Here is a 107931-nt window from a genome sequence, read left to right as displayed (position 1 = left end):
CCACTCACTTTTCCAACATAGGCTATACATTATTTTTTGGACGCCTGAATGTTGCACAGTATATTTTTGGACTATTTAGTCCCAAAAGACTTGTTCCATAGCAATTTCAAGATACTATCACGAAGGAGATAAAGCACTCACTGGATATACAGATGTGATCGCCATTTATCAATACACATTAACCTGTATAGAGGAAGTGTGGTAATTTAATGCGATTCAGTGTGGACTGCGAATCTGCATACCAGTTTAAGGAAGATTACACAGGGGTTTGCATGGGACCGCTGGTGGCTGTAAAATGAAGGGCTTCCACTGTGTGCCGGTCGTGCTCCAGTGTGTTTTGCCTCTATGCTTGCTGCTCGGAGCCAGCATCACACCTGTGGCGACAGAGGATGTGAGTATGAAATGTGCTCCAAGGACAACGTTGAGCATCACCGACATGTGTGAATACTTTAGATGTTACACAACACTCTGCATGTTTAAGTTTGTAAAATTGTAGCCTGCATTTGTTGTCACAAATTGTCACAACCTATGGGCTGCCTTCTAGGGTAGTAGCCTATTTTTTTTTTACCGTACTGTATGATACAGAGTTTGAAACCGTTTTTTTCACCGCTTGATGTATTTTCACGAATATGTCCATTAATAATTATGTGTTTTAATGACAGTTGTGACAGTTGTGATGGAGTTGTGACAGTTGTGATGGAATTCAATCAGCCTCTGTTTTGTCGGTTGTGTCAGAGGGGGCGCTGTTATTTCTTGCTTTGGCAACCGGATTCTTATTGTGGGTTTCATAACAGAAATTTAAATCCACGAGGTGAAGTTAAGGATTTGACTTGGTGTAAACAGAAATTGTGTATTTTTTAGTCATCTCTTGAAATTCCCCCTTCTCATGATCTTCATCATCATCCTCTTTACAGTAAACCTAAAGCACAACCGGATGACAAGGAGAGCAGAATGGACTCTACTCACATTTGATTGAAACAATACACATGCATTATGTAAGCAACAGTGCAGTAGCCAGTAGGCCTGTTAACACAAGGTGGGGACAAACCGATAGCCATCTATACTAGAGCAGGCTCAAATATGAAGTAGCCTTTTTAACAACAAATGAATTGCATTTGAAATACATCCTTATTAATGCAATTTGCAGAGAGAGGGAAAGAGGGTGATGCAAAGAGAGACAAAGAAGGAGAAAAACAGAGAGAGAGAAAGAGAGAGACAGACAGAGAGAGAGAGAGAGAAAGAGAGAGAGAGAGAGACTGCAAGTTTGCTGTGAGAATCATGATGTCTGTTGTCTGTATTTGTTTAACAGGACTGTTATCAGGAGTAGACATCTGTAGGGCACAGGCTCAGTCTTGTCACTGTTGATCTCACGATAACGAGAGTGTGCTGTGTTCACACAGCATGCCCTGCTCTACTAGGAAGAGGGCCACTGGTGCAATTACACCTACTGTATTTAACTGATTTATGTAATTACTCCTTTATTTCACCAGGGAGTCACATACACTGACTTGCCTTGACAGTAGTGAAGACCATACATTACATAGAGAATAACACTTTTAGATATACTGTGCAAGTGCACATGGAGTATAGAGTCTACTAGAAATTATGAGAGTGAAACTTCCCAGCAGCAATGTAGGAAAAGGTTTTGCGGTCAGGTGAAACCAAGATAAAGGTTTTTGGCCAAATGTCAGAGCGCTATGTGTTTCAGTGCACTAACAAATGAAGCTTGGAAAGAAATTTAGGACACTGATCCCAAGGACAAGGTCAAATACACTTTGGGGTGGCTCAAGAACAAAAAGGTGAAATTACAACAATCCCGGTCAAGGTTCTGTGTCTATATTTGAAAATGGAGTCTAAAAGTGTTGTCAAACTAATTTGAACAACCTGGAGCAAATTGGAATGAGCCAACATCAATGAATCCGACACTGTAAACAAACCTGTTTCAAACATACTCCCAAGAGAAAGAAATCAACACCTTTTTGTGACCTTTACGAATTCAAAATGTAGACAAAGTGGGAAAAACACAAAACATAAAACAGATTCAGTTTCAAAGGTTGTTTCAAATGTGGAGGAGGATGTACTACAAAGAATATGACGCTTGTTAAATCACCTATTTTTCAGGAAATTCAGGAAATGTAGGAAAACTTCTGGAATGTGAAAAAGGAAATTATATTGAGTAGTAGACCAAGGAACTATGTGCCCCCGCAAAGGAAGTGAGACGGACAAAGACATATAAGGAACAGCAACATTTATCTGACATGTCATTGTCTGTTTTAAGGAGTCACACAAGCCAGTGACCATTTTAACATGATAGCCAAGTCAAATTGGGTCCTTAGCAAAACCCAACTTTGATCTGGTATGAGCATGTGGTCTTAATCAACTCGCCTCTGTCCCTCTTCCTTTTTCTGGCCCTGGCCCTAACCCTGGCCCTAACCCTGGCCCTAACCCTGGCCCTAACCCCGGCCCTGAACCAGTTTTTATAGCCTTCCTATTCAGGCCTTTGTCATGTTGTACTGTTATTTCAGAGTCCCCCCTATTCAGCTAAAGCCTGCTTCTCCCATCGTCGCCCCAGGGACACCCAGCTGTTGGTTTTCCGCGTGATTTCCTCGATGGAGAATGAAAGAGTACAGCCAAGCCCCCAGCCAGGAAGTGCCCCGATGGGGTACCATGGGATCCAGTCTCCCCCGTGGCTTGGACACCAGGACTCACAGAGAGGGGGGGGGGGGGGGGGGGCGGGAGGAGGAAGGAGACGGAGGAGGAGGAGGTGGTGGAGGACGAGGTCCACGCAGACGTGGGCCATCTCCCTTGTCACTCGGCTCATCCTCCATGAAGAGAGGACCTGGTCACTCTGACCAGTTCCTAGTAGAGAGGTGCCTTGAGCAAACTGGAGATTCTTGGATATTTTGATACGCCACTGGTGATCAGTGGCTTAGTATTCTGCCCTGCTGCGGTGATAGGTCCTATTATCACTATGAAGTGTGACAATCTTTCAGCGGGGGAGGCGTGCTGAAAATCAAGAGAAGAAATCTTGTTTAGAAACTAGGACAGTTGGAGTTTACTGCTTGTCTATGGTTCAGGGGAACCTACACGGAAGACCAGTAGGGATGTACTTGGTCTAGGGCAGGGGAGACCAGCTGTCTTATTCTCTAAAGCTGTGGGGGACACCAGCAGGATTGTCCCCGGTCCAGAGGTTGCAGGGACACTATCTTGTAAGCCCCTGGTCCAGAAGACACCATCAGCGGTGTCCCCGGTTTCTGCCAGGAGGACTGTGTCTTGCACGTGCCCAGACATGCTGGTCCCATGCTTGCACCAGAGATTGAGAGGTGTTTAAAAAAAATTCTGTTCATACACTCACATTGGACGGCTGGTTTCAAAACTAGACAATGTGTAAATGTAAACAAAACGTATAGTTCTGGAAGTGTATAGTATATATTATATAGTATTGAATATAGTAATGCCCAATGGCATATACTTTTTAATCAAATAACAGTGGGAGAGTAAGGCAATGATGAGACAAAGTGAGAGGGAAGAGGTAAGAAAGGATGTCTGGAATGTTGAGAACACGAGATGACACACTCAGGGTTCTAAAAGGCTTGAAATTTTTATTGTTCAAATGGCTCTGGAAGTGAACCATTGTTTGATTAAGTAACTGTATGTGAATCTATAAAAGAAAAATTGGGGGAGACGGATTACCATAAAGCAATAATCAGACAAGCATAATGGTTATGGATGGAACCTTTTTTCTGAAGGAGAAAGAAGAAATTCACTCTTTTGAAGTTTCCCCTCAGAACTAAGGTGGTGTTGGGGAGGAATTGTTTGAACGTAATAGGCCAGCAGTCACCTGCATACTAGATGCCCACATGTGAACTCTCACATATTGCATTTCTTCTTGTTTTGGAATGTGCTGAATTTATAGCTTTGAAGTTCTGCCATAGGTCTGAAAAGGTTCTGTTCTCTGGCATTCTCAGAGAAAATAAGATTCTAATCTTTTTGATCTTAAGAGGGCCACATACCCGCTTGTACCCACTTCGACTGTGTTCAAGAGTGTAATGTCTGTGGGTTGTGTTAGAAAGACGCGCAAAAAGGTTTCAGTAAACTCGAGGTGTTTGTAAATTCTGAAGATAAACTAAAAGCAAAAAGGAACTCAAGATCTTCTTCTACAGAGGGAACCTTCTCTCGGTTGACTGGGGAAAGGGAAGTAAACCCCACTTCATCCACTTGGCGATTGCTTCAACCTAGTGGTCCCAAGACCGCACACATCTTCTGGCTGAGTTGTCTCAGTTTTGGATTAGCTGTCAAGGCATCTCCCCTCAGTTTTCCACGATTTCAACTCCACCTGCTCAGCAATCATACCTTTTTCTCATCTTCAATCAGCTTCCCTTTCCTTCCTTTGACTCATCTTCCCAGTAGTACAAGAACCAGGCTCTCGCCCCCAGACCTTGTCAGATCGTCGTTTCAGCACCAGTGGTAGCGACACACTACCGACACAGAGTAGCTCCGCCCAGCCATAAACCAATTCCTGGGAACCCACCTGGCCCTGGGAGGTCTTCGAAATGCCCAAGTCATCATGGCAGAAGATGCAACCTACACTTGGGTCAACTTACCACCGTGCCACCCTCTTCATCTCCTGGCAGCAGGACTGTTTTTGTGCAAAACATGTCTTTATTTCTCTATCTTTTTGTTTGCCCTCAATCTTTTCATGTTCTACATTCTGTCATTCTCCTTTCTTTCATGACCCATGTGGTCACCCTGCACCCACTTATCGCCTCTTCCATCCTGCATGTGTGTGCAGGTCTGTATCTGAAGACGAATCAGTGGATCTACTGTTTGCTAGGTCATGAGACAGGAACCATCGTCTTAACATCATCGCCAGATGCTGTCAAGACAATAAGAACCGAATAAAGAACACTCCATCTCCCTCACACCCACACATTCAATTCAAATTTACATAACCACAGAAGTAATAATAATAGATGATAATAGACAACAACAACAAAATCTGAACTGTATACTCACTGTACGTGTTAAGGTTGAGAGTTTTGCCAGGTCATGTCAGTTTTGACAAGTACTTTTAATCTTGGGAGAGTGAAAATTACTTGGTTTGTAAAAGACAAAAAAACTATTGTCTCTACATTCTTCTACTTCAGATTTAATCTTAATCTTGCTGAAGCATCAGGTTCACGTCTCTTTTATGCCTCTTGGAGAAGTCAGAACCAACTTCCCTCTTCTTTTTTATGCGTCGTGTACCTGGACGGATGCTGTGTGTCTGGATGGGAATACAGATAAGGCCCTGTATGGAGGGGCCTGTCTCGTGTCTAACTCTTACCCTTGCCATCAGTGTTGCATGTCTTGCAAAACCCAAACAACCCCTGTGGACAGTGTGTCTATCTTCCTGCATCTCTCTGATTATTCTGTCTCTCCTGCACACAGACAAGCTCATTCATTAGGAACACGCAACAGTCAGTCAACAAAGGGAGATTCTGTAACTATGGGAAACAAGGCGAATCAGGCCAGAAGAACCTAAACTTCATATGAGATTGTCTGCATTCTTGTTGTGTCTGACCTACTTCAGGTTGGTAGGTACCTGAGATAAGAGGTCTTGGGATGACAAGGTAGACCGAACCAGAGGCAACACAGGACGGGGCTTTGGGAAGGGAGATGGGGTTTGCAGAAAAGATTGAGACACTGACAATTATTTTATCTTGACCTTGCACATGTATCGTGGTATATACCTGAGAAATAAGTATATAGTGGTATATAACGGATAAATAAGTTTGATACGGTAATGCAGTCGATTAGGATACAACATTGTGTTTAGCAACAAAAAAAAGTTTGGTCCGTTCTACGAACATGAAACAGACTACATCACATTACAACACTTGTGTCACCAGCTTTACTTCTTAAGTTTCTTATTTTTTCCTTCTTGTTTCTATCCTGTTTGTTGTAGTCCTGTACCTGTGCAGGCGTCTCCAGGTGTCACTGTGATGGAGTGAAAGGCAACAAAGTAAGTTTCAACATGTACTATTCATCCATCACATAGCTCATTAGCGCCTCTTCTTATACCCTTAGTCTTCCTTGTTGTACTTCACACGACCCAGTATAAACTGCAGCACAGCCAGCTAGTCTCCTTTCTGATACTAGTCTTGACTTGGGCAGCTCTCTGCTGGAAGTCTGAGGTACCACACTAAGAGGTACCACCAGGACAGAGCTGCTGGCTCAACCTTCATGCACCAGCCATGCGATATTATTATTATTTCATTTATTTTACTTTTGGTCATTATTGCTTTGACAAGAGTACAATCAACACATTTACAATACTTGAACATGTCAATACTTTGAAAACACACAAGTTTCTTCCTATTTCAGGACTCATTATATCAAGCGATATTATATACTTAAATATGCTTACAAACTATGTCCGTCAGTATGTGAATATACAAAATCATACACAAGTTAATTTCCACTTTTGTATAAAAATTAATTTAATAAAAATGTATAATGCTCTCATTTAATATATTTAAATTATATTTAAGAATCCTCTTTTCACACCTTGACATACTCTTATATTATATGACAGGAGTGTTTATTTTGTATATATATATTTTTTTTACAAGAGTAAGAACTGAAATCCGGCTTCTTCTCTGAAATTATAACTCAGAAATATAAAATTGACAAATGGACACAGTTCCCTCACTTATGTGGTACAACTGCAGTAGCAATAGCCAAGCATTATGTTGTTTAGACCCGGTGACAGGCAGGACCACCCAGGTGGGAAATACCTCGGATGTGTACAGGTATGTGATGATGTGTCTTGGCACTGGCTGCCAAAGAAAAATTGTTATCTGACTGTCACGCACCTGCAGTCTTGTTTATGAATAAAAAACAGATAGAGAACAAGATTGCAATAAGGACTCTAAAATACTGGTAAAATACATTACTATACTGAAATCAGTCACAATACCTTCTAATCCAGTGGTTCTTAACCCTGGTCCTCAGAGACCCCCTGTCCTGCATGTTTTAGATGTTTCCCTGCTCCAACACACCTGATTCAAATGCATGTTTGTTACCAGGCTTCTACAGAGCTAGATAACGACCCATTTATTTGAATCAGGTGTGTTGGAGCAGGGAAACATCTAAAACATGCAGGACAGGGGGTACATGAGGACAGGGTTAAGAACCACTGTTCTAATCTAAATGTGTCTCAACCCTTAAACGTCAATTTCTTAATCAGAAGTATTATCTGTTGATTATTGCCATTGAACTGTTCAAACTGAAAATTAAGTGAGTAAATATAAAAGCCAAGAAATGTGTGTTTAGTCGATTAAATTTTCTTATAGTGGGTCACTTTCTCAATGTTCCTCTCTGCAGGGTGAGAGGGGCTATTCTGGTTACGGTGGATTTCCCGGGGTTATGGGTTTCCCAGGAATTGAAGGCCCTCCAGGGCCTCTAGGTCCCAAAGTAAGCCTCCTCCAAGTACTTAAATATGACAGTACACTACTGTGCGTGTGTGTGTCTGGGTAAACAAGTAGAAGTCATTAACGTGTTTGATACTAGCTTTGTACGTTTTTATTCACAGGGAAACATCGGCTTTCCTGGGTTATCAGGATCCAAAGGTTCCCGGGTATGACTGTTTATGTTTATATACTGCAATTTACATAACAACAGTTTGTGTGTGCAGAATTCTCTTCTGCAGCCATTCCTAAACTAGGGGTGTGACTCCATGAAGGGGAACCTGAAATAAATATAGGGTCACAGGAGAAGCATTTGTATCTCAAAAACGAGCCAAGAAAAACAGCGAATTGAACTGTAATGTGACAGAATACTGCGGAAAACACACTAAAGAGAAGTTTTGGTCTCTAAATCAACCCCCTTACTAGACTGTAGTGTGGAAACTGATGCATTGCACATTAGTGAAATGACCAATATTAAAGCAAGTCAGTCTAACTATCTGACTTAATCACATCTATAAGACATGCTAAGAATGATTGTTTTTTCAACAGGGGCTGCCTGGAAAACCAGGATTTTCTGGACCCTTTGGACAGCCAGTAAGTATGTTTAAGTATGTGGCCTACACAAATTAGAAGCAAAAAGTTTGCCTTCCATTGTTGCAGTTGTAGTTTCAACTTCTTAATTTTTAATTATGGCTTTAGTGTACTGTTGTTTCTGAAAAATGGATATCTGTCACATCGATGTCAGGGTGTTCCAGGAAATGAAGGACCAATGGGCCCAACAGGAGTACCAGGATGCAACGGGACCAAGGTACAGTTTCAGTCTATTTAACATCTAGTTACATTGGATGTTAGATATATATTAGAAATAGAAAAGAATTAGAATAGAAATAGAAAATTTATTAGAAATATTTGCATGTGTTCTCCCTGCACACCCTTACACAACCCATTATCAACGTGCCATGTATTTGACAATGACCCTGTCTTTTTATTTCAGGGAGATATTGGCTATCCAGCACCTCCTGGTTTACCTGGGACTGTTGGATTACCTGTATGTAACTGTTGTCCCTCATTGTGAGCTGTTGCTAAGCAATCAATCAGTCTGAATTTATTTATATATATAGTACATTTCAAAACAACGCACGTTGAAAGTGCTGTACACACTCAGATCACCACACAATCACAGAGTAAGCAGACAACCATAGCTGTCATAGTCATCTCTCGTCATTGTAGCTTTGCATATAGAGTATCAACTAGCAGTCAGTGGGTGAGTCAGACTCTCTCCACAGGGCTGGTGCCTGGCACACTGTGCTATTTACGTGTCGGATCTCATACGTAGTTTACATCTGCATTCCTTATGTTTTCCTGCAGGGTGTTCCCGGTCTCCAGGGGCTAAAGGTAGCTGTATATATGGATGCACTGATAAATCATTCAATATTTGTAAGATGGAGGGCAGAGTGTTTGTGAGTGTTATTTTGTCGTCCTCACAGGGAGAGTCCCACTACTTCCCAGTACTCCTTGATGTGAAAGGGCAGCGTGGAGTGCCAGGGAGAAATGGTGGGAAGGTTAGAAGGACTTCCTGTCTGTAGCTATTTTCACTCACTTATGATATTACAGCATCAGTAGTTATCTTATATTTACAGCTTGATATGCTGTGATACTCACTCATTTTGTGCTTCTAGGGTCAACAGGGGTTTCCTGGCCTACCAGGCCTCCCTGGATCTGAAGGATTGAGTGGGATTCCGGTCAGTTGTCACTTTCGTTACGTGAAGGACTTTCATGGACTGCATTTTTTTCCCCAAATACCTTTCATTTTACAAAACTATTTCAATATTTTTACAAATCGCAGCCTGTTCTTTGAATTTTATTTTGCAGGGATTACCAGGGTTACCGGGGTTACAGGGAGAGAAGGTCAGTTTCTGAGTCATATGTGTTGTCCATGGTTACAGTTGTCCATGATGTCTATTTGTGTCTAACTGCTCTTTGTTCCTCATCAGGGCCAAGAAGGTCCTAGTCCTCCTTTTCGAGGACCAACAGGACAAAAGGTATACAGGTATTCCTTACTTTCATGTAGTACAGGTATTCCTCTCAGTCACATGGTATACAGGTAGCCTATACAGAAATCCCTCCCTTTCACATTCCAACACCATTGGAGTATGTGGTACAGAAAACCCCAAAAGATTAGGGTTTGGGGGGATGGGGGATATCTCACCTTTCAAACAGCCTGAATGATGCGGTTTACCAGCTAAAAAGAACAGAGAAAAAAAAGAAGAAATTTTACAATATTACAGCCTAAATAAAACCACAATAGACATTCTCAAACCACTGCCTGCTTTTCATTACGATAGTTGTTTAAGTGAATAGGCCAAGCATCAACATGTAGCCTGACATCAAATAGCTTCTGCCTATAGTCTATAATTTCAAATGATTACTCTTGGCTCTCATTTTACAATTGGCCACTTGGACCGTGTCTTGACAATAAATGAAGAACATTCAGAATCAGAATGGGATTTATTCGCCATGAAAGTTTGCACAGACAAGGAATTTGCTTTGGCAGGAAGGTGCATACAATAAACACCTTAAACTACCAGGATAACTGGATCTAATTAGACCGTTGAATGTTTATGATGGCCCTGTGTGTTTATACCTTTGACTGGAGATAACGCGATCAGTCAGCCGACTATAAAATGTTGATGTCAGGCTACTTATTTATAGACCAACTGCAGTCTAACCCGAAACGTGAAGGGCTAGACAACAAACTTTCTAATGAAACGTTTATCAACCGACTATCCAGACGGAAATGAATGACAAATTGACAATTGAAGAAGGCAATTTCATATTTTTTCGACCTTGCCATTTCTCCATGCAAGAAGCGCCATATTTTCTTTTTTTTCTTCTTTTTTTTCTCTTAAATTAATGGCAGATTGCAACCAACGTTAAGATGTGCATCACCGCCACCTACTGTTCGGGAGTGGGAACTATACACTATCTAAAACCAAACAAACATAGACACCACATAATAAGATGAACCCTTATGTCCTCACCCCCACCCCAGTCTCTTAAAGAAAGGAAAAAATTGCCTTTTTTGCAAGAAGCGCTTGAAAATCTGAGCTAGCGATCATTAGGTTTCAGGAACAACATCACTGTCTGAAGACTCGGGGGTCATGTGACTGGATATCCGCGCTATAAGTAGGGAGTAGTGTCATCCACTTCGATCGTTCTGATATTGAAAGGCATCGATTGCTCTACAGGATTTATGATTATGATTGGATACCCTTCTCGTGATGTATTACTTTAATAATCTATCAGTCCCACCACAATACTAGCTCAACATATATCAGCACATCCTAGCAGGGATAATGTACAATTTGTCTCACATGAGAAGCTGGCTGTGCTAAGTCTTGCTCTTCAGAGGATTTTTTTCAAACAAAACCACCAGTGTCTTTTTCTAAAGATGAATGTAGTAAGATTAATTGGTCAATGTATTTCATTTTGGAGCTTTTGGACAGGTAACTTTGTTTGCAGGAACCTACACCACAACAATCTCAAAAGACATATACGATAATAAGATAAATGAGATAATACCTAAGACTAGCAGCTCAACAACAGTCTTATGTTATAGCACAAACGTATATACCCACAAAATGAAAAATACCTGTAACCATACAAGTATCCCTACTCTCCCCTAAAATAGGTGGAGAAAAATATTCTCTTTAAGGGAAAATATTCCCTAAAAATTAAAGATTATGGTTTGCATTTTAATCTGTGTCATGTGAATTTTTTTAGTGCTTACTGTACTGGACATATGTTTTGTCAGGGCGACCAAGGCCCGCCAGGTAGACCCGGGCAGAAGGGCATCAAGTTGTATGCAGAAGGCCCCAAAGAGCTGAAGGTATAGCACATTATTAGGGTTAGTTTACTTTTATGTTTTGTTTCAAGACCTGTTGTCTCAAATATCATACCAATTGGTTGTTTTTTTTGCAGGGGGAGCCAGGTGATGTGGGGGATAAGGGGTGTCGAGGCCTGCCTGTGAGTACCACTGAGTTTCCTGACAATCCACTTTGACTTGAGAGACTAGGCCTTGTCCACTATTTCAAATTCCAATGATTTATTGTGTTTTTATTTGATGAAATTAATTTCAGTTTGTCTTTTTCCATTAAACGCTTCTGTTTCTCCTCAGGGTTTTCCAGGTCGCCATGGTTTTCAAGGAAATAAAGGCGACCAAGGAGTCCCAGGGTCATTGGTAAAACAAAGCTTACATGAATCGCTGTGTTGAACATCATATTTAATAAACATTAATCATGTTATGGACAATGTGATCCTGCATTGGTAGATGCTCACCGAAGTTCAGTTCACGCTGGTGGGTATAGTCACACAAACTAATTTGTTTGAAACTGGCACCTCTTTTAGGGTAAACCAGGAAAGGAAGGCATTCCAGGGGCATATGGATTTCTGGTAATAACGCAGTTAACTGTCATTCAGTCAAGCTAACATACTGTCAGCTGTCATCTAGTACAACATAAATCGTAAAACCTGTCTGTTTGTGTAATTTCTGTCTATCTAACATGTTTTTTTTACACTTAGGGTGAAAAAGGTGAAACGGGCTACCAGGGGCCTCCTGGGATTGAGGGTTCAAAGGTTTGTTTTACTGACCACATTCAACCAATCCAGAATTCCTTCACACAGCGAATTATCATTCGCTAGCTGTTTTCGGTGCTACACTGACTGTATGGTGACTGTGTGTTCAGGGGGCGAAAGGAGATGTCGGTTCTAATGGACCTCAGGGAGATGTGAGTAATAAACCATCAACATTCTTATAGTTTTATCATTTATCAGACCCATTATCCCCAGCCCAGCTTAGTCAGTGTTGACTAACATTTGAAGTCATTTTGATTCAGGTGGTCCGTGTGTTTGTGAAAATGAAAGGGCAAAAAGGTTTGCCTGGGCCCACTGGACGTCCTGGACGTCCTGGTGATCAAGGTAATAATAATTACATTACATTTACATTTATGCATTTACACTTTTATCCAAAGCGACTTCCAAGAGAGAGTTTTACAAAAGTGCATAGGTCACTGATCATGACAACGAGATAGCCCCAAACATTGTGGGTAGCCAAACATGAAGAATACATTGTGAAAACCAAATAAGTCATGTATCAGTGTAATTACTAATCCCTATGGGTCCTATGGTCTCCCAATATGGAATTGTGGGATCCATACCTTAAATCTGACAAAAGCACAGACAACTATTGAAATTTGATAATGGTAATACAAATGTGTTGCTCTGATTTGAATCACTACTGAGCCTCTCCATAAGTCATACTTACTTCATAATGCGTTAGACTTGTTACCAGTTCAGAAATGTTGGCCCTAACTTGTTTGGATGAACTAACAAAACTGTTGCATGTTTCCCAGGTGATTCATGAATTACATTTGCAATACTGTTTTTCTTACTGTTGTATTACAGGCGTGGTTGGTTTTCCTGGAGTGAAGGGTGCATCAGGTAAAATTGTGTTTGTCCTTCCTAGTGTCATAATAACTTATGCTTAAGTGATCGCAATGAACATTTAACATTTAGTCATTTAGCAGACGCTCTTATCCAGAGCGACTTACAGTAAGTACAGGGACATTCTCCCCGAGGCAAGTAGGGTGAAGTGCCTTTCCCAAGGACACAACATCATTTGGCACCGAACCAGCAAATGTCTGATTAATAGCCAGATTCCCTAACCGCTTAGCCATCTGACCCCCCTAACAGATGCATACACTCACAGATGTTCTCTCCTTCATGGTCTTTCTCCGTGTGTCACACTCCCATCTCCTGCTTTTTCTCTGTCCTAAGCTTTGTTGAGAGAGAGAGAGAGACAGAGAGAGAGAGAGAGAGAGAGAGAGAGAGAGAGAGAGAGACAGAGAGATATCTCACATAGACACATTGATTAATGCAGTGTTTTTTAGGGCAGTCCATACCTGGACGCCCAGGAAAACCTGGTGCTCCAGGATATCCTGGTCTGAAAGGGACAAGAGGAGAACCTGCCCCCAATGTCATCGGACCCCCTGGGGCCACCGGCCCTCCTGGAGACCAAGGTCCTCTTGGTGATCCTGGTGACCCTGGAATCCCAGGTAACCAGTTTTGTCCTGTAGTAGTAGTACACAGAAGAGAACCTGTAATTGGACTAAGCTTCATCCACAGATGCAGATAAAGGTGACCGTGGACCACCCGGTTCTAAAGGCCTCAAAGGTATCAGGGGAGTTCCTGGCAATACAGGAAACGTTGGTGAAGGAGGTAAGCACCCTGACTACTATCCCTGTGGTGTAATCCTATGTGTCCCTTTAATTTGGACACCATAATCAGCATGTTCTTATGTTACTAGGTGAGAAAGGAGATGTCTGTCGAAAATGTACAAAAAAAAATATGCAACCGGGGCCTCCTGGTCCTCCTGGAGAACCAGGCAAGCCAGGGGAGACAGGTAAGACATCTGGACACGACAGTGACCTAGCTCTAATGGATCCTCATGATTTTTTAGCCTTCAGCCCATAGTCTGTATGAGGCTCTGGGAGGTCAAATTGTCAACATGGTTAGGTTGTCATGGTGAGGAAAGATGTTGCCCGTTTTCTCTACTGTGGACGTTACTTAGCTTTATTTATGTGTCCAGGTCAGAATGGCCCTCTGGGGACGAAAGGGTACAGAGGCATGGACGGTCGCACTGGCCCCCCTGGTCCTGTGGTACGTTAACCGTGATTAATAGACCTGTATTTCCACGTTTAATTTGACTCATATTTAACTGATGTTGCCGTGGTGAAACACTTGGTCCTTTTCACACAGGGTCCCTTTGGAACCCCGGGTATGCCTGGATCGACTGGATCCAAGGGAGATCCAGGCTTCATGGTACCGAATGGGAATCCAGGTCAGATAGGCTCCCCTGGAAGTCCAGGGCTTCCTGGCCCAGATGGAAACGAAGGCACACCTGGATATCCAGGCGTCAAAGGCCTGCAAGGCCTGAAAGGAAACCCTGTAATCGCATTCCTCATTCTCTTCATGAGTACAAATATGAATGCCATATTCAGTCAACTCTTATCATATGACCATTACTTTACACATTGTGTGTTGTATGTGCAGCAGAAAGAGACTTGTGTGTTTTCTACAGGGACCTCCAGGAGCCAAGGGGGACCGGGGCCCCGCTGGGGAGGATGGCCCCCGTGGACGTACAGGGCAGATAGGGGTCCATGGACCTCCTGGATTGGGGTTACCTGGGGCCCCTGGAGAGAAGGGTTCCCTTGGAATACAAGGCCTGAGAGGGAGAATTGGAGACCCAGGTAAGTTTGAAGGCTCGACTCATCAAATCTGTGAATGTCACCCAGTTGTCTATTACATGACATACCCCCCCCCCCCCCATCTCTCAGGAGAGAGGGGCTCTCAAGGTGAAACCAAAACAACGCCAGGAGACCCAGGAAGGAAAGGAGAGAAAGGCCTGGCAGGCAATCCTGGACCTCTAGGTGAGTGCATCTTCTTTCTGTCGACGCTCTCGCAAAGATGAGAACACTATGTTGCATGGTAGGAGTAACACACTGCATTTACCTACGATCTGCGCTGTTATCATTTGCAATGTAGGCAATCCTGGTATCACTGGGTTTGTTGGCTTCCCTGGCCAGAAGGGGTTGAAAGGGGAGAGAGGACTGTCTGTGCAAGGCCCTCCTGGACCCACAGGCACTAAAGGTTAGCTAGCTCTTTTCTGTAAGCTATGCTCTAATGCAAACTCTCATTCCTGTTTATCTGATGCTTATCAGCCATGTTCATCCCTGTGGCAGGTGACAAGGGCCAGCCAGGCGCTCATGGCTTCCCTGGCTTTGGGATCATGGGACGGCCTGGCCCTTCAGGAGCCCCTGGGATGCCAGGCCCCAAGGTGTGTGTGTGCACATGTGTTTGTGTGTTTGTGTGTGTGCACTACACTACTATCAGGTTTTCGGTGTTTCCATTGGGTGCCATCATGTTATTTTTCAGGGTGATTTCCGCTCAGGCCTCCCAGGGCTTCCTGGTCGACAAGGCAGCTCAGGGGAGGATGGGGCTCTGGGGGCAACGGGAGATTCTGGCCTGCCTGGGCTGGGTGGGCCTCCAGGTATACCTGGAACAAATGGACAACAGGGGGACAGAGGTTCGTTTATCCACACAGGAATATATTCTAATCAAATTTTCCTTGGTACAATCAATGTCACAGAGGGCTTCACATACGCCCATAGAAATGCACCTAAACCAACCCTCAAGTAAGAGAAGGAACATTTCCCAGGAAAACTAAAAACAAAAAAAAATGAGAAAAAAAAAGTTTCTAAAGGTTGAAAAAAAGCTTGTGAGAAAATTATTTAGAAACAAAGATTTGCAGCAAATGTTTGCCCCAAAATGTTTTAAAACAAAAAGTTTGAAATGTTTTTTTCCCCAAACAAATCGAATAAATGATTTAGATCAAATGTAAAAAAAAAAAAAGGGTTAACCCTAACACTACGGAAACATAATTATAAGAATGGTTTTGTTGCTCTGCAGGCAATACGGGACTTGATGGGTTGCCAGGTTTGCCAGGTGAGGTTGGGGTGTGTAACCCAGGTGCCCCGGGATCAGAGGGACCTGTAGGCATTAGAGGAGTCATCGGCTTCACAGGTACAAACCACATGTACGGATAGACTCCCCCTTGGAGAGACACCTCCAGTACAATATTCTTTACACTTGAGTTTTGGCACACTGTGTTGTAGCTATATAAACAAACCCCTCTTGGTCTGAAGAAGGGGGATACTGAACTGTGTATTCATGTCAACATTTGAATTTATTTATTTATTCACCACTCTATGGTAACACTACAGTGTGCAGAGCATTAATGGTCCAAGTCATGGTCCAAAATCAGTGTAAAGTGAAGTTGAGAACACAATCAATCATCAGCTATCTGTTGGCCCCCTGCCTATCTGTCCCACCAACAGGACACAGGGGCTTAAAGGGGGTGCAGGGGGATCAAGGCCTGCCCGGAGAGGGGATGCCTGGGCCTTTGGGCACGTTTGGACCACCCGGTTTTGATGGTCCTCCAGGCCCTGGAGGGGCTGCCGGCCTAAAGGGCTTCAGAGGAACAGATGGCGCACCAGGGGTTACAGGTCAGACAACAGACGTTCATCCATTCAAGATACAGTATAACTCAACTGGTGTTGCTTCGTGATGCTAGTTATTCATCCTTTTGGATTTGAATATGAGTCACCGTTATGAAAAAGTATGTGTGTGTCTTCTGGCAGGTCCTGTGGGAGATGTGGGGACGCCGGGGGTCTGTGGTACTCCAGGAACAGATGGAGAACCTGGGCTTGTTGGAAGACCTGGCCCGAAAGGTAACTCTTAACCTGAACCAAGAGGTTGCATGTGGTGTTGCCTGGTTGTCAACACCACATGTCAACACCAGACACCCACCACACTGTTATACTGTATATGGACTGGCATTGAGGTGTTTAATGACACTACAGTGAATTGGATTTTGGATTTTGTTTGTTGGGTTCATTTGACTGTTGTTGTTCTATTGTGGAAGTGTACTCCATTGTGAATGATGAATATTATTGAATGAGGTGGCTTTTATTTGTTTATGTTCCTGCATTAGCACATACCATGAAGCCAAGCCAAACCATTATAACACACACACACACACACACACACACACACACACACACACGCACGGAGGTTGGTTGTGATGCTAGTTCTTCCTTTCCCACCAGGGCTGATGGGGGTGGACGGAGCCCGAGGGCTCGCTGGACCATGGGGCTTGGTGGGAGATGTGGGGATGAAGGGTCTTAAAGGTCTCTCAACTAATATCGAAATATACGGAGATCCCGGAGACGCAGGGCCTCCGGGTAAGCATCTCATCATTCCAACCCAATTTTACGGTGTGACGGAAATTACAAACTAGATAAAATCCTATTTATATGACGAATTTCACACGTGCTGTGGCTTCATCGCAATTGACTCGATGACTTGACGATTAAAGACCACAAAGCAGGACAGATGGTTTGTATAAAGGTTTAACAGGTTTTCTAAGCCCTTGCGATGTTTTTAGGATCCCCAGCACAAAATGGGCCGAAAGGGGACCCAGGACTCGCAGGACCAAGAGGAGAAAGCGGGAGGAACGGGAACCCAGGGAGCAGTGGGCCTCCAGGTTCGCATCAACACACAACCTCACATCATCTACATTTACATTTAGTCGACGCTCTTATCCAGAGTGACTTACAGTAAGTACAGGGACATTCCCCCCGAGGCAAGTAGGGTGAAGTGCCTTGCCCAAGGACACAACGTCATTTGGTTGGCATAGCCGGGAATCGAACTAGCAACCTTCTGATTACTAGCCCGATTCCCTAACCACTCAGCCATCTGAGTCCCGGGGTGTCGAATCCCGGTCCTCAGGGGCCGCCGTCCTGTATGTTTTAGGTGTTTCCCACCTGATTCAAATGAAGGGGTTGTTATCAAGCTCTGAAGCCTGATAACGACCATTCATTGGAATCAGGTGTGTTGGAGCAGGGAAACATCTCGGACAGCATCCCCTGAGGACCATGATTCGACACCCTTGATCTATCCAGTCATTCACCTTCAGTCCTCCACATCCTACATCATCTGTATAAGTTGCAGCTGTATCCTCAATTATCCTCAACTGTATCCTCAACTTTCAACTTTATTTATCCTTAAAAAGGAAATGAGTGTGCAGCAGGGGTCAGAAACACAGACACAGAACAGCACCGCCAAATGCCAACAACATTACACAACACAGGACACACAATGGAGACACACCTTCCCCCAAACCCAATGACAGGGTCCAATTGGGACAGTAGCCTACAACAGGAATCCATCAAAATGGCCATTGACAGGAAAATAAAATAACTAGTCTCTCCTCCTGTTATGTGTCGACCGTGCATCATGTGGTCCTCCTGCCTCACATCCTGTTTAGGTCCCCCTGGAGATCCTGGCAGAGATGGACAAAAAGGGCTTCCTGGTTTACATGGAATTCTTGGTGCTCAAGGAGACATGGGGTTGCCAGGTAACCATCTAATCTAGGGATGCACGATATATCGGCGGCCGTATCGGTATCGGCCACAATTTCCATATCGGTGCATCCCTAATCTAATCGAAATCAACATAATGGACATGCTTCATTATATAACATTATTCATAATATAATATGTATTGTACTGTAGCATCAGTTGTGCTACCATGTTAGCGTTAATGTTATCTCCGCTGGTTACGTGCTGATGTGTTTGTTACGTTGGTTTCGGCCTGACCAGGTGTGAAGGCTGAGAAAGGTGCCACAGGTGTCCGTGGAGAAGGCGGCTCATCTGGGACACCAGGAATGAATGGACCTAAAGGGGCTAAAGGAGAGGCCGGCATCCTTGAACCAGGCACCCAGGGGAGACCTGGGGAGAAGGTATAGAAGTACAGGCCACAAACATGTTGGTAGCATATGTACTTGAGGACTGACACAATATTATACATGTACTGTATGTTGGGGAGTTAGATCATATTTTAAATACAGTTGGAAGATTAAACACAGCATGTTGTTTTTATCAAACATGGCAGCACTGCCAATCTGTGGAAATCATTAGTTAGAAGCCAGCCTGAACTTCCATAAGGAATGTTATCTAGATCAAGAAGGGAATGAATTGATAATCAACAAAATTTGTTTTTTTATGAAAATATACATTAAAAAATTATCTTTGGATACTCATCAATTAAGTTATTTGACTGGACCAAAATCATCAGCACGTACCATACAGTAATGCATCTTCTCTGTGTCCTAGGGCGAGCCAGGGTTGCCGGGAGTGATGGGAGAGAATGGGGAGAAGGGTGATACTGGAAGGTTTGGGTCTCCAGGACCGTTAGGCTCCACAGGGCCCAAAGGAAGAGAGGGATTCCCAGGATCTCGAGGTCTATTTCTTTTTTTGTATCATATGTATATGTTATACCAGTCAAATGCACAGTATGCTATTCAATCCTAGCTTGCATTACAAGTACTAAGTCGTTTCTGTCTGTATGCCACATTTCACATCACTTTAGGAATACTTAGCATTATCATGTGGTGCTGAAATGACAAAGGATACTATTCTCTCCCTGTCTGTCTCTCTCCCGGTCTGTCTCTCTCTCTCTCTCCCTCTCTCTCTCTCTCTCTCTCTCTCTCTCTCTCTCTCTCTCTCTCTCTCTCGTGACCCTACTAGGCAGCCCAGGGCCCTCTGGGGAGAAAGGTTTTGATGGACTTCCTGGTTCTCGTGGTTGCCGTGGCCAGGATAGCCTGCCAGGTAGATCACATACGAAACTACCAAAGTTTCTGCTGCATAACAATATTGCGCCGTTGCGAATGAGTTTCTGGTGTTCAGATCTCTGACCACCAGCCACCATCACTCTCCATAGGGAACCAAGGGCTTGCAGGTGACCCGGGTGCAGCCGGGCCCAGAGGGAGCCAGGGCAGGGATGGCATCCCTGGACCTGCAGGAGAGAAGGGGGACATGGGGGGTAAGAGAACTCTCTGATCATTCACGGTGCAAATCCAACAGGCATGGACCCAAACTTCTAGTTCTACGATATGTATGATCCTAAACATAACATGAATTTGCATCATCTTCAGCATGCTTGTTTGCTGTTTTGACAATCCACAGTACAGAGGCAGCAGGCATGCATTCGTGAAATACGCCATATACAGTATATTTATACAATATATCAAATACAGTAGTGGTAAATGAAATACTGAATGAATGCGCATCACCAGCCTGCCTGCTTACTTTTTGATCATCTATTTTCTCTTCAGCCCCCGATAATGGGCCAAGAGGAGCAGCTGGAGAGAGAGGCCAGCCTGGTGAGTGGGATCCCACACACTAAACACAGAACATCTGATTTGCTCTTCATTTGCACCATTACATTTCCCGCCTAAAGCTATTAAAACTGCCATCACTAATCCAAATGGAAATTATATCTAATTAAAATCCTTCACAGGACTGAAGGGGGACACCGGCTTCCCTGGACCCTATGGTCCCCTTGGTCCCCCCGGGCCTTTAGGGGATATGGGCCCCCCAGGCCTGCGTGGTCCCCCAGGACTCCCTGGTAGTCCTGGTCAGAATGGAGTCTGCTTTGAGGGGACAAAAGGGGAACGTGGCCCAAACGGTGGCCTTGGAGTCCCAGGTACTGTAAATCCAGTTACTTATGGGGACACACACAAACACATGAACATACACACACACACACACACAAATAAGCCCCTCATATATTTTTCCACTTACGCAATTAGTACGTGGAGAATTATGCAATTAGTCCACCCACATGGTTGAGCCGATCTCACCGACTTCGGGATTTATTGTGTGAGCAAGATACCAAATTATTTTGCAAGCAATGGACTATATAGTTATTCTCTACACCGGATAGATGGACTATATAGTTACTCTATACACCAAAGCGATGGTCTATATAGTTACTCTCTACACCAGAGCGATGGTCTATATAGTTACTCTCTACACCAGAGCGATGGTCTATATAGTTACTCTCTACACCAGAGCGATAGCTGATACCACACCACTTTTAGGTTTTCTTGTTTTCACTCTTTGTCTTTTGTGTAGCTGTGGATCCTTCTGACCCCGTCTCTCCCTGTGTGTAGGAATGCAGGGCCCTCAGGGGCCCCCGGGTCCGCCGGGGCCAGGGTTCAATGGCGATAAGGGGAACAAAGGTGCCATGGGCCTTCTGGGAACGCCTGGGTACAGGGGAGATAGTGGAGAGCAAGGCAGTCCGGTGAGTTCTACTAGGGGTCAGGTGGCTGAGTGGTTAGGGAATTGGGCTATCAATCAGAAGGTTGCCGGATCGATTCCCGGCTGTGACAAATGACGTTGTGTCCTTGGGCAAGGCACTTCACCCTACTTGCCTTGGGGAGAATGTCCCTGTACTTACTGTAAGTCGCTCTGGATAAGAGCGTCTGCTAAATGTAAATGTACTACTAAACCGTCCTACAGCTCTCTCTTATACATGCAGACTAAAGGACAAAATGTATACATATGGTGATAAGTTGCCACAGGGAAGAGAACCCCAGCCACCTTTTGCAGTGCCACTAAACACCATGTTTCCTGATAGGGTGTCGATGGAAAGCCTGGTTTTTCTGGGGACAAGGGTGCAATGGGTGTTCTTGGACCAAGGGGGCCCAATGGTAATTCACAATATGTAGCACCATCCAAATGTGTGTTCTATATGCATCCAAGTTCGCCATTATCCTTTCAGATCTCTTAAAATAAAAATTTAAAAAAGGATTAAAAGATTATACGCAGAAAACTAGACATTCACTGACTCTGAACACATTTTATACTATTTTATATATTAAAATGATACTAAATAATGGCCACATGTCAGATATGTCCTGAGTAATTACTTTTATAATGAATTTGGTAAAGAGTTGCTGGTTTCCTGTCATCAGGTCAGAAAGGAGACGCAGGTCCTCCTGGGGGAGCAGGTGTTCCTGGAGAGAAAGGATCATCTGGACCACCAGGTGCTGGACCAACATTTTCACATCAACGTATTTTCAAACCGTCATGAGCAACCACTTACAACCCAAGATTTCCCCCCAACTGAACAGGGGATGTTTGTTTCTGTTATATGCTGCTGTTCCGCAGGACCAAAGGGCCATCCTGTGATTGTTGTTGTGGAGGTGATCCCTGGAGATCCGGGTCTGCCAGGGCTTCCAGGACCCAGGGGGGAAACCGGAGTTCCTGGAGCTCCAGGGAGACAAGGATCAGAGGGTACGAAGAGCAGTTAACCTTCATCAGCATGATTTCATTAAGATGGGTGCTTTAATATAAATGCATTTTCCCTCTCCCCCATAGGACTCCAAGGCCCTAAAGGGGCCTTTGGTTTGAGTGGGCCAAGCGGGTATGCCGGTTTCCAGGGAGATAAGGGAGACAGAGGGATTCCTGGACCACAAGGTGGCTAAACGATGCCTCTATTTTAATCTTTACTCGACAACAACTTTGTTGTGGATGAAGACAGATGCATTCTAACCGACAAAAGCTTTAAACGACTTTGTCTTTATCAGGTATACAAGGTGAGCCAGGGCCTTCGGGAGCAAAGGGCCCCAGAGGGACCCCGGGTCCCTACTACCCTGCCCCCAGAGAGGACGGGTTCCTGTTCAGCAGACACAGCCAGGGCAAGACCGTTCCCCAGTGCCCAGGAGGGAGCAGCCTTATCTACTCCGGATACTCTCTCCTCTTCATTAACGGCAACAACAGAGGACACGGTCAAGACCTCGGTACGGTCTCTCTTTCTCTAACACACAACATCATCGTTATGTGGTACGGTCTCTCTTTCTCTAACACACAACATCATTGCTATATGGTATGGTCTCTCTTTCTCTAACACACAACATCATTGCTATATGGTATGGTCTCTCTTTCTCTAACACGCGCACATAACATCATCGCTATATGGTATAGTCTCTCTTTCTCTAACACACAACATCATTGCTATATGGTATGGTCTCACTTTCTCTAACATGCGCACATAACATCATTGCTATATGGTACGGTCTCTCTTTCTCTAACACACAACATCATCATTATATGGTACGGTCTCTCTTTCTCTAACACATGCACACATAACATCATAGTTATACAAGTTATATACACGACAAATCAGTATAACCATAATGGCGTCCTCGTTGTGCTGCTCATCCTCTGTAGGTACCCTGGGCAGCTGCTTACCTCGCTTCTCCACCATGCCCTTCCTCTTCTGCAACACCGACAGCACGTGTCGCTACGCCTCGCGCAACGATTACTCCTATTGGCTGTCCACAGCTGAGGCTATGCCCAGCGACATGGCTCTGATATCCGGAGACTCTCTAGAGAAATATGTCAGCAGGTGAACTTAACCCTGGTCAACAGTTTAACTGCTATTTCACAGATGTTAGAGATACCCATAATGTAGATATAAATGAAAAATGTTATGAGGATACAGAAATCCTCAATGCAAATAGATAATAATATCATTTGTGTTGATTTTATTGATATATATAATATATATATATATTTTTTTTTTTTTATAACTATTTTTTGAATAAGCCTAATGGCGGAAGTGTCTAGTTTAGAATAATTCTGGAATTATTTCCATGGGAAAGGCTTAATAAATAGCAGACTTCTGAATTCATTTGAAATCTAAAACCTCCGTAGTAGGCCTATATCGCAAACACGTTCCAAGGGGCATTCAAGGCATGTACAACCATTTAGTGGGTGTTGCATCAATATTTTTGTGGTCATAAATTGTTGTTAGGGATGCACAATATATCTGCGGCCACATCGGCATCGGACTAAAATTTTCATATCGTTTCATCCCTAATTGTTGTGTTTCCTGTCCTGCCTTAGGTGTGCTGTGTGTGAGACCAAAGCAAACGTGATTGCTGTCCACAGTCAGACCGTACAGGTCCCCTCTTGTCCGCCAAGTTGGCTCCCCTTGTGGACTGGCTACTCATTTGTCATGGTAAGGATGAAGACAAATATCGATAAACGCTACCAAGACACCACGCATTCTGAAATGTGGAAACATATGTGTGTGTGTTTGTCAGGTGGCTGAGCGGTTAGGGAATCGGGCTAGTAATCCGAAGGTTGCTGGTTCGATTCCTGGCTGTGCAAAATGACGTTGTGTCCTTGGGCAAGGCACTTCACCCTACTTGCCTCGGGGGGAATGTCCTTTTACTTACTGTAAGTCGCTCTGGATAAGAGCGTCTGCTAAATGACTAAATGACTGAATGTAAATGTTTGCATGTATGTGCAGCAAACAGGAGCAGGAGCAGAGGGCTCAGGGCAGCCTATGGCCTCCCCCGGCTCCTGCCTGGAGGAGTTCCGGAAGATTCCCTTCATCGAGTGCCACGGACGAGGGACTTGCAACTATTACACTGACTCCTACAGCTACTGGCTGGCTTCCCTGGACCCTAACAACATGTTCAGGTAAACATCATATGGCATCCCTATGCATCTTTGATTCCTTTTACTGAAGTGTAACTGCACTATGTTGACCACTCATGCTGCTCATTCTTATTCTTATATATATTTTATTTTATATTTAAATTGTTTTATTCTTAGATTGTTTAGTTCTTAGGAATAGTTAAACTTCTGTACCTTTTACTTAATTTGAGATTCGTATATGTTTAGTGTTTGCACCTCCCTGCCACAGTAAATTCCGTGTTTGTATAACATACATGGCGAATAAACCGAATTCTGATTCTGAACGCGAGTGTGTTCTCCACCCTTCCACCGTACAGTAAACCTACGCCTCAGACAGTGAAGGGGGATTGCCCAGGAAGCATTGTCAGCCGCTGTCAGGTCTGTATGAAGCAGTAGCAGCCTTAGTAGGCAGCCTGGAGACTGGAAATGCATTGCTGCCTTTGAGCCACAAAGGGTCAGCATAGAAGTCAATCAGTTTATGACCTCCCTTGCATTCGGAATGTTTCTGACTTGACCTGTCGACCAATAATTTTCAGTACGATTGTCCGTTTGTTTATTTTAATATGTAAAGGGTTTGGACTACTCATGATAGCTTAGGAAGTAGTCTAGCCTTTTGATACGTTTGAATGAAAATTAACTGCCTGTCAAATTGCCTGACTGCTTGACTAATGTGGGTGCTTCGTAATTCCTGTGGTGCTATGAGTTCGATACAGGTCACCTATGGATGCTTGATAGCAGAAGCAATACAGAAGTGAAAATACAAAGTTTTTTTGCATATTTTTTGTTGTTTGTTTGTTTTTTTTCCCCTCAAATGTGCTTCAAGAATTGCCTCAACTCTTCAGGAAGGACTTCCAATGTGTGTTGTTACACTGATGCAGGATTTGTTACCACTGAGTCACAAGAGGCACTAACGTGCTTGATAATGCCCCATGCACAAAGGGCTATACAGAAATGTTTTGGAATTTTGTTGTCAGTTTTCTGTGAATAACTTGACTGGCCCAAACAGATCTCTTGGCTCAACACCATCAAACACCGTTCGGATGGATTCTAACACCATCTGCAAGTCAGCTGCAGTCACCTGTGCTCAGCCTTAGATTTAGTTGCTGAACGGAAGAGGGTTAGGGTTAATCCTGCATTAATGTTTCGACGTCTGTTTTGAAAAGAGGAGTGGAGGCAGTTATAGAAGCAAAGTGGTTACCAACTCTGTATTAATGCCTATGATTTTGAAATGCGAGATTTGTCAAGGAGGTGTCCACATAGTTCTTTTGGCCATAGGCTATAACTCAGCTCATTCCGTCTGTCTACATAGACTGCACTGCCCTGATTTGGTTTTGATATTGCATCATCTGGACTTTCCAGATCAACCAATAGTGTTGCAGTGTTATAGGGTAATATTACAATGTGAATATAATCACTATTGAACCTCTGGCCAAAAGACTACAGGTGGGCAGTACCAGAACTAATGATCCATGGATTATATGTCCTCACCCAAAATTTAACATGTTGGTGGTAGTAATGTTGTAATATACTTTGAATTTAAAGGTTTTTATTGCTGAGGTTGGTTTAACAGAGTTTGTAAGAGAAAGCCTCACACAGTGAAACTGTATTTGTGTTGGATTTACTTTAATTTCTTAACACTGTAAAATGTTATACTTTTGTGTGTATTTTAAAATATGTTTCTTTGACAGGAAAGGTTTAATAACGTTATTAAGAATTTCCTACCAAACATGTAAAACATTGTCTAGCATTTGCATTGCCTTTAGTATCCAAAGTATCCAAACCCCTTAACCTTTTACTGTTTTTGTTGTTCCACACACAAGGCTCCATAGTAACAAATAAAAAACATATTTTATAAATTTCCCAAAAATAAAATCTCATTTTAAAAAGTATTCAGATCTTTTATTGCGTACTTTGTAGAGACGGTTTGGCAGCAGTAATATCTGAGTGTTCCAGGGACTGTATGCACCAGCTTTGTATGGCTGGATTTAGGCAATTTCCTTCATGCAGATCCTTTCAAGCATTTCTGTCTTAAAAGACTTGTCCTGAATCCACTGGGCTGGTATCTAATGAGCTTCATGTCACAGTCATGCTAATTAATGCATGCAGGATTAATCTCAGAAGATTCTGGAACAGAATTTTCTTCAAGTATCTGTATACGTTTGGCTTGGTTCACCATTCTTTCAATCATGACCTGTCTCTCAGTCCCTGTCACTATGAAGCTTCCCATAGCCTGATGTTGCCACCACCATGTTTCGCTGTGGAGACGGGGTTAACCTGATGTTGCCACCACCATGTTTCGCTGTGGAGACGGGGTTAACCTGATGTTGCCACCACCATGTTTCGCTGTGGGGATGGGGTTAACCTGATTATAAGCAGTACCGAGTGTCGAGCAAAACGTTCAAGTCAGACACTTCCATGTTTGTCTCATCAGACCAGATCATCGTTTTCCTCATGGTTTCAGCTGTGTAAGAGTTGTGTAAGAGTGTAAGAGTAAGAGTGTGTAAGAGTGTAAGAGTGTCTCTTATAAACTCCAGTAGGGCTATCGTATGCCCTTGCCTTCCCTCCTACTTGCAGGCTCTCCCATCTCTGCAGAGGATAAACTCCTTTAGAGTGGCTATTGGGTGCTGACCAATACTGTTCTTGCCTAGTTAATTTGGCTAGATGTCAATCTATAGGAAGTGTATTGTTGGTTCCAAACTTCTCACAAATATGAACCTTTGGAATTTTCAGAATGTAATTTTCTATCACCCTTTTTTTAGTAGTGTCCTACTTTAGCAAAAGGTTTTGATACTTTTGTAACTAAAATATTGATATTTAAAAAATATATACATTTGTAAAACCGTGTTTACAGTTCGTTATTATTTGAATATAGATCTACATAACTACTCTTTCGTTTGAATTATAAGTAAAATGGAACTAAAGGTGATCTGTATTGAATTTATTTTCTATGGTCACTTGTCTACTTAACATATCTTGAGTTGCTGATAACAGTGGATTATTTTATATGGTTTTTATGATTAACATAATAATTAAGGAGGAACTAGACTGAGCATCAGTAGTTTATGGAAATCCCTCACATGCCTGATAGTTTGGTTGCCACAAGGTAGCAGTCAAGAGCTTAAGTATTGTCTGCAGTTAAGATCTCACTGCAAAGAAGCACATCAGTACAGCACAGATATACAGCTTCTGGTGTTATGTTGGTAAATTAAACAAAATGTCTGTTGAATACCAGGTTGAATGTATCTTTTTTTAAATAATTATTTTTAATTGTGATAGGAAACACAGTGTAAACTACATAAAATTCACAATATGTATGTGCTTAGTGTTCAATTATATTTCAGGGCCTGAATGTGTTTCTAACATGGTTAGTTTGATATCTGATTTTAGAAGACTAATAAGCAGATCCTGCTGAATTAAGATGTCTAAGTGAGATGTGTGGAAAATAATTTTAATTATTCCACTTTAATTCCATTAAAGCCTTGTTTTGCAGTGCTCAGTGATGTCATCCCTTTTGTTGATTTTCCTCTACGCTTCTTGCTTCTTGTCTTACAGTCTGTTTATTATGCAGACATTTTCTGGTTGTATTTGAATTAGATTAGCAGAGAGTGCAGAATCTATATTGGCTAATTGTTTCATTGTGGGCTCGTATTTAAAGTTTCTGCATCTCCCAGAGCTGCCTTTGTGCCATAATTGAAGAGCAAATATAATCTTTGAGTTCCTCAGTGTTTTATGACATGAGATTCCATCATCACTATGCAGTAGGGGCAGTTCATCACTCCTGTTACGCCACATGTCACTCCCAGAGGCTGGTTGACGAGATTGAGGAAGCTTTAAAAGAGCTCTGTTTCTCAACCAGTCTCTAGATCCACAACACCTCATTTTGTACCTTTCTCGGGTCCAGTTCAGTTCCGCTCAGCCTGCGCCGATACTGTTGTGTTGCGATGAAGTTCTGCCAGATCCAGTGTGCCTTGGCCTTGCTAGGCCTTGCCCTGATGCTGTGTAACCATGGCGCCACCTCTCAGCCTGATCTGGACCTCCGCCATCGCAGACTGCTCCAGAGAGCCCGTGCCGTTGGCGTGGCCACACAGGTGAGCAAGCTCACAGCAGAACATTTTACTACGATTGATTGGATTCAGGTCATATTGATCTCATAAGATGTCTCGGACACGACATGTGTCGCTCTGTTTTGTGTGTTTTGTAGTACTGTGTCATATCCTGTTATGTGCTCTTGGTGAGCAGAGAGGAGATTGGTATTGCAGGAGCTGTTGTGACTTTTTTTAGGGGATTTAACTCAAATAGTTCAAAAGCTGTGTAGTGTAGTCCTCTGACCAACCATTTACTCTTTCTGATGGTCTAATGTGTCACTGCTGTTGAAAGTTCATTTTTAGAAATTTAAACCCACCTGGGAATAGTTTCCTATTCTAGAGAAAAGTACCTAAAAGTAAATATATATATATATACTGTATATATATTTTACATACAGTATATCTTTTTTTTCTTCACATTTCACAGAAACGTGGACTTTAATGATGCATGTGTGTGTTTGTTTCAGGACTGGAGTAAGCGGGCAGTGGAGGATATCTTATCCCAGCTGTCCTTGCCTGAAGCAGAAGCCCAGGAGAGTGAGGTCTCCACTTCGGGGGCTAAAGACGACCTGCGTGTCGAGCTTGAGCGATCGGTGGACAGCCCAAACAACCTTCCTCCCCGTGAGCGCAAAGCCGGCTGCAAGAACTTCTACTGGAAGGGCTTCACTTCTTGCTGAGATCCTGCCTACCTTCAGTGATCCTGCTGCTAATCACTCCACACGACAGAATCCTGGACTTGCACCTGACTACTGCAAACAATCAACATATGTTTTGAACTAAATTCCTGAAATCAAGAGAATGTACCTGTCTAATTTATGAATTAAAAGATAAATAATTGAATGTCATTGAACATGTGTGGTTTTGTTACTACTCATAGGGCTGGTGGCTTGCCACATTGAATGTGACAAATAGTGTCACTCTCTTACAGATTGTCATTCTCCAACAGTCTCTACTGTAATTCTCTGCCATAATTGTTCTGTCTCTCTCACACACACACACACACACACACACTCATTCAAACTTTAAATATACACACTAAAGCTTTACATTAGTTGATACAAGGGTAGAACAATTCCATGAGCATGATCTCGGATGTCCACAGGCAAGCTAAGAGTCTGGCCACATTACCATGATTAGAGATAATTAGCCGCCGCAAGGGATACTTCTGTCGTGTTAAACACCCAGAGAGACACTGTGCAGTGACGTGATTAGAAGTGACACTGAGGAGACAAGGAAAAAATATGCTCTCAGTCCTAATGGAAAAAGCTGCTGCAGTACAGAGCATTAGGAGATGGCACCCGATTACTTAGGAGATGGCTTGCACACGATGGCAGGCCCCGTTCGTGTACTGTGACTGATTAAGCAACCCCAGGAAAAGACTAATGGGCCGTTTGATGCATTTTTCATTACAGCTTATTGGCTGTGCAAACAGGAACACCTTTAGCCAGTTTTGTCCCCTGTGGCTTCACCGACAGACAATGGAGAAAAGGCATTTAGTTTGCAGTAATTGTTACTTAATTATGATTCTGAAACAGTGCAAATATTTGGACACACATGGGCTGATTATCTAGCCTGAAAAGCAACTTTATCAAGCGTTAAAACGTCTTCCCATTGTGGTGTTTACACAAAGCGGATGTTTATCATTTTCTGTGTGTATGTCCAAGTGAGTGTGTCAAAGAAAGATAGAGGAAAAAGGAAAAAGGAAAACCATGTCGGTCAACTAATGTACGACTAACATTTTATAGACGAAAACATGACAAAAACATGACAATTCAAACTACGATATCTTCTTCTCTCACATTGGATGTCCATTATTTCACAATGCTCAATATTGTACAGTCAGTCATCAACATTTCTGTATAACATTCAGCAGGTTTCCAATCAGTGGAGCTGTCAATCAAAGAATGGTATTGTCTTCCTGGCCGCCTTCTTTCACAAACACATCAAAGGAATTAGTCCACTCTACTGCTCCATGTACCTTGGAGATAAGAAAGACACACTCAAACAGTAGGCTCATATCAGTCTCTCCATTATGGAGTTTTGGCTGTCGTCGTACATACAGTGTAATATTAGAAAAGCTTTTGCTTTTAACAATGATGGAACTGGACAGATACGGATTGGATAAGAATCGTGGTGAGGAGATGGAAGCTTAAGGATTCGTTGATTCATAGAAAATATACAATGGGAGGCAACAGGTTTACAATAAAACTAATCAAGATAAACATATACAGGGATGTTCTTGCTGATATCTGAACAACAGTTTACTCTCACTTCAGTCGAGTCAGTGAGCTTGGCTTTATGGGTTCCAGCTGCTTGAGAGGGGGGGGGGGGGGGGGGGGGTGAGTTTGTGTGGGAGTCTTTAATGTCCTCTGATGCTGATGAAAGCTGAGTAAGTTGATGACAGCCATTCGCACAGCAAGGAGCCCATTACATCAAGCAGTGAGAGACCTCACACTCACTCAGACATAAACACACACTGTTGTATCTAATTTGCAGGCACACGTGCATAACCACACGCACAAAATCTCGCATGCAGAAAACACAAAAACAATATGCAAATCTGTTGTCACTGATTATAAAATGTGCAAACACCATGTGAACTATGAGTAAAGAAGCAGTCTGCCCACAACATCGCAATTAATTGAATCATTTAGAGGATAGTCTTCTAGGGGTGTGTATTACCAGTACGTAGGAAACCACTGGCCACACATAGCTGGTGGGTGGGAGGCTGGACGTGTTCATGACAATGTGTTCAGCAACACTGAAACAAGTTGTCTCGCTTTTATGCATTTCGATTTTCTAATAATGACAGGTATTGTCCGTTTTTATTGAAATAGTATATGCAATTGCTACTGTCTCACTAACTCTAATAATTGAAATCATCCAGAGTGGAGAGGTTCAGAGAGCTGTTGTTTTGGTTTTGGTTCTGGAGTTGAATTAAAAATCAATTGATTCCTCTAACATTTGTTGATATAAATTTCAATCTACCTCCCAAATTGGAAAACAACTCTTATTCTGTTATATTTTCGTTACACAGATTTTTTTGTCAAATTGTAAAAAGAAATATATATTAACAGACGGCACACCTGTATGTGGAACGCTAATAAAATTGTGTTCTTTGCAGTTTTTCTGAATCATAATTTTAGTAATCAATTCAGAGAATCTGCTTCAAACCAAAGATAATAGTTGTACAGGACATACTCACACCTTGTTACAGAAAGGATGGACTCCATCCAACCGCAGATATTCAACACTGAATGCCTAACATATCAAACTGTATCAAATCAGGTTTTAATAGCTGTTGTATTGAATTTGTCCAGGAGCAGAAGTGACTGCAGAGTCGTGATTGCTTTTCTCTTTGAATGAGAAACTAAAAAGGAAACTAATGGGACTGCAGTTGGGCTGATAGCAGGATGAGGGAGGCAGTCTGGATTGCGGAAGCAAGGTTGTTTTCTGGTGGATTTGATTTGAGGAGTCAGCCCTCAAGTAAGTATCATACAATGTCAATACCGATCTCTTGATAATATCATATATACAACTGCCATTGACTTACAAGAGGAAACTGAAAGCAATCAGTAACCTCCCCCACTGCTATGAATCACCACCATTCACTGACCTTTTAAACCGCAGCCTATTGGCACGCAGGAGATGCATCCCACTACCATTTGTAGAGAGTCAGAAGCTAGCTAAGTGACTCAAAGAATTATCAATTTTCACGTCCTAATCGTTCCAGTCGTGGTTTTTGACATTCAAATATATTCTGACAGGTGAAAAATCTTCCTAATGGTGGCCTTTCCACTGCAGCCCCCCCCCCCCACACACACACACGCACACACCTCTCTCTCCAACTCACACACACACACACACACCTTTCTCTCCAACTCACACACACACCTCTCTCTCCAACTCACACACACACACACACACACCTCTCTCTCCAACTCACACACACACACACACACACACACCTTTCTCTCCAACTCACACACACACCTCTCTCTCCAACTCACACACACACACACACCTCTCTCTCCAACTCACACACACACACACACCTCTCTCTCCAACTCACACACACACAGGCCTTTATAGAAAATGTAACTCTAACACACAGTTTGCCTAGACAAGACCTTCTCACAGAACCAGAATTATAATAATGGAACAAATTCCGGAAATAAATCTGTTTTATTTCGCAGCTCTTCGCACACAGCTTCAGCATGCGCTGGACCAGAGGTGACGTGAGCAGTCAGAGTGTCCTGGCTCAGATAAGGACACAGCTCTATGTTGGAGAGACACACTGGCCCATCTACCCAATCGCACCAGGTGACAGCCAGTGACGAGGGCATGGAGCCGGAGATAAGAATATATCGCAGCCATCAATCAAGGCCATCACACCCACTCTCACTGTCTGCAAATGCCCTTCAGATCTACCTACACACACATACTGTACTGGAGGGCATCATAGAAGAAGTACTGTAGGTCACCATAGAAGAAGTACTGTAGGGCACCATAGAAGTAGTGCAGGGCACCATAGAAGAAGTACTGTAGGGCACCATAGAAGTACTGAAGGGCACCATAGAAGAAGTACTGTAGGGCACAATAGAAGAAGTACTGTAGGGCACCATAGAAGAAATACTGTAGGGCACCATAGAAGAAGTACTCTATCAAACACACAGGAAGATGACAAGTACATACTGTCGGTTTTAAGTGGACACATATTCTGGAAAAAGACAAACACTTTAGTTTGAGATGTCTGTCAATCAATATCTTGAATTACAACAAACATCTCCCCTAATGTATTCTAGAAAGTGAGATAGTGGAGCAGATGTACGTGCAGAAGGGAATGAAACTCGAAGGAGTATTCAGTACAGATAGGAGGAGAGACACCCCAAGAGAAGGGATCGTTAGTGACACAAGAATAAATAAATTGGATGCTACAAAGGTAGTATTTAGTTGTCAATAGAGATTGATTCTGAGAGCAGGTGCTCTTTTACAGTTTTCGGGATGCATTCATCAGCCAAAACTAAATGCCATTGACTCTTTTGCTGAACTTCCCACTTGTCAGACAAACACATCACTGAGGGAAGGATTGCCTCAGCCCATAAATACATAATATATCCCTCTTCTGCTTGTGCTCTCACATACAGACACACATATCCAAAGAACCCTCCATTCCTTTCAGCTCTGTCTTTAAAAGTAAGATGGAAACTGAATCCTTCAGTGCTGAGATATAATTAACTACAACAGTGTGTACCCCTTGCTTCAGACGAAGGCCTTCTGGTGCACTTAAGTAAATAGGAATTCAGCGTGGGCTAGCGTCGCTGGGTGCTATGGTTGATTATAACAATTGAAGGAAACTGGAGTCTGTCATTGGTGTTGAGGTGAAAGCCAAAGCGACGAAATTGTACATGTTTTGTGTTACATTAAAAACAGTCTTGTCCATCGCAAAATGTTGTGTCAGCATGTGGTGGGTGCTGTTCTGTTTTGTGAATGAGGAATGGAATACTGTCGATAGATGGCAATTTGCAAACAAGTTGTCCTTTTTGTAATTATTATCACTGATTTAGGCTGATTACAGCTCAGAATTGGACTGATTCTGATGACGAGGTGAATGATCCATTAATTTTCTTACTGGAGCATGAAGCTGTGTGTGTTAAACTCTGCTAAGTGATGCAACTAAGTGCAGCTTCCCTTAGAACCACAAACTCTGAGCCACAGCAGACAGCAGAGTCACAATTACTCATAGGAACACATTTGTTTTATTTTTAACTAGTTGGTCAATGGATTGAATGAGATTCAAATTTACATTTACATTTAGTCATTTAGCAGACGCTCTTATCCAGAGCGACTTACAGTAAGTACAGGGACATTCCCCCAGAGGCAAGTAGGGTGAAGTGCCTTGCCCAAGGACACAACGTCAGTTGGCATGACCGGGAATCGAACTGGCAACCTTCGGATTACTAGCCCGCTTCCCTCACCGCTCAGCCACCTGACACCTTGTACCACCTTACATCAAATAATATGTAAAATGTAAATAACCCAAACTTCAGCACATATTTCAGGAAGGACTCCTCATTGTATATTGTAATTGTCATTCAACTGTAGTGCGGTACTAATACTGTGTACCATTACTTCAGCGCAGTACCATAATGTAGGTACAGTCTTTTTATTGTGGCATATTCTTTCTGCAGCAGGCGGATTAGAACCATCATCAGAAAGTGACTGAACGATAGAGAATAAGAGTTTCATAGAGAAATACAGGAAGTGGGAGTGTAAGAAGCCAATGACCTTTAACTTAATTAAAAGACTCAGAGGACTGGGTTCTATACGTATAGTGTCAATGACTCATTCCACTTTCATTTTTATTATTTTTGGCAATTAGCTGGCAGATTATTAAGGTATTGCATCGATGCTTCTTTTGAGGCTGAACTGGTGTGTGCTGTCTGGGTTTGTTTGACCTGCTCTGTGTTATCATTTAAACTTTGCGATCCTCTCTCAATAATAGTATGAAAACAGGATATTTCTTTGCAATAGATACAGTCAACTCTGGAATTATTGGCACCCCTGGCAAAGAGGAATAAAACATTTTTTTTCTTTCCTTTTTGTACTTTTGCTTAAAGATTTAAAAAATATTATTTTTTTATGATACCAACCGTGTGTTTCAATGAATTAATAAGAGTTTAATGTTTAATGGGGATCAGATGGCTGAGCGGTTAGGGAGTCGGGCTATTAATCAGAAGGTTGTTGGTTCGATTCTCGGCCGTGATGTTGTGTCCTTGGGCAAGGCACTTCACCCTACTTGCCTCAGGGGAATGTTCCTGTACTTCCTGTAAGTCGCTCTGGATAAGAGCGTCTGCTAAATGTAATGTACCAGCAATGCAATATTAGTCAATATAAAGGGTATAAACAGTATACACAGTATTGAAAGTATGAACCGTATGATCAGTCTGCTCAGTATGAATACAGTACAGTCTGTGAGCAGCCTGACTGGAGCCCCACCAACACTGGTGATCCTGCTGTGAGGCTATATAAAACTCTAATGGCCGCTGGCAGGAACCACTTCTCAGAAATCCTCCCTGTGAGGCAGTCTAGTGCTGAGGGTGCTTTGATTTTTCAAAACCTCAGTCATCTTCTCTAGCCGCCGAGGTTTGTCCCAAACACAGAGCCAATCTTCCTGAAAGGATTAGTGAGCCCAGTTCTGATGCTAGCACTCACAAACACCAAAGCGTAGAAGGTGGCGCTAGTGATGGATGCCTGGTAGGAGGACTGAGCTCTTACCCCCCCCCCCCCCCCCCCCCCCCAGTATTGAGAAAAACATGTTGTCCAACAACATCTGAAGATGGTATCAGAGTTATCTCTTGAAGTCTGAGGTGTTCCGAGTGAACAACAAGGTGGACAGGACAGTCGCTTGTGGAGACCTGTTGTGCTGACCACCTGCTCTAACGCAGGAAATGTGGTCTGACCTGGTCAGATAGTCGACAACCCAAGAGACCAAAGAGGCTTTTACCGACACGGAAGATAACCATTGTCACTGTCCTGCTACTGCATTCGTTAGTTGCTCTGTTTTTGGATGCAGTGTTTCTAGTCCCCGTTGGACGTCAGGAGGGAGAAAGATGAGGCGGTCAAATGTAACACACTGGCAGCAGATTGGATAATGAGTTTGCAGGTCATTGAGTGGTGGCTGACTGTTGGTTGACTGTCCACAGTACAGAATGTCCGAGGGACTGAAGTCATAGTTACACATAAGAAAGAAAGAAAAAAGAAAGAGATTGCGAGAGCAATACAATATCACAAACATCACGAGAAAATTGGGGCCAACATTGAGCTTGTCCAAAAACAGTGACAGCCCATAAATGTGACAGTGTAAAGTGATTCACAAACATACTGAACACGCATGTGTTCGGAAACACACCCTAAAAACAAATCAAGGAATGTGACAGCTAGATAAAAGCTACGTGTGACTCACACCTTTATGTTTATAAAACACCTACGTATCGCTCATGAATAATGGATGTTGAGGTAGAGAAGGGGAGGGACGGCTGGCAATTGATGCGGAACAGAAGACAAGCCAGTAGATTAATCACACACAAACAGCCCACCATATGTGTGCATGTGTGAGTGTGAGAAAGAGACAAAGAGGAGAGTGAGAGAAAGATAGAAAAGAGAAGGGGGGGGGAATGAGAGAGAGAGACAGGAAGGAGAGTAATTACACGTCAGCTGGGCTAATGGGGCATGAAGTGACTGCCTCTTCTCGTTCGTCTCCCCCGTCTTCTCTCCCGTCATCCATGTCTGCTGGTGACTTGGCTGTCATCGGCTGTACCCGTGGTCACTGCCAGATGGTGAGCAGGGGGCAGCAGAGTGGCCCTCACATGGGCTTATTTGCTGGGCTCTCCACAAGACACAGGGAAAACGTGACACAGTGTGGAAGAAGCAACTTGAGCCATCCTGTGTGTGTGATCATCGGGCCTCAGTCTCCAGGCTAATGCAGAAGATGATCACCCATGCTGAAACCCAATAAGACACTGTGAAATTATTTTTGTGGAATCTTCATAATGTGTTGGATCTGATGGTGTGGCGAGATTAAACACATTTGAACAGCAGGAAGTCTCTCATGGCACAAGTCGGGGAGGTCACTCATGGCATTATGGCTTAAAAAAGAACAATGACACAGACTGTGGGCATTTGTAATTTGTATCAAATAGACTTCACTGTCATTGTATTTGATTAAAAAAATAAAATAATAATAATTTGCTCTGTAGATAATAACCAGGTGTTCATTTATTTAAATTGTATTATATCTGTTCTTATAGTGATGATACTTTTCACCCTCCCATTACAAACTACCAGGACTACAGAAGGAGCACTGTGCTTTAGTACGCAGAACAGGATGAGAGCAGTCGTTTGGAGATCCTCAGTAAACAGCCCACCTAGATAACACGTATGACTAATCTTATACTGCCTGCATGCCCATTATAGAGACCTATCTATCAGTCGATCAACATTTTGACTCTCTGTATCAAGCAGCACAGGCTGTGGCTGGAAAGATATTCAAATTAAAAATGTCACTAGCTCTATGCTCATTCCCACATTCATCCAATATTTACTTTTATCATCTGTCAGCTCATACGTGGATTATTCATGACCTATTTTGTCTCTTTTATCGAATTCCAAGAAGAAACATATCGCGTGACAAAGCCAAAACGACAAAATGAATTCCACCACTCAAAGATGGAGAGATGCCTCCTTGACCTGGGTTCATAGCCTACAACTCGTTTTTGAGTTAAAAAAAAAGCATCATGTATGACTTGTTTTTATAATAACAAACACTCATGGATATTCATTTATCCATCAGAGTCCATCAGATAATTGTGTGCTTGAATGTTTTTACATTCATTGTAGTCTCACCCATTCATGTCTAATCGTCGTTTTTGACCAGGAATACCACAGGTGTAAGTTAAATAAAACACCCAAGATTATGAAAATGTTCACCATTTGTGTTCAGTTGCCCTGTGATCAAAGTCGTGGAACCTCATGACAATCAGATTGCATTTCTCACAGAGAAAACTTGTAAATCGGTTTAATTCCGCTGGAACACAACACTAGTTAACTGGTTGAACAAGAGATCACAAATTCCTTACAGATTCGTAGCTTTTAATCAAAACTTTGTCACGAAGGATCATTGGTGAGGCAGCGCTACGCGCACAGAAGCCCCCCCCAATCCCTTTCCATCTGACGTCATTTGAACCCTTTAAAAGACTTGTTTGTAGGATGATTTTGAGCAAAAGAGGGAGCAGCGTAAACGAAGAAGCCAGTTTGAAAAGTATCCGATAAACTGAACAGTCTTAATCCAATCTTTGCCTCCACAGAGATCCGAAAGAAGATGCTCTCCTCACGCATTCCGTGCGTCCTGGGGCTCGTCTCCGTTGCCCTGGTCATCAGCAGTGTATCCGCCGCGCCATCTGATACCAAACTTCGCCAGCTGCTCCAGCGATCACTCCTGGCACCTGCAGGCAAACAGGTACAGAGCTCTGAGAGATTTAACAATCTTTCCTTCTCAGGGACATGGCTTCAGATGTTGTAACTGTACTTTTACGATTACGACGGCCTAGTTTTCCCTGCAGCTAAGGGTTGAAGTGTTACCTTTCTCGGTGCACATAGATGCGGAATTTGATTTGCTGGCCATGATGTTCTACAATTACCGGGGTATGAAGAATGCGGTGGCATTTTATGCTGCTTAAGACCTGATATCAAGTGGACATTTGTTAATAAAACTGTTAAGAAGTACCTGCATGTAACAGGATTGCGTAATTACGAAAATAAATTAAAATTGCTATTTGTCTGTAACATTACCACATGATCAACTAGCCTATACTAGAAGATAAATTAATGCAAAAACAATTATAACGTGACACATGTGTATGCAGCAATTATCTGCATTTACGTGACGATTATCTGCATCGGTGTTGGAATGCCGTAGCCTATAACAGAGGAATAAGTTGTATTTATTTTATCACCAGGAACTTGCCCGGTACACACTTGCAGAACTTCTGTCGGAGCTCGTGCAAGCAGAAAATGAAGCGATGGATTCTGAAGACCTGTCTCGTGGCGCCGAGCAAGAGGATGTGCGTCTTGAGTTGGAGCGCGCTGCTGGTCCACAGTTGGCTCCTCGTGAACGCAAAGCGGGATGCAAGAATTTCTTCTGGAAAACCTTTACTTCATGTTAATTCATTAAAATACCATTCACCGCGTGAAGCATTTCATCTCATGGCATGTAATTCATGCCCAAATCCCATGCATCATCATGGCCAAACTTGCCTCTCCAAAAATGTACATAAAAAATAGAATCTGTTAACAATAATAATTATGATAGTTTTGATTGACCATTTAGGCTTTTCAGAGAAAATTCACGTGAAAGATGTATGAATGTATGCAATTTTGCTGTCGACTGTGCTTTATGCATTTTGGCAGATAAACTATTTTTAATTGTTTACTTGAATAAAATATATGTTTCAGAACCAACGTGTAGATTCCACACTAAGACTCATGTTCCGTGTGTTCTTCGTCATGTACGCCATGGACTTCTGACATAAAAATACGGTGGACTAATTTAGGCTAATAAAGTTCGATTCAAGGTTGCTCAACCGTCATTGTGAATACGCATAAACGATACAAATACAAATCTGTTAAAGTTCCTGTAGGGTCTGTACTATTGGGGTTAGTATAACCACAATTTCAAGTTGTACAACGATTAATTTGACAATTTCATGTTGCACACCCATTAATTTGTCAGTGAAGTATGCAAATGCTTTAAAATACATGCACATACAGTTGCATGCAGAGAAGAAAGTATGTCCAATAAGCAGCGGCTCTCAACACCTGAGTTTTACATCGCTTCAGTTTGAAATATCAAACTGCTGTTAGCCAGTCCTAACCTCAGTCAGTGGAGTGTGTGGGTGGATTGATGGAGACAGCACCTTGATGGAATAACCCACATTTACATTGAGTCATTTAGCAGACGCTCTTATCCAGAGCGACTTACAGTAAGTACAGGGACATTCCCCCCGAGGCAAGTAGGGTGAAGTGCCTTGCCCAAGGACACAACGTCATTTGGCACAGCCGGAAATCGAACTGGAAACCTTCAGATTACTAGCCCGATTCCCTCACCGCTCAGCCATCTGACTCCATTAAGCTTGTATCCTGCTAGCCCAATTCACAGGACAAAGTCTGATCTCTCAGATGACCTGTGAGGGTCAGATTAGAGGGACTCCATGTCTTTTTGGATAAGACACGAACAAATTGCTGTCTGTCAGTCAAGACGAGACAAAGAAAGTATTGATAAACCATCTAATCTATGTCTGATAAATCACACCTATTACAGGAGATACAGAACTGTTATTTTTATTATCACACGTAATCTCCCTTTTGTTAAGCCATATCTTTCCATCAATAGCCACCTGGGATGCCAATAAACCAGCACACATGACACACATGACAGCACACTGCCAACATCAGACATGTTAATTCCGCAGCAATTACTAAGTAAAAGTCACTTAAACCTTTCAGGGAGTTGGGTCTACTAATTATAACTGAACACCATGAGTAGCGGTGTTTTTGTTGAACAGCTATGTCTTGTGGAGTCAGTAGAGTCAGTAGAGGCAGTAGAGGCTGGTGCATGAGATGCTGTGCCCTGATATCCAATTCAGCTGCCTCTTTTCTTTCACGCAATGTTATTCCTTTTACATCTTGTAATCTAAATTAATCTAAACAAAACAATAATATATTCAGAACTGATAAAGAGATCGCATTTGAATCACTAGTGTCACCTTTGTATTGAAATGCCATGCTCTGTTCATGATCTGATCCCAGAATAATGTCAAATAACATTTGAGAAAGGTGGCCTGCTGCAGCAAAAATGACCAAGACATCAGATGATCCCATTTAGGGACCTGGGGAGACCACACTGTAAGGGGAGGAGGGTCAATGTTCTTTGTCACTTAACAGATACATGGAAATTCACACACACACACACACACACACACACACAAAAGATGAATATTTATGTCCAGGCCAGAAATCAGCAGTTAATGAGTTTATTTCAACATCAGACGCCAGCTCAATCTAAGACACAGCATGGCTGTGTGCTGTTTGGAAGCAGGGCAATGAAACAACCTCTGTTTACCTCCATCCGTCTTGCCCCCTGTGTGCAGCAGCAGGCTGATCAGCAGCAGGGGGCGCTCTCTGGCCAAGCCCTGAGGCACGCTTCCTCTTCGGCTGCTTAGGCCATCCAGGAAATGAATTTAGCAGCTCCAAGCTTAGACAGTACAACATGGAAAAACTCCGACACAGACTTATCTGTAGTGCTATCTGTTTTTCAGCCTGAGACTTGTGGTTAACCTAGACCCATTCAGCCTGAAGGATATGTGCTGGTGTCTGGCACATCCTTACTACTATATCCCCTCCACCTTTAGGCAGAATGGCCTTTAGCACCTTGAGATCTGTTTTCAGATGAAAGGTGCGTTAGAAATAAAATTTATTATTATTATTAGCTTAAACCGATCAAAGCAGCTATAAGACACTTATCTGCTGTATCTTCACCATACACTAGATACGATAAGATTCACATTATGTGTCTCTATATGTTGGCTATCTCATGTTCTCACATAATTTTGATACAGGAAGTGCTTGATAAGCCAACATAAGTAACCAGCACATTGCATGATCACTTCCATGATTACAATAATGGCTGAAGTGACCTCTGCGTAAAGGCAGACGATGTCACTCACGTAACGACATTCTCCTACAACAAGGAGAAAAGCTATATTGATCGCTGGGCGAGCTTAACCCGTCCGTTTGAAGATGTTTGTCTTGAATTGTCACGTCCACAAATGCAGCCGCCCGCGCTGGCTGATAAGTAGAATTGTGAATGTGTGATAAGCATCCGAAGCCCCAATCCCCTGGGAATTATCTGGGAAGATTCTTGAGTGAGATTGTATTGCCCTCCTTTCCCTCTTAGCTACTCTTCTCATCTTTTCCTCAATCAAATATGTTATAAGAAATATATATAAAATAAACGAACTTTACTTTGCTTCAATTTGAAAATGTAGGTGCTTTGAAGACACCACAAATCCAGCTGGAACTATCTCCAGGCCAGAAGTAGAGGATTGGCCGTAAACACTAAGAAGATGGAACAAGAGGTTAAGTGACAAGGTTGAGAGGAGGATGAATGAATATAAATTCATTGAAGGAAGCCATTACTACAACAAAGGAGACGTCGGTAAATTCGGTCATTCAGACGAACAATGCACCAGAGGGAACACGGTCCGAGTAGATAGCGGACCTCTTCATCCAGAGCCCTCATTAACCCTCAGCCTGACAATGGGCATCAGTCAAGTGCCCTCTTCACTCAAGTATTTTTTGTTACTTATTCTAAATGAGCTGTCAGGCTAGTTGTAGCAGATAAGCCGCCTACTTGATTGATCAAATGCAACTTTCGTTTTACACACGTGGGCTATGCTACTGCTCCGCCATCCACACTTACGACTGGATCCCCAATGTTACAGTAATAGCCTAAAACCACAATAGACATTCTCAAACCAGTATGATATTATCCACTGCCTGTCTTGTCATTCCGACAGCTGTTTACATTTCGTCTTTTTTTTTAGCTGTTCAAGTGAATAGGCTAACATGTAACATCAAATATCCTAACCCGTCTACCCCGCAACATGTGTGACATCCTTTAGCCAATAATTTTTTTTCCGACCTTGCCATTTCTGTACGCAAGAAGCGCCATCAAACGATCATTATGAGTCAGTAACAAAGTCACTGTCTGAAGACCGCGCAATGAGCAGAGAGAACCACCTTGGCTCGCGCCTTGTGTCATCCACTCCAATCGGAGATTGGCACCGATTGCTCTAACGTTACAGGATTTATAATAATTTGATTCCCCTCTCGTGGTTTATTGCTTTAATAATCTGATCAGTCCCACCACAATATTAGCTCAACAGCGCCCAATACAGGGAAAACAAAGCTGACCAAGTATTAGCTAACTGGTTGCTAGCTAGTTGGGTAACAGCCGGTAGGCTACATGCGGGGGCGGGTGCTTTGGAGAACTGGATTATCAGCTACAGAAGAGCACCTAGCCATAAAGTACAATTTTGTTCACCTGGAGAAGCCGGCTGTGCTCCGTTTTGCTCTTAGCTTCAGACCTGACCTCCGGACAGGTAAGTATACTTGTACAGCTGAACTAGGCTAACTGGCCAACTTATGTGCAACTTTTGCCCACCCGACCAGTTTCACCACCAGCCTACACACATTTTCAAAACGATGTTACTATAAAATAAGTTACAAAATATTAAGTAATTGTAAGTTGCATCAATACAATAAATATTCCAATTGAAGTATCAGTAAAAATTGAAATTTCTTAACTTTTTTCAAAACCGGCAAAAACATTGAATTCAAAACTGCATCGGTCACTAATTGACGGCGTCCATTTTGAAGATCCTCTGGTGCATGCAGTGCAAGGATAGTCCACCAGGGGGGGAAACACTCATCAACCTGATGAAGCAACCGGAAGAGGTCTCAAAACTCATGTATTAAGTATGACTCACTTGGCATTATGTGGGCTACATTCACAAGTCTACACTTGATCCGCTTGCTTCTTGATTTTTATAGCCATCTTGTACGGAATAACATTTTCTGCATTCTGTCCTCCTATTTGAAAAGTTTTTTTGTCCAATGAAACATCTTGCCACTTAGCTCAGTTGGTTGATTGCCTGCCACACCTCCTATATGCATCACGTGTAGACTACATTGCTTTTCAGGATCCGCTACATGAGTCTCAAAGCAAATCTAACTGAATAAGGGGTAATAATTTAAGACAACAATAAACTGTGGACATGTTGAAGCAAAGAACATAAAGAGCGCCTCCAAGTGGTAAATATAGCCTACTTAACAAGAGATATTTCTTTGGACCGTACAGGAAAGAGGAGGAAGTCAATTTAAACTGGCATTATAGGCTATAGGCTACTCAGTTTTGAAAACTACACTTTCATTTTTATATAAGAATAAAAATGCAGGCTATATCGCAATGACAAGGAATGTGAGGTCGGTCCGGGTTGCGTCCATTAGCAAAACGTCTTGGCAAATAAATAGGCTATAAAGCATTTCCTTTTAATCTTTCCCGTTTTAGTAGGCTATTGGTCTGGTCTCATTGTGTACAAATAGGAAGGCTTTGGGTCTTGTTGATGAAGACGCTTGGTCTTTGTACTGACACGGGGATTTTGGTTCAAGACATTAGAAAACCAATTCGATGGTAATAGAACGTTCGAATCCAATCGAGTATGCATGCCCGCTTCCGCCAGTGTCTCTCTATCATTAAACTGTGTTCGTGAAGGATTTCAAGTGAAGTAAAGAGCGTGTGCGCGAATTTGAAGTGCAGTGTGTGATTTTAGTGTCGCAGAAAGCAATCGAGACATGGATGCCACTCCATTAGTGATGAGGTAAGCGTTTTCGAGAATAAGCATGGACTTCAATTTAAATATCGTCTGACTGGTTCCTAAACAGCATATGTCGCTTAGTTCTCCCCAAAATTCTACTATTGTCTTCATATGCATTAACGTTAACGTTATATTCAGATGCATGATGAATGTCACTATTTGCTAACGCCCGCACGCAGTAGGCTATGTCATTTTTCAAACGATGTGTGAAATTGCAGTCTACCATTTGTTTTTCTCGTTATGAAACTTTACATGTACACTATTATCTCCTCCTTAGACTTCTTATTCTGTTGCTGTCCATGGTGTCCGTCGGGGCACTGGTCGTTCCACTGAATAACATGTATGGTATCATCCGGTCGCCGAACTTCCCTGAACCCTATCCCAAGGAGTCAGAGCTCTGCTGGAACATAAGCGTCCCGGAAGGTTTCCAAATTAGACTTTACTTTGTTCATTTCGATTTGGAGCCGTCCTATCTCTGTGAATATGACTATGTAAAGGTAAGTTTATACGTGTGCATTCGAGGTCAAATCCAGCGGTGCATGAAAATACCAGAAGTTAGGCTATTGACAATTCTTTTTATTTAAAAGTGCTAAACTGCATGGTACCAGTTCACTATTGGACACATTTGCCATCACATTGTTCATAGGATATTTATATATATTATATGAAAATATTCTATGAAAAGCAGACTGGAAAATCGGCTGTTCTGATGTCTAGTTTTGTCTATTTTAAAGTGGTATCTCTGGGATATCTTTTCCAGCCAAGCTTCTTCTCTCTGCCCAGTGAGCAGGGGAGTGGACCTGAATACCACAGGATAATAGCTGAACAGATAGTTTGTGCCAGTAATAAGCACAGTAAAAGCAAGCACAGTGGGCGATGGTGTTGTTGTATATCTTGGTTTGCCAGGCTATTGTGTTCCTTCCTTCTCTGAAGACCATAAACGGGGAGTCAGGTGGCTGAGCGGTGAGGGAATAGGGCTAGTAATCCGAAGGTTGCCAGTTCGAATACCGGTCATGACAACTGATGTTGTGTCCTTGGGCAAGGCACTTCACCCTACTTGCCTCGGGGGAATGTCCCTGTACTTACTGTAAGTCGCTCTGGATAAGAGCGTCTGCTAAAATGTAAATAAATCAAACAGAGCTGTCAGGTTCAAGCAGTCTCAGACGTAGCTTGCCCTTACCTCATCATTCAAATGTAAGTCCTACGGCAATGCACTACAGCAACAACACTCTTGATTGATTTTGTTATTTTTAAGTTTAAGTAATTTGTGAACTTCATGGCCACTTTATGAACAACAAGTTTACTGTCGGAAGCTAAATATTTTTTGCAACAATGTTACAAGGACTCTTTTTCTTGTAGACCTTGGGAGTTTTTTGTGTTCTGTGTTATTCGGGGGTAATCGTCCGTTCAGTGACAGTCCTAGTGTAAACATGCTATCAGAGCACCAGATAAGGCGACTGCCCTTGTCTGTAATGTAAACAACATTAACCAGGGTCTCTCATGGGTTGTGGTGTAGAGGAGGAAGGTGGTATGAATCAATCATGTAGTTCACAATTAGTTCCCGTTAGATGATTTACAGGCATGCAAATTCGTATCTCTGAGCGTCCTTCTTCAGGACTAAGTTGCCTTGTCGGGACGTGTGCTTTTTGAACGTGTTTGAACGGAGTCAGGTGGCTGAGCGGTGAGGGTATCGGGCTTGTAATCTGAAGGTTGCTAGATCGATTCCCGGCCGTGTCAAATGACGTTGTGTCCTTGGGCAAGGCACTTCACCCTACTTGCCTCGGGGAGAATGTCCCTGTACTTACTGTGAGTCGCTCTGGATAAGAGCGTCTGCTAAATGACTAAATTTAATGTAATGTAAATGTGTTTGTGTATTCAGGTAGAGGCGGAAAGGGAGGAGCTTGCTGTGTTCTGTGGCCGCGAGAACACAGACACTGAGCGTGTCCCAGGGGAGCGGGTCATCACCTCCCCCAAGAATTCTCTCAGTGTCTGTTTCAGGTCGGACTTCTCTGATGAGGAGCACTATTCTGGTTTCCAGGCCCATTACAGTGCCGTAGGTGAGGGTCCAGACATCAATTACATCCATAGTATTTTATTACAAACCTAAAACAAGACATAAAATATGAATGTTTCAGTGTTAACTCTAATAAATATGTGCTAATATCTGTGTTCCTATGCTTCTGTAAGACTGACAAGGAAAAAACAGACTTGAATCACACAACGTTTCGTCTCATAGATAACCTCTCCCTGAGCTCTATTCAATTACCAGTATTACTATGTCTTATATAGTTTTTGCATTTTACTCAAAATAACCCTGAAAACCAAGTTTACAAAAAAAAAAAAAAGGAAAACTAGCCACGTTATTGTGTTTTACTTAAGGTAAAGAATAATACTAAATAAGTGCTCTCGGTTTTAAGGAGATTCCTGGTGACTGACACTTTCTCTCTCTCTTCCTCCCTCATTTCCTCATAACTCATTGTCGCACGCCCACCACACAGACGTGGATGAGTGTAGAGACAGGAACGATGAGGACTTGGTCTGTGACCATTTTTGCCACAATTTTGTGGCAGGTTACTACTGCTCTTGTCGCTACGGTTACCTGCTGCATTCAGACAACAGGACCTGTCGAGGTACATTTTACACACTTTTAGATTTATTTTTTGATCAATTTTAGATCGCCAGAAAGTTTTCGTTCAACCTTTTTTTGTATGTGTGTGGAATTAACTCAATCCATAGCTACTTCCTTTTACATACATAATGTTTTTTAATAATTTTGTTCCCACAATAGTCCGTTAAGGGATAAAGGCTCAGTGCAAAGCTTGCTAATGCTCTGAGAAATGTTAATTAGCTACCACTCAATTTGGCTATAACATTCTCATTCTTAAAGGTGACAGAGAGCTATTAATATTTCTTTCTCACACTGCATTCACTACTCTGCCTAGTATCAACAAGAGTATATGAATATAAAATAATCCTTATTAATTCCTTGTAGAATCCATGCGAAGGTGTATCATGATAATATTTTTAGCATATGTAACATTTATGATATTCTTCTGTAGATTAAGCAATGGTCTTCAACCCTGGTCTCAGGGACCCCCTGCCCTTACATGTTTTAGATGTTTCTCTGTGCCAACACACCTGATTTAAATGAATGGGTCCTAATCTAAGCCTGATGATGAGCATTCATTTGAATCAGGTGTGTTGGAGCAGGGAAACATCCAAAACATGCATGGCAGGTCTCCAACCCTGGTCCTGAGGACCAGGGTTGGAGACCACTGATCTAAAGAAGCTCCCTGTGATATGTTTCAGTCAAGTGCAGTGACAACGTGTTCACTGAGAGGTCAGGCGTGCTGGCCAGCTCTGACTTCCCTAACCCCTACCCCAAGAGCTCGGACTGCCTCTACCGCATCCAGCTGGAGGAAGGCTTCCTGCTCGTACTGGAGTTTGACAAAACCTTTGACGTTGAGGATCACCCTGACGTTACATGTCCCTATGACTACATCAAGGTGAGGGTTACTTGGATGTCACCTGTCCTTGCTACAATGCCATGTGCACTCCTTCTAACCAAGACCATACATAGCACAAATGTGTCTGAAGCTTAGCGATTGCCAGAGTTGTGTTGTTCTTCAGCTTGTATGCATTAGAGCCAAACTATTACACAAACATGCAAGTAATCTGGGTAAACCAGAGGTCAATCCAGACTATGCTATGAAAGGTCACTGCAAGGTAGACACTGGATTAGGCATAAGTAACATTCCCCCTGGCCAGTGCCTGGGAACTGGAGGGCAGTAACATTCCCCCTGGCCAGTGCCTGGGAACTGGAGGGCAGTAACATTCCCCCTGGCCAGTGCCTGGGAACTGGAGGGCAGTAACATTCCCCCTGGCCAGTGCCTGGGAACTGGGGGGCAGTAACATTCCCCCTGGCCAGTGTCTGGGAACTGGAGGGCAGTAACATTCCCCCTGGCCAGTGCCTGGGAACTGGAGGGCAGTAACATTCCCCCTGGCCAGTGCCTGGGAACTGGAGGGCAGTAACATTCCCCCTGGCCAGTGCCTGGGAACTGGAGGGCAGTAACATTCCCCCTGGCCAGTGCCTGGGAACTGGAGGGCAGTAACATTCCCCCTGGCCAGTGCCTGGGAACTGGAGGGCAGTAACATTCCCCCTGGCCAGTGTCTGGGAACTGGAGGGCAGTAACATTCCCCCTGGCCAGTGCCTGGGAACTGGAGGGCAGTAACATTCCCCCTGGCCAGTGCCTGGGAACTGGAGGGCAGTAACATTCCCCCTGGCCAGTGCCTGGGAACTGGAGGGCAGTAACATTCCCCCTGGCCAGTGCCTGGGAACTGGAGGGCAGTAACATTCCCCCTGGCCAGTGCCTGGGAACTGGAGGGCAGTAACATTCCCCCTGGCCAGTGCCTGGGAACTGGAGGGCAGTAACATTCCCCCTGGCCAGTGCCTGGGAACTGGAGGGCAGTAACATTCCCCCTGGCCAGTGCCTGGGAACTGGAGGGCAGTAACATTCCCCCTGGCCAGTGCCTGGGAACTGGAGGGCAGTAACATTCCCCCTGGCCAGTGCCTGGGAACTGGAGGGCAGTAACATTCCCCCTGGCCAGTGCCTGGGAACTGGAGGGCAGTAACATTCCCCCTGGCCAGTGCCTGGGAACTGGAGGGCAGTAACATTCCCCCTGGCCAGTGCCTGGGAACTGGAGGGCAGTAACATTCCCCCTGGCCAGTGCCTGGGAACTGGAGGGCTGTGGACTTTCCTTTGGCTGCACTGGCATCTCTGTCATACCCACAACAAATTGCCCTAAACACCATCTATGGGTGAGACAGATCTCTCACATCCCTGTCTGAAAGTATGATCACTACAGTTTATCTTTCCTGAAATGGATGCTTAATGCAAGTTGAAGCCATACATGATAATCACCAAACACAAATTACATTATGGTTTGGGCAGTGCATCTGACTTGAATAGCTTGCACACAAAAAGATGGCGATGGTGATGGTGATTTTAATGGTGATGGAAGTGATCAGGGAGTCACTTTAGCGTCTGCTAAATGACTAAATGTAAATGTAAGTGATGTGTGACCCTCAGATCCAGGATGGACAGAAGGAGTTTGGTCCTTTCTGTGGTGGCCAGTCACCAGGCAGGATCCAGACAGACAGCAACAAGGTGGAGGTGTATTTCCACAGTGACAACTCTGGGGAGAACACCGGCTGGAGGATGACATACACCTCTGTCGGTGAGGCGGAGAATAAATCCTCACATAGCGGTCACAGTCAGGGGGCACCAAAGCTAAGACTATTATTACCCAATATTTTTTATGATGAGACCTTAGCATTTACTTTACATTCATACATTTGTGTGTATGTTTGTCCTTAGTCATTTGTAACCCATCTTGTATTTCAGCCAGCCAACAGTGTCCAGCCCTTGTGACACCTCTCCACGGCCAGCTGAACCCAGCCCAGGTCCAATACTCTTTCAAAGACCATGTCCTGGTGACGTGTGACCCTGGCTACAGTCTGTTTAAGGTGAGGCTGGCCTGAGTAGAGAGAATGTATGCAATGAGGAGAAACTGTTTTGCCTGAGATCAATTTTAAAAGAAGGCTTGTTTCTTATAGGATTTTTGTCATATTTTCTGCAAGTGTTTATTTATTTTTTTGGTATAGAAGATCTTGTTTGCCCTCTTGTGGCCGCCAACAGTGGATCATGCTATTTATGACGAGCAACAGTTCCTCACATGGCCACAGGGGTCCTCAGGCACCCCTCCTTCCCGCAATACTGGTTCCTCCTCATTTGTGCATGAAATCACAGGAATCCTGTGAATGTTAGCTAAAACATAAACAAATATATTTCTCTCCTTCTTTTTCTTTCTAAAAGGATGGAGAGGAGCTGAGTCACTACCAGATAGAATGTCAGAAAGATGGCAACTGGAGTAGCAGTCTTCCACAGTGCGAAAGTAAGAAATAACAAAACAGAACATACCAATTTAATATGATTGATATCATGGTCAGGATTTATTTTTTGACAGATGACAAGTTCTAGCACTAACCTTATGAATTGTGTTTTGTGTCTTTTACTATACTGTCTTTTCATTTTCTCTCTCTTTCCTCTTGTGCCTCATACCCTGTTCCGCTGCCCTCCAGAAAATAAATCTCAGAGAAGCTTCTGATTTCTGCCCTGAGTTCTAACCAGTCAGACACTGCTCTAGACCCCTATCAGAATGCCACAACATCAGGTTGCCCTGTCAGGCAGCAGTTGTTAACAGTATAGTAGGTAAGAGTGGTGTTTAGAAGATAAGTCATATATCATTTTATTATGTGCCGTCCATTAAACTCCTAATCTGAGACTTTGTTTAAATGTTAAATATGTTAAAATATTTCTCTTTGCAATAAACTCGAGCCCTGGAATCTACCAAATGGAGTTTGTTTGTGTTTGTGCTACTAACAGAGACATGTCCTAAAGCAAATAACATAAACATTAATATCCAAGTTAGATCCAAACATTTGGAACTGTATAGGATTGTGCCTACATGATGAGGTACAATACTAAAATGAGTGGTTCGTCACTCTCCAGCAATTCATTTAATTGCTCTCCAAGTGTGTACCCATTCGTATCATTGTAATGTGTGCAATCAGTCAATCCAGCATAACTTGTTCATAGGAGGACAGCGTTTATCTGTTGCATGTGGACCTTTTCAAAAGGATAGTGTCTGATCTGCTGCCTGCAATTTTCTCTATTTTAGACAGCTCACATATCTAATTTCTACACATTGTTTCATGTCTGTGATCACAGAGCACTTTTTAAGACAAAGAACTCGGGAGGTCAGATGGCTGAGTGGTGAGGGAGTCGGGCTAGTAATCTGAAGGTTGCCAGTTCGATTCCCAGCCAGGCCAAATGACGTTGTGTCCTTGGGCAAGGCACTTCACCCTACTTGCCTCGGGGGGAATGTCCCTGTACTTACTGTAAGTCGCTCTGGATAAGAGCGTCTGCTAAATGACTAAAATGTAAATGTAACTCAGTCCGTCATAACTGTGTTTCCTCTCCCCCTCCTCAGTGGTGGACTGTGGAGCTCCAGAGAAGGTTGCCATGGCTGACGTGATCTTCGAGAGCCCAGACAGAGGCACTCAGTATGGGTCTAAGATTCAGTACAGCTGCAGGACTTCCATGTTGCAGATTCACCCCAAGACTAACAGTGGGTTGTCCGGTCTCTAGTGCACACACTGTACTGCAGTGCTGTTGTATGTGTATGTATAACTGTACCATACACTCTGGCTGCAGGCACTTATACCTGTGGGGAAAGGGGAGATTGGATGAACGTAGAACTTGGAACCAAACTCCCTACCTGTATACCTGGTGAGATGTGAGATATGCACTTTCATACACCCTTTTAGTTTCCCTTATAGTTTCATGTGAAACTTAAGAATTAAGGTAGAAAATCCATGAAAAGACAATTCTCCCACACCACAATGCATTCATGAGATGGCTCTAGTAAACCCCATGAATATAGTTCCTAAATGAAATTGCAAAAAAATTAAGTGTGGATTATCTAGAGGAACCAAGTTGTGATTTCTTGTAAGGTTGAGTTTTCCAAAGGTATTTTCTTTAGCACTTTGAACACCAAAAACCGAGTGCCCTCTCGCTCAAATAGGTCCGAGAGAAGCCAATATCTCAAACTCACACCAAAACTACCTAAACGGATACAAATATATTTTAGATTTTTCAGAGAACTGCCCCTTTAAGGCACAAATCCCTAAAGGAATCGTCCGATATGTTTTGACGATGTTTGGCACGTTCAGAAGTAGTGCATAAAGGATAAACGATATTGATTGCTGTGATATAATATAAGTAATATTTAAACATGTCTTTCCAGCTTGCGGTGAGCCATCACAGCCCTTCCCTGCCCAGATGAAACGCATCGTTGGCGGGCGCAATGCAGTGTCAGGCCTCTTCCCCTGGCAGGTTCTGCTGACTATAGAGGATGTGTCTCGTGTGCCAGAGGACAGCTGGTTCGGCAGCGGTGCACTTCTCTCTGAGTCTTGGGTCCTCACCGCCGCCCACGTGCTGCGTTCTAAGCGCCGTGACGCCAGCGTGGTGCCCGTGGCGCCTGCACACATTCGCGTCTACCTCGGCCTCCGCAACGCAAGTGCCAAAGACCAGGCCGTGAACCGCTCCGTGGAGAGGATCGTCCTCCACCCGAACTTCGACCCCCGTAACTATGACAACGACATCGCCCTGGTCAAGCTGAGCCACGCGGTCCCGTTCAGCCAGCTTGTCCGTCCCGTCTGCCTTCCCCCTCCCCAGGGCAAGGGACGCCACGCCCCGCCCCTCAACACCCTGGGGCTGGTGGCTGGCTGGGGCATCTCCAACCCTAATGCCTCGGACACGGGCCTGGTGGCAGACGTTTTGCAGTACGTAAAGCTGCCGGTGGTGGCCCAGGAGGAGTGTGAGTCGAGCTACGCCTCGCGGTCTCTGAACATCACCGACAACATGTTCTGCGCCGGCTTCTATGAGGGAGGCCATGACACCTGCATGGGGGACAGTGGAGGGGCCTTTGTGATGGAGGATCCTGAGGGGGGACGCTGGGTGGCCCATGGACTGGTGTCCTGGGGGGGCCCAGAGGAGTGTGGAAGTCAGAGAGTGTATGGGGTCTACACCAGGGTGGCCAAGTACGTAGACTGGCTGCACGCTCACCTGGGGACTGGATCCTGGTGGTGAGGTATTTACCACTGCTCTCCTCAGTACACTCCTCTGACTCAGTCACTTTTACACACTTTTATATTCTGAAATATATCGCCATAATAAATCACTATGCAAACTGTACTGTAAGTTAGCTTTACACGTTGGGGTTAAATGTCGATGTGAGCTATGCATAATATCTTTCAAACACTAATACCATTACAAAATACACAAAACACTTCATCTATATAGCTTAAAAGAATATCTAAAGATGTCATAGACAGTTCCGACGCTGTCAAAAGCCTTTTATATTTAGCCTAACGTTGCTATCAACAACTATACTATACATCAGCTGTTACAAAACAATGAATTTAATATTATTCCATTGCCATGTTTGATTAACCCCAAATCAGACATTTCCCAGTGTTTGTAATATGGGTTCCTCCAAAATGGTCTCTTCTGAGAAACCACCTTACGTACACAACGTAATACATTTCCAAGACCATCAATAAAGTTTGTATTTACTTAGAGCATCTCTGTATGCAATCTATATAAATCACAAGGGTTTCCTTTCTATTGTTCAGGTTGTTTCTGACATCAGAGGTTACCTCACTAATATATGCACCGTTGCGTGTGGCTTTGCATTGCTCTGATGTTCTTGAGACCCCAAAGTTTCACAGACAGCCTCTGCTAAATCCTGGCATGTGATGCTAGACATGCCAATGGGGGATTTTGAGTTTCTCCATTTTGTTTTTATCGCTACATCAGCGACTTCCATTTTTGCCTCTGTAGTTGTCATAATCTCTCCATTATACTCATGTTTTTGTTCACACAACCTGTGTAGCATTGAGCACCTGATTGGTTAAAGGGCAGACACATTACTCAGATATTTAATGATTCTACCCACATGATGGAGCCAGTGTCCTCGACTTCCAGATAAAGTGCATGAGCAAGATACCAATTTATTTTCATTTTGCTCGAAGCCTTTGCTGCAGCGTTATATTATTTCCCAGAGCATTCGACGGTTCCAAAATATCAACCTGTGTTATCCGACAATTATATTAAATGTTCTGTTAATGTGTACACTATCATCAGTAAATGAAAACAGACTTTTTCAAAACAACTAAGGCAGTTTAGTCATACAGTTTATTGTCAAGGCCATTGCCACTCAATCAGCCTCCAGTCAAAGTGAACAGACCATGTGTGCATGAACTACATAAATCAGTTGTATCTGAAGGAGTGGTGTATGTGTGTTGGTGAGCAGGGAGTGGGGAGTCATTTCTGCCAAAATATATGTAGGCTGATGGAAGTAGGAGGCAGGGGGGGGTGAGGCTGTGTGCTTTACATGCATCATCCTTCTGTGATGGCTTCCCTGTAGACAGAGAAAGCAAACAGGGATACACTTGTTTAATGTCATGTCTCTAGTGCTGTTAGAGAAGTTATTTTAAGGCTCCACTTTATGAGTTAAGAGTTCTCCACGGTTTCACTGTAAGCTCTGCTGTGCTGTGCGGTTTGTGGCGTGTCCATTCTATACCTATCTAGATCAGGGGCTTGGACGAGCCCTCTACCCTCGGCTGCTGGGTAGACGACCTACTCCAATCCTGTCGATGGGAACACTCACTCTCCTTCGTGGTAGCTCTACCACTTTCCTGTAGAGACAAAATAAATCCCAAACACATTTACTCCCCAGTGTGTACATCACATGCCAAGAAATCATTCCTCACCTTGCCAGCAACAACACATACTATGGATTGGAATCAATTTAGAGCAACATCACATTATTTACCTAACAGTTGAGCTGCTCATACAGAATGGTTCTAATTAGCTTGATAGCATTTCAGCCAATCAAACTACTTTTTATGTTTGATCCTCCACTACTGATAGCTGGAACGGTGCTATAGCGACGGCCAATCCCTCTGCTAACTAGTGCCGGTACCTCTGCTTGGAGCCCTTAGGATCCATGGTGCTTATGGAGAGGCGATCCAGTGGCGTGTTGGACCCAGGGAAGCTTCTCTTCCTCTTGGGCTCAATGACCTCGTTCTCCAGGCGGGCCATGTGGTCCAGCAGCAGAAGCTTGGCCGTCAGCACTGCCTTGCCTTCACTGGAGAAGGCCTGCTGTGGGTCTGAGTCCCCCAGAGGCATCCGGTCAAGATACTGCAGAGCACAACAGGAACAAACATCATTATCCCTGATGTAGTCAGGTGGCTGATGTAGTCAGGTGGCTGAGCGGTGAGGGAGTCGGGCTAGTAGTTCGATTCCCGGCCGAGTCAAATGACGTTGTGTCCTTGGGCAAGGCACTTCACCCTACTTGCCTCGGGGGAATGTCCCTGTACTTACTGTAAGTCGCTCTGGATAAGAGCGTCTGCTAAATGACTAAATGTAATGTACTCCAGTCCCCCTTAAGATTTGAAAGGCTTTTTCATTTAATGCCATAAACAGATATTAAACACCTATATTAGGTAGATTTTAAGTTATGCATCCATTTAAATAGGCTGTTTAGCATGGTTATGGTGGTCATTTGAATTGGCCTTTTCGAGCTTTTTCCACAAACAATGTACAATGTACCCTTGCAAATAAGCTGATTCAAACTGTTCTGTGCCAGTGTTTTCAGAACTGCTTATCTTATGGATGAAATGCGGGCAACCTAAAAAACAGCAAAGCAATATAAAATGTCATGGATTACATCATCAACTCATGAACATAAACATGAATTACTTTGTTCCACAGACTTCCGGGTAAATTGCGCCAACAAGATACCAAATACTTTCCATTTTGGGCGTAGGCCTACCGTTTGTCACATGTATGACTGTAACATGTAAACGACAGCCTTTTGGACAAATGTACAGACATTGGCATTTTGTCTGTTAAATTTACCTAAAAAATGACAGGCCTGTGTTCATCAAATGGCCTGCTTGCTAGTAGCCCATGCACAAGATGAACCACAAATTAAATGGAATCCCGACCAGACCGGACGGAGCTAGCCTCCTTGGCACGAAATCTCTCATCACTTGATGGCATCTCTAGGTTCGCACTCAGCAAGAAACTTAGGCAGCATTCTAGGTTTTGCTTGTTATATTGCTTTATTTTTGTGGTCAATTTCAAGGATTGGTCTGTATTTACCAGGCAGAGTGCAAAATACATCAATAACATCTCAATTACTCACTAAAATATTATGTAAACAATGCAGCAAGATTGTATTTCTTATATGGCTGGAATAATGAAAGGATAAACTAATTCTAATGAACTAATACAGGTTATTAATCTATGTCGATAATATAAAAGCAATTTTTTTCTCTTTGCATAAATGTCAACTAATATATGTATTTATATATTTTAAATCTCTAGGATTTATAGTGATAATGTGAAGAGCAGTAAAATTGTTGTGAACAACATTCATTTACACATTAAATAAACGTAAATGTACTTATTCAAGTACATTCCTCCCAATACTACTAAAACCTGCTCCTACTGTGCCAAACCTTGCAGAGGCTATGCAAAACACAGGTGGCATGAACAAAATCAACAGCCAGGAGCATTTGATTTATGTTTGCAGCAGTGGACAAAGATAATGTCCCTTGGTCTAACTTAACAAAACAAACAGATTACCAGATATCCAGCTATCTAGTGCTCTACTGACACTTGACAATCTGATTGTCCAGTGAGAGTGTATGTTAGATCTTGTGCCAGCCCCGTATCTTCACCGCCTGCACTGTTTCCCCCCTCCTGTTTGGCCTGGGCTCACCTCTGGACTCTCCTGGCTCAACCGCAGGCTGTCAACACTGCACTGGAACAGGGTCATGCTCAGAAGACAGGATAGAAGCACACAACTGTAGTCCAGCATCTGGAACACACAGCAGTCAGTTGGAACACACAGCACTCAGTTGGAACACACAGTACTCAGTTGGAACACACAGCACTCAGTTGGAACACACAGCACACAGCACTCAGTTGGAACACACAGCACTCAGTTGGAACACACAGCACTCAGCACTCAGTTGGAACACACAGCACTCAGTTGGAACACACAGCACTCAGTTGGAACACACAGTACTCGGTTGGAACACACAGCACTCAGTTGGAACACACAGCACTTAGTTGGAGCACACAGCACAAAGTTGCCACACCTGCGTTGCAAACCGGTAGTAAATATATCAGCATTTAAACACATGGAAAAAGATGGGATAAAAGGGTTAGAGAAATAATTGAAGATTAAACACTATTCCCACTGTACTACATCTGTGATCCTCATCATAAAGTAACATTTTCCTCTCTTTTTCTCAGACAAAAAGATACAATTATGAGGTATATTGTGTTATGTTCTGGTGTAAGGAAGAGAGAGTATGTGTGTGCACTGTCTGTGCTCTCTCTTGCCATCAAGCACAGATAACTGCCGTTTCAGGTTTCTGTGATACATTGCCTTCTGTTTACTTTACCCTGCCTCCATCTGGGAAAATACCGGGAGCTCAGCACCCTGAGTGTGAGAATGGACTGAACCTGGCGGAGACAAAACTCGTCCCTTCCCTCTACACAAACAAATTACTTCAGGAAAACAGTTAGCTTAGCACAAGTCTGCCTTAGTCCCAACCCCAGCTTGAACTCTACCTTCAGCACCTCTCTAGCGCTGTCCCCCTCAGCAGAGACCACTGTTAGAAAACACCATTTTGGGCTTGGTTCCCTGATTCAGTTCATATACAGGGGAGTCAGATGGCTGAGCGGTTAGGGAATCGGGCTAGTAATCAGAAGGTTGCCAGTTCGATTCCTGGCTGTGCCAAATGACGTGTCCTTGGGCAAGGCACTTCACCCTACTTGCCTCGGGGGGAATGTCCCTGTACTTACTGTAAGTCACTCTGGATAAGAGCGTCTGCTAAATGACTAAATGTAATATACACGTCTAGTGCTGTCTGATTTCAGCACACCAAGACTACACTGCCACATTATTGTACTGATAAGTACTGATAAGTAATGCTACAACTGCAACAGTGCCCAACATGCTACTTTTGAAATATGACATCTAGAAACACTGTTTCAGCTATTAATCATACATTACTTTACACTCATGAAATTACAGAAAAAACTCAAATATTTTATGCATAGTTTCTATCCATATTGGCATGCTAATTTAAGGATTCCTTTTAAGTTGTAAACAACAGTATGTTTGTCTTGCTTGCATTCTTATGTGTATACCATTCTACTGGAGCCTAAACAGTCTCCAACAGTTACACTCACATCGTGTTAGCAGTCACTTTAACTGTGACCATTCATCAGAGCTGCAGAACCCTGTGAATGAAGAACCCCTATTCCAACACCTTACCTTCTGCACCTCTTCAACCAAGCACTTAGAAACACACTTCACACGCAAGTAAACACAAAGTACATACACGTGACCCTACACACACACAAATACTGTCTCATATTGTAAATCCTCTGGAGCCCAGAAGCATTCCTTCCTTCTAAATCACCTACCTGTTCATTTCTATAAACATCTGCTATTGTTTGATTTTGAACCAGGGAAGTTAATATTAATGATATTAATACTCATTCATTGTTATATCTATATACTATAACATAGATAAAGTGGATTTACAGTCCAATAGCCCAATCATTTAGTTATTAATCAGCTCTTTCAAATGTAATCTAAAATTATTCTTATAAAAACTTAAGATCATGACATTTGAAGAAAACAATAACTAATGTACAGCCATTGAACATATTTTGAGATTGGTGTCTTAAAAGAAATTTGTTAACTTCAAAATCTGTTAACTTTTAAAACATCCCATTCACTCTATTGTAACTCACATTCACACAGTGAATGTTTCAGCCTCGGTGACAGGCAAAGTATATGTATTGTCCAGCAACATCGGCTAATTTTAGCATTTTCCGTTCCCAAAAATAAATACCTACACCCATTGCATACACTGCGCAGCCCTAGATTCTCTCAAAGATACACTCATTCTTCGTTTGTAACAGAAATTCTTTATACAAATTCTCCTGTGCACAATATAGATAATGTATCCATCATATATTCCACACACTCTCAAGAATAATCAGTAGTGGATATAGATGTAATCTAACATGCTGACGAACCTCTCACTTAACATCACACATTTAACTGGTCTTATTTTAATGGCACAGCAAAGAAACACCTGCATCCAAACAGGGATGGTCATTACACCTGTATTTCTTACTTATGTACACAAACTCCTACTGTCCGAGTGAGCGCTTACAGACGCGCCTACCTTTTGTCAAGTCTTGATCACCCACACAGGCTGCTGAAAGTTCCTTGAATTTCTCACGTTCCACTTTTCCCTCCCTTTGCTTGTTCCTGATGTTGACTTTCCTGGCTTTATAGGCTCTCCTCAGGAATCTCCACTCCAATCGGTGGTCGCGATGCCTCTGACATCATTTCTCTTGGTTTTCCACTGCTCCTTGCCCTAAATGTTCTCCTCCCGGCAGCTCCGGCTGAACCATTACCTGCTAATGGAAGCTCCTGGGAGCACCCTTTAGGGAAACCACCATCCCCAACAGTACCCCACCTCACCCATCCCCAACAGTACCCCACCTCACCCATCCCCAACAGTACCCCACCTCACCCATCCCCAACAGTACCCCACCTCACCCATCCCCAACAGTACCCCACCTCACCCATCCCCAACAGTACCCCACCTCACCCATCCCCAACAGTACCCCACCTCACCCATCCCCAACAGTACCCCACCTCACCCATCCCCAACAGTACCCCACCTCACCCATCCCCAACAGTACCCCACCTCACCCATCTCCAACAGTACCCCACCTCACCCATCTCCCTGCACCCCCTCCTTTACAAGCCATCTGGAGTCAGATGGCTGAGCGGTGAGGGAGTCGGGCTAATAAATCTGAAGGTTGCCAGTTCGATTCCCAGCCGCGTCAAATGACGTTGTGTCCTTTGGCAAGGCACTGTGCCTGTACTTACTGTAAGTCGCTCTGGATAAGAGCGTCTGCTAAATTACTAAATGTAAATGTAAGGCAGTGGAGTTAGGTTCCCATGGAAAGATGATAAAGCCAGGTCCTGCTCAGCTGACGGCTGTGGATGTGGAGCCTGACAAGTCGAGGGCAGAGATAGTGTGGGCGACAAACACGTTATATCTCCCTGCTGTGGTCCATCAGATCTCTCTCCCAGGTCCATAAACTTTACAGCCTGCGGATGAGCTCCTATCTCCCAGGAAGAAACACACCCTTGTCTAAACTGCAGCCAGACCCTCATGACCTAAATCATCCGGTGAAATATCAAACCAGCTCACGGCTTCTCACGTCTGCCTGGCTGAGTTAAGCCGGTGGATCTACGTATCGCAGCCACAGAAACCCCCTCAGAGAGGACATACTGGAGGTCTGTCTTTCTGTCTGTTTCTTAGTCTTCACTGTAAGACAGAAGCAAGGCTCACTGGAGAAGCCCCATTTCAGACAATGTGGCCAATCCAGTTAATGCCTTCTTTTTTTTTTTTCTAAAACAAATAGACCACCAGCCGCTTCAATAACACAGGTTATTTTGGGATTCAGCAACTGATGATAAACTGCCACAAAAGCCTGCGAAAGAGTGTGCAGTATAAATATCCAACGATTGTTGGAGGTGTCAGGATATCGGAAGGACTTGGATTTCCGGTTTAAAACGGTTAATAAGGGAAAGGAAGCCTGTTTCTGCACTTACAGAGAAGATATCTGCGAGGTTCCGCTTTAGAGTTTTGAGGGTACAAAAAAGGAGACTTGTCTATGGGACGAGCCACAATTCTCAAGTATGTAACCAGCATAGAGGAATCAAGGGTATTTACATGACTGTGTGTACAATTACTGTCAGTATGCCATGCATGCAGTGTGGAATTCCAGGCATATGTCTGCTTAACTGGGGGGTCTTATGCACATTGTGTGTGTGCGTGTGTGTGTGTGTGTGTGTGCGGTACATGATTGAGCAGGGTGGTGGGATGTTAGGTGAACTCATGGAACTCTTAAGGAACTGATCAATGTCTCTGACAAAGATCTTAAGGAGCCATTGATTCCGCCTCAAAACGTAGCCCAAACATCCACGACTGGCAGGTTAATGCTCACTTATTGGAGCACTTCAATTACACCTAATGTCTTTCCCAGCAGCTGAAGCATTCACGCTTACAGAAACACACTTTTTCAAACACGCTATGTTCAGGCACACATACACATTTTCACACGCATGTTCACAAACACATATACACTTTCATCTCCACTTCAACCTTTGTACTTCAAACATTCACCCCCCCCCCCCCCCCCAAAAAAAACAAAGGCTGGAAGGTTTTACCCAATGTACTTGCAAACACAAATATGCATACGCATGTTTTGCAAAGTATGATATATCGAATGATAGTCCTTGGAGATGGCTAGAGCCTTTTGGCAGACAGAAAGGGGGGGTGGGGGCACCCTGGGCTCTGTGTGTTGCTCTGACACAACTCCTGTGCTTTTTATAGAATCAATGAGTGGATAGAGTTTCTGCTCTGAATGGAGGCTGACCCCCTCTGCTAATTAAATAATGTAAGCGGCCATTTCCTGATCTCCAATGTGTGCTCACCCTGTAAAAAAAATAAAGAACCCTGGGTGAAGGTTCCGCAGAGAGGCCTGCGCACAACATGGATCTAATTTGGGAGATGGGGGTGTTGTGGCCTGTTTTAAGGGGTGTTGTACAAGAGGGGGTCAGGGACAGGAACAGGAACCACATTTAAGGAGGGATGGAAACGCCCTGTCTCATCCCCTTGTGGACTCTGAGAGGATCCTTTCACCAGCAGAAGAATTTAGTCATTGAGAAAACACACCTGTGCTAATAATGACACCACTAACACTCTAATAATGTCGGAAAAATCGCTCCAAGCCCCCGATCCCCATTTAAGGTTTGCCTTCCCCCCCCCGCCCCACCCCATCATCTCTATCATGATGTCATGCAACCCTACCTTGCTGTTGCTAAGGCAGCAGGGCTGAGGGAGTTAAGGAACTGAGGTCAGCCAATCAATGACCAGGGGACAAGTGCCAGGCGGAGACACCTTGATCAGGATGTTGAACTGTGACCCCACAGCCAGCAAGGGTTGGAACAAATTGCCCAAACGCACAAACATTCCCTGTGCTGGAAAAGAAAATGACAGGGAGCTCATAGGATAATGGTGGGAAGCCTACCTGGTGTATGGGTATTGGCGACGATACACCAGCCCCCCCCCCCCCCCCCCCCCCCCCCCAGTTCTGAAAATGTTTGCTTTTGTGGGGTTGATTTCACTGGCACACCTAACAACCTGTACTGAACATACGATGCATATATGTCAGTACAGTACATCGATGTAAGTACAATGACATTAACCATTCAGCCTGAGATCTGCTCAAATCAAACCAGCTTTTTTATCCTCGTCCACATTCAGTTGTCCTGGCTGAGTTAGTTTTCCTTGTGTGAGCCTGTGTCTGAGAGTACAGGAGGAAAGTGACTTGCAGCTGTGCGAGAAGACACACAGAGGGAAACCTGATCGGATGGGAAGCCAAGAGACAGACTGCTCTTTTGTTTAAGTCTTCTCCATGGCAGATATAGCAGAATGTCTTTCTCAGGCTGTTGTTTTAGGGTCTGAGAGCAAAACCATGTGTGTGTTTCCCTGGCTCCTTGTTACAGTGTTCTGCAGTAAAGCTGTGTGGAGGCAGAATGACTGTAAGGGCTGACCTAAGGGCTGACCCTAGCCCAGCCCAATGATACAGTGTTCTGAATCAGACTAAATAACATAATTGACTAGATGCTCTCAATGTACACGATTTCCAATCCAGTTGCAATACATTACAACGGCAAATTTAGAGTTGAAAAGTGAGGGGGGGGGGAAATCCAGTGTAGATCACCTCCATATTAGAAGCTGATAGGATTATTCCTGTTTACATATGAGTATTATACACATACAGTTGAGGCCTAAGGACAGACATCGTTTTGGATGATGTTGTATCTAAAATGTCGCTCTTCAACTGTGGCTGAGAAAATCCCCCGTCCTCCCGCTCTCTTAGCAGAAGAGTTCTACCCCATGACGACACCTCCCATGCTCCAGCCGGACAGTGGCCTGGCGAGGTGCTTGGCCGCTGGAGTTGCCGTGAGCACAAAATAAATTGTGTTTTCAGAACATTGGGGCCCTTTCCCATGGTGCGCATCACTTCCTCCATTCTAGGAGTATGATTAACACTATACACATTCGCCCTTTTTCCAGTAATTGTGCTGTTGGAAGACACTCTGGCTGGGGATCAGCCTCACAGTGGGGGGGGGGGGGGGGGGGGGCTTGCTCTCTCTCTTTCTGATTCTCCTTCTCTGTCGACCAAAGTATAGTATAATAAAGTATCGATATTTATAGTGTGAATAATTCTGGTGCTAGGGTTACAGAGGTGTGTCGGGGCCGGGGTTTCGGCGGGGCGCTCGCGGGACGGCACCTCCGGGTACCCACTGAGGTGTGTGATTGCGCTCATTACTGGGTAAACAAGAAGGGGACACAGTCGGACAAAGAAAACAGCCCCCCTTCCGATTTCCCAGCGAACCCCGGCAGCTTCCTGAGCAGCGACTGCTCACTACCAGATGTGAAACGACTGACGATTCCCATCGTCTGATCACAGGTACAGCCCAGCTTTTATGCATGTTTTTCCGATGCGATGAACAGTTATTTGTATATTTTTGTATAACAGTTTATTGTATATTTTATTTAATTCTAATTCCACTTAGTACTGCTAGTTTATGTACCCTTAGTATAGATAGTCCACATATTTAAATTTTAGGTCCCTATATGTTTATTTTATGCACCTTCCTGCCAAAGCAAATTCCTTGTCTGTGCAAACTTTCATGGCGAATAAATCCCATTCTGATTCTGATTCAGTGTTTCCGAGTGCCATGGAAAGACAAGGAAAGTGGTGGCAGGATACCGTGGGGTACAGCCGCAGAGGACCAGAGGGCAGTGGTTCTGGGAGTCTGGCTGAGCGGTTAGGGAATCGGGCTATTAATCAGAAGGTTGTTGGTTCGATTCCCGGCTGTGCCAAATGATGTTGTGTCCTTGGGCAAGGCACTTCACCCTACTTGCCTCGGGGAAAATATCCCTGTACTTACTGTAAGTCACTCTGGATAAGAGCGACTGCTAAATGACTAAATGTAATGTACTGAGAGCTTGGACATGACAGGGCTGAGCACTGTGGAGGTCTATTCATCTGAGATGTAAAAATACATGGTGTTGATAGTGAAAAGAGTACAGAGGGAAATGCTGATGTACCTGGTGATGAGCTGAACCCCACAAAGCCTGCATGCGTGACAGAGGCCGTCATCATGTACGTAAGCCACCAATGTCCTCCATGCTAGTTTCCTCCTGCTCTTCACAACTGGGGCACATTTGCATTGCAAAAGCAGACAAGTGGCCGCTTGGACGCCTCAGGCTCCGGCTATTGACAAGGACAACGCCAGCACAGTAATGAGCAGTAAACACTAGCTCTGACAGACTATTATTTATAACCCCAGCCCTCCCCCCCTCCACCCTAACACACACACACGCTATGCAGACCATGACTTTGCCACTAGAGACAATATCAAAACCAGACACATGAAACTAACCTGAATTTCCTCCTGAATTTTCCTCTAGTCTAAATGAGTTGCAAGTTAAACACTCAAACGCTAGGTGGCACATAGGAGCAGGTGACAGAGCAAGAAATTGAACAGGACTGGGGACTCTACCCTAACCTTTCATAAAGTAAATATAGCAGCAATAGTGTAATGATGTGCTGTAATAATAATAATGCTAATGCTAATAATTTGCCGTTATTCAATCAGATCTGGAATAATTGCAAGTAGTGTCAAATGATTGTTATCTTGTTTAGTTTCCTGCAGAATTCTTTGAGTTGTTTAATTCATATCCAGACCTGGGTTTCTCTGTGGCTTGTGGCTATAACTGCATCTAAACCAACCTAACCCCTCAAGGAAGACAAGGAAAACCTGAAGAAATCTTGGGAGGAGCAATTCAGTGAGGGATCCCCTCCTCTAGAGATGGTCAGGGTCAGGGTTAGGGTTAGTGAGGGATCCCCTCCTCTAGAGATGGTCAGTGACACAGAGAGGTGCAGACCAGAGGCTGAACACAGCCGTGCATTGAGGTAAAAAAAAGAAGAAGAAAATACAGATATCCAGAGTTTCAAATCAGTGCTCCAAGTTAGCGAATGTCAGTTTAGGCTGTGCCAAAGGGCTGGAAGTAGGTGATCAGCAGGGAGAGAAGAAAGTAGGATTAGAGAATGTGGAGGGACAAATAACAGTAACAGTGAGGGTGAGGGAAAGGTCCCCACCGATTAAGTGTGAACTAGTGCAGCAGTTCAGTTGTAAGAAATGTAGTTTTTTGATGTATCCTTAAAGACAGCTCCAGCCTCCCTGATTGAAACAAGAAGTATGTTCTGTAGGACTGAAGCTCTATATAAGAACAAATTGTATGTGACTACAAAGTGCTGTATTATTATTTATTTATTTTATTTAGACTATTATGATCTAAGTATGAGCTAATATGGAAATAATGAAAAGTTAGAAGAGAGATTTAGGGGAGTGGAGTGGATTCCTAGTGGGATTAGAACCGATTACACATACACCTCCTGCAGAGTCCTGTGTTACAAGAAAACTAAGCCATGAATGAAGAGGAAAACGTCGCTAAATTAGATAAAATGGCACAGACAGGAAGATGAAGACCAGATTGCACATAATCTAGTTTCTGACAATGACTTCTGGTAGTAAAATTAGACTATAATATATACAGAAATGATGCTTTTGATGACCATTGAACACATCGTTTGCATGAAACAGCAGAACTTTGTGAGCTCAAACATTCCATGGTAAACTGCTGTAATAAGTTTACAGATCTCTGAATGTATGTTCTTATTTTTTCGTCATTCACCCCAATTTATCATTCTAGACATTGCAAAGTATATATGCAGGAGGCCTCCGTGATTCATGTGCGGGCATCACGCCCCAATAGAAGTACACTGCAACCTATCCTCCCTCCACAGAGAACATATCCAGTAACCATTACGCACACTCATAGTGGGTGGGGTTCATACAAAGACTGCTTTGGACCCGCTCCACAGACCGGCCTCCCAGGAAATATCGCATCTCATACTTCATGCCCCACTAGTCCCTAACTACGCTTTGTCCCATGCTGGAACTCAAAGACTCGCAGCAACACACGTTTGCTATGCTCTGATGTATCCTTGTACTATAGTGGGTTGAGGTCACCTCAACAGTCAGGCCCCTTAATGATAGGCCATTGTTGAGAAACCGAAGGGGACTTGCTGCCAGCTGATATGTGACACTACTGTCTGTCCTTATTTAGTTTATGTAAAAGGTATAAAGGTGGCCGGGGCCTTGAGTTGAGAAAGGATTCATTTTCACTTAAGAATTGTTTCGTCTCCACCAAGATTGTAACATGAGCCTAGAAGGAATGTTCCAACCAGTTTCAGTTTAATTGGCAGCCTTCTCTGCTAAAGCTCTGTCAGATCATGTTAGGTAGAGGTTTATCACCAACTGGTGCCAACACATGGATGACAAATGCATGTTTACAAACACATTTTTCCCAACAAATGTGCTTCAAATAAGACATTCGAGAGAGATGACTGAGAATGGCAGTGAGATACACATTCCATCAACAAACTCCATGGTTGGACATTGTACTTTGTGAGACATTATTTATCCTGCACCGACCTTAACAGGAAGTAAAGTGTGCTAGGGAGGGTGAAAAAGAACAGCCTCACTTCCTTGAGCTGCCTGGACAGAACCTGCTAGGTTATCTCTGCTTTGATGTCGGAGGAGCAGCAGCATGCAGCCCCAGGGAGCAGTCCTGGCACACGTCCCACAGGAACCAACAGAGATCTCCTGCTCCGCACAAAGGAGCCGTTTAAGGTAGCCTCATGTTTGCCTCTGGCACACCACAGAGGGAGAGAGGCCCTTCTGCACGCCCAGGCATCTGGTCTGGTCCGTCTGGGACGAGAAGTCAGAATCTGGACTGGGGCGGTCTCTCTCCGACCAAGACTTAATTGGAGAGCTCTCAGCAGGCCACCATTGTTAATGTCGGAGCTTAGTAGGCCTGGCGGCTAGCAGACCTGCCTCCGGCCGCAGCCCTGGTAGGTAATATCCAGACACGGTCGCTGGGGATAAACGTTAATAATCATATATGGTCCTATCAGGAGGAGTGGGGGGGGTTAACACTTAACACCAACACAGAGTTAAGAGGCTCCCTACAAAGAAGTCAAGCGTGCCAGGTAAGCTCCACAGGTGCTTAGACAGGCCTAAGAAAGAATGACTGGGTAATGTAATAGCCAGATTTGTTTATTTGACGGACAATATAATACTATGTAATTGAACGAAACAATTGAAAGGTGGCTAGTGTAAAGTGAGCGACTGGCTTGGCTTTTGCAAGTGAGCCCCAAAGAGCAGTTAATTGTTGACTTTGAAGAGAAATGAAATGTGTTGACCCCAAATTTTACTGAAATACCTAGTTTCTTCATGCACATGATGACACATATCATCATCGTATGTCATCGTTAAAATGGTTGACTTGACATCCAAAAACGTTTAATTCCTGTTGGTATATGTCAGATTTCTGCATTCAGTGTGTTTGTGTCTCTGAATTGTGATAAGGGTTATATGTTGACAGTTTATACAGGACACCTTTGTTTGGCATGGGCCTCATGCTGAGACGAAACAGGCTGTAGGCTGTAAGTATGGATGGTTGTTGCCCAACAAGTCCTCTTTCGACAGCCTCCTGTCATTAAAGCTCTCTGTGGGGGGTGGAGACCGGACTGGGAAAGCAGACATCTGTGTCAGAGCTACACGGCTAGACTCCTAGGTACTCCACCTGTACACTCATTACGGCCCCAGAGTGAAGGCAATTAACTGCCCAACTGCTTGAAGTCAGGGGGGTCCTACCCAAGTAGCTGATGGCAGCTGAAGGCAACCGTGGGGTGGGGAAACGAAGGAGGAGGGGAGTGCTAAAGGACATGACTGATTAGCACACAGCTTCCTGACAGCAGAATGCTTACTGCCAACAATGGAGAACAACTACAAAGTGGGGAAGCATGCCTTACGAGGCATCACAACACACCCTTCCACTCCCTCTGTCTGGACAAGCTGTCCAGGGTACCCTACACAAGCACTGACAAACACACACACACTAAATCCAAAATGTAGCAACTACCTTAATTATGACCTATTTGCCTGCAATATGTTTTATAGCTGGTTTAACGTGTCAGTCTCATGGTGCCGATGATTAGTAACTTAAATAAGTTCATTTAATATGTTTAGCTCAGTTATACATGGCCAATATGTGTTCAAGTCCTCACCAAGCCTCACCTACTTATCTCACCACTCCTCCACCTTCTTCACCACCCCTTCACATCCTCACTAAGCCCAACACCACTTAAGCCCTGCTCACAACTCATAGAACAATTTACAAAGTTATTTTAAATCCCTGCAATTAACACAGAAAGGACAAACCCACCCCTTGCCCACATTTCTTAGCAAAGAAAAGCTTTGGGGAAACAAGAACAGGTTTTTATTGTCTAAAGCATCCCTCCCTCTCTCCTGAAACACTGAAAACAATAGCCGACCACATAATACACCCACACACTGCCAACTATATCATCCTACTGAACTGTCCCGGGTTGGCATTATCATTATACTGTATATAACTGAAGAGACGCCTTATATTTGTGCTGTTGTATGTCCATCTTGTGTGCATCAGCCTGACACCTGCCATGTAAAGACTTAAAACTAAAGTAACAGGTGAGGTGGAATATGTGCAGGTGAACGAGGGATGATTTTTTTTTTTTTCTACAGGTACTCTCGCACTCTTGTGGGGAGTTTCATGTTGTTCAATTGTAACTTGTTTAACTGCATGCTCTTATGGTTCTTCTTCTTTTGGCACTTATTTGGTTTTCCACAATGTATGCTTCATGTTTTGGCTGCTCGCAATGTTTGGGGCTATCTGGTTGTTATGATCAGTGACCTATGCTCTTTTGTAAAGCTCTCTCTTGGAAGTCGCTTTGGATAAAAGCGTCTGCTAAATGCATAAAATGTAAATGGATGAGGTAAAGATTCTATTTAGGCTATAGATCACTGATAAACACCTTATGTTTGAAAACTATGTAACTATTATTTGGACACTTTCAGCATGTATGCCAATGTTTCAATTTATATTATTTATTTTGCACCACAACTAAGACTACAATGTTGGCAAATGCATTTTGCTCATATAGATTATATATTAACTCATGTCACTCAATGAAGACAGGTGCACTACGATTTGGAATAGTCAGGCTTATTCACATCCCCTTTATCAAAATGATTAATAAAGATATTCTACTTAATCGGTGTGTAGTAATCGTTGGCACCCTTCACTAAAACATTCGGTCTCAGTCCAACGTCACAAGTATGACAGCTTTGGGTCAAATCAGATTGCTTGAATGGGGGACAAGAGTGAGGCGTCACTACAACTGCAAATGTAAGATAATAAGCACTCATTACCCCCGACACACAAAACAGCCCTGCTCTAGCTGAAGACCAACGGAATACCCTACCGTCCGCGTCCTGCAAAGTAAAGTACGACCCAGTTTGCGCAATGGTAAGTGTCACATTTCAAAAATCTAAATACATTTTATAAGCATATTGTCGATGTATGATAATAGACTACTTTTTAACCAGTGGTGACATTTGAATGCACTAGCCTGTCAGTCGAGTTTATGTATGTTTAGTTTAATGCGAAGTGTTTTATTGTAAGTCCACGTTTGATTTCAGGTGGAGTAGCTCACTCCACATCACTGAATTAGGAAATCAGAACTAGCCTTGGCTACTACATGAGCCAAGGTGTTGGAGTAGTAGCGATGCATAAGTAGCCAGCGTCTTGACAGAGGGAGATAGTTATCGAGGGACAGATAAATGGGTTCATTGAAATAACTTTAGAGAAGTTGGGAATGTCTAGGGATACATTTTTTAGCCATATCTAAAAATGTCACTTTTGTTAAATATATGGTTACTTTTTACTGACTACTTGTGCCCGCATGCTTTTCAGAGCACTGTTTTGACGTGCCAAGATCAGAGCTTTGTAGGGGGCCACCGCTACAACTGCCTTTACCGCGCCCAAACGTCCACAGACAATGTTGACGTTACCACGGAAACACAGGCCTCCTTTTGGGACACTAGTCCAACGGAGGACACGTGCCAGCACGAGTCATTGGGTAAATCTCTTGGAAAAAAATCTTACTCTTTAGTAATGCGCTAGGTACAGCAATGCAAATCGTTTTAATTTTAAACACACAAGTTAGTATTCTTGTCAATGTAGTCTTTTGTCAAGTGTGCTTTTATGCCCTTGTATAAGTAACAAATCATAGAGAATTTCACAGTTACAATAGGTTATTTTGCATGTCTTCTCTTAAACATAGAAACAATCACCAGTTTGAGCTGTGGGACGTCCCCTGACAGCGCGAGGACTGAGCACATGTCCCCACACCAGCGTAGAAATAAACAGGTATTTAATAGTAACACGTGCAAATTTGACATTTGAGTTTATATGCTCCCTGATTGTGTCTTGCATTTTCCAAGCTCCAAGATACGCTTATACAGAGAGATGAGGAACTCGCAAGACTCCAAGATGAAAACAACAAACTCAAAGAATTTCTTAACTGCTCATATGTGCAGAACTTAGAGGAACAATCTAAGGTAAAACATAATAATAGATATTAATTAATATCTATTAATTAAATAGATGAGACAAAATAATAAATTATGAAATTAATCATAATAAGAGCATTCCCATACATTAGCATACGGTTGTATTTCATAGAGATGAGATGTTGCCTCTCATACAACAACCTCTCTGTGCTTCTCCTAAAGAGGCTCCGCTTTGCTCACAAGCAGAGAAAGAGGACCCTGCAGGTCGACAAGGGGCTCCAGCACCTCAGCACAAGCCAGCTGATTGGCTCCCAGGTGAAACGCACCTGTCGGAATCTCTCTCTGGAATTCTGCTCGTCCGAGGACATCGCCACCAGCCCGTCAGTGGATCACTGGATCCTGCAGACGCTGGGCCTGAAGGACGCAGATACCATTGACACGTCCACCGAATACACCTTCGTCCCCTCCTTTGACTCGGTCTGCACACGCAGCCCCAACAATGAGCACTCTGATAACCTGTGTCAAACAAAGAGCCAGGACACGTCTAATTATAGCTCTGCCATTGGCTCCAGTCCCTGTATTGAACCCTCCACAAACTACATCCCTACATTTGACACCATCAATAATTACACTTGCTCAACAGACTCCTACTCTGATATCACTGCCGCTGGGCTGTCCGTCCAATCCAGCCCCTGTGTCACAGCCAACCCCATCTACCAGGTTTCACCCTTACCATCTAATTTGCCACAACTGATCGGTGACTCTTTGTCACCTAAGAAAAGACAGCACTTCACGCCCGTCACAGCTTCCTCTTCAGCCGGTGGTGTGAGACTGCATCACACTCCCAGCCCACAGTGCCAGAGCTTCACCCCCACAGACCGTGACTCGCTGCCTCGCTGCCAGCCAACCCCACCCTGCCACCCATCCACACGCTGCCAGCCATCCACACCCTGCCACCCATCCACACGCTGCCAGCCATCCCCTCGTTGCCACCCATCCCCTCGTTGCCAACCATCCCCTCGTTGCCAGGCCGATGTGGCCTTCACCATGTCCCTCAGCTCCTCCAGCAGTGTCAGGACACACAGCTTCCATCAGGGGCAGGCCTTCGTCCGCAGGCACAGCCAAGGAGGCTGGAGTTTCACCTGGGTTCCCATACAAGCCTCCTAGGAAGGGGGGCGGTGCTTCCTATTGGTAACTGCGGTTGTACAAGCAGATCAGCTGCAGGAAAGCGGCCTTGCTGCTGAAAACACTACGAACTAAAATGAGACCAAACTGATAGAACTGACTTAAAGGACTAGCACAGCTCAGCACTGAACAGTATAATGTTGTAGACCTACACTCGGTACTGTACCTACTAAAGCCTTGAGCACTTTGAATATTTTTTTTCATGTGATAATTTCAGATATTACTTTGTGTTTTATAATGTGCTATTAAAAACTGGACTCTCCTCAACACGGAATTCAGTGTGTAAAAAAAAAAAAGATTATACCCCTGTATATGTCACTGGTAAAATCAAATTATGTTGATTGCCAGGCTCAACCTCTTATCTGCCAGTGGCTGGTAAGATAGTTTTCTGGTATGCAACTAGCTTGGACCTGCTGATGACTCACACACTTTCTAACAGTAAAGTCAAACCTGTTTTCTTTCCAGCAATTTTGTTTAGAATTGAAGATTGTAGACTGTGTGTGATTTGACAGGTTTGTAAAACTTGTTTCATACGCATAAAAAAATAGAAATACTGATTTACAACTAGTTAAGTTGTTGTATGACTAATATATGAGACTCAGCGTCACAGTGTGAGTTAAAGTAAGAAACCTGGAGTTTAAATGAATAGATTGTGAATTCCAAGCCCAATTTTACTCTTGTTTCAAGGGGATCCTTGAGAAGCACAACAAGGCACCTGTCTCCTCAACATATTCACGGTGGTTGTCGTTCCCTTTCTAGAAAACAAAAGGGGGCGGCACCTCCCCAGAGAGACACCCACCCTGATCCTCCCACACAGGTAACCATGAGCCACACCCCCTTGGCCCCATCACGACCGAGGGCTCCCGGGAGACCTGAGAGGTGCTGAGGGCAAGTTAGATCTCTGAGTTGGGCATGGCGGTGCCTGAGTGAGTGGTCTGTCCTTAATGAGACGGTAAGGCCCCCTGCAGATGTACACCAGATTGGAAGCAGCATGAGAGACTGAAGCAGGAGCCTAGTACATTCAGACCTCTGTTTGCTTGTTGAGTATCGGGCAGGCAAAGATATCATTAAGTGGGCCTACCTGCTGAAACTCAATATGCCCCCACTTCATCTAAAGAAGAGAATGGAGCTATCATATCATCCCCAAACATACAAATTTGCTGTGACTTCACAAAAACTGGAATGATTGGCTTTAAGGAAAAAAGGAAAAAGTGAAATGACAGAATATTTTAAGGCTATTACGTTAGCTAGCCTATGACTGTTTTGTTTACAATCTGGTTCAAGTGTATGTATGCTATGTTTTTTATTAAAAGGAAGAGTTTTTGTATAGGTACACGGTGCACCAGAGTGGTTAACTGGCACTTTGACTTTCATAGTCCAAGAAACCGTAAGGCAGAATAAAAATACATAACAAGTAATATGGAGCTTATGTTTCATCTCAAACCTCACTTTTATTTAGATATTTTACAATCTATTACCAACCACATATGTTATTTTTGTATTTGGGAATACATATCCATGAACACAGACTAGTTAAATAATAGTTTAACTATATTAAATAAATGAATACATTTGAAAGACTATCGCTTGTTTTTTTCTTAACCACCTCAGGGCTTCAGAGGTCAGCACTAACTCCTAGCCCCAGTCTTTCCAACCCTGAGTATTGCATTTCTTAGCTCCAGTCACTCCAGCAATTAGTAAGCCTGTTCCCAAACACTTAAAATCTGTGAAAGTAAGCCGGCTTCTTCTGTGTAAAAGGCCACAGTGTGGGAGGGATGTCTTGTGAGTGGAAATTCATATTTACGTGTATGGGAGTCAGGTGGCTGAGCGGTGAGGGAATCGGGCTAGTAATCCGAAGGTTGCCAGCTTGATTCCCGGTCATGCCAACTGACGTTGTGTCCTTGGGCAAGGCACTTCACCCTACTTGCCTCGGGGGAATGTCCCTGTACTTACTGTAAGTCGCTCTGGATAAGAGCGTCTGCTAAATGACTAAAATGTAAATGTAAATGTATGGACTGAATAAAATTGATAACAGTTTGTGTTCCTTAATGTAGCCACATAATACTGAGTACCTTTGAGGGGTCTTCGCCATGTGTGTGGTTTTTCTCAGTAAGGTGAGTGTAATATTAACAAAGAGACCCCCTTGGCTTCTACCACAAACACACTGCCATGCTACTCATTAACCCTTAATGATCTGTCAGTGGAAGCATCATTCCCCAGACACTTGGACCCAGAGCCTTAAACCACTTATATCATCAGCTGGTATGTAGCATGTAGACTGAACTGGTTAACAGACCTAGCAGAACTAGATGTATGTTTGCTAGCGCCTCGTTAACACAGTGCCACATGTCAGCTTTCTCAAAATCAGGGAGTCAGGTGGCTGAGCGGTGAGGGAATCGGACTTGTAATCCGAAGGTTGCCAGTTCGATTCCTGGCAGTGCCAACTGACGTTGTGTCCTTGGGCAAGGCACTTCACCCTACTTGCCTCGGGGGGAATGTCCCTGTACTTACTGTAAGTCGCTCTGGATAAGAGCGTCTGCTAAATGTAAATGTAAAATGTCCTTTATATTTCCGGGTTCCAGAAGTCCAGCAGCCACTTGTGCACATGAGCAATTCCTTAGTTTAACAGTATTGATCTGTCCCTGCAGTTTATTGATGAGTAGATCTAACCTGGCAATCACACAAACACACATACTCACCCATAAATCTGTACAAGATAGAAATCATGACCGCGGTTCCAAATGGAGTTAACAATTGACAAGGTCGAGACTCAGACTTCAAGTGATGATAGTTAGACTTCAGGAACTAATTTGAATTTGGTTACGTATGATTTATAGGTCTGTGGGCGCTGACCCTGAGGCACTTAGGGATGGGGGCCACGCCAGACTCAATACAAGCCTCACGGGCTCTGTGTTTTCCATCGTGTGCCTGGATTCCTCAAGGCTTAATGGTTAATGTGTTTTTATGGCATTTTGACCATGAGATGAGTAACCACATACAAACCACAAGTCTCCATGTACCCAGTTAAAGGAAGCACACAGATTCACAAATGCACACACACACACCGTACATGAATGCATGCTGTTGGTATTCAAAACTACACTTAAATTTTTGGGGGAAATATTCTAAGTGGGTAATTATAATGTTTCTCAAGAACGTACACAGATGACAGAATTGACAAGGGAACTCAAGAGGTCTATAGGTTATGGAATTCCAAATGACACAAAGCAACTTACAGATAGATAGCTGGATAGATCAGATATCGTTCGTCTCAATTTGGGTAATCATTTTTCATTCAATTCAAATGCCTACAGTATTTAGATATTCTGTGTGGTAATTAACTTGCTATTTGGGATTTTCGGTGTAAGTTTGCAGACATGATTTACCACAGACTGGTCACCATGTGAACCTTGTTAGGAAACTTCAAACTGTCTTTGTGTGGGCTTCACCCTCACAGCTTCCCTCTGGTAAAAACTGTCTTCCTCAAGACACCAATCATTATGCCTCCTACGTGACAGTCTCTACCAGGCTCTCTTTACCAATTCATATGTGAAGAGTATAAAGTATGAATGAACAGTTTGTAATTGTAATTTTGTTTATTGTTGTGGTGCTACTGTACAAAAATCCGATGCGCCCCTTTAAAGGAATGACAGAGGTATTTCTGGTGTATAAAGGCCCACTGGTGTAGGACCAGAACAGACAGAAATATAATTTTGCCTGCACAATTTGCATGGTTTAAGACACACAACGTAATTAGGCTTATGAATAAATGTAAATGTAATGTACTAAATCTTAAATGGGCATATTATATGATTTAAGTATCATATTGTAGTAGCAGTTTGAGACATTAAATAGATACTGTATGGTACATAGCATGCATTTACATTTACATTAAATTTACTTAAGTCATGTATATTGTAAGTCAAGTCTATGTCTGTAATATAGAAAATAGGGAATAAAATACAAACAAGCATTAAAGAAGCTTTAAGACACACATCTTGAATAACAGTAATGATATGATAATTAAACATTGTATCAATGTTCAATCAATTCATTGAACAATTGAACAATCGTCCACTTCTAAATCGCTCATACAAATACACACCAGTCAGGTATACTTCAATAAACAATATCTTGCCATCAACTATTTCTCAGTCCTCACCACAATGAAAGGAAGTTCGCAGCAGGAAACATGGATGTAAATGATTGCCTTTGGCATTGTAAAGTTTTGAATAGGGAATCATTTTAACTGTTATGATAAGACCTGTATATCTTACACACGTAAGAGATAACAGGAGGAGTTAGATAAATGTCACAACGAAAACACATATAGAATGATACAGAATATTAAATACTAAATGTCAGGTTGATGGGGAGTGTACTTACATAGAAGAGGTTGAATTTAACATCTTCAACATCAACATATTTACTAGATTTTCTGTTAAGCTGGTTGAAACCAACCAGTTGTGATCAAAATGTGGTCAAATTGGTAAGATAGGAAATGTGAAACAGTGACCTGAGTTTATCCCAGTCTGGTTTGTGTTGTCAAAACCGAGACCTAAATTCATTTGATAAGGAGGACAGTGTGTGGATATACAGCTCTAGAATTCAAGAAATCAAGAATTCAGTTTTTTATTCAGAAGGAGTGAGGAACAGAAGGGTAAAATGTAAGATGGCCTCTGCAAATATTACCTTTCTGTTCCTCGCTCAAAATGGTCCTTCTCAACTTTTTTTTTAAAGGGAAGAAAAAGGTTCAGTGGTCTTTGAATTTTTTCCAGAGCTGTACATGCTAGGATGGAGTGAGGCTTCAGGTGTTCCTCACTGCTGAAGGCAGCAGCAGATCATCCACAGCACTCTCCCAGGGAACACGGCACTTCCTGCTCACCAATTACTCCAGAAAGGGAAATAACGTGCGAGATTTGTAAAGATGCCCTTTGGCATCTCTACCTTGCACCTGCCTTGGGGAGAGAGAGTAAGGAGTCAGGTGGCTGAGCGGTTAGGGAATCGGGCTAGTAATCTGAAGGTTGCTAGTTCGATTCCCAGCCGTGCAAAATGACGTTGTGTCCTTGGGCAAGGCACATTCCCCCTTGCCTCGGGGGAATGTCCCTGTACTTACTGTAAGTCGCTCTGGATAAGAGCGTCTGCTAAATGACTAAATGTAAATGTAAGGAAAGCATGTACACCTGCCCCAGGGTGTGTGTGATGACACACAGTCCTGGCTTACTTTTTAAATACTAAAACACACACACACACAGTCACACTTCAGACCACAAGCCTTATCAAGACAACCTTTCAGAGGCTATAAACAGGACATGAGGATGCCAGCACAGGATGGAAACACTATCATCAGCTCAATCATGTATTCAGGATGTGTTGTAAAATGAACCAATGCAAAATGATTGCTATTTGTGGGTATGTAATAATAAATACAAACAATTGATAACCCATGTTTGAGTCCAACTATACCAAGACAATGATGCTTAAAGTGTCGTCAGGATTAGCATTATTAATTGGTGGAACAATAATGAGGTCATCTAATTGTCTGTTGGTCGGGGGAAGTACTCAAATTCTTATTGCCAACTGCCAAATGTAATCAGTTCCTGAATACAAATTAAATGGCAATTTTTTAAATTAGTAATGTCATCCATTCATATACAAAATTGTATGTATTTTGTCATCTGGTAAACAGTCCTGATAACGTGTAAAAACATCTATACCTTCTGTTGTATTGGAACTCAGGTCAGCAGTGTTTCTTAGTCAGAAAATCTGCATAGGAACAAATTGCAGCTGGCTTTTGCAACAGCCCTTAAAGTTTCGATGCCAGACAAGGTAAAATCCTTAAACAAGTTTGTTCTATTCCATCCTTGGAGTTCATGTAATAGTAAATACATGCCCATGCAACCTTAAAAATTGGTAGTCGAACAGTTTCTTAGGCCATTGTTCCAGAAGCCTGTCTGACTGGTTACTTACTTGTTGTGCAGCTGCACAGAAAAAATGTGCCACAATGAATTTACAATAGGAACAAATATAATAATTAACATTTATTTGACATTATTTGAATTGAGCAATTGATACAACTGTGGATCTCTATCACAAACACACATGGTGTGGATATATTATGGAGAAGAGAGGAAGATGCATGCAACAAGTTTTTTTGTGTTATAAAAGGGTGACATCTAGCGAACATCTACAAACAAGATATTAAATCGTCTGTTCCTGGAATAAAAAAACAGTAACATGAAGCCTTAAAGAAAAACATCAGCCATTCAGTGCTATGTGTTATCATTCTTATGCTTTGTTTCTCTTTGTCTCCAACCTACTTCAAATCAAATTACATTTCTCAGCATCATAACAAGTGACTGTTCTATAAAAGAGCTGTTATCCACCTAAGATCCTAAATCAGCTATCAGAGGGTTGTAGTTGATAAGGAGCAGGGTTGATCCTGAGATGTACCAGCTGTGCATTTAGCCGTTTCCAAGCTGTTGGCTGAGTCTATGCTTTTAGAGGTACGGTTTGTTTTGTCAGTGTGGTTAAATAGTAAATATCTATCTCTGTGTGTTGCATTAATTGTGTCTGAGGAGTCAGCCGTTTCTGGGTTGTTTGTCGTGCCAATGTCATTGGCTGTGCAGTTGGTTGCAGGTGTGTTGATAGGTGACGGCTGGTAAAGCGTAGACCCCACGGCCTCGTTTAAAACCACACTGTTTTGACTTGCCAAGTAACAACGCATTATGGAGTTGTTACTGTGCTCACTCCGTCTACACTTGTCGCCTCCAGTGCACCCCTGTCTCTTTCTCCTTCCCTTGGCCACAGCCCTGCTTTGTCTGTGCGGTGGAGCTGTGCCCCGCTGGCATTGTAGCGCCACCAAGGCCAGGTCCAAGTGTGAGGAGGAGCTGTCGATAAGCCTCCTCCCTAGGGACAAAGAGCGAACAGGTAGAGCCAAACGCAGACGCTTCCAGAAGCGCGAGTTGGGCGGTTCAGACTGGCGCCCTCTCCAGGTGATGGTGGTAGTGCGTCGCATGTCCAAAGCCTTGGTGCAGTAGGCTGGGACAGGCTTGTAGAGGATGGTAATGATGTGAGCCTGGGAGGTGTTCTGTAGGTACAGACCCAGGCGACACTCCAGCAGACTCACACTTTTCTCTGTCAGGTAGTCTGGGCTCAAGACCAGCAGCAACCTGCGGCTCACCTGCAAACACCTCAGGATGGCTTCCATCATGTCTACAAGAGAGAAATTCATCTTAGCAACCCCCAACCACCTTAATGTTATCCTTAAGACTAATACACATTAACGGAAATTCACATCCCACAAATCTGAAACACACAAATGCACACTGTACCACTACCTTTCGAACTATCAGACTAGTGGGAACCTCAATGTCATCTGTAGCAATTTTTTCTAATATGAACTGAACTGTAGGCCTACTGGGTGAACTTCCTGCCGATGGGTGTGTTGTAGACTCACGGTGTTCCATACACAATCGTCCTGCAACAGTAACAATTGTATAGGTATCGGACAAAATATAGTTTGTTGCTATCGACTATTGGCAAATAGGCTGACGTTCACCGAAGGTAACTCACCAATGGCAGTGAGGGAAGTGGTTTGACATGTTTGAATGATTGAATTTTAATGTGTCTTCATAAATAAGATATATTAAACAAATTTTTTATTATTGTGTAATTTAACCAAAAATGCTTTGAGAAATAATGAAATGAAAAGACAAAAAAAAAACTAAATAGCTCTTACTGCTGCACAAATACAAAATATACAAAAATAATATATAAAAGACAATATGAATGTAAAAATCTTGGGTACTTAAGACTGCTGTACACTACTGCATATCATCGCTACAAAATCTTTTTTTGATATGTAAATGTTACACAAATGTCAACATATGTACAAACTATGAAAAAGTACAAATAAGAAAAAAGTGAATGAGTGGATATGGGTGGATATGTCACTGGATCTTAGCTGCTTTGATCTGCTTTTAGTTTTACAGCAACCTTTCACAGCAACTCTAATTAAGGCAGCTTGAGATGCAGTATTTCAAGAAAACTATGTAATCCTGTTTCCTTACATTTAGAAATGTGTGGCATAAAAATGCTTTGCAGTTTAAGTTGAATGCAAAAAAACATTATAAAAAATGACAAAACAAGTGACCGTGAAATAATACAACAATCAAATAAAAGTCAGGTGGCTGAGCAGTGAGGGAGTCGGGCTTGTAATCAGAAGGTCGCTGGTTTGATTCCCGGCAGTGTCTATTGACGTTGTGTCCTTGGGCAAGGCACTTCACCCTACTTGCCTCGGGGGAATGTCCCTGTACTTACTGTAAGTCGCTCTGGATAAGAGCGTCTGCTAAATGACTAAATGGAAATCCTGTTTCCTTACATTTAGAAATGTGTGGCATAAAAATGCTTTGCGGTTTAAGTTGAATGTAAAAAAACATTATAAAAAATGACAAAACAAGTGACCGTGAAATAATACAACAATCAAATAAAAAAACTACTAAACACAAATGGCAAAAATTTATGATAAACACAATGTGGATATAAAAGTGAAATTAATTATTTAACATTACACAACTGGTTAGTGAAGATCCCCCCGTGTTAGTTTAAGTGTAATATACGGCGTTGTGTTCTCTCTGTATGTGTTGCGGCGTGTCTTTTTGCGGCACGACACTGCCTTCACACGGCTTCATGCATTTCATCCTCCTGACCGGCAGCTCTAAACGAAGACGCTTCCAGAACCTGGAAGACAGACTGATAGACTTGTCCCCCTGCCAGCGAACAAGCACCAGGGCCAACCTAGCCCGCCTCAGCTCTCGAACCCAGGAGTCCCGGTTTAGAGGCTTGTACTGCAGCAGGATGACCCGCAGCTGACCCCCCCAGGCCATGCTGTCCAGCCCAGCCTTGAGCTCCAGCAGGGCCTGGGTCCCTTGCTGTCCATAGCCTGGACTCAGAACCACGAGGAGACGCCGACTGCGGCCCACAAAACTCAACGTCTCATCTGTGATGGCTGGAAGGAATCACACAGGGGTCAGGTGGCTGAGCGGTTAGGGAATCGGGCTATTAATCAGAAGGTTGCCGGTTTGATTCCCGGCCGTGCAAATTGTCGTTGTGTCCTTGGGCAAGGCACTTCCCCCTACTTGCCTCGGGGGGAATGTCCCTGTACTTACTGTAAGTCGCTCTGGATAAAAGCGTCTGCTAAATGACTAAATGTAAATGTAATCTCAAGTCACTCAGTCCCTGATGTCACCTTGGTGTCTAATCACTACCAACAAACATCCCCCGATGTCACTTTAGTAAATCTATCAATACCAATAAACATCGTCAGCTATGATTCCATACTCTTTTTTTCCCTCTCAATCTCTTATACTCCTAATTTGGAATTTTCTTTGATACTTACTCCCTCCAGGAAGGCTATCCCTGTCAAAGATGCAGACCGAGTATCCCAGTTCGTTCTCCAGGACCCGGCGTAAGGTCATGAGGACAAAATGTTCCTCCTCGCTGTTTCTGGCGTATGAGATGTAGATGTCGTATTCCTTATCGTCTAAAGAAGGAAGAAACACAGAGCTGGATGGTTAGTCCAGAACACAAGAGTTTGCAGACTGTAGCACAACTGCTGTTTGTAAGTGATTCTAGAGGTCGCCACCTGTGAAACGTTCGTCCGTGCCGAACCAGGAGCGGTAGAGAAGCAGCAGCTCCAGCCAGAACACTTGATACACCAGGAACAGACCCAGCATGACAAACAGGGTCACGCCCAGACCACAGCCCAGCTCCACGTACGGCAGGTACACTGGACGGTGACAACAATCACAACATTGGGAGTCAAGTGGCTGAGCGGTTAGGGATGCCAAATTATGTTGTGTCCTTGGGCAAGGCACGTCACTCTACTTGCCTCGGGGAGAATGCCTCGGGGAAAATAAGAGCGTCTGATAAATGACAATGTAAATGTAACAAAAAAAATACAAACACTAGAACAGGTCTTACACATTTTCTGGGAGTTTTTCTTTCCTTGAGGGTTGAGGTTGGCTGAGGGACAGTTCTATGGGCGTATGTGAAGCCCTCTGTGACATTGCTTGTAAAAAGGGCTATACAAATACATTTGATTTGATACATGTGGGCACAGTTTCACAGACATGGTTTGTCCTGAAGTAAGAGAAATATTAAATGATGATCTCAATTGAAAACGTTTATAGTTTAGGGCTAGGCTTAATCCATGTCTGGGAAACTGTGCCGTGATGTATAACAGGGTTGAAATGTACGTTATAATTTGTTCTAATCACTGAACTTGATTGGGCCGCACAGGTTCCTAACCGAAATACGTTTGGGAGAAATTCTAAGGGCATCAGCAAACCAAGTCTTATCACAAAAAGTAGGAAATGTGTGACACATCCAAATAAACAAATGCAAAACAGTTGAATTAAATAGTTTAATTTATTTTAAAGAATTGCCTTTTGGTTTTCTATATAATTTGATAATAATGTGTTGTTTACATTTACATTTAGCAGACGCTCCTATCCAGAGCAACTTACAGTAAGTACAGTAAGGGGGATCAGATGGCTGAGCGGTTAAGGAGTCGGGCTAGTAATCAGAAGGTCGCTGGTTCGATTCCTGGCCGTGTGAAATGACGTTGTGTCCTTGGGCAAGGCACTTCACCCTACTTGCCTCTGGGGAATGTCCCTGTACTTACTGTAAGTCGCTCTGGATAAGAGCGTCTGCTAAATGCCTAAATGTAAATGTAAGTACAGGGACATTCCTCCCGAGGCAAGTAGGGTGAAGTGCCTTGCCCAAGGACACAACGTCATTTTGCACGGCTGGGAATTGAACTAGCAACCTTCAGATTACTAGCCCGAATCCCTAACCGCTCAGCCACCTGACTCCTGTGTTGTTAACTGAGTTTCTTACCCTCCTCCTCCAGCACTGCTCTACAAGTAGAGGAGCCTCTCTGGTTGCGAGCAGAGCAGTTGTATTCTCTGGTCAGGTCCTCAGAGTTGAAATCTCTGATACGTAGTACATCCTCCATATCCACATCGCCGAAAAAATAAGACACCTGCCTATCAGGTTAGAGAAGGACAAGTGAAAGGAGGAAATGAGAGGAGAGGAGAGTAAAAAAAAAAGAAGGGAAACTTACTCTGATTTGGAGGTGATGCGTGGGTCTAGGTTATCCACAGCCTTCCCATCGATGGTCCACCACATGTCCTTGGACCCCTCTAAGTAGGGGAACATCACTTTGCACTTGAGATATACATCCGAGCCTGCAAGTCAACATGTCCAGCCATCTTAGCATTAATATGAACACCCATTTAAACACGACTGATTGCGCTTCCGCTGTCAGTGATCAATAGGGTGGATGGGAAGTTGATTAGAGATGAGTTTCTCTTGTCTACTGTACCCAGTTTAACTGTAAAGACCTGCTTCTTGTCAGGGTTGAGTATCATGGGCTCTTTGGGTAAACCAGAGGGAGCTGACAGTAAAAAAACAAGACAAATAATCATTTACATATTAGAAAGCTAAAAGATCTCAGAATGCAATTATCATAGAAACAGAGAGCTTTGACTCTTACACACTGCAGTAACGTTGATCATCCTGGTGAAGTTCATGATTTTTCCTTTGCTCTCATAGGTCACCACACAGTAGTAATGTCCCTGGTACAGCTCTAGCATGTTGTGCACCACCAGGTTGTTACCCTGGGCCTCACGATCGTTATCCCAAAAAGGATACCTCTTACACTCCTGAGAGGGGTGTGTAGATACCTGTACAGGTGAGCAATGGAAGAGCTTGGCTGTAACAGGAGGTTGTTGTACAGATTAATTGTAAAGATTAGATCTGAGATCATTTGAACCCACGTAGAACCAGAGGACTGAGTGTTTGGTGCTGGGCACGTCTGGGCAGCTAAGGGTCTTCCCCTCCTGTATCGGGATGACGGCTGGTTGAGAGGACATGGCAGAGGCTACCTCACACCCAGGGTTCTGAGAACGGGGTTTCACCTCAAGACGTACAGCAATTTTAGCACAAGATGTCTTGTTTCTGAATGAGAAAGATGCATTTCAGACAAGACACAGACAGACAGGAGTCGTATTTGTCTTCCGTTTGCAGGAACAGAAGAGAAATATCGCAAGCAGGAAATGAACATCAACTGGGATGGTTCTACAGGCTAATGGGTACTGCCAGGCAGCCTCCAACAGCATATGAAGGACAGTACACAACATGATGAAACCAACTATGAGTTTCCAATGATAAGGGATGAAGACAGAAAAACTGTACAAAGCTGAATAAAAGAATACTTTTACTAGGAAGTTTGGTGTCCGGTGAATAACAAAATATAGCTTGTTTTAAGTTGAAAGCTGTACAACTTGAACTTTTATTAGTTCTATTGTAGCAGTAGTGCAGAATAGCCTGGGCATCAATGCACTTGTTTTCTGAGCAAATTATTTATTATTATTTTGTTGTGGTCTTTTGTGTTTCAGTTGTCTTTCAGTGAACTTTGGCTTTTGGGAATGTGCCGTTTTCAACCATTCTGGGACAGCCTCACTGGGCATGCAGACATACTGCAGTAAGTAAGTAAGTAAGACTTTATTTATATAGCACATTTCATACAAGAATTGTAGCTCAAGGTGCTTTACATAAAATCAATAAAAACAATAATACAAGTGATAAACAATTCAAACAAAAATAAAAATCCCAATAAGATCTCTGTTCAAGAGAGAAAACAACTGTGTAGTGACCTACCCGAGAATGTCAATGTAACAAATTGTACAGTACTGTACAGTGTCCTACCGTAGCATGCAGAGGTACTGGCCAGTGTCCTGAGAGATGACGGGCTCCAGCCACAGCCTGTCTCTCTCCTTGCTCAGCCTGTGGTCAGGCTGGTGGAAGTCTAACGGCTGCTCCAGGTCCTGTCCTGCAGCCATGTGGTACCACACCAGGTTAAGGCCTGCTGCCACGGCAGAACTATAGTTATAGATGGTGGGATGAGAGAAGAGAGGGCAGTCCAGCCAACCGGCCTCTCCTTCCAGGACTTGCACTGCTCCTTCTCTTGACTCCCCCCAGTCATGGCATGGAGGAACAGGAGAGGCCACTGGAAAGGTAGAAACACTGGTGTTAGGACATTTATACCGTTTTTATGGCCCTATGACTATGAAAGGAGAGGTGCCATGCTCCGAGGCTCGTGCACACTCGCAATCAGCTGGACACGCCATCACTTTATGAAAATTAGTGCTATCAGTAGTGTATACATAGTATTCCCTTTTTTTTTTTTTTGCCTATTCTAGAGTGGCTCCTCGTTCTCCCGGGTTCATAACAGGTCTATGCCATCTTGGACATTTTGTATTTGTCTAAAACTAATCCGTCTTCAGAAAAAAAAGCTACAATTGTTATTGGGGACATGAATGCAGCAATTGAAAAAGTAACTACGGTACGATTATATTAGGTGCCTCGCCAGGTTTAGTGTCACCTGTTGTCCCTGTTATTCACATAGTATATGAAATCAAGGGACACATTAACATCTACTATGTTCCGAATGGACTGTTACATCCAGTCGAACCATTACATGTATATGTACTGTTGTACTGCCCCCTACTGGTTTGCCATGATATAGGTGCACACAATAAATAGCCTGTCCCACAGGCCCTCACCTGATTGAGTGACAGCTGGGGTGACTCCACCTACAGCCGGAAAAGTGGCAGAGAGAGACAGGAGAGCTATGATGAAGAATCCCCTAAAGAGGAATAGACATATTATTAAACATCAGCCCCAATTCCTACACAATTGCATTGATTTAGCACAGTGTTAATGAATAGAGGATTTACTTTACTTACTTTTTTTTAACCTTTATTTTACCAGGGGGTTAATATATAATAAAAATATATTTTTGGAGAGCGTCCTGGCCAAGATTGGTAGCACCATGTCATTACATATTTCAACACAACATTAAAAAACTGCATGACATCCAGTAAAATAATAAAATAATCACCAGAGAATATAACAAATCTTAATACAACCACTTTTAGAGGTCAGGGAAAGAGCCTCAAAATAATTATATTATATAAAAACACTGATCTGGACAAGATCCTTCAATTTAAAACTAATTTGGAATGATTTTATGGAGCGGAGTACATAAAATCCCTTTATCCAAATTCATCTCTGCAATGTGTTTAAATGTTTCATGTGTTGGTGTAACAACTATGACATATTTCCAAAACGGCCGGATAGACAATTTCCGGTTCCAAAGCCACGTCACAGAATTGGTTATCAGAAATACACTAAATATATTTGTGGGGCAACTGGGCAAGCACCTGTGTTATTTACTTGGGTTATAACTATCATTATTAACGATTTTAACTACAGGCCTATACAGCTCATCTCTTCTGTGTCACCGTCTCACGTGCACACGTTCGGCAGTTACAGTTTTTAGTGTAAAACATCTGTAGGCTCATGGCAGAAAAATTACACTTAATGAAGCTAGCTAGCATCCAAAAAGCTTACTTATTTCTGTGAAAATTCATCCGTCAAACCCAGTTACACAATGATATGCTAGCTAGCGATGATATGGTTGAAACATGTGTTAGGTTACTGGCTATAGATCTATGTTGAGATTAAGCTCTATGGAAGAGCAGTCTCTGATCTGCTCTTCCATAAAGCTTAATCTGAGCACCACCAAGCGATAAAGTGGTGTGTCACTACAGCATAGCCTAAACCTTGATCGCAATCAAAACATGAATGACCATCCCTTTTACAACATAAAGGCGACAGCTGCGAGAGTACATAGCCTACAGTATATGGTTATAAACTCTAAAGCATGAAGACGGTGACATTTATTGGCTAATATAGGTTACAGCAGGCTACAAATATGTGTAACAAAAAAATTATGAATTAATTAGATGCATTGCCTTTGCGAGGCAACTAGGTACTTACATTATCAGGAGTCCAGCTCCAACAGTTACGGATGTTTCCTGTAAGAAATGCGACAAAAGTGTCAAGCTGGGCAGGGCAGAGTAGCGCAGGGTGACGAGGTGCTCAGCTGAGTCAGTCAAATTTACTCTTAACGGGAATACGCCAGAAGGCTACTGATCGAACGCCCAATGCTTGAAACTCGAAGGGGCTATTCTACATCTAAACCGGATAAGACAGAACTGCCAATAGAGTTAATGTCTGTCTGAGAACAGACTTCAATTTATAGGCCTACTGCATTTATCTTTTAGCTTTAAAGTATGTAAACTGCGTAGGCAAGTAGGAAGTCAGTGTGTGCAATCACAAACATAACCCTCGGCCCCTCCTTTAGAATGCCCGACTTTGTACACAACGGTTTTTACAACTTGTTCCATTCTGTAACGGTTTGAAAGCGAATTTACGAACACTCCAATAGGGAGGGCAAACGTTCTGCTATCAATGTTATCACAACCGAGTTCAAAGTCCCATACCAAGAGCTATTATCATCATTCATCAAAAAACAAACACACTATTTTTGTATATATCTGAAGCAAGATTACATATTTCTGTGGTGTTTAATAGTTAATTAAAACAGAATCAAGGATGGTCACTGAATTTATAACAGCTACAAGGCACATGCTCCATCACACATACAAACAACTCATGACACTTCACTTCTGCCTTTTCCTATCATGTCTTATCTAACTGCACCACCTAGTGGTTTAATGTAGAATAGACCAATTACTAACAACTACAACACAACCATAAACTAACTACCTGCAGTAGCAACCACCGCACACAGAGGACCAAGCATGTCTGTGTGTATACGCCTTGGATGAATGTTGAAAACAAACACTTGTCAGTGAACTCAGACTTTTGTAGTACACTCTGTGTGTGTGTGTCAATGGCTCCTGCAGAGAAGCTGAATTTCATTACTGACTTTTACATTACATTTAGTCATTTAGCAGACGCTCTTATCCAGAGCGACTTACAGTAAGTACAGGGACATTCCCCCCGAGGCAGGTAGGGTGAAGTGCCTTGCCCAAGGACACAATGTCAGTTGGCATGACCGGGATTGGAACTGGCAACCTTCGGATTACTAGCCCGCTTCCCTCACCGCTCAGCCACCTGACTCCTTGTTTCCTACCCCATGAGCTGGAAACTACGTTTGTGTTTTGGAGTTACCTAAGGGTAAAAACGATTTAATGGATTTCAGACTTCATAAGTATTCTTGAAAATTCATAACATTTTACCAAAAAAGCCCACCAATCATTTTAAATCTGCAAAAAGTGCCTTTTCACCCTAAACATCCCAACTAAGAGCTTCAAATGGTATGGCCTCTATACCTTTTTTATAATTTAATCAACTGTCATTTGCTATGTAATTAATTTAAATAGAACAGTTTGCTGATTTTATTACACTGAGGGTTCAGAGCCTTAAGGTCATCAGCAGTTGTCATAGCAACAAATGGTGCGGAGTGTACGGCGTCCCAAAGGTTCTCCTCGCCTGTCCTGTTCCACTCTTTCCCATCCTTTGCTCTCAGATATTTCGAGCAGGAGATGAGTCGTAGTGGACGAGCACAGTAGAGAAGGAGATAATGAAACATGTTGGGACATACCCTCTCTTTCACAGTTCCCCTTAACCACGCGTAGGCAGTCTTGACGTCACTTTGTCTGGTAGGCGCTTGAGCTGCAGCACCGAGGAGAGACGAGTACAGAAAACGCGCAGACACAGGTAATGCACGAGCTTGCACAAAGAATACAGACACGCCGCACAATTTCCGAAACCTTTCAAATAGTGGCACGCCACTATCTTTCCCTCCAACACCAACATTTGATATAGGCTAATCATTCAAGGGCAGTGAATAAATTTTAAGTAGCTGTATTCACTGTTAACGTTTGTTGTCATATCTCGGCAGGAAGGCAACTGGATTCCGCTTGGAGATCGAGCAGCATCCCAACCAGTCCCAGACGTGTCTCATAACGTTGTCTTAAATTTCACTCCCTCGCCAACCTCTACATACCGGGAGATGGAGAGCAAAGATAAAACAATCGGTAAGGAACTTTACATTTACAGACTGCGTGTGGCTGTGAAATTATAGTACTTGAGTTTAGGGGATCGTCTAGCGCGATGCAGTGCGTGGCGCGCCTCTGTGACAAGACTGCGGTACTTGCAGCTCGTTCACAGGATGGGCACCCTCTTGCTTACATAGGCCTTATTGCTGCGGTGGAGTAGCAAGGTGTGGTTTTTAAGCGTGTCTATGTTTTGCTGCTGCTACGAATGATCAGCATCTATTCTGCTCCCTGCTCGCCGCTTTTCAGCGAACACATTCTTCCTGATGCAGAAAATGTCTACGACTCATAAGGCTTTTGAATTGAAATCGTTGTTCTCCAAATTATCTGCCCCTCGGTGATGTTCACACTTATTTTAGCATATCAATCATATAGCTCGTATATAATATTTGAACTTATACTTCGCTTTCTCACCAATTTTTTTCTAACATTATTAGTGAAAGCTTAGTGTATGTAAGCCTTCTAGAGTCATTGAAAAAACAATAATGTTATATAATTAATGAACTTAGATTCATGTATATTTTAAACACATAAAAATATTATAACAGATCTTCTTTAAACCCACTCTTCAGACTATACACTATCCACCCCGTGCCATTGAATTGGAGGCTTTGTGGTGGCGTAGTAGGCGAACGCATTATGTACAGGGATGGTCTGTTTTTATTCAAATTGAGATGGACTAGACTTTTACTTTGTGTTTTATTTAACTTTTGTCTCATTTTGGTCACAAAGTATCTAGATATTTTACAGTGTTTGCTACGAGCACATTTAGCACCCATCCACCAGCAAATTAGGGTGACGTTCTGAAATACGCTCTTAACTCCTTCCTTCCCTCATTTACTACCACTCATCTCCTACCCGGAAACATCAGACACCAGACAAGGCCCGCAAAAGAGTATAGGACGAAAGTAACCAAGGAGATTGTAGATGATTAGCCTACACTTGTATTATGACATTTAGAATATGGATTAATCATCCACATTTTTACTGATCATCTCTTACCGTTGTAAACAACACAACACTATTGCATCCATCTTTTGACATGCACACCTGAACAGGCCAAATGTAGTAACTTAATTCCTCATTAAAACAAACCTCTTAGAAAATAAGCAATGTGGCTGTCTAAGTAAAGATGGACTGCTTGATTGGTAGGTTAAGATATTTCTGAATAAGAACATCATTTGAATGACATGACTGCTGTCCCACAATTAATGAAAACTTTTATGCAAAACAATAACTACCTGAAACTGGGGATTGGTCTATCTCAAGTTTAATACTATATTGATAAAGTTACTACTGGGTCATGGGCTAGTTAATGTCTATCATAAGCTGAAACAACATACTTTAAACAGGGTATATACGATTGCAAGGGAGACTTGCATATAAGAATCAAACACGTTCAATAAAACATTCAAATAGAAAATACAAGATGAGAGATCAATTATTGTAAAATGACATTGGTTTCATGTGAGGATTTTGTTGTTGTTGAAAACAACAAAACAGAAATATTCAACCAGGGGGGTATTCCAGAAAGCAGGTTATGCAACATAACCAGGTACGTTAACCCACCAGCTGATTCACAATGTTGCAGCAACCTTCTGGCAATGTTGCTACAACGCTGGGTGTCAGCTGGGGAGTTAACTTACCCGGGTATGTAAATTACCCGCTTTCTGGAATACCCCCCTGAACATATTTAAATTATTATTATTATTTGTATTATTATTAGTAAACAGTAAACAGTTAAACAGTGTTTAGTAAACAGTTAAACAGTGTGACAGGCAATCTCTACCAATCTCTAAACTATTAAAACATTACCGAAATTTGAGATTAAGTCTGAGACCACCGGACAAATCTACATTAATTTAGATACCAAAAAAAGAAAAGAAAGAATAATTAAATTATTATATATCAGTGGCCCCATGATAAAATATATATATATTTGAAGAGTTAACTAACCAGCACTTTTTTTACTTCTAAATATAAATATTTTCCAAGCAGTGACTGTCATTTACACCCTTAAAATAGACCCTATCACTTTCCATTGCTATCTCCCAGCTAACGGATATAATATGCACATCATTTGCATAACATTTTATTAGGGGCCAAGCAGAGAAGCTGCAAGGCCAATTATTTTATTTCTACCTTTTCTTCTTCTACCTTTTCTTCTTCTTGTGGATCTTCTTCTTCTCCTGTTGGAGTCTATGACAGCTGCTAGAATCGTACGGTAAAAGTTTGTATACCTCTTGGGTACAGTCCCCTGATTCTTTTCACCAAGTTTAATTCTTGTGCCTTGAGCACTCTAGTGCCACCAATGGGTCAAAGTTGGAGGTGCGTTTACGCACGTGACGTTTGAGCCTTATGTTGTTTTTTCACAAATGAGGTACCATTGGACTCCCTGGATCAAGCCAAGTTCATTATGGATTATATGACGTCAATTTCTGCCATATTGGATTTTCCCGCTGTATTGAACTTTATGAAAAAGCATTGCAATATTCACATGACACTGAATTTGGCACTGATTATCTTCAAGCCATGCCTCTCAAAATTTATCAGATGGATTTTAGATTTTCAAAACCGTTTGTCAGTTACATCCAATCGAAATCTGCGGCAAAGCCCCCAAACAGGAAATTAGATCATATCTCAGGAACTCTTTGATGCATTGACACCAAACTTGGTATATGTACTCAGAACCCTGTTCTGAAGATGTATACACGTTTTGTTGTGTGTTGTTTGACCCGCTGGACTGCTTGGCCCCCTAATTGCTGCTTGCAGCTATATTTATGTTTGTTGCACTCTGGGTGGGGGGAGTACAGCTGTCCAATTGGCAACAGTGAAAAGGTTTCTGCTGGTGTCTTATTACAGAGTTAGGTTAACTTTTAACCGCCTGTATGGGCAGGATAAAGGGGGACCCCAAAAGGAGCCTCTGCAGAATCTTTCGGGCTGAGTTATTGGCTAAGTTTAGAAAGGTGCAAGCAGAAACAGAGATCAGGGTTGTTCAAGGGCAGCTAAGGAATATTAAGATTCAGGGGTTGTTGCTGTGATACAGTCCACGAGAGTCGTAACTCAGACATGACTCGTTACTGTAGTATGTTGCGTCGCTGGCTCTCTCATGACAGCCAGGGTGAGGAGGCCGACAAGGAGGAAGGCACAGCCCAGCAGGACAGTGTGGAGCTGGGTGAGTACCCTCACTCACCCCTCTCTGGGGTTGTCAAAACTATACCAGAGATTTGTAGTGAAAAATATTCTACATCTTCAACCAATTCTCAGAGTTTGAAACAGCACTGGAACTCAGCAAAGTTTGAAGCAAAGTTTTTATTAGAATTCAGAGTGACAGAGATTCGCAATAGAACATGAGCAATATCCCGGCATCAGACGGAAATTATTCTCTGGACATTTCTCTTATATATTTTCCGTATTATTTTATGAGGTTCTGCCATTGGTACAATAATTGTTGGTCACAGAATGCATTCTTACTCAGCTGGTGCTTTGTATTCAGATTGTAGGTGGCTTTTTTTCATAGAAAACTCTAATTTTTAGTCCTGCTCTGGCCTTGAAGGCCAGCTGCACTGGGCATAGGGACATAAATGAGCCACATGAGATAGCTGGGTTTTCTTGTTTTCTATGACAGAAGCATATACTCATAGTCTTCTCTCGCACTCAGCCCCTAATCCAGATCTTTACATTTTGGGCTTAATATCTTCTATGTTTTAGTGGCAATAATAATCAGTCAACAGCTTTGCATCTGGTTTTCAGTAATATAGCATATGCTAAAAAGGTGATTAAGAGTGTCATTTTAAATCACAGAAATCCATAATCATTACCCATCTTCATAATTACAACAGTGTGATGTTTTTTTCCACAACAGATTCCTAATAGGCTTTCTGTCAAACAAGGAATATATGTAACACTACCAATAGACATTTGCATTTTGAAGATTAAAGAAATGAATGAATACAGTAAATTAATGCTCCCATTGTAAGCCTGGAATTCACTCTTGCTTGGCTAGTTTGGAGCAGTGTTGATGGAAGGGATGTTGGTGGCTCCTATGAGAGATACAAATATCACTGTGGTAGACATGGTGTTATAACAAGTATTGGTGACACTCGGATCAAACTCGGATCATCCTATAAAAGTTAGAAATATGGTGAGACAAATGGGGCTATGGGTCACCAGTGCTCTTTACTGCCACGGTGTTCCTGTCATTTGATGTTTTTCATGCCACCTGGGGTGTATTTTGTGTAGCCTCCGCAAAGTGTGCCACAGATCAGGTGGAGCAGGTGGAGGGAGTCTTTAGGTAGGGTTGTGAGGAGTATCGTGTTAAAGACATCTTTTGTTATATGTTTTTATGACCGTTAAATATGTCAAGTCAATTGTGTTGGCATTGTCTCTTCATCAGGATAAAGGTCTGATTAGCCTTGTGAAACAAACAAAATTCCTAATTTTCCAAAAAGTTACAAATGATTGAAATGCCTTGTGTGCTGGTTAATTTGTTAGTTTTCAGTACACCGCAATCAGTATGCAACTAAGTATTGTATCAGAGCGCGATCAGTGTACTTGGTTTACATGATCAGTAAACTAAGTACACAACAGGAGCCAATCACAAAACTAGGTTCCACAGGGATCCTGACAGAGAGGGGGCGGAGCTGCACTGGGCCAGACCGACTTGGACCTGAGGGCACTGACCGGGTGGACAGACTTAATACATGTTGATAGCTCGTAGTAAATAGACATGTTGATAGCTATATTAGTCAAGCAAGATCAGTCATCACATTAACATGGATCGTAGACTAATCATGTGTTTAATAACCTTTTCTGAACCCCATTAGAGCCAAGTTGAATTTACACAGGTTGTGTACCAGAGTCAATATGTGTGATGTGGCGTGGTGAGCTGACCTCCTAACCTCTGACCCTTGGCCCTGGTAGCAGAGCAGCTGAAGGGGATCGTGACTCGACTGTTCAGCGAGCAGGGGTTCTACCTGCAGATGAGGCCGAACGGCACTGTCAACGGGAACAAAGACGAGAACAGCGACTACAGTGGGTTTAATCATCAACACAACACACACTGTGTTTAATAATCAACACAACACACACTGTGTTTAGTCATCAACACACCACACTCTGTGGGTTTAGTCATCAACACAACACACACTGTGTTTAGTCATCAACTTTTAAGTCACACTGCTTTTTAGCTGGGCTAAACCTCTGCAAACGACTGTCTGTTTGACTTCTTGTGGTTCTCTCTGTCTCCTCTGGTATGTGATGTGGCTGGCAAACACTGAGCTTTCCTTGACTCTGACCTCCGAAATACTGTAGAACTATGCACTCCTTATCCTGGATCTTTTGCTGTACTTGTAAATGCAGTATTTATGTTTCACTTTGGATAAAAGTGCCTGATAAACGAATACAACGTTGACTCTGTTCCCGATTGCTGTTGGTTAAATCAAAACCCTCAACCTGTCAACTCTCTGTAGTATCATTTGTTGTTGTTGTTTTTTTTCCTGTCTCTCCCCAGCCCTGTTTAACCTCATCCCAGTGGGTTTGAGGGTGGTGGCCATACAGGGGGTGAAGGCTGGACTCTACCTGGCTATGAATGGAGAAGGCTTCCTCTACACCTCAGTAAGAGCATTTCTATTTACACATTGTGAGTATGTGTGTATTTACTGTACGGGAAATATTCAGAAGCCTTCACATTTTAGCATATTATGTTACCTTATGTCCTTACACTATAGCCTTACTAAATGTGGTGAAATTGTTGGAAAAATGTATTCATACAAATCTATTAACAATTGCCTACCTCAATAAAGCTAAACCCTTTAGGAATGTTTGTTAATAAGAAATAAACTAATTAAAGAGCCTTTGATAGTGACTATAGCCTTGAATCTTCCTGTGTATGATTGTGCACCTGTATGGACACATACAGTGCACCCGGCAGATACTCTGAACATCTATTTCAGTTTATTCAGAGACGTTCGACCACGTTCAAGTCGGGGCTGTGGCTGGGCCATTCAATGGCTCTTACCATTTTTTCTCAGATTTTCCCTGTCTCGACAAAGAACGTACTATCATTTTACATTTAGTCATTTAGCAGACGCTCTTATCGAGAGCGACTTACAGGGACATTCCCCCCGAGGCAAGTGGGGTGAAGTGCCTTGCCCAAGGACACAACGTCATTTGGCACGGCCGGGAATCGAACTAGCAACCTTCTGATTACTAGCCCGACTCCCTCACCGCTCAGCCATCTGACTCCCAAATCACATCTATCTTTATGTTGATAAAGGTTTCATCTGCCAGCCACTCAGCTAGCATGTACTGACCTAGCTAGCTGACTTAGCAAGGTAAACTTGTTAGTTACATTACCTAGCTGTGTATAAAACCTGGCTGGGGCGGGGGGGTTCTGATTCTCAGTTCACCTGAATTGTGGGATCGGGTCACGGTTCAGGCAGGCTAAGCAGGGTATTCCAGATGCCCCTCTCCCTAGCAATGATTTCCAGCTCTTCCTGGGGGATTCCGAGGCGTTACCTAGGTCAGATGAAATATAATCCCTTCAGCGTGTTCTGGGGCTACGCCGGGTCTCCTCCCAGTCCGACGTGGTCGTAAGACCTCCAGGGGACGGCTCCCAGGAGGCATTGTAGTCCGATACTGGAACCACCGCAACTGGCTCCTATCGACGCGAAGGAGCGGCGGCTGTACTACGAGCCCCCTTTTGACATCCAAGCTCTTCAAGATTTTATTCATGGAAAACATTTCTCACCAGGATCCCTGATTGTAGCCAGAAAAAAACTACTGGACAGTCAAAACAGCATTGTCAAGATTCCAATGAGTTGCGGAAGCACCACTGACTAGATTAAATTCCAAACCCTTCTGCTAACCATCAAATGCATCCATGAAAAGGCACTCACCTACACTCATCTCACCCCTCCCACCAACTCAGGTCAAGCAACGGTTTCCTCCTACACACCACCAGAATAAACTCAGTGTCAAAGGGGGACCACTGTGGATCTGTCTCTCTATCTGTCTCTTTATATGCATGTACTTTTAATGTGTTTTTATCTATCTTATCTTTATCATTAGTGCTATTTATTTAATACTGATTGCTTTTGATTGCTTTTATTTCTTTTTAACCCTGTAGCATTCTGAGATAAAGGAAGGGAGCACTATGAATAAAAATAATAATGAATAACTATTAATGATTATACTATACATTATTAGAAGTAGTACAATTATTATTATTATTACGTGTGAGTCCTTATGTAGGAGAAATGGAGTACTGTTTTGAGTGTGACAACACTAGCTTCATAAGAACAGTCTTTTTCAGCTTTTTAACTTGTCTAAGCACAAACGTGTTCTTTGTCCATCCACAGGAAGTGTTTACAGCAGAGTGTAAATTCAAGGAGTCTGTGTTTGAGAATTACTACGTCATCTATTCATCAACGCTGTTCCGGCAACACGAATCTGGCCGGGCCTGGTTCTTGGGCCTCAACAAGGATGGTATTGTGATGAAGGGAAACCGGGTGAAAAAGACCAAACCATGCTCACACTTTGTACCCAGACCCATTGAAGGTGAGGCCAAACTGATTTACTGAAACGCTGATACAGCCATGACATCACAGATGTTGCTCAGTTTTAAACACAAACTTTTCATCTGCTCTTTTTCTTCTTTCTCTTCTCTCTCCCTTGCATGCGACACGAAATATCCCAGTTTGCATGTACAAAGAACCGTCGCTGCATGAAATTGAGGAGAAGCAACGCTCGCGCAGAGACTCAGGAAGTCCCACTATGAACGGCGGCAAAGTGGTGGGCCAGGACTGCACAGAGCAAGACGGCTCATAGCCTGTGGAACACCCCTGAAGGTGAACAATTCTTACACCGTGTTCAATAACAAAACCAACCACAAGAATGAAACAAGAATCCTTGCCTGTGAAATATTTTAGTTAAAAAATATGAAAATATTTTAAATCAGGACATGGATTTTATGCAAAAGCCTGCAGAGTGACTCCAGGAAGTTCATTCTATTTCAAGCCAAACTTTACTTGTTTCTTTTCCCCCCCCCCCCATGTCAGAATTTCACCAGTTGTTTTATATATACAGTATATATATTATAGATGGCACTTTCACATGCTTTTTGTGTTGTTGAAATGAGAAGTAATAATACTAATGTTATTTATGAAGACTTTTTTCTTCTATCGTGGTTCGACAGTATCATTGTCGAGTTGGAGGGAGGTTCTGTAAAAGCTGAGAAAAAAACAATGGGGGGGGGGGGCGGGGGGGCTTAACAGAGAGCGGGCTAACGAGAGGCTAACGGGGCTAACGAGAGGTTCCATGTAACTACACTTAATGCTGCCACCAAATCCCAAGATCCCTGTAAGGTAACTTCAGAAATTAAGAGCAAAGTGAATGTTATGAGGCTATCCTTGGGAGGGGTGATGGGGGGGGGGGGTGATGGGGGGGGGGGTGATGGGGGGGGTGATGGGGTCACACAGTCCAAGCAGCTGAAAGACACTACGTCGACTTCCGTCCATGACATCTAGGTTGTCTCTGGTGAAGCTATTCTGTCCTGTCCTCTGATAGTCACAACCTCTGGATTGGAGAACCTAGACGCCACATAGTGGAGATGGTGCACAGAGCTGAGGGCCTTTACTGACACTGACAAATGTGGTGTCAGAGTCTGGGTAGTCAAGGCAACGGGAGACACATGCACGAGTCTAATGTTTCACAAAGTTTTACCTCGCTACAGTATAGATAAAACTTTGTGATAAAAGCTGGGCTGCTTGTCCCGTTCTCACTGTAGAGTTTGTTATACTTTTGATAGCAGAATCATCACATTGAACTCAGCCTTGAGATATGAATGTGGAAAGTCAGTCTATGATGATGGACATTGAGGGGTTTGGGAGAACAGGAGTTCAATGTAACTATACTTAACGCTGCCACCAAATCCCAAGATCCATGTACAGTAACTTTAGAAATTAACCTGGAGCTACATTAATTTATATTTAAACCATGCAGTGCTCTGTTAGAATCACAGACTGCTTTCTCAACCATTTATGCAATCTATAATTGTTTGAGACTCAGCATTTCTGTGTGATAAATTGCACTGCTGGGAAAATGTATACACTGCCCTAACACATGTAGACTTGTCATCCACTGCTGGGATTATGCACTGCCATTTATTATATTGTCTCTAAGTGTCCATATTATATATTAAAGAGATTTAGTTAATTTCACTCACAAAATATATGTTTGAGACCTTTCAGCTAGAGTAAAGTGGGCATTAAGGATGTGTTTAATGCGGTGTGCGTTCCCACCTAGGATTGGGTGATAGGTGATGTGTGATGGCTGATTTGACTTTTAATTGGTACCTACTCCACTAAGTAGCTGAATGAACCAATCACAAGACACCATACTGCCTCAAGAGAAGTCTTCCATTGTGGAAACGACACCAGCACTAATCAAGAAGATGGGCAGCATTTTTGTGAGTTAATCTTCATAATAATTGGTAAATGCGAAAAGAGCCCAGGTTGTGTGTGTTGGGCGTTTACCTGGTTTAGGAGAGAGGCCCTCTCTTACTGGATGGTAAATGTAAGGTTCCTTATATAAATAGTATTTCGCAAACCTGGACTTTGTGTTCACAAAAAATGTTCACCTTTATTGGAACATTTCATATGAATCATCTTAGACCAACAGATCAATGATCAGTAAATATGCAGGATGAAAAAGAGAAATGAAGATAATGGAATAAATGGAATACAAACACAGACTGATATGCCTCAGTGGTTTTATTTGCCTGTAAAACGAACACGTCTCCTTTTCTACCAGACAGACATGCAGAGATTTACAACTAACAACAATGCAAGATGAGTACAATCTAGAGGCACAATGCCCAGAGTATATCCCTTAAATTCATGTCTAGCCTATATTACTTGCACAAGTAATCATTGCAAACATCTGTTCAGACACTGTTAAACCTTAAGAATCTCTGAGAATTACTGCCATGACGAAACATTATAAATTGCTCAGAAAAGATCATCTTATCCACTAGCAGTTATAATGGGATACTTGCATATTGATCTTCATCCATTGTTGAAGACTACGGACGCACTTCTTTGTATTTACATTTGCAAGTAAAGAGACTGGATGGTTCTGAAACAAAATGGTTTATTGTCCTATTTACCAGACGATGGCCTGATAACAGGGCAGTTTACACCCTTCTCTCCTACCTCACTGGAAGATGAAGACTGGAACAGAGATGTGTTAACTAGGCTTACCGTCCAGGCCTATGTCCTAAAATGTACATCACAGTATATAATGTTGTGCAACGGACGGTAGGCTAAGGCTATATATCACGAAATACGAGTTTTTATTAACATTTTTAGTCCATTTGTTTCAATAGCATGCAATCCTCACTGGCCATAATCTGCCGCACTCGGCCGGGTTTAGATGGAGTAGGCTATGGCAGGTTTGTCGCATGAATGTTTCTTTATGTGTTGTCCATTTTATCATTCAAAAGTCTAAACGTTTTAGTAACGTACTGTATAGCCTCGTTTTCTTTTTGCAGATTTCTGTGAAACTTAAGTAGGCCTATCCTTAAAGCTATATTACTTGTTTGGCCAATTTGATTCTGTAAAAAAGTTAGTTTCAGATGCCATACGTTTTCATCTTGTATAATAAAAGTGGTTGAAAATGAAAGATTATTGTAAAAATTGCTGTTTGAAATCTTGATAAAGGATGATTTTCCTTGAATAATCACGCATTCATTGATATAACTAGAAAAGCCCTTCTCTTTAATATGGTCAAACAGTTCAAGTGTGCGATTTAATACGAAAATGTATGAACAAATATGCATGCATGCCTATCATTGTAGCCTTTTTACCGTTCCTGTGCCACCTGGTGTTTCAAATGTACAACTGCATCTCGAGTGTTTGTAATCTATCCTCTTGACTTTTTACAGTCATTGGTTGTATCCACTGTTACGTGAGAATCAATTTTAAACTCATTTCGGTGCTAGCTGGCTAGCTTTACTTCGATTGTGTTGTTAGCTAGATTCAGTGTTTGTCTTGGGGATATGCTAATACGTTGTGAAAAGTGTATGTAATATTATTTTATGTTATTTAGATGCAGACAGTCTTGTGAGTCTCAAGATACTTACTCCAGTTTTGTGAACTTTAATTTGACCGCCCTCGTGAGCAGCATAAAAATAGTGTGCTGTGTTCTGTATTGACTTTGATGTCGCATCTCTCTCCAGACCAGTAGATAATAAAGCCACAGGAGTTGACCAGTCAAATGGTGGACCAGTCAAATGGTCAACTGTCCTTTGTGTGGCCATCTTCAAACAAGACTTAATTAACACAAACAATGAAACAGGACACATTCCTTCTAGCCAAAGTTCAGAGCAGCTGCCTCAATAGCCCCTTACTCAATGACTAGAGGACAGAAGAAGACCAAGATGCTTCACCCATCCCCCAGGGTAAACTGTCCCACAGAGCCGTCAGCACCTCGCATTCCTTTGAACCCAACTTAATTATCTTCCTTTCCTGTCTCTTATCACAGATGCCTTGAATTTTGAAATTTCTCATCTGATCACCCTGGTTTGCAGAGGTGCACACTCATAGTCATTTCAATGAGGGGAAAGGCGGATATCGCGGGCGCCATAACACCAACGGCAGAACGGTTTTCCAAATAACAAAGAAGTGTACAACACTCATGTTACAGCATGTGTATTCACACACATACTTGATGCTTGATACATCCAAACTGAGCAAATGTAATGCTTGTTCGTTTGCAAGCCATGATGTCTCTCGAAGATAAAAACACTTGCACGGTCCTCAGTTTCTTATGGACGGGCCAGATTATCTGGGCGGGCAAAGCAGAGAGAGGGGAGGTAACCTTCCTCCTTGTGACGTCACAAGGATTTTCAAACCGAGCGTTTGAGCTTTCATTTTCTCAAAGGCGGGGAAGAATACCCAGGGCTTATCGAAATGTCTAGCCACTGGGGGACCAAAGGGAGGCTACGGGAACTCATATTAATGTTAAATAACCTCCTAAAGTGAAGTTTTCATGTCATGTGACCATTAAAGGCAGGGTAGGCAATGTTGTTGAGAATAACTTTTTGTCATATTTTCTGTAAGTAACTTAATGTCTTGATAGCAACCAATATCCAAAGGTTTGATGGTAATATGAAATCATTCTGTGGGCGTCGCAATACTGTAATAAACACCAATCTTTAAGGGGTACGCTGACTAGTGATTGGACGGGCTACCTGTCTGTCTACCTACCTACCTGTGCGCACTCTGCCCCTCCACTCAATGCTCATTACTGTAGTTTTGTGGGAGTGGCTTTGAAGGGAGGAGGTGGAATATTTTGGTTTGAATCATATAAAAAATAAACTAAAATAGCTAGCTTCGCAAAACTTGCCTACCCTTCTTTTAACCATATTGGCTATTATCATTTTGAAGAAAAACAAATTATTATGAGGAGTTGTATGGCAGAGATTATGTTTTTCTGACAGTATTGTGTGTTTCTCCAGTACAAATAACATTACACATGCAAAGTGAACATTATGACAAAGGAGTTCTTTTATATGTGAAAGCTGAGTTCTCATTCACTTGGAACTGTTTCTTCCAGATCTCCTACTGGCCAATCATACTTGATCATGGGCAGAGACTAGACAGAGAAAATACCTTAAGGCTCCAGAGAGACTACAGAGACTCAACCAGAGAGACTACAGAGACCGAAACACAGAGACTACAGAGAGAGACTCAACCAGAGAGACTACAGAGAGAGACTCAACCAGAGAGACTAGAGACTCAACCAGAGAGATTACACAGAGAGACTCAACCATAGAGAGACTACAGAGAGAGACTCAACCAGAGAGACTAGAGACTCAACCAGAGATACTACAGAGACTCAACCAGAGAGACTACAGAGACTCAACCAGAGAGACTACAGAGAGAGACTCAACCAGAAATAGCAGTAACCATACAGAGGATCAACCAGAGAGAAACAAGCTTCCAGAGACTAGATCCAGGATCCAGAGAGACCAGACAGAGAACAAAGAGAGAGCTGAGCTATGGAGACACATCACTGTGATACATGTGGGAAGAGCCTTTCCTCATCCGGTAACCTCAAGAAGCACATGAGGATCCATACTGGAGAGAAGCCCTACAGCTGTGACCTCTGTGGTAAAACCTTTAGCCATGCTAGCAGTTTCACAGTTCACCGCAGAATCCACACTGGAGAAAAGCCCTACAGCTGTAACCTCTGTGGTAAAACTTTTAGCCGGAAGTGGCAATTAACAATTCACAGCAGAATCCACACTGGAGAGAAGCCCTACAGCTGTGACCTCTGTGGTAAAACCTTTAGCCATTCTAACCGATTCCCTCACCGGTCCCTCACCGCTCAGCCACCTGACTTTTTGAGTAAAAATCTGAGGATGGGCGGTAATTTTGTGAGTTAATCTTCAGAATAATTGGTAAATGCGAAAAGAGCCCAGCCTACGTGTGTGTTGGGCGTCTGGTTTAGGAGAGAGGCCCTCTTACATAATGACAAACTTATATTCCATTCCAATGTATGATTATGCACCAAGATGTGACTGTGTCTGTGGAAGTGAGAAGTGGGCCTTTCTCAGGAGAAGGTATCTTTTAGTGAGCAGAGGAATGCAATAAGTCAGCCTACTGGCAGGGAGGGGTGATATGATTTGCTGCAGAGAGCTGTTTGACATCAAGGCCAGTGAGAGGTACCGGAGGGGGGAGGGGGGAGGGCCACACTATGGGACAAGGAGAGACTACAATGGGCCTCACTACTCTAGAGAGTGAGAGTCAACACCAGATAAGAAGATTCATTAGATCGTGGAGAATGTATCCCTTTGCATCTGGACATCATTAGACCTCTGCCCCCCCCCCCAGGTTACTCTGCCCCCCCCCCCTGGACATCATCAGACCTCTGCCCCCCCCCCCCCCCCCCCAGGTTACTCTGCCCCCCCCCCCCCCCCCCCCCCCTGGACATCATCAGACCTCAGACCATTCCATAATTCCATAATGTGTCTATTTTAAAATTGGTTGAGGTTGTAATTTGGGTGGAGAACAATACAAGGTTAAATGCCAGACCAGGTTCTTTATAGTTGAATAAGATAAGAAATGATGCAAATCAAACAATGAATACAATTCACCATGGTGTCTCCATCTAGATCGGCTATACCAGTCAATGTTACCAGTCTAGCATCGTAGAGTAGAGAAGACAAAGGCCTTTGTGAGAACAGTCTTGTCAGAAGTCTTAAAGAGTTTTCTGCCTATAATATCTGCCTCAGCCCTGTAATTGAATTTTAGGATATATGTACAATGTATGTGGGTTTAATAGTAGTTTACAGTTGGCAGAAATAGAGTTGAGTCAAGAGGGTGATTTTATGTGAGATTCTTGATACAGATTAGTTTGGTTAAGAGGGAGGGCATTTGGAGACGTGAAGTCTGGGAGGCTTAAGGTATTTATGACCTGAGAGAGGAAGAAATACAAATTACTATAAAGAGGAGTTGAATGCCAAAGAAGTATTGGTCACAGTGTTTCTCCAGTGAAAATTAAACCTGATGAACATACACCTCTCACCAAATGATCAACAATACATATGCAAAGTGGCCCATTATGACAGACAAAAGATTTAATTTATAGGTGAAAGCTGCAGATCTCCTACTGGCCAATCATACTTGATCATGGGCGGAGACTAGACAGAGGTGTCACCAGAAGGCTCCAGAGAGACTACAGAGACTCAACCAGAGAGACTAGAGACTCAAACAGAAACAGCAGTAACCAGAGAGAGGATCAACCAGAGAGAAACAAGCTTCCAGAGACTAGATACAGGATCCAGAGAGACCAGACAGAGAACAAAGAGAGAGCTGAGTTATGGAGACACATCACTGTGATACATGTGGGAAGAGCCTTTCCTCATCCGGTAACCTCAAGAGGCACATGAAGATCCACACTGGAGAGAAGCCCTACAGCTGTGACCTCTGTGGTAAAACTTTTCGCCAGGCTGGCCATTTCACAGCTCACTGCAGGATCCATACTGGAGAGAAGCCCTACAGCTGTGACCTCTGTGGTAAAACCTTTAACCAGGCTAGCAGTTTCAGATATCACTGCAGGATCCACACTCGAGAGAAGCCCTACAGCTGTGACCTCTGTGGTAAAACCTTTAGAGTGGCTAGCAATTACACAAATCACCGCAGAATCCACACTGGAGAGAAGCCCTACAGCTGTGACCTCTGTGGTAAAACCTTTAGCCAGGCTGGCCATTTCAGAGTTCACCGCAGGACCCACACAGGAGAGAAGCCCTACAGCTGTGACCTCTGTGGTAAAAAATTTCGCCAGGCTGCCCATTTCACAGCTCACTGCAGGATCCACACTGGAGAGAAGCCCTACAGCTGTGACCTCTGTGGTAAAACCTTTAGCAGTGATAGGAGTTTGAGAGGTCATAGCAGGACCCACACAGGAGAGAAGCCCTACAGCTGTGACCTCTGTGGTAAAACTTTTCGCCAGGCTGGCCATTACACAGATCATCGCAGAATCCACACTGGAGAGAAGCCCTACAGCTGTGACCTCTGTGATAAAACCTTTACCCATGCCAACAGTTTCACAATTCACCGCAGAATCCACACTGGAGAGAAGCCCTACAGCTGTGACCTCTGTGGTAAAACCTTTAGCCATGCTAGCAGTTTCACAGTTCACAGCAGAATCCATACTGGAGAGAAGCCCTACAGCTGTGACCTCTGTGGTAAAACCTTTAGCCAGGCAGACCATTTCAGACGTCACAGCAGGATCCACACTGGGGAGAAGCCCTACAGCTGTGACATCTGTGGTAAAACCTTTAGCCATGCTCACCATTTCAGAATTCACTGCAGGATCCACACTGGAGAGAAGCCCTACAGCTGTGACCTCTGTGACTATTCAGGTAAAACAAGTAGCCATCTGAAGAGTCACATGCGTGTCCACAGTAGAAAACCCCCAAAGCAGTGATGTCTGGGGCCAAGCTGTCCCAGCAGTCACCACCTGAGAGAACTTCTGTATGGCCCACAGCTGGAAGAACTACTGGCCTGCACCTACTGGGACAGCACATGTAGTAACACCAGATCTACAGTCCAACATGACCAGACACAGGGAAGATACTGTACCCCTGTAACAATGGAGGGGAAGCTGTGTCAGACTGGGTAGAATCTTGGTAAACACTGGCTGACACCTTTCAGTTTTGAAGCACACATTTGTAATTTCATAAGAAACCCATCAAGGTGCTCAATATTAATTTCTGTTTGACCTCTTTATCTCTGCATCCCTTTAGAGTGTCTGTGTGTTTGACCCATTTGTTGAGTAAGATTGGTTGGTTTGTTATTGTTTTAATTACAAGAGCTGTTGAGGCTCATGCAGGTTGTTCTTGAAACTGTATCTGTACTTTAAGGAATACAATACTTTGTAGTTCTGATGAACACCTATAATTGTGTCAATACTGAAGGATTGTTAAGGATTTTATCATTAGCACCCCCAGGCTTTGGTCAGAAAATAAAGTTATATACATGTGGTAGTTGTTTGTCGCTTGAATTCTTGATCTCTGCCCTTGACTGAGACTGCAAACGAGGGGGGTCAGATGGCTGAGCCGTTAGGGAATCGGGCTATTAATCATAAGGTTGCAGGTTCGATTTCCGGCCGTGACAAATTATGTTGTGTCCTTGGGCAAGGCACTGCACTCTACTTGCCTCGGGGTAATGTCCCTGTACTTACTGTAAGTCGCTCTGGATAAGAGTGTCTGCTAAATGACTAATTGTGCAAACAATATAATACCGAAATCGGGGACCTATCGAAAATAGATTAGCAAAACAGTGGCAAGCAACAAGAACAATTTACAATTGGTTTAGCACATTTGTTCGTACTGAGATTACAAAACTCTTAGCATACATTTAACACAAGTCTGTGGACTAAACTTTGGAAACCTTTTTCCTTGCTTTCACACAAAATCCATTGAATGACATTGAATGCATTTTTTTTGGTTAGAATCACTGTAGACAGCGTAGTCCTGCCAGGATAATTAGCGATGAAGGATCTGTATTGTTGTTGACCCTTTACCTCTACAGTCAGGTTTACATAACGGTCTGGCGGCTGGCGCACACTTGCAAGGATTACAATGTCGATTTACAATATAAATTGTTGTGTGAGTGTTGCTTATGAATATAATTCACAGCACAGAAGAGATTGTCAATGAGTTGACAGTGAGTAGACATGAGCATCTGTACAGCCTACCGCTGCTATCTAGTGGTAGACTGTGGTAATGCACGCAACCAGACCGGGTTGTCATGTGTGGAATAAATTGTTTATGAAATCCCCACTGAGCGGTATGAAGTACAGTGATACACGTCCCGCCGCTGCACCTTAAAATGTTCTAGAAGAGGGGTCTTGTGTTGGCCTGAGGCATGCATTCCAGATCATAAAATCAAGACATCATTCTTCTTTTTGCATTTACGTTCACACAGAGAAGCCTGACTCACCTTCTGCATGGTATGACTTGATAAGAACCTTCGTTCATCCAGCTTCTTAGACAGAACCCTGTGACACTGCAGTCTAGGTCTTTTTTTAATTTTTTTTATTGAGTAAAAATCTGACATGAACACGTGCAGACTAAAAACCAGTGTAACAAATTCACCACGATCCTAAAAGGTTTGGAAATCAAGAGTCTGCATACAGCTGTAAAAAAATATGGTCTCTCTCGTTCGGAGACCCCAGTTAATCTTTGTGTCTGTACAGAATACGGCTTTAGAAGAACGCACACTTGTCCAAATCATAGATCTAACAAACACAACCCATGTAAGCTGTCTGCCATAGTCTATTTTGTGCAAAAAGTCATGATGTCGTTCCTGAATGATCCTTTTATTGTTGTACATACATACTCATTCCTTCTTCCACTGAGTAGGGCTTTTATAAATCAAAGCGTTCACAATACGTCAGCAGTTTACACCATCTTTACACTGTAAATGTCATTTCCATAGTCCATAACTTTACATTGAAACTAAAAAAAGGTTGGGGGGAAAAAAGGGGTTGGGAGGGAGGTGTTTGCGGAGGAGGAAGAGGCAGAAATCAAAGCTGAATGAAGGAGGCTGCTGCAGACCAGGACGGGACACCGTCCAGGAGGCCGCAGAGCTGAGCTCCTCTGGGCCGCGTCGTCCCCCTGGTCAGAGAAGCCCCAGGAGGAGTCATCGTCAGGGCCCAGCCTCCTCTCTCCAGGCCTCCTCTCTCCAGGCCGTCTCAGCGGTGGTGCCGTCTCAGCGTCGGTGCCGTCCGTGCCCTGAGTGGCCGCTGCTGCCGTGGTGCTTGCTCTTGTGAGCGCGCTCCCTCTCTCTCTCCCGCTCGTACGACCGGGACCTGTCCCTCCGCTCGCCCCCGCGGTGGTGGTGGTGGCCTCCGCCCCTCTCGTGCTTGTGTTTCTTGGAAGAGGAGAGGTCCGACGAGCTGCGCTCCCTCTCCCTCTCCCGTTCCCTCTCTCCCTTGAAGGGCGAGCGCGACCGCGAGCGAGACCGCGAGCGCTTCCTCTTGTGGGCCCCGCCACTGTTGCTGCCGCGACCCGGCGGCTTGGGTTCGCTGTTGCCGTGGTGACTGGGCTTCGGCTTGAGGTGGGGTAGCAGCGGCGAGGGCGGGTGTCGCCGCGGCGACGGGCTGCGGCTGTGGGAACGGGAGCGAGAGCGGGAGCTGTAGGTGCCCGAGCGACTGCGTCTGCTGTTGTAACTACGAGGGGAGGAAGGGGAGACAGGAGAGAGGCGGGGGTCAGACAGGCCTACACCCAACTACATCAACTCCCAATAACCCCCAGGTTAAAGATGCAGGAAAGGTGTCTTACTGTCTGCGGGGAGAGCGGGAACGCGAGTGAGAGCGTGTTCTGGACCGGGAGCCACTCCCAC

At 43.2% G+C, this 107931-nt stretch overlaps 10 protein-coding genes across 19 annotated transcripts in view; 7 read left to right on the top strand and 3 right to left on the bottom strand.

Moving 5' to 3' along the window:
* Positions 1–5968: 5968 nt before the first annotated feature.
* col4a3 (collagen, type IV, alpha 3) lies at positions 5969–26292 on the top strand. The gene is made up of 51 exons (XM_067247007.1): positions 5969–6004; positions 7369–7458; positions 7577–7621; positions 8001–8045; positions 8197–8259; positions 8446–8499; positions 8820–8846; positions 8939–9013; positions 9131–9193; positions 9324–9359; positions 9446–9493; positions 11266–11340; positions 11433–11477; positions 11629–11691; positions 11859–11903; positions 12033–12086; positions 12197–12238; positions 12347–12428; positions 12915–12950; positions 13400–13564; positions 13635–13727; positions 13816–13911; positions 14098–14168; positions 14268–14456; positions 14590–14758; positions 14846–14938; positions 15054–15158; positions 15251–15345; positions 15444–15594; positions 15978–16091; positions 16406–16573; positions 16709–16798; positions 17177–17311; positions 17515–17613; positions 18397–18486; positions 18731–18870; positions 19244–19370; positions 19658–19738; positions 19851–19952; positions 20245–20292; positions 20430–20615; positions 21085–21215; positions 21552–21624; positions 21889–21960; positions 22085–22210; positions 22295–22393; positions 22504–22716; positions 23147–23324; positions 23825–23939; positions 24234–24406; positions 24721–26292. Exons 2-51 carry the CDS (start codon positions 7411–7413, stop codon positions 24797–24799), a joined length of 4812 nt encoding a protein of 1603 aa, XP_067103108.1. The 5' UTR covers positions 5969–6004; positions 7369–7410; the 3' UTR covers positions 24800–26292.
* Positions 26293–28285: 1993 nt separating this feature from the next.
* sst1.2 (somatostatin 1, tandem duplicate 2) lies at positions 28286–29291 on the top strand. The gene is made up of 2 exons (XM_067247027.1): positions 28286–28491; positions 28956–29291. The coding sequence occupies exons 1-2, from the start codon at positions 28345–28347 to the stop codon at positions 29163–29165; spliced, it is 357 nt and encodes a 118-aa protein (XP_067103128.1). The 5' UTR covers positions 28286–28344; the 3' UTR covers positions 29166–29291.
* Positions 29292–38161: 8870 nt separating this feature from the next.
* Positions 38162–39503, top strand: sst1.1 (somatostatin 1, tandem duplicate 1). The gene is made up of 2 exons (XM_067247028.1): positions 38162–38506; positions 39006–39503. The coding sequence occupies exons 1-2, from the start codon at positions 38369–38371 to the stop codon at positions 39210–39212; spliced, it is 345 nt and encodes a 114-aa protein (XP_067103129.1). The 5' UTR covers positions 38162–38368; the 3' UTR covers positions 39213–39503.
* Positions 39504–43884: 4381 nt separating this feature from the next.
* Positions 43885–53655, top strand: masp1 (MBL associated serine protease 1). Of its 4 annotated transcripts, none has more exons than XM_067247013.1 (11): positions 43885–43920; positions 44761–44980; positions 46363–46540; positions 46982–47113; positions 47793–47989; positions 49574–49721; positions 49889–50010; positions 50360–50438; positions 51537–51674; positions 51761–51835; positions 52353–53655. In XM_067247013.1, the coding sequence occupies exons 2-11, from the start codon at positions 44783–44785 to the stop codon at positions 53195–53197; spliced, it is 2112 nt and encodes a 703-aa protein (XP_067103114.1). In that variant the 5' UTR covers positions 43885–43920; positions 44761–44782; the 3' UTR covers positions 53198–53655. The 4 variants fall into 4 exon arrangements, with proteins under 4 accessions (XP_067103114.1, XP_067103113.1, XP_067103115.1 ...); XM_067247012.1 differs by lacking the exon at positions 43885–43920 and adding an exon at positions 43980–44486; XM_067247014.1 differs by lacking the exon at positions 43885–43920 and adding an exon at positions 43980–44486 and having other exon boundaries at positions 51761–51842; positions 52353–52380.
* Positions 53656–54722: 1067 nt separating this feature from the next.
* ostn (osteocrin) lies at positions 54723–59498 on the bottom strand. Its single transcript, XM_067247026.1, has 4 exons — positions 59395–59498; positions 56901–56999; positions 55095–55312; positions 54723–54807 (listed from the first exon to the last, which is right to left on the bottom strand). The coding sequence occupies exons 2-4, from the start codon at positions 56997–56999 to the stop codon at positions 54723–54725; spliced, it is 402 nt and encodes a 133-aa protein (XP_067103127.1). The 5' UTR covers positions 59395–59498.
* Positions 59499–66965: 7467 nt separating this feature from the next.
* On the top strand, positions 66966–72145 carry gmnc (geminin coiled-coil domain containing). Its single transcript, XM_067245689.1, has 5 exons — positions 66966–67067; positions 70234–70399; positions 70604–70689; positions 70764–70880; positions 71055–72145. Exons 1-5 carry the CDS (start codon positions 66966–66968, stop codon positions 71997–71999), a joined length of 1416 nt encoding a protein of 471 aa, XP_067101790.1. The 3' UTR covers positions 72000–72145.
* A 5982-nt stretch (positions 72146–78127) lies between these two features.
* il1rap (interleukin 1 receptor accessory protein) lies at positions 78128–91186 on the bottom strand. Of its 3 annotated transcripts, none has more exons than XM_067247010.1 (12): positions 91157–91186; positions 86928–86965; positions 85649–85731; positions 84792–85092; positions 83861–84041; positions 83578–83767; positions 83407–83478; positions 83146–83269; positions 82920–83068; positions 81664–81807; positions 81418–81561; positions 78128–79232 (listed from the first exon to the last, which is right to left on the bottom strand). In XM_067247010.1, coding segments are annotated over exons 2-12 (2199 nt in total). In that variant the 5' UTR covers positions 86930–86965; positions 91157–91186; the 3' UTR covers positions 78128–78423. The 3 variants fall into 3 exon arrangements, with proteins under 3 accessions (XP_067103111.1, XP_067103110.1, XP_067103112.1); XM_067247009.1 differs by lacking the exon at positions 91157–91186 and adding an exon at positions 87053–87206; XM_067247011.1 differs by lacking the exons at positions 78128–79232; positions 91157–91186 and adding exons at positions 79247–81027; positions 87053–87206.
* On the top strand, positions 88857–97261 carry LOC136952299 (fibroblast growth factor 12-like). 4 transcript variants are annotated; one of them, XM_067247024.1, is made up of 5 exons: positions 88857–88996; positions 93938–94048; positions 94527–94630; positions 96376–96574; positions 96714–97261. In XM_067247024.1, exons 1-5 carry the CDS (start codon positions 88972–88974, stop codon positions 96842–96844), a joined length of 570 nt encoding a protein of 189 aa, XP_067103125.1. In that variant the 5' UTR covers positions 88857–88971; the 3' UTR covers positions 96845–97261. The 4 variants fall into 4 exon arrangements, with proteins under 4 accessions (XP_067103125.1, XP_067103126.1, XP_067103124.1 ...); XM_067247025.1 differs by having other exon boundaries at positions 88889–88996; positions 93941–94048; XM_067247023.1 differs by lacking the exon at positions 88857–88996 and adding an exon at positions 91935–92189 and having other exon boundaries at positions 93941–94048.
* A 6617-nt stretch (positions 97262–103878) lies between these two features.
* LOC136952297 (zinc finger protein 235-like) lies at positions 103879–105365 on the top strand. The gene has a single exon (XM_067247020.1). The coding sequence runs from the start codon at positions 103901–103903 to the stop codon at positions 105008–105010; it is 1110 nt and encodes a 369-aa protein (XP_067103121.1). The 5' UTR covers positions 103879–103900; the 3' UTR covers positions 105011–105365.
* A 1525-nt stretch (positions 105366–106890) lies between these two features.
* The window catches only part of ccnl1a (cyclin L1a), an 8818-nt gene continuing 7777 nt past the window's right edge, over positions 106891–107931 (bottom strand). For both annotated transcript variants that reach the window (XM_067247016.1, XM_067247017.1), the window contains 2 exons: positions 107871–107931; positions 106891–107758 (listed from right to left, as the gene is read on the bottom strand). The exon at positions 107871–107931 is cut by the window's right edge and continues 38 nt beyond it. In XM_067247016.1, the coding sequence (XP_067103117.1) occupies positions 107299–107758; positions 107871–107931 (521 nt within the window). In that variant the 3' untranslated portion in view covers positions 106891–107298. The remainder of the gene's footprint in view (positions 107759–107870) is intronic.

The sequence above is a fragment of the Osmerus mordax genome, chromosome 11 (genome assembly GCF_038355195.1).
Source record: "Osmerus mordax isolate fOsmMor3 chromosome 11, fOsmMor3.pri, whole genome shotgun sequence".
NCBI lineage: Eukaryota > Metazoa > Chordata > Actinopteri > Osmeriformes > Osmeridae > Osmerus > Osmerus mordax.
Note: the sequence above shows the minus strand (reverse complement) of the source record. Positions and strands in the feature narration are given on the sequence as shown.

What these genes read in the sequence shown, in the direction of transcription:
- LOC136952297 (XM_067247020.1), top strand. Translation starts at nt 103,901, where the DNA reads ATGGAGACACATCACTGTGATACATGTGGGAAGAGCCTTTCCTCATCC.
- il1rap (XM_067247010.1), bottom strand. An exon ending in CCCAGCTGTCACTCAATCAG is followed by an intron (nt 85,093 to 85,648) that starts GTGAGGGCCTGT and finishes CTACCTTTCCAG; the next exon opens with TGGCCTCTCCTGTTCCTCCA. An exon ending in GATCAACGTTACTGCAGTGT is followed by an intron (nt 83,479 to 83,577) that starts GTAAGAGTCAAA and finishes TTTTACTGTCAG; the next exon opens with CTCCCTCTGGTTTACCCAAA.
- ostn (XM_067247026.1), bottom strand. Translation starts at nt 56,999, where the DNA reads ATGCTGGACTACAGTTGTGTGCTTCTATCCTGTCTTCTGAGCATGACC. An exon ending in TGAGCCAGGAGAGTCCAGAG is followed by an intron (nt 55,313 to 56,900) that starts GTGAGCCCAGGC and finishes TGTGCTCTGCAG; the next exon opens with TATCTTGACCGGATGCCTCT. An exon ending in CCTAAGGGCTCCAAGCAGAG is followed by an intron (nt 54,808 to 55,094) that starts GTACCGGCACTA and finishes TTGTCTCTACAG; the next exon opens with GAAAGTGGTAGAGCTACCAC.
- sst1.2 (XM_067247027.1), top strand. Translation starts at nt 28,345, where the DNA reads ATGAAGTTCTGCCAGATCCAGTGTGCCTTGGCCTTGCTAGGCCTTGCC. An exon ending in CCGTTGGCGTGGCCACACAG is followed by an intron (nt 28,492 to 28,955) that starts GTGAGCAAGCTC and finishes TGTTTGTTTCAG; the next exon opens with GACTGGAGTAAGCGGGCAGT.
- masp1 (XM_067247012.1), top strand. Translation starts at nt 44,461, where the DNA reads ATGGATGCCACTCCATTAGTGATGAG. An exon ending in CTGGCTACAGTCTGTTTAAG is followed by an intron (nt 50,011 to 50,359) that starts GTGAGGCTGGCC and finishes TCTTTCTAAAAG; the next exon opens with GATGGAGAGGAGCTGAGTCA. An exon ending in CAGTCTTCCACAGTGCGAAA is followed by an intron (nt 50,439 to 51,536) that starts GTAAGAAATAAC and finishes CCCCCTCCTCAG; the next exon opens with TGGTGGACTGTGGAGCTCCA.
- gmnc (XM_067245689.1), top strand. Translation starts at nt 66,966, where the DNA reads ATGTCGGAGGAGCAGCAGCATGCAGCCCCAGGGAGCAGTCCTGGCACA. An exon ending in GCACAAAGGAGCCGTTTAAG is followed by an intron (nt 67,068 to 70,233) that starts GTAGCCTCATGT and finishes CATGCTTTTCAG; the next exon opens with AGCACTGTTTTGACGTGCCA. An exon ending in ACCAGCGTAGAAATAAACAG is followed by an intron (nt 70,690 to 70,763) that starts GTATTTAATAGT and finishes GCATTTTCCAAG; the next exon opens with CTCCAAGATACGCTTATACA.
- LOC136952299 (XM_067247022.1), top strand. Translation starts at nt 92,084, where the DNA reads ATGACTCGTTACTGTAGTATGTTGCGTCGCTGGCTCTCTCATGACAGC. An exon ending in AGACGAGAACAGCGACTACA is followed by an intron (nt 94,049 to 94,526) that starts GTGGGTTTAATC and finishes GTCTCTCCCCAG; the next exon opens with CCCTGTTTAACCTCATCCCA. An exon ending in AAGGCTTCCTCTACACCTCA is followed by an intron (nt 94,631 to 96,375) that starts GTAAGAGCATTT and finishes GTCCATCCACAG; the next exon opens with GAAGTGTTTACAGCAGAGTG.
- col4a3 (XM_067247007.1), top strand. Translation starts at nt 7,411, where the DNA reads ATGGGTTTCCCAGGAATTGAAGGCCCTCCAGGGCCTCTAGGTCCCAAA. An exon ending in CTGGGACTGTTGGATTACCT is followed by an intron (nt 8,500 to 8,819) that starts GTATGTAACTGT and finishes GTTTTCCTGCAG; the next exon opens with GGTGTTCCCGGTCTCCAGGG. An exon ending in TGGCCAGGATAGCCTGCCAG is followed by an intron (nt 19,739 to 19,850) that starts GTAGATCACATA and finishes CACTCTCCATAG; the next exon opens with GGAACCAAGGGCTTGCAGGT.
- sst1.1 (XM_067247028.1), top strand. Translation starts at nt 38,369, where the DNA reads ATGCTCTCCTCACGCATTCCGTGCGTCCTGGGGCTCGTCTCCGTTGCC. An exon ending in TGGCACCTGCAGGCAAACAG is followed by an intron (nt 38,507 to 39,005) that starts GTACAGAGCTCT and finishes TTTTATCACCAG; the next exon opens with GAACTTGCCCGGTACACACT.